Source organism: Mesoplodon mirus, assembly GCF_964341445.2.
Source record: "Mesoplodon mirus genome assembly, chromosome: X".
In the NCBI taxonomy this organism is placed as follows: Eukaryota; Metazoa; Chordata; class Mammalia; order Artiodactyla; family Ziphiidae; genus Mesoplodon; species Mesoplodon mirus.
Window position 1 is genome coordinate 89,202,358 of NC_138981.1, and position 144,179 is coordinate 89,346,536.

The 144,179-nt window shown below is 40.5% G+C and overlaps 4 protein-coding genes and 2 long non-coding RNA genes across 15 annotated transcripts; 3 read left to right on the forward strand and 3 right to left on the reverse strand.

The window, feature by feature from the left end:
• Positions 1 to 10,192: 10,192 nt before the first annotated feature.
• On the reverse strand, positions 10,193 to 39,650 carry TMSB15B (thymosin beta 15B). 2 transcript variants are annotated; one of them, XM_082610296.1, is made up of 3 exons: positions 39,573 to 39,650; positions 11,517 to 11,621; positions 10,193 to 10,591 (listed from the first exon to the last, which is right to left on the reverse strand). In XM_082610296.1, the coding sequence occupies exons 2-3, from the start codon at positions 11,614 to 11,616 to the stop codon at positions 10,554 to 10,556; spliced, it is 138 nt and encodes a 45-aa protein (XP_082466422.1). In that variant the 5' UTR covers positions 11,617 to 11,621; positions 39,573 to 39,650; the 3' UTR covers positions 10,193 to 10,553. The 2 variants fall into 2 exon arrangements, with proteins under 2 accessions (XP_082466422.1, XP_082466421.1); XM_082610295.1 differs by lacking the exon at positions 39,573 to 39,650 and adding an exon at positions 13,060 to 13,148.
• Positions 30,087 to 39,668, reverse strand: SLC25A53 (solute carrier family 25 member 53). 2 transcript variants are annotated; one of them, XM_082610294.1, is made up of 2 exons: positions 39,573 to 39,668; positions 30,087 to 32,616 (listed from the first exon to the last, which is right to left on the reverse strand). In XM_082610294.1, exon 2 carries the CDS (start codon positions 32,603 to 32,605, stop codon positions 31,685 to 31,687), a length of 921 nt encoding a protein of 306 aa, XP_082466420.1. In that variant the 5' UTR covers positions 32,606 to 32,616; positions 39,573 to 39,668; the 3' UTR covers positions 30,087 to 31,684. The 2 variants fall into 2 exon arrangements, with proteins under 2 accessions (XP_082466420.1, XP_082466419.1); XM_082610293.1 differs by lacking the exon at positions 39,573 to 39,668 and adding an exon at positions 35,937 to 35,973.
• Positions 39,669 to 39,762: 94 nt separating this feature from the next.
• Positions 39,763 to 42,972, forward strand: ZCCHC18 (zinc finger CCHC-type containing 18). Of its 4 annotated transcripts, none has more exons than XM_082610321.1 (3): positions 39,763 to 40,030; positions 40,376 to 40,427; positions 40,606 to 42,972. In XM_082610321.1, the coding sequence occupies exon 3, from the start codon at positions 41,286 to 41,288 to the stop codon at positions 42,492 to 42,494; it is 1,209 nt and encodes a 402-aa protein (XP_082466447.1). In that variant the 5' UTR covers positions 39,763 to 40,030; positions 40,376 to 40,427; positions 40,606 to 41,285; the 3' UTR covers positions 42,495 to 42,972. The 4 variants fall into 4 exon arrangements, with proteins under 4 accessions (XP_082466447.1, XP_082466449.1, XP_082466450.1 ...); XM_082610323.1 differs by having other exon boundaries at positions 40,635 to 42,972; XM_082610324.1 differs by having other exon boundaries at positions 41,162 to 42,972.
• Positions 42,973 to 49,399: 6,427 nt separating this feature from the next.
• LOC309796813 lies at positions 49,400 to 69,689 on the reverse strand. Of its 5 annotated transcripts, none has more exons than XR_014292503.1 (6): positions 69,563 to 69,689; positions 68,845 to 68,878; positions 66,323 to 66,486; positions 55,175 to 55,401; positions 51,484 to 51,533; positions 49,400 to 49,710 (listed from the first exon to the last, which is right to left on the reverse strand). It is a non-coding gene; the product is annotated as an uncharacterized lncRNA (long non-coding RNA). The 5 variants fall into 5 exon arrangements; XR_014292504.1 differs by having other exon boundaries at positions 66,323 to 66,466; positions 69,563 to 69,687; XR_014292505.1 differs by lacking the exon at positions 68,845 to 68,878 and having other exon boundaries at positions 66,323 to 66,466; positions 69,563 to 69,686.
• Positions 69,690 to 69,754: 65 nt separating this feature from the next.
• On the forward strand, positions 69,755 to 70,965 carry LOC309796814. The gene is made up of 2 exons (XR_014292508.1): positions 69,755 to 69,871; positions 70,606 to 70,965. It is a non-coding gene; the product is annotated as an uncharacterized lncRNA (long non-coding RNA).
• Positions 70,966 to 83,055: 12,090 nt separating this feature from the next.
• On the forward strand, positions 83,056 to 110,833 carry FAM199X (family with sequence similarity 199, X-linked). Its single transcript, XM_082609752.1, has 6 exons — positions 83,056 to 83,551; positions 91,298 to 91,517; positions 100,819 to 100,968; positions 101,349 to 101,510; positions 102,610 to 102,876; positions 104,160 to 110,833. Exons 1-6 carry the CDS (start codon positions 83,355 to 83,357, stop codon positions 104,328 to 104,330), a joined length of 1,167 nt encoding a protein of 388 aa, XP_082465878.1. The 5' UTR covers positions 83,056 to 83,354; the 3' UTR covers positions 104,331 to 110,833.
• Positions 110,834 to 144,179: the final 33,346 nt, after the last annotated feature.

Below are 144,179 nucleotides of genomic sequence, written 5' to 3' on the forward strand. Positions count from 1 at the left end.
AAAGAGCTCACGCAGCTCAATATAAAAAAAATACCACAGCCCAATCAAAAAATGGGTGGAAGACCTAAATAGACATTTCTCCAAGGAAGGCATGCAGGTGGCCAAGAAACACATGAAAAGATGCTCAATATCACTAATTATTAGAGAAATGCAAATCAAAACTACAATGAGGTATCCCCCTCACACCAGTCAGAATGGCCATCAACAAAAAATCTACAAAAAATAAATGCTGGAGAGGGTGTGGAGAAAAGGGAACCCTCTTGCATTGTTGGTGGGAATGAAAATTGATACAGCCACTATGGAGAACATTATGGAGGTTCCTTAAAAAACTAAAAATAGAACTACCATATGACCCAGAAATTCCACTACTGGGCATAAACCCAAAGAAAACCATAATTCAAAAACACACTTGTACCCCAGTATTCATTGCAGCACTACTTACAATAGCCAGGACATGGAAGCCACCTAAGTGTCCATCGACAGATGAATGGATAAAGAAGATGTGGCACATATATACAATGGAATATTACTCAGCCATAAAAAGAAACGAAATTGGGTCATTTGTAGAGACACGGATGGTCCTAGAGACTGTTATACAGAATGAAGTAAGTCAAAGAGAAAAACAAATATTGTATATTAACACATATATGTTGAATCTGAACAATTGGTATAGATGATCTTACTTACAAAGCAGAAATAGAGATACAGAGGTAGAGAACAGACATATGGAAGGGGGAAAGGGAGGTTGGGATGAATTGGGAGATTGGGATTGACATATATACACTATTGATACTATGTGTAAAATAGATAACTAATGAAAACCTACTGTATAGCACAGCGAACTCTACTCAGTGCTCTGTGGTGACCTAAATGGGAAGGGAATCCAAAAAAGGGGATATATGTGTACGTATAGCTGATTCACTTTGCTGTACAGTATAAACTAACACAGTATTGTAAAACAACTGTTCTCTAAAAACAAAAACAAAAACAAAAACAAAAAACGGGCACAGACAACATCTCACAAGATTCAGGGCCCAGGACAGAAGAAGTAATTTGAAAGAATCCTAGTCAGACCCACCTACTGATCTTGGAGAGTCTGCTGGAGAGGTGGGAAGCAATTGGAGCCTACTCTGGGCACATAGACACTGTTGGCAGCCATTTTGGGGAGCTCTTTCTACCACATGAACACTGCTGCTGACAAGTGCCATTTTGGCCTCCTCCTGAGGCTTAGCTTATAAGCCTCAGGGCCCAGCCCTGCCTCTGACCACCAGCCTGTAGGCACCAAGATTGGATGTTTCAGGCCAAGCAATTAGCCAGGCAGGGTCCACCCAACAGCAGGCAGGCTGCTTTAAGATTCCCTGAGCCCACAGGTGCCACTGTACACATCACTGTCCACTAGAGTGCCTAGGATCTGCCCCTGCACATGACAGTACAGGCACTAGACCTGGGACACCCAGGGTCCTGCAGCCAGAGCCCTAGGACATGGCTCTGCTCACCACTGAGCTGGCAGTAGCCCTAGGACATCCTGGGCCCCAGCCCCACCCACCAGCAGGCCAACACCAGCTCTGAGATACCTTGGACTCCTCAGCCAGCTGCCCCAGAATCCAGCCCCACTCACCAGCAGGCCAGTACCAGTTTTTTTGATACACTAGAACCTGCAGCCAGCTCTATCTGGAAGGCCCCACCCACCAGAAGGCCAAAACTAGATCTGGGATGCTCTTGGATCCTGTCCAGCATCTGCCTGAGCACCTTTGTCTCCAAGACAGCCCCGAGTGCTTGCCACTGAACAGGTGTTGATGTGCCATGGACGAGATGCACAATCAGGACTGCTGTCCCATCTGGGTCGCAAAAATTTTTATAGAAGCAGACTTGGGTCTACTCGTCCACACACAGTAAAGTCAACCTACTGACGCCGTGTTGTGGTGAACGAAAGTGCAGTGTTTATTGCAGGTACAAAACAAGGAGCACAGATGGCTAATACTCAAAAGGCCTGAAGTCCCCAATGCCTTTAAGAGAAGGGTTTTAAGAAACAGAGTGAGGGAGAGGGTTGCGGGGGGTTTGACCAGCTCATGGACATTCTTCTGATTGGTTGGTGGTGAAGTATAATGGGAATCAACATCATCAACCTTCTAGTTTGAACCGGTTTGGGGGTCTACATGCTTGTGGTCAGTATAGAGTTAACTTCTTTCACCTGGTGGGGGTTTCAGTATCTGCAAAACAGCTCAAAGTATATGGCTCAGAATATTATCTATAGCCCTTGTGGAGGAAATAAAGGTCCTTGACTTTGTGTAATGGCTAAACTATTATTATTTTGTCTTGCTTGACTGTTTTCCTTTGTTTCTCTATTTTCTCACTTCTCTGATTAAGTTTATTCTTTGGAACTCAAGGAAGGCCTAGCATGCTAATCTTTTTCTGCAAACAAGAGGCAGGTGGAAGACAAGGAGGAAGGGGGTCTGTCCTGGGAAGGTCCATGATCCTAATAATGGGCTCATTGGTCCTGGCTCTCCTTGTCCCAGGGAGAGCTCTTGATGTATGATGAGTCACCAGACTGATTCCAAATTGGGCTGGAGATACCAGAACTTAATGCCCTCTCCTTGCTCAGGCATTGCCCCCTTCATGCCTGCACTATTCAGAAAATCTCCCTCTAGTATCCTGCCCCGGCCCATTCTTTCTCTTAAGCTAATAGGGCTCTGCCATAGGTGAAATCCTCTATGTGTTTGGTCTCTACAAAAGGGTTTTGTACTTTTTTGGATGGGCTCAAGAAAAGTGTTATTTTTTGTATAGTATCCAGTGTTTGTCTCATTGTTTGGCTGAGAGTGACATTCTTTACAGGTTTCTACATCTTAATCCAAAGGAGAATTTTCAACCAATTTAACAATACAAATAGAAAACTTATCACAGTTAACCAAAAATTGAGTTTTAAAGCAAATCATTATAAATTTCCAAGGTTGAAAAGACAGATCATGTTCTTTCTCCACAGAAATGGGAGACTACAAATCAATTAAAAATAAAAGTAACAGGAAAATCACCAACTGCTTCTGAATTAAATAATAACTCACAGAAACACAAACAAAAAGCCATTGGGCTAAGAGGAAAATGCAATGGAAATTAGATTATATTAACAATATAATTAATATTAATATTGGAACACTGCAAGGACAAGAAGAAAGTCATCTTAGTTATTTTACTGCTCACCATCTTTCTCTTAACTTAATGCAGAGGTCAAGAGAGATGTTCCTCTTCCAGCTCTGGATTCATATTACTAAATAACCATGTTTGAAAAGAAGCTTCAAGGAAGCACACCCAGGTTCATCCCAGGTCACCTCCCCACACACTTTGGGACAATGCTTGTGGCTCATGGGCTGTAGGACCTTATTGGCTGCTCCAGTGGACACTGGTGCTTGAGCTACTCTCATTGAACACTCCTGTTATCCTATGATACATAATTGTGGGTCATAAAGTTTTGTCTTTTAAATGTCATAAGAAATAGAATGTAAAAAATTAGAATTGGATAAGTCTGAACATATAGGAATAGTAAATTCAGAATTCAGGGATGTGGAGAAGTAAATTGGGCCAAGAAATTTTAATTTAGATATTTGTGTACTATTTTTGGTTCCTTATTTATGTATATTAAATAATTCTGAATATGGGGTATGTTGAAAGAAGTTTGATTGTAGTACCTTTGATTTTTCTTATCAGTTTCTTCACTTTACCTTTAAAAACTTCTGGATTATTGTACCCAATCTCTTAGGGAGTTAGGGAATGAAAGAGGTAAATAAAATGTTTACAAAAATAATAATGACCTTAGAGATTACCAGAAAGGCTGGAACAGGAATTGTTTTTTGAACTTTCAAATTCAGTTATTTCCACAATTTGTTTCCGTTTTTGCTTATGTTTTACAGTGAATTCTGTGATACAGATAATGTTGAAAAAAGTTTGAATGAGGTATGCTTGTCCTATTAATACTATTTTCTTAGGGTTGGAACTTATAGTTTGTTATTTAAGCAGTAAAGTCCTTGCTCTAATTTGTATTTTCAGTAGCCAGCACCATTAGATCATGATTGCCCTTTAGGCATCCATTTTCCTCAATCACCCTCTGAAGTGAATAATTGCATATGCTAATTTCTCCTCCAGGTCTTCAACATCAAACCCCATTTTCCCTCTCTCCTTCCTAGATGTCATGTGTGTCACTCACCCTTGCACTTCTGCCTTCACAGCCTATATGCTGCAGTTGTAACACTGGTTTACTAATGCCTGTATTTGATTATTGGATTTACTAAATGTAACACACACCTAGCACAATAAAAACATCCTAGTTTCTTCACAGGAATTCACACATAATATATGTATATGATCAGTGTGCAAGAAAAGTTCTGAAAAACATTTGTATATCATATGGGCAGACATTGGGATATTGAAGTAGCAACAATGAACACAATAGAAATTATGTAATTTTATAAAATATTGTTTTTATTATGGGTCCACAGTTCTGTTTTGAAACTGTGATGGTTCTGAAGTGAGTTTTTCACTTCCAAAACTATGTTCTGGTTGTATAAGACCATCTCGAGGTCCCATCCAGAGAAATTTAACTGCGGTTGATTTGGTGGAAGTTTTTCCTGGTATCCTTGGGAACCATATCCTTTTTTCACATTCTTTCTTAATATTTTTCTAATATTCCACAAAAATAATAATACTGATAAGGGGATTCATTTATCCTAAATCTGTACTCCAGTGATCCTGAGAAGATCTGGAATGGGTGGTTGCAGGCCTGGGAGTCCTAGATCTAATGTCCACTTGCTGGTGGGAGGGACCATATCCCAGCGGTGTCCTGAAGCTGGTGTCAGCCCATTGGTGAGTGGGACCAAATTCCAGGGCCACTGGCTGAGCAGCCCAAGGTGTCCTGAGCTGGTGTCTAGGGCCAGGACCCTTGGGGTCCTGGGGCAAGTGTCAGCCTGCTTTGGTGTGGGATGGGTCCTGATATGGCAGGATGAAGGGCTGTGATGATCCTGGGGTTGGTGTCTCCTCACTGGTGGGTGGTGGTTAGTGCCAGCCTGGTAGGCAGAGCTGGGTCCTGGGGTCTCTGGCTGCAGGGACCAGGGGTCCCAGAGCTTGTGTTTTGGCCTACTTGTGGGCAGGAGTGAGGCCCAGGGATTCCCGGGACTAGTGCAGGCTCACTGGTGTGTGGAGCCGGGTCCTGGGAATGTGGGCTGCATGGCCCTGAGGGTCCTGGAGTTGGTGTTTCAGCTTACTGGTAGGCTGGACTGGGGTCCAGAGTATCATGGGATGGTGCCTAGCCATTGACGGATGAGGTTGGTGCTGGGGCTAGTTCCAGCCCAGTGGATCGAGGCCAGGTCCTAGGGTGGACTGGACTGGGTTCCCGGGTAGGTGTGGGCTTCAGGGGTCTCAAGGCAGCAGGCCTGCTGGTGGATGGGGCTTTGTCTCTGCCTGGGCTTTTGCTTGGCCTGAGATGTCACAGTACTGGTGCTGATAGGCTGCTGGTCAGAGCTGGGTTCCAACACTAACAAGCTAGAAGGAGGATTCCAAAATAGCACTTGCCAGTACCAGTGTCACATGGTAGAGCCAGCTCCCCCAAATGGCTACCGCCTCTGTTTATATCCCCATGGTGAGCTCCAGTTGCCTTCTGCCTCTCCAGGAGGTTCTCCAAGATCAGCAGGTGGGTCTAACACAGGCTCCTTTCAAATTACTCCTTCTGCCCTAGATTCCCAAGCTTGTTAGATTTTGTGTGTGCCTTTTAAGAGTGGAGTCTCTATTTCCCACAGGCTCTCCTGAAAGTAAGTTTCACTAGCCTTCAAAGCCAAGCGTTCTGGGGGCTCATCATCCTGGTGCAGGACCCCCAGTCTGGGGAGCCTTATGTGGGGCTTGGATCACTTATTCTTTGGGGAGAACCTCTGCAATTGCAATTATCCTCCCATTAGTAGGTTGCCCACCTTGAAGGTATGGGTCTTGACCATGTCTCCACCTCCTTAACCGTGTACCAAGTTTAAAATTGTTTTCTTCACAATACTTAGATTCTAAAAGTATTCCAAAGGCTAGAATTGGTGAAGATCTACTGGGTGAAAAATATATACTCACCTAATTCTCTAAGAAACCTCCTTAGGGAGAGAAAATATATCAATAAAGTGGGAAATATTTTAAAATTAAAAGCACAATGCTTTCAAGAGTCTTTGATAATACATGCAAAGTTATTTATACATGTATGAATGTAAAATAGTATAGAAATTGAACCAAATTATAGAAATTGATCCAAACAAGGATTTAAGGATAAATAAGAACTGAAGAGATGGTGATCATCAATGAGCCAAATGGCCAAGCTTCCAGGGGTGTATCTGGTCAGACTTTCAAGGAAGAGTTAATTCTGATGCTAATAAAATAGTTCGAGATTATGAATGAAAAGACTATTTTATTTCAAGAAATACAATATGATGATAAAACTTATTGAAGAAAGCATGCTAAACAAATTTCTGAGCAGTCTCATATATATATGAGGGTACAAAAGTCCTACTTGAAATATTATCAAATAAATCTGGTTTCACATTACAGAAAAGACTAAATAAGGGAAATAGCATTACTGCTGTAAATAAGAAATTACAAACAAACAAACAAAAATGGTTATGAAGAACCTAGGGGCAGGACAGAAATAAAGATGCAGACCTACTTGAGAATAGACTTGAGGACACGGGGAGGGGGAAGGGTAAGCTGGGATGAAGTGAGAGAGTGGCATGGACTTATATACACTACCAAATGTAAAATAGATAGCTAGTTGGAAGCAGCCGCATAGCACAGGGAGATCAGCTCAGTGCTTTGGGACCACCTAGAGGTGTGGGATAGGGAGGGTGGGAGGGAGATGCAAGAGGGAGGAGATATGGGGATATATGTACACATATAGCTGATTCACTTTGTTATAAAGCAGAAACTAACACACCATTATAAAGCAATTATACTCCAATAAAGATGTTAAGAAAGAAAAAAGAAATTACAAGCATCAAATCAGGGGATCATCATTCATAAAACAGAATATGCCATACAAACTTTTTTCAGCATGACCCCTATTGTGGAATTTATTGAAATAAATAATAAATAATATTAGAGTCCAGAATTTTAAAAGTTCATGTAAAGGTACCTTTTCCAAACTTCCTAGAAACTGAAAGTAACTAGGATAACTCATTCAGATTTATCTGATTCTATTATGTTCTGGTCTATACTTTTGTTTTTTAAAATGCAAAGCTTCATGACCTGCAAATATGCTTCACTAGATGATGAGAGCATCTAGTCAGAGCAACCCAAGCTCCTCCCTTCACTGGCTCAGCCAGTGAAGGACCTGCAGACCCTCAGCCACAGCCGTTGGCTCAAAGTAGGAGCAGGTGACCTGAGTTGAGCAAATAAGTGCCTTCCTGGGTGTTTTCTTGGAGACTGAGGAGAATATTGGTGTGGTATTTTTTTTTAACTGTGGTTTGCTCAGGGCCCTAAATTTCAATCGCTGCTAATAGTGGGCTATTGGAGAAAAAGTATTTCTCCGGTTAGACAGGCTAGAAAAGTAACCCCACATATATTTAAGAAATGCTGAGTAAACCTACTCTAGGTGAGAAATTGTTTTTCCTATCTCATATATGTATGAGTACTCACTTACCAGCTACTGGTCTTTAACCTGCCACCATGTATGTCTCATATGTTCCCACTAAGTTTAATACTTAACACTGCTCAGGATGGAATCAATATGTCAATGAATAGGATGATTACCAGATGCAACTGAACAATGGGAGTTTTTATCCAACCCCAGCTCACCTGACAACATTCATTCTTTCCTTTAGGCCCACTAAAATCCAATCTTGTGGTGGATTACCGTGCAAATACAGAGGTTGCTGAATCTATCATGGATGTATAGTATCTTTCTCAAGTTTGCAAATGGCAATGTTGAAAGGAGAGCAAATGTGTGGGATGACAGAATCAGGACACAAAGGTATCTGATCATGAGCAAATTTGAGCGTGTCAGCAACCAGGATGTTTCCTCATCATGTAATTTGGATCCAGAGGATCCGGGAGGTATCATCAGGAGAAGACAGAGGTATAGAGGCAGGCACACAACAGCTGATTTCTACTATTGCAGCAGGGATTAACTACGTGGTGTGGGACTCTAGTACAGTCCTAGGACTACTGGATAGAAATTACATGGAGGCAGGTTTGGGCACAGTGTAAGCAGCCTGTTGTAGCAAGGGGCTGAGTAACTCTATTGGATAATTATTTCAGGCAAGAGGTAAGGTATTGGTGACCAACATGGTTACTTCCAACTCTCAAATCCTCTGGCTACTCTAAGCCCTGTGATGGTGTCACCTCACTGACATTTGAGCAGAGGTGACCCCCCACCCCCGATTTTGCTTAGGGAAGTTTATGCTATTGCAGAGACCATAGCTTTCACCTACTGTAAACCCAGTGATTATTCAAGAATGTCGGCTCTTAGAAGGGAGTGGTAGGATAATACTTGAGATTGCAAATAGGTATGGACAGCATAATCCCTTTTAGTCAGAAAATATATGAATATTAATAGACTACAGTCAGGATGGTTATACACTCAAAGGTTAATGTGTAATTTGTGGGATTACAGGTGATTGGTTCTTATAAATTTCAAGGGAAAAAAGTATTGTTTTAAGGCAGTGACCTGGACTTGTCTATTTATATGTATTCCTTATTATATTAGCCAGCTAGGCTTGCCATAACAAAATACTGTAGACCAGGTGGATTAAACGACAGAAATTAATTTTCTCACAGTTCTGGAGGATAGAAGTCCCAAAATCAAGATCCAGCAGGGTCATTTTCTGGTGAAAACTCTCTTCCTGGCTTGCAAGTAGACACCTTCATGTTGGGGAGAGAGTGATGTGGTGTCTCTTCCTATTCTTTTATGGCCACAGTACTATCTGATTATGGCCCCTCCCTTATGGTCTCAATTAACCTTAATTACCTAAATACACTATCTCCAGATCAGTCACATTTGGGGTTAGGGCTTCAGCATATGAAATTTTTTGAAGGGAGACAATTCAGTCCATAGCACTTATGCTCACCACAAACACCAAAAATACTTGGTTCATAAGACAGTGAATTCTGTTCAGGACAAGAATGAAACCAGAGGTTCAGTACTGTAGGTCATTAGAGGTTATTAAATGTCTGAGTTTATGCTCGATAGAAGATGTGATATGCTTAGCACAGTATGGGTTAGCAAGTGTCTCTTGCCCCTTTCCCCATCCAACCCCAACCTTGGGTGTCCCCTAACTTTAGTTGAAAAGCACTTTCCAAAAAGCAAGAAGAGTCCAGCTAAAATGCCAGCCCTTATACACCTTAGAAGATTAAATCAGACCCTGTGTTTTAATTTCCTCATTTCTGAGATAAGGGAGCTAGTCCACGTGACTTCTTCTCCCAAGGTTCTCTATGTCTATGATTCCAACTCTAAGGAAAAAGCACTTAGCATCCCTGTTGGGAGGCAGACATACTGAATAATATCCTGCAAACTGAGACGGAACTTTGAGACTGAAAAATGAAGCGAGCAGCTCCATAAAGTGCAATTATGAAGTTTCCTGTGGGTAACTTACATACAGGCATGATAGATAGGGCAGACAGATAATTCAGAGGCATTCACAGCTGCACCGCACACTGCACTGCCAAAAAGGGTACAGGGGAATTTAAAGGGACCAAAGCTAAAAGTAGAATCTGACTACCAACAGAGAAGCATGTCTGCACCAACTGGAATAGGAGTTTTTTCCTCTCCCCAGGGGTCTCATGACCATTAACCATCTATGTCAGCAAAAGGCACTCTTCCAGGTTTCATATCAGATGAAGGCAAGGGTAAAAGTTGATAGGGAACTCATCTGGCTTGGACTCACTCCTTGTAAATTAGGCTAAAGCTCAGTCACGTGGAAAGGGGAGGAGTTAGGACAGTGTGTACTAAGATGGAGCCGACAAAATGGAGTCAGTATGGTTCACCCACACAATCCCCAAAGGCCCTCCTCTGTCCAGATCAGACAGAGGAGGGCCTTTCCCATGTGCCAAATCTGCTGAAGCAGCTTTCCTGCACCCATTTTTTTTGGCTGAAAAGTACCCTTGTGTACTTTCATTCCTTAGAAGACCACCAGGAATGAACCACAGGAGCCTATTATAAACATACTGATTATATTTATTATGTTATGGCTCCATTACAAATGAAAATAAACTGTGAGAAGATGCAAAAGCATGCAACTTCATGAGATTATAAAGCAATAGAGGGAACAATTGTAGAAAGTTAAAAGTGGCTTATCTGGTAGGGGGTGCAAAGACTATAAGCACAAAGGTCATCCACGGTTAGATTATTGACAGCATCTGCCAGCTGGAATTTACGCACCAATGGAAGTTTTAAAGTGAATGTCAGGGAACGAAGGCTACCCCTGACCTCTTAGCCAGGGATTATGGGTGAGAAGACATCAGAAGATGCCTAAAATCTCTACAACGTTTTACCAAAAACAAGACACTCAAGCAATGTTGAAATTTGCTCTTGCAAGGAGATCCCCATTTTACGATGTTTGACCACACTCTTTCTCCTGCTGGATAGCTGGGGAAAAAATAAACACAAAAAAATCATTAAGAGGGTATTTACCTAAGATTAAGTTCAGTTTCTTCCAAAAGAACTCTTTGCCAAGTCATTGGAGGCTGCCATACCTTCTTTAAATTTAGAATGCCAAGGCACTACACACAAATCCTCAGTCAGGTATGTGTGTGTGCAAATTAATGAGCTGAACATTTGTTAGACTCAACTGTGTGTTTCTTTTTCCCCATTTGAGAGGTAGATTTATGCTGTTGCCACATTTACCATAGATCACTCTGAGACTGGGGGGCAAGTGAAGCACTTTCTTCAGATTTATCTATCACTATACGATTAGGAAGTTATGCCATTTCAGACAATTTTGACTAACTTTGGAACTTTCAAATAATGCTACATGACAAAACGTTTCCCTTGGCTTGGGGTTTCTCCTGCAGGCTGTAAGTGGGGAGGGCAAAATTGATCCCTTGATCCCTGGGAGACTTGAGTATACCCTATATCTAAACTGATTAGCTCACCTCATCTTGTCATCAGGTAGAGAAGGCCAAAACCACAGTTTGCATGACTCATTAGGGATGAGATCAAAGACCCAAATAGCTAGATGCAAAAAGATGCCAAATAACAAAAATCGGACAAAACTAAGATGTTTCTAATGCTATGTCCAATATTCCAAGATTGGTTTCAATGTGGGTTTTAGTAGTTTTCCACAAAAAGCCAGCTTTTTAAAATTCCCTCATTACTACTGGGGCCTATTTTGTGAGAACTACTTATATAAGCAAAGTAAAAAATGCAATTATTTGATATTTTTTAATGTTATACATTAAATAATTTGTACTCTGGCTATTGCTTCCTTTGTGGTAAAATTTACTAGAAGAGTTTATTTACTGAACCTATTAATTTTCACCATTGTTTGTCTCAGAAAGTCCCCATGACTTACTTTCCTTTGAGGGAAGAGTGTTTTTTTCTTTAGTGTTAGTTTTCTTCAGTTTTGACTTGTCAAACTTCTCCACTTCAGACAAGTCTGGCTTATCACTCATCTTGACTAAAAGACAAAAAAAGAAAACCATTAAAAAAACTTATCTGGTAGAACTATTATCACACTAAGTAGTAACAGCCAAAATTCTCACATTTAATATCAATGTGTATTTTACCTGCTGATTTTCAATAGGAAAACAGCAACAGATCTTAGAAAAGTCATATTTTTATTAGAATACTTTTTATTACCCCACATCATTACCCCATTTCTGATAGACAGTAAATGCCATTGGATCAGGATGCACTAGAAACCAAGATGTACTAGAAACCGGGAGCCAATATGTCTGACTTTTAAAATCACAGCAAAAGTAAAATGGAGGTGATAGAAACACATGAGCAGATAGGGATAGAAGAAAAAATAAGGACTGGGTTTAACCAGCTAATTAATTTGTAAGGAGATAGCAGTATTTGAGCACGTTCACTTTGTATTCAATTACTATGAGAGGGGGGCATTTTTCTTGGGGGTTAGGAAGCAGCACACAAAAAGGGGTAGCACAAATTGGACTAGTTTCTTTCCATTTCATCTCCCCAAAGACAGTAGATTAAGGGGCTACAATAAGAGGAGGGATTAAATCCAGTCATAACTAATTACATGTCTCACAATAACTCCTTATGGCACTGGTTTGTAAACGCTGTAAGACGGCACAGCTAATTATGATCAAACCAAGAACTTCAGCAGAATGGGATAAACTAGAGTTCATTTTTATTTTACCATATTTTCCCCTCAAGAGGAGAGGGTAGTAGATGAGGCTAGGAGATGAGGTGCCATGTGATCATTCCGGGTTTGTCCAGAAGAGACAGTAGGAGACCCCTGAGCCCGGAAAGCAGAGCTCTCCTGCGCGTGCCTGGCCCCACCCTGGTGGGGTAAGACACGTCTAGTGCCCAGACAAGCATTGAGAGGCCCCCAAGCAGCCAGACGTCCCCAGAATGCCTCCCTTCCGTTGAGGTCACCCTAAGACCATCCTTTGACAAGCGATCAGAGGGGGTAAACAGGGACTTCAAATAATAATAACAGGGCTGGGTTCATAGACCAGTTTGTTAGCAGCAATCTGCTTACATTTCAAAATAAATATCATCATTGTCGGGAGCGCAGTCCAACCTAACAGCCACGGGAAGGAGAGAGCGAAGGGCCAGCCCCAGAGGGCCCATTCCGAGCCCCACACTCCTCATCCCCTCAGCCTCGGACTTGCAGCCACAGCGGACTGGCCGCTCTGGGGGCTCCCCCCTCGGACCTTCCAGGGACAGACCCAGGGAGGATTCCGCATTGCACGCAGAAGGAGGCGCTGTGAAAACAAAGGCGCGGACTCGCCAGGAGGCACAGATACGAATCGCCCATCCCAACCCCCGCCCCTCCAATTCCAGCAGGCCCGATACGCCAGCCCCGAGGCCGCCACGCCCTCCCGTCCCCACAGTCCTCTGGCTCTGGCGGGGCCGCACGTCCTCACCCGAAGGCTCGGAGACCAGGGAAAGGTAGACCGCCGAACTGAGACCGCTTGGTACACAGGACGAGGTTAGCCTTCCCATGCGAAACCCCGCAGTTATAAGCTACGTGACAGGCTCCGCCCCCAGATCCCGCCCCAGTCCTCTCGGATTGCCCAAGGGATCCTAGACCCGCCTCCTCGCCCCTCCCACCTCTTTAGACTTGCTGACCTCAGTCTACTGTCTCCTCTCTACTCAGGACCTCACCCTTGCAACTGGGTGTTGATAGTGTCATACCAGATCCGCCTATCCAGACCACATCCAAGCCCACTGATTCCCCAAGGGATCAGTGGCTGGCCTACCTGCCCTCCTTCTCCCACTACTTTCATCCTGAGGGTCCACTTCCCTTCCTCCCAAGTACACTCACTCCTCCACGATAATAGTGGCCTCTACAATAAGCAGACACATTTTACCCAGTTAGCTTTGAACGTCCAAAACTCCGAGATCCAAGCTGAAGGAGCCGTAATCAGGTACTCTTGGCTTTTTATATTCAAAGGACCCTAAGTATGCGGTGACAACGAGTGATGCTCAGTGTCTGTTCTGATCCTTGGCCAGGTGTTGGAGGAGGGACGCTCATGGAAAGGGTGGGTAGTTCAGGATCATTCACTCCCACAACTGGGCATTTCTGTGACAGTGGTACGCTCCTATGTAAAAGTCACATTTTCTAATTTTTCAGCCACTGAACATGGTAGCAATGTAATCAGAGGAGAATCTGCTGAGGCTATTCATCTATATATCTCTAATCCCGAGCACCTTGCTTGGTCTACAGTAGACACTTAGATAAATACCCGTCTTTAGTTTGAAGTAATAAATCCAGGATAGAGCAGAATTTTTGGACAGCAGCACCACCCAGTGTCTATGTTGGGAGACAAAAAGGAGACTCCAGTAGGTACTTGAAAAAACTAAATATTCAAGGTCATTTTCTGGATACTCACCCAGAACCTTAGAGCATTAAGGTAAAATGGAGATAGGACTATGTCTTTAGCTTGCATGCCATATTTTCCATAAGGCTCATGTATGGTGGTAGAGATCTACATAGATCAGCAATTACTCTCTCCTGAAGCATTTCTCAGGCCTTCCCCGGCTCTCTCCATTTTCTTTTCTATGCTCTTGTAGCACGATGTGCTAACTTGAGAGTTTTGTATGTTCATCGGAGGAACTGTTAATGCAGAAAGGCACGCTCATTCAACAAATAATATTCATTGAGTAGCTACAACGTTCCAGGCATTAAATATAACAAACACCAGTATTTCCACCACTCAGATTTGGATGCTGTTATATTTAGGTATATTTACTTTGTCTTTTTTTTTTTTTTTTTTTTTTTTTGCGTTATGCGGGCCTCTCACTGTTGTGGCCTCTCCCGTTGCGGAGCACAGGCTCTGGACACGCAGGCCCAGCGGCCATGGCTCACGGACCCAGCCGCTCCGCGGCATGTGGGATCCTCCCGGACCGGGGCACGAACCCGTGTCCCCTGCATTGGCAGGCGGACTCTCAACCACTGTGCCACCAGGGAAGCCCTACTTTGTCTTTTTTTTTAAGGAATAAAAACATTACAGAAAAATTGAGGTTTCCTTGACCTTCACCCCATTTCCATTACCCTCCCACTTCCCCAGGGTTACTCCTATCCTGAATATGATATATAGTTTCTAGCCCATTTTTCTTTCACTACAGATTTATGTGTTTCCAGGAGCAACATGGAGCGTTCTGTGGACCAGTGCTCCAGGTGTAAGACTGAATTTCCATATCCCTTGGGGTTGACAGCAAGCCTCAGACACTCACCTCCCCACCGCTAGCCGAAACTTCAAAGTCTATCTTGAATCTATCTGCCTCAAATCCATCAGAACTCATCTCATCAATGTCCAACCCTACTTGTGTCAGTCACCACAAGAACCCCCATATCCCCGCGATACCCCTCAACTCCCACATTCTAACTTCCATAAGGCTGTGACCCCATTCTCTCTTTAGCTCACTTCTCACACCCCTTCCTTACTCCTAAAACACAATGCAACCTCAATAATTCCTCCATATCGCCACCCTCTTCTCTGAATGTGACTTTCATTGTCTTGCCTTAACAGAAACCAGGTTCTTCCCTGAGGACTCTGTGTCCCCGAAGCCCACTCAAGAGAAGTAGATGATTTTTCTCTCCCATCACCTTTGTACCACAGAGCCTAAAGCTCCGGTAAATGTCTTCCTTGATTCTCACTGCTGCCTTTAGAGCATTCCTCTCCCACATCCCTGAAAACTTCCAGCTTTTGACAGCTTGTGTCACCAACTAGACTTCATTGCCATCATCTAACAAACCTCAGTGCTCCTCTCCCTTATTTCTCAAGGATTTTAGCTCCCGGAATTATGTCATTCCCAACAGTAGTAGTCCTGTCTTAATTCCCGGTGAGCTCAAGAATGATCATTCTGGTACACTGGCTCCTTCATTTCTCCTTCATGACATTGACCTTAACCCCAACTCAGCTACTCATTTGCATGGCCATACCTTAGGCCTTGTCACAGCAATTACAGCAATCCCTGCATAATCTCAATTTCAAACATCCCTCTTTATGACCATCACCTCCTCTTTTTCCAGCTCATTCCCTTTGGTACCCAGACCCCACTATCCTTTTTTTTTTTTTTTATGGTACGTGGGACTCTCACTGTTGTGGCCTCTTCCACTGCAGAGCACAGGCTCCGGATGCGCAGGCTCAGCGACCATGGCTCACGGGCCCAGCTGCTCCGCGGCATGTGGGATCTTCCCGGACCAGGGCACGAACCCGTGTCCCCTGCATCGGCAGGCGGACTCTCAACCACTGCGCCACCAGGGAAGCCCAGAACCCACTATCCTTTAACCTCACAAAAATCTCCAGTCCATTGGTTTTGCCAGATTTCACCATCTCTCGGTCCCTTATTGTTTTCTCTCCCCTCCTTCCCTAGCTCAAATGTCATGCTCAGTCTTTATAATCACTCATTGACATATACCCTCCAGTCTCCTGCCCCTCTCTCACTTTGTTTCCTTCCCTGGCAAAATCATAACTCTAGCTAAGTCCAAATACACCTCAAGGAGCCTGAACTCCCACAGCTAAACCTGGCTAGAGGAAAATACACAACCACAAACTTCTGAATTTTGAACTTTCCCCGGGCTATCAATATGTGGTACGATACTCTCTCGTGATGCTGGGCAGCAGCAGAGAGCTTCAGCTCCCAGTCAGCCACACGATTATGGGGTAAACAACTCATAGTGATATACTTCCAATCATTCTGTACCCATTCAACTATTCTGTTTTTCACTTTCAGTACAATATTCAGTAAATTACATGAGATATTCAACATTTTATTATAAAAGAGGTTTTGTGTTAGATGATTTTGCCCAAATGTAGGCTAATCAATGTAAGTGTTCTGAGCACGTTTCAGGCAGGTTAGGCTAAGCTATGATGTTGGGTAGGTTAGTTGTATTTAATGCATTTTCGACTTATAATATTTTCAATTTACAATGGGTTTATCCAGATGTAGCTCCATCATAAGTTGAGGAAGGTCTTTAGATCTCTTTCTCTCACACCAGTTCAACAATATCACTACGATCTCTCGCCCCTTTATCACCACCATCAATGTTGTGCTCTCTACTAGGTCGTTTCTATCAGGATACCATCATGCTGTTATTTCTTATCTTCATGTAAATACACTCTCATCATTATATATGGAATATATATATATTCTCTTAACTCCACTTCTGCAACTGCTAGCATCCTATTTCTTTGCTGCCCTTTGAGGCACATTTTTCTTTACAGATGTATGTAATATACACCTCCACGTGCAATATTTGAACACGAATATTTCAAGGCATCGTTTGAACCAGTTCCTGGTCTAAGACCACATTCCCCTAGGCTTTCTACCTACATCAATCTGGTGTCAGGAGGGAGCCCCAGACAATTTTCCTTCCATAGCCCCCTACCCTCTCTGCCTGCTCTCCACCTCACTCACTCTGCCCCAACCATGGTCTCTCTGCTGTTTCTCAAAAAAGTCACAGTCACTTTTGCCTACGGCCTTTTCAGTGTCCATTCCATCCGTCAGGAACGTTCTTCCCTCAGATATCCACTTGGACTACTCCTTCACCCCTTTGTGATAGTTGTCTCTATTCACTGATTCCAATTTTTCTCCTCCTTCCTATTCTCATCTGAACACATTCCAATCAGAGGTACACCTCCACCACTCCACTGACATTGCCATTCTCAAGGTCATGACTAATTTCTACATTGATCAATCCAATGGTCAATTCTTAGTCCTTACTGGACCTATCAGCAGCATTTGGCACAGCTGATGAGCCCCTCCTCCTCAGTTCACTGTCTTCAGTTGGCTTCCAGGACCCCACATTCTCCTGGCTTCCTCTGACCTCACTGGCTGCTTCTTCTCAGTGACCTTTACTCGTTCCTCTTCTCCTTCCCAACCTCTTAAAATGGGAGTGCCCCCAGGCTTGGTCCCTGTTCTTCTCATTTCTATCTACACTCCCTTGGTGATCTCTTCCAGTCCTATGCTGTACTTTCTATACTGATAACTCTTTCTATACTTTCTATACTGATAACTCTTAAATTCAAGTCTGCAGACCAGATCTGTATTGCTGCCTACTCAGCACCTCCACTCAGATGTCTAATAGACATCTCAAACTCAAAATGTCCCAGACTGAATTCCTAATCATTTTCCCCCAAACCTGCTCCTCCTACAGCCGGCCCCATCTCAATTGATGGCAATCATATCAGTCCATATGCTCAGGCCAAAAATCTTGACATTATCTTCAATTCCTCCCTTTCTCTCCCACTGTACATCCAACCCATCAGGAAATCATTTTGGTTCTAATTCAGAGTGTACCCAAAATCCAATCATTTCTTACCATCACCATTGCTACATATAAGGTCTAATATAACCTCATCTCTCATCTGAATAACTAAAATAGCCTTCTAAGAGATCTCTCTGTTTTCATTCTTGATCCTCTATGGTTTATTCCCTACACAAAGAAATTAAGTGATCATTTTTCAATATAAATGAAATCCTTGTACTTCTCTGCTCAAAATCCTGAAAAGATAGCCAGTTCCATTCAGAGTGAGAAGCAAAGTCCCTACGAAAGCCCTACATTTTCTGTCTCTCCATTATATCTCTAACCTCCCCATCTGCTCTCTTCCTCATTCACTCTGTCCCATCTGTGGCCTCCTTACAGTTCCACAGAAAAGCCAAGCTCACTGTTGCCATAGGGCCTTTGGAGTGCTCTTTTCCAAGTTATCCATTTATTTAAATTCTCTCACTTCCTTCAAGGCTCAAATCTCACCATTTCAATGAAGACTATCTGAACTATCCTATTTAATACTGCAACCTGCCCATCCCTATTCTATCTGTCTTACCCTGGTCTGCTTTCATCATTCTCTAACGCACTATACAACTTATTTACTTGCTATGCTTATTGCTTTATTTCAGTCTTCCCCCATTGAAATGTAAAGTCCATGAGGGCAAGACCTCTGTTTTGTTCACTGATTTTGAGTACCTAGAATTGTGCACAAAATGAAGATTTGTTAAGTGAATTGTTTTCTCATGATTCTTGCTTCATGGTAAATTATATCACACTGTGTGTAATCATCTACAACTTGATTTTTTCACCCATTATGCATTTTAGATTTATCCATGTTCATGCTATAACATATGTACATCCATTTTAACTGGTATATAATATTCCATTATATGAATAGTTTCCTTATGCATTTCCATTCTTGTGGACATTTGGGTTGCTTCCTTTTTTTCTATTAGAAACAGTGCTTCAATTCATATTCTTGTTATAGCCTCCTATTACTCTATAAGTGTGTTTCCTAGAAGTGGAATTGCTAAATGACGGAGTATGTTGATCTTCAACCTCACTGGACATTGCCAAATAGCTTGTCATAGTGATTGCACCAATTTACACACATATCAGCTATAGAAGAGTCCCCATTTCCCCCACATTCTTGCAGATAAGTATTTTTAAATTTCTTTTTACCAATCTAACAGGTGAAAATGAGCATTTCCCTAGTGTTTGAATCTGCCTTTCCCAGATTATTTCATGACATGAGCACTTTTTATAGGTTTTCTGGCCAAACTCATTTCTTCTTCTGTGAATTACCTTTTGATATCTTTTACCCATTTTTCTTTTGTTTGTCCTCTTAATATTGCTTCTTATGGGTGCTTAACATATTCTATATTCTAATTATTTGTCTGTAGCATATTTTGCAAAATTATTTTCTGCAATCCTATTTTGTTGGTTTGGTTTACAAACCATTCCTATTTGGTTTACAACAAGTGTAATTGGAATAAACCTGTTTAAGGAAAGAACAACTTTTGGTGAACATGCAACTCTACTGGTGGGAAAGTATCCTATTAGGCAGGTATTGAAAATGTTTTACTTAAGTATAAAATACATACAGAAAAATGGACATATCTTAAGTGTGCATCTTGATGAATGTTCACAAAATGAAGACACCCATATAAACAGCCCACAGATCAAGACCATCCTTTATCCATCAATTGTCCATCCTTTCTCCACTCTTTTGCAGTGCCACATCCTTCATAAATCAATTTCCTGTATCTGCCATTTCCAATTTTGTAATGGATTGTCAAGTTCCACAAAAATGGGCCTGTTAATATTTTGATTGGAACGTTATTGGACTTATGGATTAATTTGAGATGAATTGCTAACTTATTGACATGAAGTCTTCCCATGCATAAATGCAGTATTGTTGGGAGACCCAATCCACCATGGGCCCTGAGCATCCCTGCATCTTCTTGCTGAGTATGCCAAAAATGCAAGTCCCTGAAGACTGTTTATCTGAGCCATTTCTCAGGGTCATGTTTGCAATAAATGATGAAGAAGTATCTCCCCACAGACAAAGAGAAGGCTTGTTTCTATTTTCCATAAAATCCGTGGAGCTTCCAAACTCATTGTTCCTCTCCTGTAATGCAATCCACTATGTGTGCAGCCATCTATCATGAGTCCTTTACATCATCCTTGTGAGACTTGGCAGAGCATTAGGAACAGATGCAAACCAACATGAAGCTCTGGTTACTGCTTTTGTTGTCAGTAATAAAGTCCTTTGTCTCTCACCCAAGAGTCTATGTCTTATGCCAGAATCCACGAAACTAGGGCAGGCTAATGTCTTAGCTTGTACATAGGCAAAATCCCAGACCCTGTGCAGGTCTTGACAAGTATATTTCTTCACTTTCAGATATTTTTAAATGTCCTTTAGTACAATTTTATACTTTTATGCGTAATGGCTTGTTCATATTTGTTAGCTATCTTTTTAGCTGCCTTATAGATTTGGGGGCTACTGTGAATGGGTTATTTTTTCTACTGAATTTTCTAACTGGTTGTTGAATTCTACATCCTTTTTAAACATCACTAGTGTAGCTATTCATATGGAATAATGTATTTTTCCCTCAACAGACTGTTGGCTTCTCTTGAGAGCAGAAACCATGACTTATTTATGTCTGTATTCTTCCAAAGAAATATTTAGTTCAATGCACATTTATTGAACAACTACTATGTATCAGTTGCTAAATAAGGAGTGAGAGGCATTTAACCATCAATAAAACAGGGTACCTGCTCTCAAGGAGTTTATAAAATGTGAAGAAGACCAAAACATCCACAGACTATTACCATTAAGAAAGTTATATGATGCATGATAGCAGAGATATAAACAAAGTACTATGGAAGTAGGGGCAATTCAATGTGATTTGGAGGATTATAGAAGTTCTCATACCATATGGTGTATTTGAGTTGGGCCTCACAAGGTAATCAGCATCTAGACTGGTACAGATGGAAAGCAGGGGAAGGGAGATGACTTCTCATATCGTGCCTGGCATTCAAAGTCATCCACAATTTAGCCCCATGCTATTTTTCTGAACCCAGATGTTTAGTCCTCGAGGGGATAGGAACTAGCCTCTTATCCGTTAACACTTTCCCAAATTCATAATATTTGAGTTCCCACCTGTTGCTTTACATTGTAACACACTGATTAAAAGCAGAAGATTTAGAATCAGATAAATTTGGATTCGGGCCCAGGCTCTATAACTTACTGACTATGAGATCTTGGGCAAATGAAAACTAGTAATAGTGCTTATCTCACAGGATTGTGTGATAGATTAGATAATTCTTGTAAAGCTTTAGTATAGTACCTGGTACAGAGTATGCACTCAGTATACATTAACTGTTATGAATGGTAACTCTATTTTATCCATCCCTCTGGTATTAATTCTCAAGTCAATCAAAACACACTTATTGTATATCCACAATGTGTAATAGATTGTATTCGATATAATGAAGAACACAAAGATGAATAAGACCCTTCCTCTGCCCTCAGTGACCTGTCAAGTAAAGGATATAAAATATGTACACAAATAATCATGAGGCAAGGCAAATTAAAAGACCTGGACTTTCTCTCCTCTGGCCCTCCATAGCATGAGGAAGTTGGAACATGATCACCAAGATTACTTCCAAGTCTAACATGATTGTATGACTTCTATGATTGTAAGTGCTACATCAAGGTTACTAAGTACCAGGGGAAAGTGGAAAAGAGGTTAAACCTGATTCTACCTGGGAGAGTCGGGGATGCCTGCAGAGAGGAAATGACATTTGAATTGTGTTATAATACACGGGTATCACTTGGTGAGGGAAGAAATGGGAGGAATGGAATTCTGTGAAGAGAGAAAAATAAGAACAAAGGGAAGTGTAGGGCACACTTAGGGAATACCCAATAGTCTTGTATGGTTGGAACATTGGGATTCATAATGTTTAAGTAGGGGAAAATATAGTGGAAGCAGTAAACTGGTGTCAGATCATGGAGAACCTTGAATGTCATGTTAAACCATTTGGATTTTATCTATAAGCTGTTCACATTGGAAGGTGGTAAAGAGATCTGTTAAAAAGAGTTGTGGCAGTTGTTCAGGTGTAAAATAGAAAGGGGCTGAACAAGGGCTGTGGGTCTAATAATAGAAAAGAAAGGACAGAAATCTTTCAGCATTTTCTTTCTTTTTTTTTTTTTTTTTTTTTTTTTTTTTTTTGGCCACACTCCGCGGCTTGTGGGATTTTAGTTCCCGGACCAGGGATCAAACCCGGGCTCTCAGCAGTGAGAGAACAGAGTCCTAACTACTGGACTGCCAGGGAATTCTCTCAGCTTTTTTTTCATATACTACTTTGTGTGTATTATTGAATAATTTTGAATCAAGCGTTTCTTCAGGGTGGGAACCATTCATTCATTCTAGAAATATTTATTGAGTACCACTCAATAGATGCAAGCCACTCTTCTGGGCACTGGAAATACAGTGGTGAATGAAAGAGTCAAGGTCCCTATATGTTAAGACTATTTCTGTTGAAAGTACCAAAAAATGATGATACCACTGGAAGTGGGAAGACTAGGTTCAGGTGGGTAGGGGAAAATAGAAAGTTCAATCTTTGACATATTAACTTTGGAATGCCTACAAAATATCTCAGTGGAAATGTCAAGTAAGCAGTTGGATATAGACACCTTGAGCTTTTTTTGTGCTCCATCCCACAGTTCTTCTCCATTAACATAGTAATTTGTTTAAGGTGAAATGTTTACTTTTTGAAAACTTGATGAATGATTGGCATCTTTATAGATAATACTATATTATATTAATCAATATATATTATATTATAATGACTATGTCAATATGAGGGAGCAACACATATAAACTGATTTATCAACACAAGATGTATATTCTTGCTTAAAACAAAACAGAAGAGCATTACCTATAAGAAACATATTAAAATCTCATTCCTGAGAATCCTCTTTACTGTTAGCAATTTTTTAAAATTCAGCAATTAGTAAAAATCCAACAAAAGATATGTTAGACACTATGAAAAATATTATGAAACTTTGAGAAACATTAAAATTAGAGTCTTAACCATTATTTTTGCTTACATTAAAACTCAACAGTTACTTTTGCTCAAATTAAAATCTCAACAATAATTTTTGTAGAAAATAAAATCTCAGCAACTATTTTGGTAGATATTGATAAGAACAGTTAAGAAACTCTTGAAGAACAAAAATGAGGTGGGAAGAATTTCCCTATCAGATAGCAAGACTCATTACAACATTACAGTAATTAAGGCAATGCCATATTGGCACAAGATTAGACAAATAGATAAATGGAACAGAACAGAGAGGCCACAAATATTCCGAAGAATATATGAACACATGATATTTGACAGAGTTGGCATTATGAATGAGTGGCGAAAGGAGAGATTTTTCAACAAATGATATGGGGCAATTGGGTATTTGTAAGGAAAAATAATGAAATTGGACGTCAATTCTCACACTCCATACAAAACTTAAATTCAAGTATATTAAAGACCTAAGCGTAAAAGGCAAAATTATAGAAATTTCAAATGTTAATAAAGGAGAATATCCTCATGATGTTGGGATAGGGAAGGATTTCTTTGAAAAGACACAAAAAGCACTATGGATAAAGAAAAAAAGATTGATAACTTTGACTATAGTATAATTAGGACTTCTCTTTGTTGAAAGAAACCATCAGGGAAATGACAAAAAAATAAGAGACAAAGTGGGAAAAGGTATATGCAACACATATAAAGGACAAAGAAATAAAGTTAGAATATATAAATAACACCTACAAATTAATTTTTAAATGGCACACTACCCAATAGAAAAAAATTGGCAGATGTATTGAATAAATGCTTTACAAAATAATAAATCTTAACGTCTGATAGGCTTATGAAAAGATGCTCAAGAGAAGAAAAAGAAATAAAAGGAATCCAAATTGGAAAAGATGCAAAACAGTCACATACTATATAGAGACAATCCTAAAGATGCCACCAGAAAACTACTAGAGCTATTCAATGAATTTCGTAAAGTACCAGGATACAAAATTAATGCACAGAAATCTCTGGCATTCCTATCTCTAACAACAAAAAGTCTGAACGAGAAATTAAGGATACAGTCCCATTTACCATTGCAACAAAAAGAATAAAATACCTAGGAATAAACCTACCTAAGGAGACAAAAGACCTGTATACAGAAAACTATAAGCCACTGATGAAAGAAATTAAAGATGATACACACAGATGGAGAGACGTACCATCTTCTTGGATTAGAAGTATCAACAACGTGAAAATGACTATACTACCTAAAGCAATCTACCGATTAAATTCAATACCTATCAAACTACCAATGGCATTTTTCACAGAACTAGAACAAAAAAATTCACAATTTGTATGGAAACACAAAAGACCCCGAATAGCCAAAGCAATCTTGAGAAAGAAAAACCGAGCTGCAGGAACCAGGATCCCTGACTTCAGACTATACTACAAAGCTACAGTAATCAAGACTGTATGGTACTGGCACAAGAACAGAAATATAGATCAATGAAACAGGATAGAAAGCCCAGAGGTAAAACCACACACATATGGTCACCTTATCTTTGATAAAGGAGGCAAGAATATACAATGGAGAATAGACAACCTGTTCAACAAATGGTGCTGGGAAAACTGGACAGCTACATGTAAAAGAATGAAATTAGAACACTTCCTAACACCATACACACAAATAAACATAAAATGGCTTAAAGACCTAAATGTAAGGCCAGACACTATAAAACTCTTAGAGAAAAACATAGGAAAACATAGAGAACACTCTATGATATACATCACAGCAAGATCCTTTTTGACCCACCTCCTAGAGAAATGGAAGTAAAAACAAAAATAAACAAATGGGACCTAATGAAACTTAAAAGCTTTGGCACAGCAAAACAAACCATAAACAAGATAAAAAGACAACTGTCAGAATGGGAGAAAATATTTGCATATGAAGCACCTGACAAAGGATTAATCTCCAAAATATACAAGCAGCTCATGCAGCTCAGTATCAATAAAAAAAAAACCCAATCCAAAAATGGGCAGAAGACCTAAATAGACATTTCTTCAAAGAAGATATACAGATTGCCAACAAACACATGAAAGAATGCTCAACATCACTAACCATTAGAGAAATGCGAATCAAAACTACAATGAGGTATCCCCTCACACCAGTCAGAATGGCCATCAGCAAAAAAATCTACAAACAGTAAATGCTGGAGAGGGTGTGGAGAAAAGGGAACCCTCTTGCACTGTTGGTGGGAATGTAAATTGATACAGCCACTATGGAGAACAGTAATGAGGTTCCTTAAAAAACTAAAAATAGAACTACCATACAACCCAGCAATCCCACTACTGGGCATATACCCTGAGAAAACCATAATTCAAAAAGAGTCATGTACCACAATGTTCATTGCAGCTCTATTTACAATAGCCAGGACATGGAAGCAACTTAAGTGTCCATCGACAGATGAATGGATGAAGAAGATGTGGCACATATATACAATGGAATATTACTCAGCCATAAAAAGAAACAAAACTGAGTTTTTTGTAGTGAGGTGGATGGACCTAGAGACTGTCATACAGAGTGAAGTAAGTCAGAAAGAGAAAAACAAATACTGTATGCTAACACATATATATGGAATCTAAAAAAAAAAAGGTTTTGAAGAACATACAGGCAGGACAGGAATAAAGACAGACGTGGAGAATGGACTTGAGGACACGGGGAGGGGGAAGGGTAACCTGAGATGAAGTGAGAGAGTGGCATTGACATATATACACTACCAAATGTAAAATAGATAGATAGTTGGAAGCAGCCGCATAGCACAGGGAGATCAGCTCAGTGCTTTGTGACCGTCTAGAGGGGTGGGATAGGGAGGGTGGGAGGGAGATGCAAGAGGGAGGTGATAATGGGGATATATGTATATATATAGCTGATTCACTTTGTTATACAGCAGAAACTAACAGAACATTGTAAAGCAGTTGTACGCCAATAAAAATGTTTAAAAAAAGAGCCAAAAAAATCATTAAAATCAAATGAGAGGCCATTTTACACCCACCAGGTTGGCAAAAATTTTAAAGTCTGATAATAACAAATGTTGCCATCAGGTGGAGCAATGGGAACTGCTAGTAAGTGTAAATTGGTACACAGCATTAGGAAAAGTTAGTCATTAGGAAAAGTTAGGCATCATCTAGTTACATTGAAAGTGCCCATACCCTATAAACCAACAATTCCACTCTTAGGTAAATATCCTAGAGACGTCTGTAGTTATACACACTACTAAGAATATTCATGGTAGCACTGTTTTTTAACAGTCAAAAACTGGAAACAAGCAGAATGTCCCTAAAAGTTTTCATGGATAAATTGTGGTATATTCACACAATAGTACATACAAAAATAAAAGTGAAATAACCAAACAACAGTGAGATACCACTATACACATACTTGAATGGCCAAAATTCATAACACTGACAACATCAAATGCTGGCAAGGATGGGGAGCAGCAGGAATGCTCATTCATTGCTGATGGGAATGCAAAATGGTACAGCCACTTTGGAAGGCAGTTTGGCAATTTCTTACCAAACTATACCATATACTTACTATACAATCCAGCAATTGTGCTCCTTAACATTTATCCAGAAGAGTTTAAAACTTACAGCCACATAGAAACCTGCACACGGATGTTTATAACAGCTTTATTCATAACTGCCAAAGCTTGGAAGCAATCCAGATGTCCTTCGGTAGATGAACGGATAAATAAACTGATAAATCCTGATGATGGAATTATTATTCAGTGCTAAAATGAAATGAGCCACTAAAAGCCATGGAGCAACCTTAAATGCACATTACTAAGTGAAGGATGCCCATCTGAAAAGGCTACATACTGTATGATTCCAACTATATGACATTCTGGAAAAGGCAAAACTATGGAGATAGTAAAAGATCAGTGTTTGCCAGAGGTTGGGCGGGAGGGCAGAATAGGCAGAGCACAGAGGATTGGGGGGGGGCAATGAAACTACTTTGTATGATACTATAATGGTGGATACCTGTCATTATACATTTGTCCAAACCCATACAATATACAGCCCTAAGAGTGAACCCTAAGGTAAACTGGACTTTGGGTGATAATGACGTATCAATATAGATTCGTCAGTTGTAACAAACGTACCACTCTGGTGTGGGATGTTGATAATTGGTGAGGCTATGTACCTGTGGCAGCAGGGCGTATATGGGAATTTTCCCATACCTTCCTCTCAAATTTGCTGTGAACCTTAAACTTCTCTAAAAAAACCATCTGTTTAAAGTAAATTTATCACAGTTTAGAAAAATGAAGTAACTACAACTACCTGCAACAATATGGATGAATCTCACAAATAATATGAAAGAAGTAGTCACAATTCCAAGTATATACAGTTCAAATATCTGTAAAATAAAACTGTGCTGTTTAGGGATGCTTATACGGAATGTTAGGGAACCTTTGACTGAAACTGCCCTCCCTGGCCAGGCAGGATAATAACTGCTTGCATGAGTTATCTCACAACAGGAGGTCCTGATAAGGAACATAGAACTGACAAGCTACAGCCAGCCAGAAGAATTCAGGAGGGGCAAAAAGGAGGGAGGAAATGCCAGCCCATAATATGTTCTGCCAACCTCCCAGAAACCTTCACGCTGGAATCCATCTTGGCTGAGAGATGCACACGCCACCAGGAAGGACCCTGAGTCAGACCAAATATGGGCACAGGCAAGATGACTGGCCAGAGACAACCTGGAAACTAACCCCACCACCATAAACCCTAAGACTGCGAGCCATGTGGCAGAGCAGTTCTCCTGTTTCCTTACCCTGCTGCCCAGGTGCTCCTCCCCAGTAAAGCCTTTTGCTTTGTCAGCATGTGTGTCTCCTCGGACAATTCATTTCTGAGTGTTAGACAAGAGCCCACTCTCGGGCCCTTGAAGGTGTCCCCCTCCCGGTAACAAGAAGATAAATCTATAAAGAAAAGTAAAGAAATGATATCATAATAGTCAGGATAGGGGTTATCTCTAGGATGGGTGGAGGAATGTCATCAGTGAGGGGCCTGGAGTGCAGGAGGACTAGGACTGGGGGTTATCAAGATGTTGCATTTTTTGTCTTGGGTGGTCATTACATGGACAATAGCTTTATAAATGTTCTTTTAACTGGCAGTTCTCTTCTGAATGCTTCTCTTTTCCTAATGAATTAGAAAGTAAGGTCATGAACTGGGACTGAGGATGGGGGAGGAGGTGTTGAAGATTTGAGGAAAAGGAAGATGGTATGAAAGAAACAAAGAAGTTGGAGAGTGAACAGAATAGGGAAATACAGTATTTTTTACCTTATTCTTTTAGGAAAACTTTTCACTTTTTTCCTGAGTTATCATGCTTTTTATCTCCTATATGACATTATTTATGAACTTTAATATACTACACTTATGCAGTTATCCCAAATACATTGTTAAATTATAATGCTGTTTAATGTTTAAAACTAAATGTTAAAAGCAAAATTAAGTCTTCATAAACCATATATTTATGATAATAGTTGTAATACATTAGTTACTCATTATTTCACCTTGAGCGTTAGGAAGCTGATGTAGTTTATATTTAGACAAAAATACACAGAACTCAGACGGGGATTTTTATTCTTTTTCTTTCAACTTTTTGTACCAAGTAGCTTTAGTGTTAACTTCTATATTTTATAAGTTTTAAACAGATGTAGGTTTTTATTACCTCTTTATTTTATTGATCTCAAGTCCAAAGGCCATTTTTTAAATGTCAGAAAATATAATATTAACACCACAAAACTAAATATTGATATTTAAAATTACTAGAAAACCATTACACTCTTAAATTTTACTTAGAAGATTTAAATGGGGAAAGTTGATTGGTCTATATAATTTTAGAATTTTACCTAGGTTTTTATATGAATCAATTTGTAAAAATAAACTATTTCAATTATAACATGCTTTAGTTGTAAATTCATGTTTATAATTGCATAGCTTCAAGTATTAACACACATAATTTAAAGTATTTAGAAAGGCAAATATAGTAAATTTAAACAATTATCACTAATGTGGCTTTAAAATATGCCATGAGTTTTCATTTTCTAATATTCTGTAATAACTGTGCCAGTGTCATAGAGACAAAGCTCTTAGTCTTTTTAAAAGAATTTGAATCTACAAATATTGAATCTAGAAATATTAAAAATTGCAACTCAGATAGTTCTGGAAAAAATACCATGCGTGTGTAGACAGAGAATGAGTGCTCAAATAATAAAGCAAATAGTGTAAAGTGTTAACAGTAGGTGACTTTGGGTAAAGGGTTTATGGGTATCCTTTAAACTCTACTTATGCTGGCAACTTTTCTAGAAGTTCAAAATTATTTCTAAATAAGTTTAAATGAAGAACTGACACATGGACTGACACAGTGACATAAGTGGAAATGGACAGTGTACTTGGAAATAAATGCATCTGTTGAATAAAAAAGTGGGGGAGTACGATAGTTTATCCCCTTCTTTTCAGTTTAAAAACCAAAGCCATTAGCTAAGTAATGATTTTTGTAAATACTTTTTTTCATTCTGAAAGCTAGCCTTTAAATAGAAATAGCTGCTCTTCTACTTTTCCTTTCCTTGTACAAACTCTGTGTTCCCCATACTTGAATCTGCAAGCAGAGTACTGTCCCACCCCATCTAAGTCTGCACAGGGATCAGACATGGGAACTCATCTGCAGCGATTCTGGACCAGTCATTTTCTGTTGACCTTGCTGGCAAATGCTTTCTGATCTCATATTGCTTATAGCTGTGTCTTTAATTTCTTTGATATTCAGTGAGGAATCCCCACAGCTAGGATCTACAGTCAGATCATTATAAATGACAATTTTGGTTTGGTAAGGAGGTGCAAGTGGAGATCATTACATGATATCAGCTATAAGGGAAAAACTGCAACATATGTCATCTTGGAAATCCTCAAAATTCCAGAGTTAAAATGAATCGGACCATTAGGCAACGTCTCTGTGAAATTTCAGATCCTACAGTGTTGTCAACAACAAACATGTCACCAATAACACAAATTCATCAAATGTCCCAGTTGAAAGTCATCTTTAATTATTGTTATTATTATCATCAGCAGCAGCATCATTATCATTAGCACAAAACTAAATCCACTAATAAAGCAAAAACCACACCCCAAAGGCAGGTCTTAATGACAGTGAATCAATAACATTATCTTCATGTACAAGGGACAGCACCCTGAGGATAAAGACCATATCACAGCTTGATAATCAATTCAATAATTCAGCCAACATTATTGAGCACCTAAGCACAATAGGAGATTTTAAAATGTGTACAAGAATCCCTGCTTTCAAGGAGTTTTACAGTCTAGTAGGAGGTATTGAAGAATATCAAGAACACAGGACCACATGAAATCAGTGACATAATGGAATCAGTGCCACATATGAATATTGGAGAGGGGCATCACATGAGACTAATGTCACATTCAGTTAGGGGCAATCACATTCAGTTAGGGATAATCAGAAAAGGCTCCTTAGAGAAGGTGGCATCTGAGCTGGGCTTTGAGAAACTGGAAGGATTTTGGCAGACTGGCATGTGGAGAATGGGTATGGCAGGTGGAGAAAATAGTGTGGGCCAAAGCATGGCCATGGGAAAGCTAGTGGCATGTTTGGGGAGGGAACAATAGTCCAGTTTGGCTAGGATATAGGATCTGTGTAAGTGGGAATGGTGTGATAAAATGCTACAAGCTTTATGGGGACCATATTTTGAATGGCTCTGAATGACAGGCTATAACTTCAGATCTTTAACTTATGTCACAGTAACTATATTTATCCACAGCAATAAAATATGCAATTATTTATGAAGAGATATAGTTATTTCAGTTCCAGATTTCTTAGGGAAACTCATGTGGTTTCTAGGCAATGTTATTGCCTTGCTAACAAAAATGTCCCAGCATTTAACACCAATCAACCTATAGTAGAATTTTCTATTCTGCATGCAACTAAACCTCTTCCCTCAAAGTCTATTCTTCCCATCCATCCAGGGACCACACTTCTTCCCACTCCCACCAGTTCTTGTGGCACATGATCCGTTGAGGCAAGTCTAACTCAGGATTTCCAGCCATAACTGCTACCCTGAAACTATTACCCATAGCCTTGAGAAGTGAGAGTGGTGGTGGCAGGAGTAGTGAACAATGTCATGAAAATGTAGCCATCTGAGAAAGTCTATGGAATCCCCATCCCAAGGGTCAAGCTTAGTTCTCTGAAACTGGAATTCCTGGTCCTCCACTAAGTTTGGTCCAGAGGACAACTGGAGGGGTCCTGGAACTCACAGTGCCTAATTAAGGTCATCTTTTAGAGTTTCCTCTTATTCACATCTTTTAGAGTCAGTGAATTCCTTAAAGGAATGACATTTCATGTGGGTTACAAGTTACTTAAAGGCTTCCTGGGTCTGAGCCTGTTGAAGCTGTGGATAGACCGGGGTGAATTTCTTTTGCTAACCAAGGAACACTGTAGGCTTTGTCTTTGCCCAACAGGCTGGTAGTTGGGAACTTCTCGAGTGCAATGACAGTTGAAAGATGCTAAAGAATAGTTTTCTTAGGTGACCAAGCTAAAGAAGTAAGCTATTTAAACCAACCCAGGAAGGCTTAGGATAACAAGTTGCCATGGCCACACTGCCTGCAGCTAGTCAGTCTTTCAGCTCTTTCCTGGAACGATACCTCCTCTGGAGGAAGTCATGGATAGCAGTAGTGATGCCCCATGTCACGCTGGACCTTAGGATGACCAGGGAACCTCCACGGTAGATCAAGAACACCTTTCGGCCCCGAGTGTCCCACACGTCCTGGGCAGAGGCCCACAGGCTTGGCATGCTCTGCCAGCCAATATGGGACTGCATATTGGCAACTAGCACAATCAGAGGATACAGAACTAGGCAGGTGATTGTTCCATTGACACTCCCAGACACCAAAGCAGGAACCCAATGGGGCAGGCCTTGCTCTGCCAAGCTATCCTGAATGGGATCCTTGAAGGAGAAATACAGAGCACTCCCCAGGCTGTTCCTGATAAGGACAGGCCAGAACCCGCGATAGTAACCCAGCGACAGCCGCCCCCAAAGCCCATAAGAGTGGAATTCCTTGAGAATGCTGAAGGTGCTGGGAAAGCGAGCTTGCTTGCGACCATCCTGGAGCACATTTTGCACCCTTTCAAAGGGGCTGAGTGCCACAGCCTCCACTACACCAGACATGAGCCCTGCAGCCCAGCGGTGTCCCAGGGAGTGTGGCCCAACAGGGGAGAGACAATACAGCAGGCTATCATAAGTCCCAAACAGCAGAGTCCCTTGCAACGTCTTGGAGAGAAGAGGCGGGTAGATTCCCCGGTAGAAGTATTGAGGGCCTTCATGCCAAAGCTGCCGCACAGCCTCTGACACCGCCACAGCATGGATCTGTTGCCGGAACACAACCTTATAGATAGGAAAGGTCAGAAAGGTAGACATAAAGTTGGAAACGGCCCCAAGGGCGTAGGCCTGGGAGTGCCAGCTTCTCTTTCCCGGAGACTCTGTTCGTGTCCAGTGCTGAAGCTCCTTCCCGGGAGAGTGGTTCTGTTCCCCCATGCTGAAGATAACTGGGTGCAGAAGGAAGAGATTGGCAAGAGTGGAAAGAAAAGAGGTTAGACTGACCAATGAAATCTGTTGGTGAGCATTTTCATTGCTTAGTTAGAAACAGAGTTCCAAGAAACTCAGCTCTAAGGAAACAAGCAACTTGGGGGGCCAGTTTCTGAGAAACAAGCGCTCTCTTAAGAAAGAATTCATCCACTTTAAATTAAAACAAAGGCAGTGAGTTTTGCTGAACAGAGACACCTCTACAGTGTTTTTCTGATCCAGCAAATACTCTCATATTCAAAGAAGGTTGAAGGTTGAAGAAAATAAAATTGGGAAAGGAGGGCTCCGAAACCTTACTGCATTCACCACATGAAATCCTGCATTTGATAAACTGTTAAAATAATAAGTTGCTATTCTCTTTCCAAAAAGTGGCACTATCTTGTAGAGACAGAAAGGCATTCAAAAGTTGTAGTCCAGTACCTTCTCTAAAAGTTGGTAGTAAATTTAGGGAGCGGGGAATCTCCTTGCCTCTCTTTCTGCAGATTCCTGACGATGTGGTAGCTGTTTCATGGCAACACCCCGCCCCCCTCTCCCAGTTGACGAACAGAAAGATTAGCTGTTCCTGGAAGTTTAGCATGAAAAGGCTCCGTACCTGACAGTTTCCAAGCTTAACCTTGTAGACCTGTAGCTATATAACAGTGCAGGGGTTCTCAGCGTACATGCTACTGACATTTGGGGCCAGATAATTCTTTGTCATAGGTGCCTGCCCTGTGCATCGTGCAATGTTTAGCAGCATCCTGGTCTCTACTCACTGGATGCCAGTAGCACCAGCTGTGACCTGCCCAGCTCTGACAGACAAAAATATCTAAAAACATTGCCATATGTCCCCGAGGGGGGCGGGGTAGGGAAGAGGTAAAATTGCCCCTGGTTCAGAACCACTATACTAGAGGGAAGAGGCCGTTCAAGGCTTCCAAAATATTGCTCCTACCCCAGAATGGTCTGGGAGCAGATGGACTTGTATGAAAGGTAACTGGGGAGCCAGAGTCCATGAAGAAAATTTGGGATCAAGAAGAAATGAATGTTCAGTGCAGATCTGAGAACCTGAGGGAGTCTTTCAGGAAGGAACTAGGGGTGAGACGAGAGGGTGTGCTGTGCGGGGGGGGGGGGGGATGGTGTGTGGAGGAGAGGAACAGGAAGCTGTGTGGGTAGGGGAGGCGGGGAGAAGGGGACAGGGCATGATGGTCGGGCAGGGGACTCACATCTAGATTGACAGGAAGCCTGGTAGGAACTGCAGACCCAGAGGTTTCACACAGAACCCTGGGCTGTGTGGTCCCAAGAGGAGAGGGGTGTTGAGGCTCTAATTACGCTAGGCTGTTCAATAGAAACAAAGGGGGGTCCCCCAGGCTGAGGCACTGAGGGAGGGCTAGGAGCCAGGCACTGCAAGAAGCCCACTGCAGCCTTCCCTGGGCTGCCGCACTCAGAACCTGCCTTGAAGTGCTTCTCCTTCCAGAATCGCCCCCCTTAAGCTCCTCCCTGGTTCTTGCTCCTGCTCTGTCCATGACTCCACAACTGACCTTACAATCCACCTCAGCCACAGCCTCTCTAGGTGGAGCGGGTGGAGCACAGTCTCCTGTGCTCTGCCTCCACCCCTCCCCCAACCCCAGCAGTCCAGGTGTGCCTTAAACCTCAGCTCCTTTACCCTCATGGCCAGAAGGACGCTGGGAGAGCTCCTCTGCCTTGGACCCTTTAGCTGAGAACTGGCCAGGAGCAAAGGCTCAAGAGGCCCACTCCTTGCATCCCTCTGGGGCACTTCTGGGCCCCTGGCAGCCACCTCCATCTCTCTGGAGCCAAAGGGGACCCCTCCCGCACGCCTGGGCAGGAGGTAGCTCCAGTCAGGCCCCCAAAGTCACAGGGGCGCCTGATATTACTCAGCATTCCTACCAAGGATTTCTTCCCCAAGTTTTACCTGCACCTCCGTAAGGTCAGGTGGCCAGGGAAACGTTTGTCCCCTCTTCTATCTCAGAGTGCAGTAATGTTCCACTTCCTCCCCACATTTTCCTGAGTAACCTGTAAACATGTGTTGATTGACTGCATAGGGAGGGCTGACTTAGCAGAAAGAAAACTGGGCTAGAATTTGGCAGACCAGAATTTTCAGTGCCAGTTCTCTTATCAACTTCTTGTGTGACCTTTAGAAATATATTGACATCTTGGCGCGTAATGCATCTCAGTTGTAAAATCAGCAGACAGAGAGGAATGCTCTCTAGGCATCCTCATACTGTGCATGTGGCAGGCGGCTGACATGGGGGAATTCAGGCCAGTATTTGATAGAGGAATTGTGCTTTTTCCATCCATGGTTCCTTCTGTCATTTTTGCCAGTCATTTTCAGGGACTAAAGCTGAACAATAATTTAGAAACAATTTACCTTAAATATCTGTCATCATTTTATAAATCTAATCTTCCCGTTTTATGGGGGAGGGGGAGCCTACTTTACTCCCATGTGCTTTTCCCTTAAAATGCCAGCCTTTGGGGCAGACAGACCTGAGCCTGAATTCTCCCTCCACCACTTGCTTAGCTGTGTGACCTTAGGCAAGACACTTCCTCAGTCTCAGTTTCTTCAGCTACAAACTAAGGACAATAGACCTCCCTCAAAAGGTTGTTGCAAAGATTAACAAAATAAAATGAGATAAAGTGGTTGACCATCCATGGCATGGTGGCCTCAGTAAACAGTATTTTTTTAAAAAAGATGCTTCCCGACCTCATCATCTGTGAGGATGCCGCAGACACTCCTGCAGGATACTCAGAACCAGATGAAGTGGTATCTTGTGTTCACATGAGAGGCAAGGAAGACCTCTCTTCTGTGAATGCAAAGGTGTTATATAAACGATCCAAGACAGCCTGGCCCCTTAAACAAGAATTTCCAAATAGAGGCCACAGAATGAGTCTGGAGTCAGCCTACAGCAGTTACCCCCTGGACTCCATGATGTGCCTCCTATGTTTACAACCTAGTAAAGTGAGCCAAGGGGATTCCAGACTCCCCTGGCCAGTCTAGCCCAGATGCACAGCTTGCATGACTGCGCCAGGATCCAGCCCTACGTTTCTCTGTTCATTCCGGCATCCTTCAGCCATTCCTTTGGCGAGCTCACAAACACATATTGATCATCTACGAAATCACTGTAGGTAAGTCACTGTGGAGCCAGAGGTGAACAGGACTTGGTACCTGCCCTCGAGGGCTTGGGAATCTAGTTGGGGAGACAAGTCAACCATGAGCTAAACTATACTGGGAGGTAAAATAAAGCGTACACTAATCAAGGTCAGAGCAAAACGTAAGAGCAATTTATTTCACCTAGGATAGGGAGCAGCCAAAATTTTCTCTGAGGAGGAGCAGCTGACTTGATCCTTAACCAGTGAGCAGGCTCTCGTTAGGTGGAGGAGTGACAGCAGGAGTTCTAGGCTGAGGAAGAGGCCTAAGGCACAGATGCCTAAAACATGAGTGGTACCTGGCTCTGGATACAGGCTGTGGGAAGAAGAGAGATCTGTGGGTGACAGAGACAAGCCGATGTAAAATGAGGGCCTTGTTTGTTTTCCCCACTGTAGTGCATTATAGCATAAAGATACAGCCTCTGGAGTCAGACAGCCCTGGGTTTGAATTTCACTGTGCCACTTCCTAGCTTTATGACCCTGGCCAAATCTCTTCCACTCTCTGAGCCTCAGTATCCTTATCTGTAAAATGATTGTCATGAAGGTTTCATGTTATGAAGTATATAAAATGCTTAGTGCATTACCCGGTATACAAGTTGGTCCATAAATTATATTAGTAGCTTGATTTAAAAAAAAATGAGATCCCAGTAATATAGGTAAGATTACAACAACATTGTTCTAAAGGCTGAAATCAGTCTAATGCACTGGGTCATCTGCAGAGTACATTTTGAATTGTTTGTTTGAAATGAACCTATCTACGAAACAGAAACAGAGTCACGGACATGGAGAACAGATTGGTAGTTGCCAAGGGGGTGGGGATTGGGAGAGGGATGGTGTGGGAGGTTGGGGTTAGCAGATGTGAGCTTTTATATATAGAATGGATAAACAGCAAGGTCCTACTGTACAGCACAGGGAACTATATTCAATATCCTATGATAAACCGTCATGGAAAAGAATAGATAAAGAAAGAATGCATATATATGTATAACTGAATTACTTTGCTGTACAGCAGATATTAACACAACATGGTAAATCAACTGTACTTCAATTAAAAAATATTGATAAAAAATAAAATGAAGGAAGATTTTTTTTTTAATTTCTTGCTTGGAAGACAACAGAGAAGAGTCCTTCATGGGCTTTGGGGTCTGACGTCCCCGGACTAGAGTCCCAGTGCCTGCACTTACAAGGTGTGTTAACCTCCCTGAAACTCAGTTTTCCTATCTGCAAAATGGGATAACAATGCCTGTCTCAACAGCGTTGCTGAGAAACTTAAATAAGATAACAGATGGAAAGTTCCTGGCACAGAGGAGGCAGGCAGCCAAGGGCAGCTATTGTTGCTTCAACTAATAGCTTTACCTCTCTAACCTTCAGGATTTTTAGGTTTCTTTGTTGAAATTGGAAAATGTGGTCTCATTAGAGCCATGAATTGGAACACACTGCCACACATGAGGCCAGAGATCAGGGATGCCCTATATCTAATTGGAGCTAGCTTAGCAAATCCTCCTCCCAGTCTTGCAGGAAGAGACACTCACTTTGTTCTAATGGCCCAATCCAGGCACCTGTACACAATCTGTTTCCTTCCACTATTTTTTGTCAGAGCTATAAGATCTATTCTTTGTTCTATTTGATCCCACACCCACCAGGTCCAACTGCAGATCACCTACCTTGGCGATGAAGCCAATTTAAACACAGAACAAGAATCTGCAAGAGACCCTGGGTCAGATGTCATGATATCGGGGAGCAAAAGCAAGAGTCTGAAGGAAACCCTAGAGCTGCTGCTAGCATCACCCCGATTGTGTGAAGCGAGCCTTTACTTCCTCCACCCTCCACCCTCCAACTCCCCACACTCTTCCATCCACGAACAAGCCCACAGTCCTCAGATGGAAGGTGCTTCATCTCCAAATGTGCGTTGTTTACTCCAAGGAACTCTAGGTATTGAGGTAGTCAATAAGAAAGCAGAAAGGAGAAGGCGAAGTACGCAGGTTGAAGACAACCCAACAGCAGTCGAAGGGCATCAGATAGTTCACTTGCTTCGACGCATCAGGAGTCAAGAACAAGCCCTGAAAGGGGCCTCCTAACCACAATCTACCTAAGGGAAGTAAGACCTGTTCTTCAAGAACCAGAAATCATGGAAAATGGTACAGATTTCTCTACCACTGGCTTCACAGCCCATTCACTCTGGACAGCCCTGCATGCCGTTTCCATGGAGTTGCTCCTTCTCTGGGGCCAGTGATGCCAAATCCAGCAAAGGAGAGGTCCCCTCAAGAGCTCACAGAAGGGCAACCTAGCAACGTGTCCTCAAGCCAAGAAATGAAAGAGCTATATCAGCGGCAGAGAGCTGTAGTTCGGGGGTTAGGTCAAATTGTGTTTCATTTCTCACGCTTCTTCCTCAAGTACAAGTTGAGAGAGAAAATGTTAGGAAGAAAGATTGTAGGGGAGTGGTCCTTAACCATTTCTGGGCCACAGACTCATTTGAAAATCTACAAAGCTAAGACTCAGAAGAATACAGAGAGTCCAACTTCTACTCTTTGCAAACAATTTCAGGAAGGACCCTAGATAGGAAACTCTGCTCTGGAGTTACATTTCACGACAGATATGGTATAGACAGATACACTGGCCACAGCCCCATTTACTTATTACCACCAGCATAACGTGGTGTCTCCCGCAGTTGTTCACAAACCTCTCTACACCTCAGAATTAACTACAGCACTGGTTAAAAATATAAATTATCCTCCCCAGCCCTAGTCCTAGTAAATCCGAATCCCCCAGAGGTAGGGCTTAGGAATCTACATTTCTAACAAGCTTTTCAAAATGATTCTGAGGCAGCCAGCCTTGTACCCATGCTTTGGTTAACAGCATGGATTCTGGTGTCAGGGAGACGGGATACAAGTTTTGGCTTCACCTTGTAATTTCAGGCAAGTCATTTCACCTCTCTGAGTCTAATCTCCTTTGGGGGTCATAAGATGTAAAAATAACTTTTTACTTAAAGAAAAAGCAGGCAGCTTGTTGTAGTGTAAAAATGAGAAAGAACAGTGCCTCAGTTTCCTCTTCTGTACAATAGGTACCATAAAAGTTCCCTACCTCTTCCCACTGCCTCCCCAAGCCCTCTCTCAGCACTACCAGCACAGCAAGACTGCTTTTGAGCTGGTTTAAGCCCACCCGCTGCCCCAAGGCAGCTCAGCGGGGCAAATTGTTGGCATCTGGAGAACAGACTTGGGTGTAAAACCGGATGCTGATACTTATTTGCTGTATGATGTCAGGCAAGACGCCTAACCTTTCTATGACTGTTTCCTCATCTGAAAAATGGAGATAATAGTCCTTGCTCACCAGTTCTATACAGTAGTTCCAAGTGGGCCTTCCCATCTCCACTTTGGCTTTGGCTTTTCTCAACTCACCCTCAATCTGAGAGTAGAGAGGAGTGTTTACAAGGGGCAGCCTTTGAAATCAGTCAAGTCGACTTGGGTGTGAGCTCGTAGCTCTGCACTTCCTAACCATAGTGACTGGATGCTTAAGTCCCCTCTCTGTTAAATGGGCATACCGCTACTCCTTCACAAGGCTGCTGAGATGAATGAATGAGATGTCCGTGCAAGCGCGTTTGCACGCAGAAAGCGCTCAGTAAATGATTTTCCTCCCTTCCCCCTATACAAAGGTGAGGAACTCTTATTGTTCACTTGGTTTCTGTCCCACCTCGTGTTTAAGGCATCCGGTCTCAAAGCGCGGAGGACCACAGAGGTGTAAGGGGAGAAGGAGAAAGGAAGCGAGGGGGAAGCAGCAAACTCACGGGTAAAATGCAAATCGGCCCAGTCCGAGTGTCCGAGCTGCACTTGACACCGCACCGGCTCCCGCGCCTGTGTGCCGCAGCCCCAGCCGGCCGTCTCCCCCCTTTTGCTAGCAATGGCCTCGGGCAGGAGGCTGCGCGGGGAGGCCGCCCCCTCGCCCCGTTGATTGGCCGCTCCGCCCGACTCATCTTGCTCTTTTGTCACAATGGGCAGAGGCTAAAAGAAGCGGCGGCTGCTGGGAGGGCCCAGCGGGTGGGCGGGGGCGGCCGCTGCTGCCTTGGGAACCGCGCTGCCTAGACTCGGCTACCCTTAGCTGGGTGAAGCGGCTCCGTCTGGCGGCTCCGGGTCGCTTAGCGGCTGAGGAGGCGTCATCTTTTTCCCCTGCAGGGCCACGGTGACCGGAAGGCGGCATCCATAGCTGCCCACGCCGGAGCATGGGCTATCCACCAGCCCAACACAGGTAAAGAAAGGGGGCGCGATTGCCAGGCCCGGAGAGAGGAGGGAAAAGCCCCATCAGGACTAGGCGGCTCCCCGTTTGGGGAATCGGGGACTGCGAGGCAGGGGAAGGAGCACTCCCGCGGCCCCGCTGCGCTGAGGAGGGAGGTGGGTTCCACTGGATGCTGCCGAATGGGTAGGATTTGCCAGGATTGGCGGGAGGGCGTTTTCAGGGGGTAGTAATGGGGCGGGAAGGGTGGGGGGAATCGCAAGCTGTCTGCCTTGAATCCCCTTTGCATCTCCTGGTCCCTTCCTGGTGAGGGATATGTGGGTGTGCGTGTCCAACTCGCATTCCCTTTCTCCGTGGCAGGCCATCAAAGCCGAATCCGAACTTGAATTCTGTGTGGCTGATTGCGGAGCTGGTAGGCCAACGATTTCCCGGGGTGGGGTGTGGGGAAACCGCTTTGGCTTGTATTCACAAGGTGGGAGAGGGAATTTTCCGTCTGGCTACAGCGGAGGAGGGGTCGAGGGAGCAGGATGAGAGATGAGACTGCTTCTGACCTTTCCCTTCCCTGCCCTGCCCTCCGCGATGGTCCTGAGGACTGGGATCTGCAACCTCATATGGACAGAAGTAGACCTACCTCGGAATCGAGCTTTCTCACGGAGGCACCTGTTGCAGAGACTGAACGTGAAATAAAGGCGCGCACTTGTTTCTGAGCTCATATAAGAATCTTGAGAAATAACAGGGCAAACTTTGAGAAGGGGGTGTGGTTGAGACGTGAGACCATGAGTTTAATGGAGATCTTACTTGCTACCACAAATCTGTGAGACTTAGACCATTGCACTCTATTTTGAGAGCCCAATATCAGCTCCACACACTGACTATTTCACCTAGAATTCTAAGCAACAGTTGCTCTCCCACCTGGAGGCCTGGCAGGAGGGGATGGTTGTAGCTCTGAAAAGCACCCTGCTAGCACGGGGACACCCATTAGCTCCTGAAGGTTGTAATTGCCAGTTTCCCGCAGGATATTTTCAAGGCAGTGGACAAATGGAAAATGTACCTCAGGGTGTTCAGGAAGGTAAAGAAAGCGACCACAGACTGCTTTCCTGCAGTCTACTACCTTACTGACCTTTCCCCCTCCCCTTTTCTTTACAGTCCCTACTGAGATACAAGGAAGGCAGAGCCCAGAAACTTTGCTTTGGGAATTTCTCCTGCGGATTAGGCTTTCCTAAAAAGCCTGAGCATTTTGTTATATTCAGATAGACGATCATCGTCCGTCATGGCTAGCATCATTGCACGTGTGGGTAATAGCCGGTGGCAGAACACACCCTTGCCACCTTGGGCCCATTCCATGTTGAGGTCCCTAGGGAGGAGTCTTGGTCCTTTAAGGGTCAATATGGCAGAAAGAAACATGAAGTTGTTCTCGGGGAGGGTGGTGCCAGCCCAAGGGGAAGAAACCTTTGAAAACTGGCTGATCCAAGTCAATGGGGCCCTGCCAGATTGGAATATGTCTGAGGAGGAAAAGCTCAAGCGCTTGATGAAAACCCTTAGGGGCCCCGCGCGGGAGGTCATACGTTTGCTACAGGCGGCCAACCCCAACCTAAGTGTGGCAGATTTCTTGCGCGCCATGAAATTGGTGTTTGGGGATTCTGAAAGCAGTGTCACTGCCCATGGTAAATTTTTTAACACTTTGCAGGCACAAGGGGAGAAAACCTCCCTTTATGTGATCCGTTTAGAGATGCAGCTCCAGAATGCTATTCGGGCAGGGATCATAGCTGAGAAAGATACAAACCAGACTCGCCTGCACCAGCTCCTTTTAGGTGCTGAGCTGAATGGGGACCTGCACTTCAGGCTGAAGAATCTTCTCAGGATGTATGCAAATGAGCAGGAGCAGCTTCCCAATTTCCTGGAGTTAATCAAGATGATAAGGGAGGAAGAGGATTGGGATGACACTTTAATGAAACGGAAGCGGCCCAAAAGATCTGAGCTAATCGTGGAGAGGGCAGCAAGCCCTGTGGCATTTCAGGGCCCCCAGCCAATAGCCATCAGCACTGCTGATTGCGACGTGATAGAGGTAGGTGATACCCTCAGTGACTCAGATGAGGATGTGATCCTGGTGGAGTCTCAGAACCCTCCACTTACATCCATAGGTGCCCCTCCCCTCAGAGTCAGGGCCAGACTTCAGGCTCAACTACTGATCATCAATTCCCTAAACAGTTCCCAGGCTCAATCTCCTTCTACCAGTGGTTGTTCTGCATATAAGAATGATGGTCCTGGAGATATACGTAGAGGCAGGAAGAGAAAATATACAGTCCGCTGTTCACACTGTGGTGAGGAGGGCCACTCAAAGGAAACCTGTGACAGTGAGAGCAACAAGGCCCAGGTGTTTGAGAATGTAATCATCACCCTGCAGGAGCTGACACATACAGAGGAGAAGAAGTCAAAAGAGGTCCCTGGTGAACACAGTGACCTCTCTGAGCCACAGTAAGGAGCTAGACCCTGCCCCAAGTGAACCCTTAACTGTATTCAGAAACTGGTGATGGGGAAAACAGGGGAGGGGGTGGGGGAGGCTTCTATGTGCATGAATTAATCCACAAAGTGACTTTCATTGGGGAAGAAGAGGTTGTGAATACCAGCAAAATGGAGAGACAGCCTGACCTCTGTCCCTGCCCCCCCCCCATCTGCCTAAGGATCTATTCTGTGTGTGTGTCTATTTCCTTGATGACTTTATTCTTTTTGTGAAAGGGGTATAAGTCATTGTTAAACCTTCAAAAAATGAAGGAAAATACAAAACTAAAGTAAAAATTACCTGAAACTCTCCATCCTTGTATAACCATTGTCAGTCCTTGGATAAATGTCCTTCTAGATATTTCCCTATTCCTGCGTACCGAGATAGATAATAGATAAAAGTGATCAAATGTAAGTGCTCTTCTATTCTGTGTATTTTTTCACCAAACAATGTATGTTGTGGATTTTTATGGCAATTAATATATATAATCATCAAGTTTACTGTCTCCGTGTGTGATGTTACTTTTAGGAACATAGAAGGAAAATAATAAGAAAACTAGATATAGAAACTATAAATGAGGGGAGCTCATACTGTGAAGTGGTCGTTTATCAACCTCACTTAAGATGAGGAAAAGAGAAGCTGAAAGGAGCTATCTCCCAAAGAGTCCCTTATCACAACTGACCTTTCTCCTATATCACAGAGTCAAATTTGCACCCACTAGTTAATAATGTCCCAATGCTTTCTTAGCTAATGCATCTTGAGAAATCTGATGACAGGACAGGGGTGGCAGCAAAAATGAGAAGCGGGTATTTCAGGGGCTCCATTCCCGTTCGCTTTGGAAAGGGGTGGCTCTCCCTTCCCTGTGCAGATTCCCTAGATTGCTGCTACTACTGCTTCTGGACGCCACCTGGCGGCAACAACAAGACTGTCCTTTGGGTTGACACTACCCTCTGGCTCCTCCCCAATTACAGAGAAAGCAGCTACTTATGAGAGTTCAGTACCAGGAGGCTTGGCACGGCCCAAGCCTTACCCTAGCTACATGCTAGGGGACACCAGAAGCCCAAGGACTCCCAGCTAACCTCCCCCTGACCTAAGAAATGGGAATCACCAGGGAAAGATGAAAAGCAATCTGGATGCCAGGGCATGTGAAAACACGGGAATTAGAAAGCCAGAAAGCCCACATAGCCTTTCAGAACTGAGGGCATTAATATGGGAGACACCTTCCTGGACACCTGATCCTGCCCCATCTCATGGCTTCAGATTGGAGATGATTTTTTAAAATGACTGAAATGACCTCAGTCCTTGAGGGTCCCATGTTCTTTGTAGATATATCATTAGTTCCTATCCTTGTGAACAGGACAAGGTTGGTAGGGGGATGATTTTATTTAATTCAAGGTGTGGAGTGAAATGAATGCAGACCTGAGGGAGTCTGCCAGGAAGGAACTAGGGGTGAGAGGACAGGGTGTGCTGTGCGGGGCGGGGGGGGGATGGTGTGTGGAGGAGAGGAACAGGAAGCTGTGTGGGTAGGGGAGGCGGGGAGAAGGGGACAGGGCATGATGGTCGGGCAGGGGACTCACATCTAGATTGACAGGAAGCCTGGTAGGAACTGCAGACCCAGAGGTTTCACACAGAACCCTGGGCTGTGTGGTCCCAAGAGGAGAGGGGTGTTGAGGCTCTAATTACGCTAGGCTGTTCAATAGAAACAAAGGGGGGTCCCCCAGGCTGAGGCACTGAGGGAGGGCTAGGAGCCAGGCACTGCAAGAAGCCCACTGCAGCCTTCCCTGGGCTGCCGCACTCAGAACCTGCCTTGAAGTGCTTCTCCTTCCAGAATCGCCCCCCTTAAGCTCCTCCCTGGTTCTTGCTCCTGCTCTGTCCATGACTCCACAACTGACCTTACAATCCACCTCAGCCACAGCCTCTCTAGGTGGAGCGGGTGGAGCACAGTCTCCTGTGCTCTGCCTCCACCCCTCCCCCAACCCCAGCAGTCCAGGTGTGCCTTAAACCTCAGCTCCTTTACCCTCATGGCCAGAAGGACGCTGGGAGAGCTCCTCTGCCTTGGACCCTTTAGCTGAGAACTGGCCAGGAGCAAAGGCTCAAGAGGCCCACTCCTTGCATCCCTCTGGGGCACTTCTGGGCCCCTGGCAGCCACCTCCATCTCTCTGGAGCCAAAGGGGACCCCTCCCGCACGCCTGGGCAGGAGGTAGCTCCAGTCAGGCCCCCAAAGCCACAGGGGCACCCAACATCCTCTGACTCTTGTAGGTTTGTAGCCTCTTTTGTATCCTTCTCTAAATCTACCCTTGGAGGGAATCTGCCCACTCATTTATCCTAGATTAAAATATTACTCTTTCTGCTCACCTTTGCTCAATTTTACCCTATAAACACTTCTTGAATGATTTACCCAAATAAAGTTTATACTGTCATAATTTCTTTCTGGGACCAGGTAGAGTAAAAAGAAAAATAAATAAATGCTACACCTACCAGGGCCTTCCTTTTCACTGGAGTTAGCTCGGGGGTTCGGTATAGACCACTGCTTTGAAATCCTCTAATTCATTCCTTTTTCTTCCCGCCCCCAGTCCTTCTCTATGTCATATAAACTTGAAGTTGTCTCAATTTTTATTTCACCAAAATGATGCATACCCGATATTTTATTTCACTTTGTGCGACACTGGCTTTTCCTTATTTGGGAAGTATGTGTTCTCCCTATTTGGAAGAGATGGGAGACCTGGGCATTCAGATCAGTCTGAGGGTTATAGCCAAAAGAAAGCTTTTAAATAATTTTGTTTCTGATAGCCTTCATTTAAGATTATGGGTTTTCTCCCTTCCTTTTTCCCTTCAGTCTCATTAGACGCTAAGAGATGAAATGAGTCTTTTGTCACGAGAAACTAGCCTTTGAATGACCTTCTTTTGCGTTATCTCCCTCCTTCCAGATACTATTTTCCCTTGGTTTCCATGACACCTGTCTCACAGTTCCCACCCTAAGATCTTTTTTTGTGTGTGTGTAGTATGCGGGCCTTTCACTGTTGTGGCCTCTCCCGTTGCGGAGCACAGCCTCAGAGGCCATGGCTCACAGGCCCAGCTGCTCCGTGGCATGTGGGATCTTCCCGGACCGGGGCACGAACCCGTGTCCCCTGCATCGGCAGGCGAACTCTCAACCACTGCGCCACCAGGGAAGCCCTGAACAGTTTTATATCTTGACTGTGGTGGTTGTTACACAAATCTATACATGGGGTAAAACTGTATAGAGCTACGTGCACTCATGAAAATGAATGTGTGTAAAAAGTGATGACAACTGAATATGGTCTGTAGTCCAGTTAACAATACTGTACCAATATCAATTTCCTGGACTTGATATTTTATGGTAATTACATAAGATACTGTCATTGGGGGAAGCTTGGTGACAGGCACCTGAGCCTCTCAGCACTGCTTCTGCAACTTCCTGTGAGGCCATAATTATTTGAAAACAAAAGGGGGACTTCGCTGGTGGTCCAGTGGTTAAGACTCCAGGCTTCCAATGCAGAGGGCGTGGATTCAATCCCTTGGTCAGGGAACTAAGATCCCACATGCCTCGCAGCCAAGAAATAATAATAATAAATAAAAGTATACAAAATGTAGCATTAAAATGTTTTTTAAAAATAAATAATAACAGGGCTTCCCTGGTGGCGCAGTGGTTGAGAGTCCGCCTGCCGATATAGGGGACACGGGTTTGTGCCCCTGGTCCGGGAAGATCCCACATGCCGCGGAGCGGCTGGGCCCGTGGGCCATGGCTGCTGAGCCTGCGCGTCCGGAGCCTGTGCTCCGCGATGGGAGAGGCCACAACACTGAGAGGCCCGCGTACCGCAAAAAAAATTTTTTAATAAATAAATAAATAAATAAATAAAGTTTTTTTAAAAAAGCTATTGTGGGATTTCCAGAGTTTCAAAAAGTAGCCTTGGTGACTTTAATTATTAGAATCATTCTGTGCTAGTTCCTTTTCATGCATTGCTGGAGTAGTTTAAAAATTCCTTTTCCTTTTGGCAAGTTTTGCAAATATGTACTCAAAGGAAGTGCACTAGTGCTTCTTTTTAAAATTCTGACAGGTGTTTTATAATACAGTTTAAAATAAAATTACATGCACATGGTAAAAAAAGATCCTACTAAAAAAAAAAAAAGATCAGTACTATGTTTTTAGACCCTAAAGACTTTCGCTTATATAGGTTATAGATCTACCAATATTTACTATATTCAAATTCAAAACTGAAAATATCTAAAAACATTTATTAAGTCATTAAATAACAATAAACCTACATGTTAACGTAAACAACATATCTTATTAAAATAACTATTTTCCAAAACAAAAACTAATTTAGAAATATTTTATATTTTTGAAAATCCCTGTAATACAAGACAGCTAGACTCTCGTATTTGCTTCATCACTGTGATACGATTGTGGTTATTTTGGTTGATGTGTATGAAGAAAATCCAACCTTATGGAGATATGTAGTGGGAAAAAGGAGGATTTCCCAGAACTTTGAATGCGTCTCGGGTGTCAGGTGTCTCCAGGGTCCCTAGACCACACTTGAAGAACCACTGTGCTGGAGATACATACTGAAATATTTAGAAAGGAAATGTTAGGATGTCTGAAATTTGCCTTAAAATACTCCAACACACACACATACACATATACACGTCAATTCTCATTGTACATGGTAGTCATGTTCAATAAAATTACCTTGAGCAGTGAACTAGCAAATGCTGAGTCACTGCTCCTAACAGACAGACAGGGTAAGGTTCCTGCAAGCCCCATGTCACATTCTCATCAACCAATCAACATATAACCTTGTTTCACTTGTGTTTCTGTTTAAAGACACCTTATTTTATATTTCTTAAAATAATGAATTATATGCACTGTTTTTTTAAAATAAATTTATTTATTTATTTATTTATTTTTGGCTGCATTGGGTCTTCGTTGCTGCACGTGGGCTTTCTCTAGTTGCGATGAGCAGGGTCTACTCTTCATTGCAGTGCACGGGCTTCTCATTGCAGTGGCTTCTCTTGTGGTGGAGCACGGGCTCTAGGCACGTGGGCTTCGGTAGTTGTGGCACATGGGCTCAGTATTTGTGGCTCACGGGCTCTGGAGCACAGGCTCAGTAGTTGGGGCACAGGGGCTTAGCTGCTCCGCAGCTTGTGGGATCTTCCCAGACCAGGTCTCGAGCCCGTGTACCCTGCATTGGCAGGTGGGTTCCTAACCACTGTGTCACCAGGGAAGTCCCTGCACTGTTTCTTTATAATACCAAGAAGGGTCTAACATTTTCCTGACCCGGGTATCATGACCTTAAATTTCTTTGGCTCTCAGCCTCACAAAAATGTTGTTTACTATATGCTTTGTAAAGTTTGGTTGCCATCTTATGAACCTACAAATTTAGCTGCTTTTCCATCTTTGCCATAGCTTCATCGCACACAAATGGTATTTTAGTGATTTCTGGAGTGGCGTCACATATAGGTTATCAAATTTCCTCTTCCCTTTTCTGGATGTACCATATTGTTAAATCAATAAATTGAACTCACAGTCAACGTCACTAACTCATGCCTGAATGAAGCTTATCCAATGCATGCATTTTCTCTGTAAGGTACATCACAGCCTTCTTGCTGTGTCAGCTTCTGAACTCTGTTCACTCCCTTATATTCATTGAGGGTTATGGCATCCCAATTAATTTCTTCTTTTCCATCCCTAAGTTCTTCCATTACCTAAAGTAATTTCAAGTTCCATGTTTTTACTCATCCAACACCCTGGCCTGTCACTCCCTTGATCATCTTGTCTCCAATGACCTTCTTTCATGGTCATATCCTGAACTTTGTGATCACCTAGAATTCTTTAAACAGTGAACTTTAGTTTACTCCTGTCTCTCCAGCTCATTCTCTCTCTTATCCCCACTGCACTAACTCTTCAACCTTATCAAGACCTCCTTGATCCATCCATTTTCCTCCCAGCATGGCTTCCCATTTTACTTGTTTTTTACTCTATATCTTATAATCAATTGCTTCTACCTCTCTGACCAATATTCTCATCAAACCTTGCCCCCAAGATATCAGCTCTGAATCCACACAAGGATTGTCTTTTCTATCTTATGCTATGTGTTCTAAGAACTGATAATGAAAATATCATGGGTATAGTGATCAGTACACTCTCATTTTGGTGGTTTTTCAATCTAATGCCACCTGGAAATCCTCCCACAACACTTTAGTCAGTTCCTGCTCTCACTTCTCACAATAGCCCTTCCAAATCTTCATCACTATCCTCAAGCCCAATACCTATTCCTGTTCCCAAAATTCTCAGTACACAGAATAAACTCTTTGTTAACAGGAAAAATAGAACTAAGGATGTGAATTCTAGTCACTTCCTGGTATAGGTAAAGTGAGTAAGCGAAAGAAAGTACCACAGTCAACCAATTCTTGGGAGATCCATTACTGTCCAACCAACCTTCATATACTCTCTTATGTCCAGTACATGGGAAAGCCTGAGATTTTTAAAGATCCAGAGGAGGGAAGACGTCTCCTATTTTAGAGATTATAGTGCCCCACTACCCTTATGTCTAACATCAGCTCCTCTATTGGAGTTTTGGATCTCATCCCTTCCCTTCTCAGAAATCTCATGCCTCACTCATCACCTCTCTCTTCTGTATCTTCAACCTTCTCTGTCTCCTAGCTCCTGCCCCATTAGCTGTGAACATTCTCAAGTCCCTACTATCTTTAAAAAAATCCTACCACAATCTTATGAGACCTTCCAGCTGCCATCTGATCTTTCCCTTTCCAAGCTTATTGGAAGTATAACATGCATTTACAATCTCTATTACTTCAATGCCCAATGTTCCAGTTATACATTGCTGTGTAATAAACCACCCGCAAACTTGGGACTGAAAACAATAGTCATTTTATTATTGCAATGAATGGGTGGGTGAGAAATTTGGGCAAGGCTTACTGGACAGTTTTTCTGCCCCACGTGGCATCTACTGGAGCCACTTGGCGGCATCCGGCTGGCGGCTAGGTTGATCTGGTGGAGCCAGGATGGTTCTGGTTTCCTTTATGCTTGGCGTCTTGGTGGGGATTTCTGGAACCATGGGTGCAGCCGGGCTTCTCTCTCTCTCTCCATGTCGTCTCACAATTTCTCCATGTGGTCTCTCTAGTAGGGTGATCAGACTTCTTAAATGATTGCTCGGAGCTCCAAAAGACCAAGGCAAAAGTTATAAGGCTTCTTATGACCTACTCTCATAAGTCAAGCACCATCACTTCCCTGCATTCTATCAGTTAAACTTATTTAGAGCCTTTACCAGATTCAAGACTAGGGGACTATACAGGAGTATGATTACTGGAAGGAATGGTTAACAGAAAACACATGTTAAAGTCTACCACACCCATGCACTCCTCAAACTGCAATCTGGCAACACTCCTTGCCACTCCACCGAAATTGCAATTTCTGAGGTAAAGACTCTTAGTTGTTAAATCCAATGCCTGTTTTTCAGTACTTGCTTTGCTTGCTTTTTCTGCTGAACTGGACCCTACTGACCACTAACTCTTTCATGAAATTCTCCTCCCCTGACTTTTGTATACCACCTTTCCTTGTTTGTCTTTAATTTTTCTGTTTCTCAGTTTCCTAAAGTGACTCATTTCTTATGCCCTTAACTACTGGGCTTCATTATCAGTTCTCTTCTCACCCTGTACATGCTCTTTGGTTACATCATCTAGAACTATGGCCTCATCTATCACTTATCCACTGGAGATTCTCCATTATACATCTCCATCCCAGATCTCTCTCCAGTCCTCAGACTCAGATGTACTCTGACTGGATGTCCCACAGGTACCTCAAACATGGCCAAAGCTGAATTCATCTTCCCCCTTAAACTTGCTCTCTCTCTTACATCCTCTATTTTGTATTGACCATCCTTCCAGATGTCCAAGGCAGAAATCTGGAAGTCATCCTTAACTCTACCCTCTAATTCCACCTCATATACTTTGTCACCAATCCCCAACCATTCAACCTGCTAAAAAGTTTTGCAATTTATCCACTCTTCTCCATCCCAGATACTAGATCTGGCAGAGGACTGGGTAGGGGCCTTGGCCTCTCATTCTGATCTGTGAATTATACAGAGGTTACATTTACTACAATAAACTCAGATAATTTTTTTAAAGAGGAGGTGACTAAGAGATAGCAGGACAGGGGATATTTAAAAAGTGAATCTCCTTATGGAAAAAGGCACTCAGGTTTGTGGAAGCAGGACCCTGCCTGTCCAGAGTGAACTCATTTTAGCTCATGGGAAAGCCCAGGTGGGGGCTTATCAAGCTTCTCATACCTCCAAACCTGTCATCCTGAAACTTCATCACATTTAGCTTATCTGGTTATAAAACTGCCTTTTTCAAGTCACATCATTGAGAGCTAACATCTGGATATAATCTGGGTATAATTTCTTATTACCTGACTAGAAGAGTCTTGCTATATTGGCCACAGGTTATACAATAGTGACCAGGCAGGTTCTGGCTTCCAATAAATGACCGAGTAGCTTCTATCAAGCCACCTTTCCTTCAGATATAACAATATACTCTGGACAAAATATTAAAAAACAACTACCTGAAAGTACTGACAAACAACCTGAAGCATGCAGAAACTGGAAAAGAAACTACAGTTAAAGGACAGGATTAGAACTAGGTGAGATTCCCAATTTTTAAGGCTTTTAGCCACAGAGCAGGCCCCAATCAGTCACCGGATAGGTTGCAAAACTGAGTCTTTACCGGAAGACAGAATTCAGGATTTCAGCAGCTGGAGCCTATGGAGGTAAAATACTGGAATGGAGAGATCTTGACAGGTGGAGCCCTAGATTCTGTGTATAAACTCTGTCCAACTCTCTGGCCAACCTCTGAACCATGCACGCACAGGGCAGTCTCCAAATAGCTCAGATAAAACTGAAAGAACTGAATAGAAATTTCAGGTGGTGCTTACTGCAGGGGAAATTGAGTCTGGAGTTTGAGTTCTGTCAAGTTGACTACCTGCTAAAACAAAAAAAATCAATACTCTTCAGAGGGACACAATGGAACCCAGATTCTCTACAACATGTCCTCTGACAAATCCAAATGACTGGGCATATCGGAAACAGAAAAATGTGACCCATACTGAAGAAAAAAGGTAATCAATGAAGACTAGCCCCCAATATAATGTAGATGTTGGAATTAACAGAGAGGAGTTTTTAAGCAGCTATTGTACCTATGTCCAGGGATACAGAGGAAAACATGCTCAAAATGAACAGCAACCTGTTGCATTCCATCCAGGTAGAGATGATCAATATGTAGATATGGGCAACTGATTCAAGGTGTAGAAGAGACATGGCAAGACTGGCCAGGAGCTACAGTACCCACTGACATCCCCTTAGTTCAGATTCTCATTGTTTCTCATGTAGACTATTAAAACAGTCTCATAAGTTATCTTTCTGCTTCTGGTTACTGTTTACTATGACCCCCCCCACACACACACAAACCCTAAGCACACCTACATTGATTCCAGAATTAACTTTTAGAATACAGCTTTAATCAGGACTTTATTGGTTGCAAGTGACAGAAACACAACTTTGACTTGAACACAAGAGGGAATTTATTGGAAGTCTCACATAATCATACAAAGGGCAAGGATGTGGATGGGCCTCAAGGACAAGACCAGAGACTTGAACACTAATAGGAATTTACAGCTCATCCTGCATGCTGACTGCATTTTCTCAGACAAGCTTCCTCCTTGGAGTTGTAAAAGGGCCACCAATAGGTCCTGGCCACACATCTCCAAGCTGTGCCACGAAAGTGGGACACAATACTTTCCCCCATTGAAGTTGGTTTAAAAAAATTGAAGAGAAGGATTCTGATTGTTCTGATCTAGATCACACGCCCATATGCCAACCAATCAAATCAACTGAGACTGGGGAGATGACAGGGTACTTGGACTGGAAACACCAACTAGAACTCCATGGCTGGACAGGAGAGGAGCAGCACTTTCCCTGAAAAAATAGGGTTTTGTTTCCAAGGGAAGGGAAAGACCCTGGGTAAACAAACAAAAATAATAAAGGTCCAACAGGTTTCTTGTGTTCTCTACCTCAACTCCTGGTAACCCCATCCTCCTTGCAATCACCCATGGCAAAGTTCTGGAACTTCTCTTATAGCAGAGACTGCCAGTTGTCCCCAGTATCTGTTCTTTCCTTCTCTCCACATGGCATTTTGCTGCTTAGAACATGAACGTGATGACTAAAGCTCTATCTTCTACCATGGGGACAAGTGTCACACTGTGGAGATGACAGGCCATTAAGCCTTCTAGGGTTTAATGAATTTCTTTCTTTAATGAAAGAGAAATGAATTTCTATCCTGTTTAATCCACTGTTATTTTGGATGTCTGATAGCTCACAGCTGAACCTAATCCTAACACCCTCACTCCCCACATCTAGTCAAGGCAAAGCAATCTAGAAGTTAAGAGTGGCATGCAGTGAAACAGGTTAGAGTGGGTTAGAACCAACCACCTGGACTTAAATCTAGGCTCTGTCGTTTACCCGCTCTGTGATCCTCTGCAAATTGCTTTATCTCTCTGTACCTCAGTTTCCTCAGGCATAAAATGAGGTCAATAATGTTATCTACCCCATAGATCGGTTGTGAGAATTACGTGAGATAATTCACATAAGCACTGAGAGTAGCGCCTGGCACATAATAAAAGCTCAGTGAGTGTTAGCTACCATTTTCAATGCCTGCCAATTTTACCTACTAAAAGTCCTGGAAGACAGTCCATACCTCCACTGCCCAAATGCCACTTTATTCCACTCCAAGGAGCCCTGCCTCCAGTCCTATTCCTCCACAGCATTCTCCACACTGCCTCAGCCTGACTTTTCTAGAGCACCCCGATCTGACCAGGTCACTCCTTTTTGAAACCTCTTGATGACTCCCCATTATCTACAGAATGAAGTCTTAACTCCACAGCTGGGTGACCAAGGCCTTTTTGGATGAGGGACCAACTGGCCTTTCTAGGCTCACCACCTGCCACTCCTCCACCACCCAGCACACCCTGGCTGTAGCACTGAGCTATCCTCTACCACCACTTCCTTACCTGCCTCAAGAGTGTCAACCACTCCCACTCCCTCTCTCCTGAACTCTTTCCTCTCTTGGCTTCTGTGGCACCACACTGTCCTGATTTTTTTCCAGTCTCCCCGGCTGTTCCTTTTTCATCTTTCTCATGGGCTTCTCATTTTCCACTCCCTTGGTAAGTGTCAGGGCTTCCTCCTTAGTCCGCTCCCTGTTTCACTGCACGTCCTCTCCCGAGTGATGGCATCTACCCTCAGGCTTTCAAGCTCCACCTACACGCTGTGATCCCTTGATCTTCACTCCTGACCTCCGACCTGGGCTCTGGTCTCACACATCCTCCTGAAGATCACATGGACACAACCTTCGCATGTCCAAAGTGGAACTCATCTTCCACCCCAAACTCGCTTCTCCTCTTTGCACTCAATCTACTGGTGGCACTACCATTACCCAAGCCAGAAACGTTCATTCTCTACATCTAAGAAATTACCAAACACTGCCAAATTCACATCCTCAGTAACTCTCCAGTCTGTCTTCTCCTCTCCAGACTCACCACCACTGCTTTAGTCTGGCACTCCTCCTCTGTAGTATGAACTCAGCAATAGCCCCTTCTCTGCCTCCAATCCAAATGATGACATGTGTCACCTACCTACAGTGATAACCTTATCATGCCACTGCCCTGCCTGAAACTCTTCACTGGTTCCCACTGCCCAGTCAGACAAAATTATTCCTTTCCCCATAGTTGTTAAATACCTACTATGTACCAGGGACTACGTTAAGTATTGGGTTGGCCAAAAAGTTTGTTCGGGTTTTTCCGTAAGGTGTTACAGATTACAACGTTGACTATGAACTGGCCCCTGCCTTCTAAGGAATTTGCCACCTATCTGGGAAGACAGATACACAACCACATACTAATAACATAGTGTATTAAGTCTTGTGATAGATATATTCACAGAGCATTACAGGAGCATAAGACTGAGTTCCTTGAAGCAGAGACTTGGGTCTTCCTAATCTTTGTATCCCCAACATCTGGTACCAGGTCTGATTCAATAGAGAATTGTTTTTGAATACTGAACTGATGGTCCTCTCTGATCCTCAGTTTCCCTCTATGGAAAATGGCTCACAGCTCATATATCAAATGAATTAAATCTTTGAACTTTGTTTGAATCCAGATGTGAATGAACCAAATGCAATTTTAAAAATGAGACAACTAGGTAAATTTGAATACTTGGTATATATTTGATAATGTTAGGATATTATGGCTTGGGTTTTTTTAAGTGTTATAATGATACTGTGGTGTGTTTAAAAGTCCTTACCTTTTAGAAGAATGTAAGAAAGTATTTAAAAACAAAATTATGCAGTGAAAAATTATCTGGGATTTGCCTGAAAATAATCCAGTGGTGTTGGATGGGGGGTATAGCTGAAACAAGCCTGGCCACGCCTATGTTAATAATTGCTGAAGCAAGATGATGGACAAAATAAATGACAAAACTAATCTCTCAGGGTTCTGTGGCAATTCAACAACGTGATTATATAAAGTTTCTGACACAGTGCCTGCTGTCTCAAAAAATGTTAGTTTTGCTTCTCACCTCACTCTTTTAATTCCATCCAGGGCACAGCAGGAGAAACAAGTCGGTGGTGTGGAGTTAGAAGCCCAACATGCAAAGAACTGGAAATATACTCAGCATCGTTTCTCTCCTCTCCCTGGTAAAGATAGAGTGGCTTGAGCGCTAGATGACTCCCAAGCAGCCTTGGGTAGGAATAGCAGTGCTCCAAAACCAGCAGAACAAAGGGGAAGAAATCATGGCTTGAATTTCTGTGGAGAGGAGAGAAAAACTGCGTCAGACATAAACATGAACTCTTGGCTGGAAAGGGCTCCTCTTTTCCTCTGCTACTTGAATCCCTGTGCAGTACTGCCACCTGGTGGCTCTCTAGCATCGCTTTACCTAGTTCCTGGATGCAGTTGGCTCTCATAGATCTGACTGCACTGAAAATTCTAGAAGGGAACAGCCCCTCTCAACCAAATGTTCCCTGAATTGCTCAAAGTTGAGGATAACATATCATATCCCTCATGTCCTGCAAAGTGCCTTGTACTCAAGCTCTGTTATAGCACCTCTCACTACATAAGGATTGTTTACCAGTGAACATTCATTCACCTAACAAAATTACTAGGCATGGGAGACACAAGAGTGAACAGTTGAATTCTGTTTAATTGAGCATATAAACAGAGTTAAACATGTAAACAGAAAATTAAAATAATCACCTTCCCACCCAGTATAAAATTAGTTACATTTAACATTTGTTGAACATTTACTATATGCCAGGAACTTGTCTAAGTCCTTTATGTACACATGTATTAAATCATTTAACTCTTACAGTAATTCTATGAGACAGATATTATCCTTCAGAGGCACAGAAAGGTTAGGCAAATTGCCCAAGGTCACAGAGCTAGGAAATGTTAGGGCTCAGATTCAAGCCTGACCTGGGTCCAGAGCCCCTGCTCTAGTTAAAAAAAAAAAAATACCACTGTGCCTCCACCCTCCCCAGTGCCTGTTTGATGAGTGAATAAATAAAAACCTTGGACCTCTGAAACCCAAGGAGAGAAAAGCTCAGGTAGTAGAATCTACTCCCAGGAGGTTAAGCTGATCAAGGACTTGATTCCATCCCTCTGAATCTCACCTAGGCCCTGGGGGTTCTCTCTGTGGGATCCCTGCCTCTATTGCAGTGCCCTGTTTAATGTTCTGTCTCTCAAACATAAACAAAAAACACTCCATACAATTCTTCCTAACATATGGAAACATGCTGGCATTTTCAATAATATGCTACCAAATTCTAAAGGTGAACTGAACAGAAATAAACAAAGCAATTGCAGGAAGCATTCAAAAACAATTTCAATTCTGACCATACAGACATGGTTTCCAGCTTTGTGCATTTGGTATCTGGATTCGTGGCTGGACTCAGATTAAAAATCTGGCTGCCTTAGGGATATAATGTACAACATGATAAATACAATTAACACTGCTGTATGTTATATATGAAAGTTGTTAAGAGAGTAAATCCTAAGCCTTCTCATCACAAAGAACACTGTTTTTTCTATTTCTTTAATTCTGTACCTATATGAGATGACGGATGTTCACTAAACTTATTGTGATAATCACTTCATGATATACGTAAATCAAATCATTATACTGTATACCTTAAACTTATACAGCCGTGTATGTCAATTATGCCTCAAAACTGGAAGAAAAAAAATATTGGTGAGCACTTACTCTGTGCAAGGCATTGTATTTTGCACTATTGATGCATTATCCCATTTAATCTTCTCACCAAACCTGTGAGGCAGGAAGGTACCCCTATTTCACAGATAAATAGGGTCAGAGAGGTTAACTTGCCCAGGATCATACAGCTAATAAGCATATAAGCAGAAAGTCTGGGATTTGAACTTAAGCAGTCTGACATCAGAACCTGAATTCTTGACCATTATGATATATTGCCTCCCCCATTTTTTTTTTTATCATTGCCTAGTCTCTGGCTTTCTCCCAGGGATAAGCCTGGGATATATTCTTACAGTGGCTCAGTGAGGGGAATTAATTACAGATATCTCAATTGGTTGCATTAAATTTAACTGCTTTCCTACTCACCACACATTTTCTTCAACTAACCAACACGCACCCATTCTTGCAGGATCAGATCAAGCCCGTGCCTCCTGCAGGAAGCCTTCCCTGATCTCTCCAGCCCACTACTCATTGGTTCATTTAGTAAGTGTTTGTTTCCCCCTTTTTAATATCATTCTCTCCCAAATTCCTTCTCAAGGAAAGGTCCAAGTCAAATAAACTTTCTGGGGAATATGGTGAACAGTAACGGGGAACTGGTGGCCCATCTCTGCAGAAGTTTGGCTCAAACATATCTCCAGGTTTTCAGATGCCTATGAGCACAGAAAGAAACAACCTAGTTGGGGAAAAAACAACATTATCTCACTGGCTGCCCATAGTTTTCATCCACTGTCCTACTCATGATCGTAGCCCAGCCTCAGTCCAGGACAGTCCTGAAGACACAGGAAGAGGCCATCTTAAGCATTTTCATTGTTAGTCCAAATCCTGCCCACTGCTAAGAAGTTCTGACCCAAATATCCACACAAGATTGTTATTTTAGATGGAGATCTGATTGTACCCTAGACAGAATAAAAATCTGTGAGTAGGAGCTTTCAGAATGGCACAGTAGGAACCTCTGAAGATCCACTCTTGCAAAACAGCAATGAGAACACTGGCAAAAAGTGTTAAAATCAACTTTTTCAGAACTATGGAAATGATTCAAAAGTTTGCAGACAATCTGAGGAGCATTTATTCAAGAAAACTACTGAGTCTTGCTAAGAACACTGATCTTTGGGGCCTTTTAACTTGCCCTATTTCAACCCCCTCTCTCCTGTTCAGCGGTAGCCTTGAAAACCAGCGGCCTCACACCCATGGTAAAAGGCCATGAAAGCCAGCTGCCTGACAGTCACTGGTGGGGGCAGAACAGCCTGGAGCTCCTCAAAAACTCCCATCCTCAGAGCACTATGACTATTTGATCGGTCAGCTCCCTGAAAAAGCCTCTTTCCCATGGCTTGTAGTTATTTGACATGACTCAGCAGGGCGTGAGACAGTGGGAAAAGCCCTATTTACAGGGCATTTGCCAGACATTATCAGTGGCAATTGTTTAACACCACAGCTGCTCAGGCCATGATACCTGTTGGGAAAAACAAAAGACTGACCAAAAGACTTAAAAGGAAGATCTGGAGAATGAGATGTCCAAAAAGGTCTTTGAAAAGCTACAATACATTTCTGAGGATCTAAAAGTACACACACATTAAGGGCTGTGCACATGCCCAGCAAAGACATTAGAAGGCTCCCATGTCTCACCTGTGGCTAACCTTGAGCATCTGTGAAAACAGGAAGTGAAGGCTAAGGCATAATTGTGAACCGCTTACCAGAGCACTGACAGTGTACCACAATACACGCAGAACCTTTCTGCAAAAAGTGGGAGGGTTATTGGTTCAAGACACTTTAGAAAACCTCTGACCAATTATTAGCTGACAACTAATCCACAGTGATATAACTGGGCAAGACTTAAGTGGCTACACACAACAGGAAATACAGATTTTACAGAATTAGTCCAAGAAAGACACTAAACAAATAGCAACAACAACAAACCCTTGCAGTGTGAATGTGATTTCCAGAGTTGCCACAGTATTCAAAATGTACCCCCCCCCTTTTTTTTTTGCGGTATGCGGTATGCGGGCCTCTCACTGTTGTGGCCTCTCCCGTTGTGGAGCACAGGCTCCGGATGTGCAGGCTCAGCAGCCATGGCCCACGGGCCTAGCCGCTCCGCGGCATGTGGGATCTTCCCGGACCGGGGCACGAAACCGTGTCCCCTGCATCGGCAGGCGGACTCTCAACCACTGTGCCACCAGGGAAGCCCCCAAAATGTCCACTTTTAAACAGAAAAACATGAGACACACGAAAGAAAGAAAGAAAGAAAAGAAAGAAAAAGAAAGAAAGAAAGAAAGAAAAGAAAGAAAAAGAAAGAAAGAAAGGGAGAGAGAAAGGGAGGGAGGGAGGGAGGAAGGAAGGAAGGCCCAAATGCAGGAAAAATATCAGTCAATAGAAACTCCCTGAGGAAGCTGAGACATTAGACTTACTAGACAAAGGCTTCATATAACCTATTATAAGTATGTTGAAAGAACTAATTACATCAAACCATGTACAGAGACTTAAAAGTATGATAAGGATGTTTCACCATACAGAGAATATCAATAAAGAGACAGAAATTATTAAAAAGAGCCAAACAGAAATTCTGGAGTTGAAAAGTACAATAAATAAAATATTCACCGAAGGGGCTCAACAGCAGACTTGAGCTGGCAGAAAAAAGAATCATCAAAATTGAGGACAAGTCAATTGAGATTGGCCAGACTGCAGAACAGAAAGAAAAAAGAATGAAGAAAAATGCACAGAGCTTCAGAGACCTATGAGCATACCAACATACACATAATGAGTCCCAGAAGGAGAGGAGAAAGAGAAAGGGACAGAAAGTATATTTGAAGAAAATATGCTTGAAATTCTCCAAATTTGATGAAAAACATTAATCTATACATCCGTGAAGCTCAACAAATTCCAAGATAAGCTCAAAGGAATTCACACCTAGACACATCATAAGACCAGAAACAAGACAAGGATTTCCATTCTTGCCACTTCTATTCCACATTGTGCTGGAGGTTCTAGCCAGGGCAATGAGGGAGAAAAAGATATAAAAAGCATCCGTGTTGGAAAGGAAGAAGTATTTGTAGGTGGCATGATCTTTTACATATAAAATCAAAAGAATTCACAAAAATCCAATACAAAAATCAAAATACATTTAAATACAGTAGCGATGAACACTCCAAACAGTAAATTAATAAAACAATTCCGTTTATAATAGCATAAAAATTACTTAGGAACTAATTTAACAAAAGAAGTGCAAGACTTGTATACTGAAAACTACAAAACAATGTTTAAATAAATACAAACAATCCCGTGCCCATGGATCAGAAGACTTAATATTGTTAATATGGCAATACTCCATAAATTGTTCTACAGATTCAATGCAATCCCTATCAAACTCCTTGCTGTCTTGCAGAAATGGATGAGATGATCCTAAAATCACATGAAAATTCAAAGGGTCCAAACAGCCAAAACAATCTTGAAAAAAAAAGGAAGAAGTAAGTAATAGGACTCAGAATTCATGCTTTCAAAAATTATCCCAAAGCTATAGTAATTAAGACTGGTACTGGCGGAGGATTAACATACAGATCAGTGGAATAGAATTGAGAGTCCAGAAATAAACTCGGACCTTTATTTTCAACAAGGGTGCCAAGATCATTCAATAAGAAAGAATAGTCTTTTCAACAGATGGTGCTGGAACAACTAGATATTAACAGGCAAAAGAATGAAGTTGGACTTCTACTTCACGTTATATGCAAAAAGTAACTCAAAATTGATCAAAGACCTAAATGTAAGAGATTAAAATATAAAACTAGAGGAAAACATAGGTGTCAATCTTCCCAATCTTAGATTAGGCAGTTGTGTCTTAGACATGATTCCAAAAGCACAAGCGATGGCTTGTAATTGAGATTTGTTTTTAGTAAAAGATTAAAACAACCAAAATAAAACTCCTGAAAACACTCTCTTAGATAAAGTTCCTTAATTCTTTGGGTCTGTTCAGCATGTTTGGCTTCTCTAAAACCTATTTATTATGCATGTGGGGTGCCACTCACGTCTCCCCTTAGGCTTCTGATGGTACATACACACAAGGGTCTGTTTTAATAATTTTAATAATAATAAAAATGACAGATATAACACCTAACATTTAAACAGCACTTACTGTTTAAACATGGACGAATCTAGACATTATCATACTAAGTGAAGTCAGACAGAGAAAGACAAATATCATATATCACTTATATGTGGAACCTAAAAAAAATGATACAAATGAACTTATTCACAAAACAGAAACAGGGAATTCCCTGGTGGTCCAGTGGTTAGGACTCCATGCTGCCACTGCAGGGGGCACAGGTTCGATCCCTGGTTGGGGAACTAAGATCCTGCATGCCACGCTGCACAGCCAAAACCAACCAAACAAACAAACAACCCAAAGCAAAACAGAAACAGACTCACAGACTTCGAAAACAAACTTATGGTTACCAAAGGGGAAAGGTGGGGGAGGGATATATTAGGAGTTTGGGATTAACATATACACACTACTATATATAAAATACATAACCAACAAGGACCTACTGTATAGCACAGGGAGATCTACTCAATATTCTGTAATGACCTATATGGGAAAAGAACCTGAAAAAGAATGGATATATGTATATGTATAACTGAATCACTTTTCTGTACACCTGAAACTAACAAAACATTGTAAATCAACTATACTCTAATACAAAAAAAGAATAAAATAAACAGCACTTACTGTTTGCCAGGCACCATCCTAAGTGCTTCACCTATATTAACTCTGCAAATCCCCCTAACAACTCTCTATTTTACAGATAAGAAAACTACAACACAGAGAGGTTTAATACCTTGCTCAGAGTCATCAAAGCCTATGGGATGTGGAGCCCAAACTGCAACACAGGCAGTCTTCCTCCGGAGTCTGTGCTCTTCATCTGGGCAAGCTCCCTTAACTCCTCAAATGGAGGTTTTTATAAACCATGTGGCTTAGGACTAGACTGAGGCCAAAGTGCATTTCCTCCTCCCACTGCCCCAGATTTTAAATCTTACAAACTGTACCTTCAGGTACCACAGACAAGGAGATACTTTTCCTATATAAATTTAGTCAAAATCACTTTGGCCCTGGGTGTGGGAATCAGGAAGAAGAAAGATTGGAGTAGAGCTAAGGAAAAGATACCTTTTTCAGAACCGAATAAGCAAAGGCAAGGAAACAAAAGATCACTATGCCAAAGGAGGAAGAATTCAGATTGGGGAGGGAGGGCATATGGGATTTTCCTTAGTGAGATTTGAGGTAGGAGTTATCGGGATGATGGCCACAGGCCAGTAAGTACAGGGGCTAAAATATATATGGTTTTATCCATCATATTTCCTGTTTTTCAGCCACACCTACGGCCTCCATTACCTGGGGTCAGCTCTACTGAGAGAGCAGGACCTCTTGGGCAACCGTAGACCCCAGCCACATTGTCCCACTGTGATGCCCCCAGCAAGGCCAATAAAAGGCAGCCATTAGTAATGAGCTCTTTTTTTTTTCTTTTAAAGAAATACTAACTTTCCCAAGGTTTTTACATAAAATGACATTTTGTGCCCAGCACATCATATTTTTCTTTTATCAGAACATTAATGCAAGAGTTCAGTGGGAGCTGTCTCAGAGTCCTCAGAACTGCTACCAGGGAAAGATAAGTGGTGCAAGAGAGCAGTGGAAAAATACAAGCGCAGGAAAAGCTGGGGTTTTCTGGCTTTGTGTTTCTCCTTTCATGCATCAAAGCAATGCATGAGGTAAGGACTTGTGATAAGTAAACAATACCCATGCCCCCTAAGGTCATTGTTATCATCCCTGTACATGAATGCCTATTTACCCCAATTGCTTATTATTTCAGTAAATATTTACTGAGTGCCTACTATGTGCCAGGCACTGCTCTAGGCACTGGGGAATGCAGTAGTGAATGAAACAGATACCAAAGGTTTGCACTCATGAAGCATACTACATCCTCCTGCTTTTCCTCTCCCCCGCTTCCTCTTCTTCTCCTTCATCTAGTGGAAAACATCAAGCTGTGAATTAGGAGACCCGGGTTCTGGCCCTAGCTCTGCCACTGACTGGATATATGATCTTCATTAGCATCTCCAGGCTCAGGTTTCCTCTCTGCAGATCCTAAAGATGAACAAAACATCCCTCTTAGAGCTGTGAGGAACCCCCAAATCAATCTAATATAGATTCTGTTTTCCAGGGGCTCACAGACTGGTGGGAGGGCCAGGCACATGCCCAGATAACTATAATGCAAACTGAAGGTGGCAGAAAAGAGAAACAAGGAAAGGTTATGAAGAGGAGAACACGAGATCTAGGGTTCCAAACAAGTGGCGCTCACTGACTTTGGGCCTTGAGTGTTGGAAAAGATTAGGATATGTGTGAACAGACAGGAATACTTTCCAAGGAAGAATGTATAGGGAATAAGCAGAACCAGCAGTAGGAGAGGGGTGATCAAGGTTCAAATGGGGGAGTTCAGTGTGGCTGGAACACATTGAAAGAGCCAAACACCAAATTCACATGAACTTTTACAAAGAAACAAGAGACTGAGACATTCTGTACTTGGCCCATAACCAGGAGGTCAGTTGGTGGTTGTACTCAACATTTATAACCAATATCTTTTGAGTGCTCACCAATTACACAATTCCAATAATAGTACTAGGACTTCTATTCTAACTTACAGATTGAATGACTTACCCAGCAAGAGCTATTCGTGTGTGTAAAATATAGACACATACGGAGGCTTTAAAAGTGAACCATATTCTGCCAGATTAAAAGAATAAAACTTCTATACATGTCATTGGAAATAACACTGTGATTTCCTCCAACCTCATACAATGATATAGAGGAGAGCATCGTCCCTCACCCTCTGGTTAATAAATACTGTTAATTAGGGTCACTACTTGTTTCCTTATGGAAAAAAAAACCCCACATACTTCTGTTAATCAAGATGTTCAATTAAAGAAATAACTAAATAGTTCCAGATCTTATTTTAAAAGGAGGTGCAATTATCTACAGAAGTTTCATTTAGTGTACTGGATAACTTCCCTTTCCATTCTTCCCTCTTCTGTCCACTCTGGAATCAAAGAGCTCAGCAGCAGCAGGAGCAACAGCAAAGCGAAATGATTTGTCCCTATAGCCTGTTTTCCCTCTTACAATTACTTGCCTTCCTTGCTCCTTTCACTCCATTTCTTTTGTGTTAACTAACATTTCTACCTCTGTTTGGGTTACTATTGCTTTCTGCTAAACCAATCCAAAACTCAGTGGTGCAAAACAATCATTTCATTTTGTTCTCGGAATCTGTTCAGGAACTCAGGATACAGCAAGGATGTCTTGCTTCTACTCCATGATGTCTGGAGCCTCAGCTGGGAAGACTCAACAGCTGAGGGCTCTAATCATCTAGAGGTGTCTTCACTAACAGGTCTCCCGGCTGATGTTTGCTATCAGCTGGGACTGCTGACCAGAGGACCTGTAGGTGGCCTCACCATGAACTTGGGCTTTCTCAAAGCATGGCAGTCTCAGGGTAGTCAGACTTCTTACATGGCAGCTCAGGACTCTAAAGGTCAATGTCCCTGCAGATAAGGCACAAGCCACACTGACTCTTATGGCCTAGCCTCAGAAGTCACAGAGTCTCATTTCTCCCTATTCTATTGATTTAGACAATCAAAGTCTGCCTAGATTCAAAGCAGAGGGGACGTCAACCCGACTTCTCAATGGAAGGGTGGCAAGGTCACATTATAGAAGAGAGCATGGGATGAGAGGTACTGTTCTGGCCATCTTTGAAAAATACAATCTGCTATATTCTCCCATCCACTTACCTTGCTTAAGTATACTCTTATGATTTTTTTAAAGGAAAACAATCTCAGGAGACTGCTATTTCTCACTGAGGCTCCTAAGTTCTGTTAGTGGGTAACCAGATGCTTTCATCCACACCCAGCCCTCAATCTTTCCTGCTCAACACATCTAACTATTTCTCTGCTATATACGGCTCCTGGCAGAAAGGGAATTTGGTCTCCTACAGGCTGCTGGACCTGGCACTGATCACTCTGAGGAGAAAAACAGCCACTGACATATAGGAGCTGTCCTGGCCCTCACAGCTAGGCCTTGTTGTTCTCCTGATGAGCGTAACCAATTTCACAGACCATCAACATCAGACAAGGCCACTCTGTGACAAAAGCAAGACTACTGCATAGTCATGTCTGAAAAGAGACAAAACATGAACTTTGACCAAACCACAACATAAGCAGACATCCTCCTATCCTGGCTAATAGCTGCTACTTTACCAATTAGCCTCCTTCTAGTCTATCCTAGATAAGATTCATTAAGATACCCAATCATGGGGCTTCCCTGGTGGCGCAGTGGTTGAGAGTCCGCCTGCTGATGCAGGGGACACGGGTTCGTGCCCCGGTCCGGGAAGATCCCACAGGCCGTGGAGCGGCTGGGCCCATGAGCCATGGCCGCTGAGCCTGCGCGTCCAGAGCCTGCGCGTCCGGAGCCTGTGCTCCACGACAGGAGAGGCCACACCGGTGAGAGGCCCGCGTATCGCAAAAAAAAAAAAAAAGATACCCAATCATGGAATTACCTCTATGTACAGTCTGTTACTTCCTAACAGAATCCAATCCAGAGCAAAGCCTCGCTTCTTTAAATCCTCCCCCAAATCACCTAACACAAGTCCAAATCCTATAATAAGTCCTTTCTAACACCCTCTGAGATGTTTCACCAGTTCCCCATGGTGTGCATTCTCCCTCAACTCACTAACTAACCAACGCGACTTGTTAAACCATAGATATGTTCCTGGTGGACTTTGGCTGCAGGGCACTGGAACTCCTCTAAGGACCCTGAAATTAGAAAACACATTTCTGGCAAGGCCATTTCTGATCTCCTGAACTCCAGCTTTCAGTAAGACTTTGGATTTGGCTCTTTTACATGCAGTTTTGGAAGACAATTATATGAATTCCTTGGATCTCCAGAGGCTATTAAAATGCTTCCATAGTTTTAAAAAATACATATTTATAAGAGATTAGGTTATCAGGGTTTCTTCATCACCTTATCAAGTGCAGAAAAGTTATCATGATAAATAGCGGCAATAGCTACCCTGTCCCCAACAGATCACAGGACCTAAGGGGAACCTGGCTGCAGGCACATGGGGGTTTAGGCCTCTACTGTGGGAAAAGCAATAAGTTATACACCCAGCAACTGGCTCACCAGTTGCAGATTCCAGATTCTAGAATATACTTCTGCCTCCTCTTCCTCCTAGTGAGTGCTTCATTTTTCTCTAATCTTATTTTGCAAAGAAACGTGATATTATGATAATTACCCTTCTCCCCTCTACTTTATAGTTCTCACTCACTTGATGTAAGAACTCCCATCCTCAAAAAAACCATTCCAAACAAAGGAATGACATCCATAGCCTTGTGGTTAAGTGCCAGACCTAAAAGCCCACTCCACTTCAGGTGAGAGATACTTACTGATTTAAAGTTGTTTAGGGAATCAGCTGTAACAAGCAAGAAGTCTGGACTGCAAACAATCCTGTCTGAATCTGAATTCTGGAGTAATCATGTGTTTGCTGCTCTGACACAGATGGCCCCAAATTCTCTTCAGCATCCATCTGTCTGCTCACAGGGTCCATAAGCTATTGAGTGTTCAAGCAACAAAATTAAATCATTCCTACTTAGGAATTACTTAGGACACAGTGATACATAGCTCAAAATAATAGGTTTATTTTATTCCTTTTTATCTCCTCATATTTCATAGAAAATTATACTGTCTGTAAGACTAAGTGTGAATTAGGCAGAGATGAGGGCTGAGATTAGTAAACCAGAAAGGACATCTCTAGGGAAGACTGGGCACACTTCTAAAGGTTAGACAAGTCTGAAATAAGTCATGGTAGATATGAAATAAAACGGATGTGAAGTCAGTGCACAAGTATAACTGAAAGGCTCACCAACCATAAGTGAAATTTAATTGAAATTCAAGAGTCGTGTGTGTGACTGCTGACAAGGTTCAGAACACGCTACCCCAAAATATGGCACCGTGGCACAGTGAATATTTTAAAGCTGAAGGAATTTGAGTAAATGGCAGAAACAAGAAAGACACTTGACCTCTTGCCCCTCTTCTCCCCTGAGACAGGTCATAAAACCCTCATGTGAGAGGTTCCCTCCTTATATCCAGAGGAAAGGAGAATCTTTATCTCCAAATACAAAGGGATGTAGAGAAAAATCCTAACAAACAGGACTTGTTAAGTCTCCCCCAGTTTACTACACTTCTCTCATACTCCTTAATTTGTCATATTTCTCCATGACTTCCCAATCTTCATCAAACCTAGCATAAAATACTCAGCTCTGTTTCTCTGGGTCTTCATTTCCCTATGCCGGCTCCTGTGTCATGGAAAACTTACATTAAATACATTTGTATGCTTCTCTCTTGTTAATCTGTCTTTGTCAGTTTAATTTTCAGACCCAGCCAGGGACCCTAAGAGAGTCAAGGAAAACTTTTTCTTCCCCCTACAGTGTCCTGCTGCCTCCCTTGCAATGCGGATATGACAGACCCTTAGATTTCTGAAACATCCAGGGCACTGGTCATCCTAGCATCTTGCTGGCCCCTGAAAAGGCTCACAATAGACCAAGGCCAGTTTATCTGGACTTTTTTTGTGTGTTTTATGTGGGTCTGCATGTTTGGTTTTGGGTTTGGTTTGGTTTTGTAACTGGCCTGTGGGGAATTTGGGGATCCTACATTGACAGGTCTAGAATGAGTGACATTTCTAAAAATCTGTCCTGGCCTTTTTCAGGCTCATGGGAGGGTATGGAGGGTAGGTAGAACTGGGGACTGCCACCCTCCAGTAGGCTGTTTAGGTAAATCCCTCAAGGAAGGTTTCAAGTTAATCTCTGGCACAGTAAGAATTCTGGTCCCTTCTGTGCTTTACAGTGAATAAACTGATTATTTCCTCTGAAGAGGAAGGGGTTTCACTGAGGGTGGAAAAATAAATAAAACTACTTATTACACCATCTCAATTCTGGCTGCTTATGCAAATCTTTGTGTTGATTAGATTGTCCCAACTGTCTTCATTTTTTAACTTCAAACATAATTTATTACCAGAAATTAGAACACCTCATTTCGGGGGGGGGGGATAACACAAGCAGGGGTGTGAGTTCTGTAAATAACTAGCTACTTGAATATAACTCAGAGAGACATCTGAAAAGGAAAGAACTACTTTGTTTTTTAAACAATTTAAGGAACTCTGAACCCCATGAGTGAAGAAAAAGCTGATGCAAACCTTACTTTGTTTAGTTCAGGAAGATTTATGTTTGCTCTTCCATTCAAAACATACAAATGAACAACAAAAACACATCCGTTTTATTTCATACCTACCATGACTTATTTCAGACTTGTCTAACCTTTAGAAGTATGCCCAGTCTTCCCTAGAGATGTCCTTTCTGGTTTACTAATCTCAGTTCTGTTTAGACCAGTACTTCTCCAAGTGTGGTCCCGGAACCAGCAGTATCAGCATCTCCTGGGAACTTGCTAGAAATGTAAATTTGGGGGCCTACCCCAGACCCACTGAATCAGCAACTCTGTGGTGGAATCCAGTAATCTGTGTTTTAACAAGCCCCCCAGCTGATTCTGATGCACAGGAAAGTTTGAGAACCACTGACTTGGACTGTCTGCTATACTGTTTTTTCTCTGGTAAACAAAGCAGCAGGTTTGATGATTCAAACTTTTAAAAAGATTGCTTAGGATTCCAGGTAAATTCACAATTCCCTGCTATGAACTGAGTAAGCTAGAAAACCAAAGAGCTGGCACAGAAGTGTTTCATATGGTTAAGGCAGAGAGCCCTTGAGTTCTGCACTCTGGTCCTACCCAGAGCTTGCAGGCTATGCGTGCAAGGGGAGGCCTTGATCTCAAGTTAAGAGTGACTCTCCAGCAGGGGTCCTGGAAGGGCCACTGTGATGGACAAATGCTCTCACCAGGAATAAACGAGTTTGGGCCTTACCTGCTACTCAGTCCTCCAGGTAGCTGCACCTGAGCTAAACAGGGAGGGAACACGCTTGGAGAAAATTGCATAGTTCTGCCCTGCTTATTTTATCTTTAAAATATATGTCAAATCACCACATCAAAGATCCCAGATGGCAACCTCAGGAGAGTCTGTGGCACCCAGTAGGTTGTCAAAACACTTGGGGTATCTCTATCTCCTTGTATTGTAATTGCCTGTCTCCAAGTGCATATAGTAACTGACAGGCTGTAAGTGTCGAGGATAAAGGCTAATTCCTTTCCTCTACAGAACTTCTAGTACAGTACCCAGCACAGAGCAAGTACTTAGTAATTTGTTAAAGGGAGTCAACCCATCAAAAGTAGAATCTGAAACCAGGAGCCCAATAAAATCACTCCAATAAAATCATCCCATATAGGTACGATTCATATGTGCTGGTGTCCCGCCAACAACACGTTTTCACCCTGCTGATTTTACCCTCCATTCGTCTATTCGCCACCTCTCCCATCCCCAAATACTTCCCAAAAGATTCACACAACTCATCACCTTCGTAATAGTTACACGTCCCCTTCCGACACCCACGCCCTCAATTTTCGCCGCCGGGTCCGTCACTCTATCAGTTCCCCCGTCTCCTCACCCCCTCTCACTTCCGTTCCCCTGTCCAAGCGCGGCTGGAGGCAGGACATGCCTACGCCTTCTGCCCAAAACAAGTGCTACAAACCTCCGCCTCGTCTGCCCTCCCGGTGGCGGCCGACAGCCCATGCCTTCTGGCCTCTGAGAGCAGCGGCGCCGGCAGTGGCCAGACCCAGCCTGCCGATGGCCCTTACTTAGGGTCGGTCATAATAGACACGCACACTGGATATTTCCCAGGCGCCCTGGGGCGACGTACAACGGAGCTCCCACAATCCTCTTCGCCTCCGCTCGGTCCACCCCCAAACTCCGGTATTAACCCCTTCACGTCTATGTTCATTGGCCCATCGACGACCCCTGGGGCGCAGATTGATTCGTGGAGATCCTGGACACTTAATTGGTAAAATACATAAAAGACCGGGCCTGTCCCTTAGTTATAGTTATCTATTGAAGATTTTCTCAACTTGCTTGTAAGTTGACTTGTAAGCTTACTAACTCATTTCTAAATAGGAGCTTAACTTGTTAAGTTGACAACATGAACGGTTTATAATGATGCGTTTAAGCTTCCGGACCTACCAAAACTCTCAATTTCTTGTTTCTAACTGTTCACCTTGAACCTGTGCCTTTTCTACCCTCCATTCCCCATCTCCTTTTGGTTCTTGACTGATTATTTAACTGCATACCTCAATGGTTAAGGGCACAGGCTTTGTAAACCTGACTTTCTGGGTTTGAATCTCCATTCTACCACTATGCAACCGTGGAATCTTGGGCAAGGGATTTAAGCACGCTATTCCTTGGCTTCCTCATCTGTAGAATGGGTATGATAGTAGGTTGTAGTGAGAATTTTAAAAGTCACATGCAAGCAGCACCTAAGACATTGCCTAGCGCAGAGTTAAGCGGTATATTGAAATAGAAATTATAATTATTGACGTTAATGGATATGTCTTCTCAGCTAAGACCTTCTCGCTGATAAATAATAAACGGCAATCATGGTTAACGTTTGAGTGTCTGTGGACCAGGTACTATGTTAAGTACTTTACACCCATTTTTGTTGTTGTTGTTTAATCCTCGTGATCATTGGCGGTAGTTGTAAGTACTATCCTTCTCTCTCCTCCTCTTTGTTTTTCTAAGCAGCTAAGAAAATTCAGGCCAGGATCTTCCCTGGTGACGCAGTGGTTAAAAATCCACCTTCCAATGCAGGGGACACGGTTTCGAGCCCTGGTCCGGGAAGATCCCACATGCCGCGGAATAACTAAGCCCGTGCGCCACAACTACTGAGCCTGCATGCCGCACCTACTGAGCCCGTGTGCCACAACTACTGAAGCCCGTGCACCTAGAGCCCGTGCTCCACAACAAGAGAAGCCACTGCAATGAGAAGCCCGTGCACTGCAATGAAGAGTAGCCCCCGCTTGCTGCAGCTAAAGAAAGCCCATGTGCAGCAACAAGGGCTCAACGCAGCCAAAAATAAATAAATAAATATTTTTTTTAAAAAAAGGAACATAAGGGTTCATATATCTTTAAAAAAAAGAAAATTCAGGCCAGTGAGATAGCAGATAACTCAATAACTACCCACGGTCACAGAGCTAATAACAAATAGAGCCGAGACTTAAACTCAGAGGTGTCTTGGCCCTTCTCAAATATCGCTGATAAAACAGCCATAAATTCTTTTTGAGTGCTCTTCTTTTCCCTAAGAGTTGCCTCAATATCCATGCAGGTCAGAAAGGCTAAGTTCTCTTCAGAGACATAAGGGACAGCAGGCACTAAAGCAAGGGTCTCTCATTTGAAGGCTGACAGCAAAGATGACTAAAATAGCAAGTCAGAGTGAGCTCAATTATTGTGCCCTATTGTGCCACACAGGCCCCATTACTGCCCAAGGCCACCGGAGATAAAAGGTGCAGGACCCGCAACTCACCCCATCAGTCTCTAAAACTTGGATATCATAAAAGATTTTGCTTGTTTTAAGACAGCACCAAGAGACTCTTTAATATACTATTCTGACTCCAGATAAAGTGGTAGTAATTTCCACATTAGCAGCAGGTAGAATAAGGTATTTCTACCTCAGCCCAAGAGCACAGGGAAATCTCCTCTTTCCCAGATAAAAACAAAAAAAGGAATACCCTCCTTTCCCTCAGAGCCTACAGTACCCAGGGTCTTGTTACTCTTGCTCCACACCTACCCACTCCCACCTCCCAACTTATTCTCAGGCCATCCACAATGTTTTTTTTTTTTTTTTTTTTTCGGGAGAAAGACTGGTGATGATAAAGGGACCGGGGAAGGAGAAGAAGGTAAGTCCCCAAATTTGCTGAAGGTAAACCAAGTACTGCTTTGTCCCCACTCCTGTACCACTTTTGTAGCTCCCTGACCTTCTTTACTCCTTTATGGTACTTCAGAACTCATTACCCTGCACACCCAGGAAAGCCCCTGGGCTTGAATTGCAGAAGAATCAACTTGCCTTTTTCTCTTTACAACACCCAACAATAGCACATGTGTCTGGGCTTGGTTTTCTACTTAAAGTGGCTAAGTTTAGATTCTTCTCCCGTATAGGCCGTCGCGCTAGCCCAACACTGTGCGTCAACTATACTCCAATAAAATGTTTTTAAAGTGGCTAAGTTTAAAAAGAAAAAGGAGAGATAGCATGAGAAAGCTTTTAACTTAATTTCCTCCATTATTTCTAGTGTCAAACTTAGAAAATGTCAGCATAACTGTAAAGCTGAGAGAAGTCCAGTTCCAGAGGCCTGGTGCAAAGCAAAAGTGTTGACAGAGGGAAAACAAGCAGACAAGGGTGTCTCTAGGGCCAGTAGAAATAAACAAAGCAGAGAGGTTGGGTGCAGATCTCAGACACAAACAAGAGACCCTGCCCTTACAGCTCCTTTCACCCTAAAGCACATATCCCCATTCCAGAGACTTCATCTGCTTTAAATTCTCCCAACCAACCCTGTTCTTTCACTGCTGGGCATCTTGCCCTGATCACAGAAGCCACCACCAGCTGCTATTGCTTAGCAAAGAGAGTAGGTAAGGGGAGAGGATATTCCTAAACCCAATGTTAGAAAGGGAGATGTGTTCCCATCATCTCATCCCAGTTTTTCTCATAACATAATTTTAGAAAGTGTCATACATAGTTTGTGTTCAAGTTCTGTAGTGTTTTCTGTGGTATTTTTCAGTTATATGTTTCTTAAGGGCTGATCTGGGGTCCTGATACACATATGACAGTGTTTCTATAGTGTACACACACTGCTGGTGCCCAGTTCAGGCCCCCTTTGCAACGCAGATGGATGCACCCCCAGAAGCTGTGGGTGTTAGCAGCTACCTACACCCGCTTCCTTTTCTGGATAATTGCACTCTGCAGAATAAGAGATTCAGTACTCTACAAGACTTCTACTCCCCACACACCCCTGCAACCTGCAGTCAATGACTGATGATGAGAGTACATAATGCCAGACTTTGCCTCAAGGTAGACCAATTTTGTGGTGCAAAACCTATCCCAGCACTCCTTGTGGGGTCAGGTTGAAGCTGGTTTCCAGCTGGCTTAAGTTTTTTCCCCCTGCCGTATCCTGCTTCCTTCACTCCCCTGCACTTGAGAGCACTCCCCTGATAAATCACATGAAGAACCCCCCCTCCCCGCACCTCAGTCTCAGGCTCTGCTTCAGGCAAGCCTCCCTAAGACTTTTTTTCTTAAGTATAGTTGATTCACAATGTTGTGTTAGTTTGGTATACAGCAAAGTGATTCAGATATATATAGATATATACTCTTTTTCATATTACTTTCCATTATGACTTATTACAGGATATTGAATATAGTTCCCTGTGCTATACAGTAGGACCTTGTTGTTTATCCATTTTATATATAATAGTTTGTATCTGCTAATCCCAAATTCCTAACTTATCCCTCCCCCACCCCCTTTCCCTTTGGTAACCATAAGTTTGTTTTCTATGTCTTTGAGTCTCTCTCTGTTTTGTAAGTTCATTTGTATCATTTTTTTAGATTCCACATACAGCTCATATCATATATTTGTCTTTCTCTGTCTGACTTACTTCACTTAATATGATAATCTCTAGTTCCATCCATGTTGCTGCAAATGGCATTATTTCATTCTTTTTTATGGCTGAGTAGTATTCCATTGTGTATATGTACACCACATCTTTATCCATTCATCTGTCAATTGACGTTTAGGTTGCTTCCATGTCTTGGCTATTGTAAGTAGTGCTGGTATGAACGTTGGGGTACATGTATCTTTTCAAATTAGAGTTTTCTCTGCATATATGCCCAGGAGTGGGATTGCTGGATCATATGGCAACTCTATTTTTAGTTTTTTGAGGAAACTCTATACTGTTTTCCATAGTGGCTGTACCAATTTACATTCCCACCAACAGTGTAGGAGGGTTTCCTTTCCTAAGACTTATTTTTATCTCATGTTTATCAGAGGACTAAGCAAGCAAGGCCCTCTGTAGGCCCCCCATTGTAGGCAGAACAGTCATAACCATCTCTGGGGAAGCCAGGGGTGAGTTAAGGTGCAACTAGATAGGGACCCTCAAATTAAACTTGGATATATGACCTAACAAATGAAAATGAGGCTCAGCCTATTCATAACATCTCTTGTCTTGCTGACATTAACAGACTACATTCTCTGAAATTAGAAATGAAAGTTAATTCGTTCATGCTTCACTGTAGTTCTTTTTCAATACAGAATCTGAAAAAATCTTATAAATGTTAGAAAAAGCTATGTGACACTCCTTAAAAATTTGGTTAGATTGTAATTATTTTGTGATATTCTTGCTCTAATAACACGCATCTTAAATTTATCAGTTGTTGGTTGTTTCATTTCTGTTAACTGTAAACTGTTACTGAAGATGACCGAAGAACAAGCCCAAGGTTGGATACCCGATAAGGATGCTCTGATTAATCTAGAAGTGTTAAAAAACAGACCAGATTACCAGTTTGCAAATAATAAAAACATCTCCTAATTTAATAATTCTGCTATGACTCAGAAGACATATTGGGGTCATTATTATAAACCTTGATCATAATATTGTAGAAGTATATAGGTATTGGTTGAGTAGGGTTCAGGTTGAAAAAGGGTTCAGGTTGAAAATGACCAGATTTTTAAAATTACATTTGCAGGCAGACATACAAAATCCTTAACTTCTGGCATCACATTCAGTTTTTTTCCTCCAACACATAAATCCTATTATATATCCTTTGTAAAGCCACCCATACCAAAACAGTTAACTAAATCCACTCTTCTGGCTTAAAATAAAAGAGCCAAGGAAATTCTTTTTATTGGGATTATCCTCTCAATTAACTTCCATCTAAATTAAGACCTAAACATATCTGAAATTTTATTTCTGTATATTTGAATATATTCCTTTTAGTGTGACCTCTCATCATTAATTCCCTTTTTATTTATTATTTATTTACATGTATTTATTTGTATGTTATTATTTATTTCAATTCCTTTTTGTTATTTAGCAAAATATATTGATTGTATCCTCCCTTGAAAAAAGTCAGATTATGGAGGGTCTTTTAAGTGGTTGTTTTTGATTTGGTAACTGAAATAAGCATTTCCTATTTCATAAGAATAAAATATCATTTAAAATTTTATACTAATCTGAGAAATATTGGTTGTTTCTGAAAAGCCCTTTCTACATTAGTCAAATAAATCTCAGTGTTTATAGGTCTTATGTAGTATTTTAGTTCTGTACAAGATTTTCAGTATAGCATAGGAAAGAATACTATTTTAATTTGCATAACACAGGTATACTGAAGAGGAGAGATGACTTGCCTAACTTACTTGTAATAATGGTTAAATGAAGTCTCGGTAAGAGCAATTGAAGAATGGATAATTACTCATTAAAAATTTTAAAGTGCTAAAACATTGGAATGGATAGAATTATACAGGGGAATAATATATCTTATTTCCTTTTCAGAAATAATAAGAAAATTATATGAGGGCAGATATGTACATTTTATTACAATAGTACCCTCTGTTGTTATTTCTCAAAAATTTTCTGGCCACCAACCCTTAAGGGTTTCCATGATTGTATATGATTAATATCACATCATCCATTTCTAATAAAAAACATTTTCTAAGTCCTTCATCTATCTTTCAACATTCACCAGTTTCACCACAGAAATTATATGAAATTTCAGTGTCACTGTTTGATCCAAAATGCCCATCTTTCCTGGCCTAGTTGACAGATACTCATATTCTAAAATCCCAGGCCAAATGTCACTCCCTCTGTGAAGAACTTCCCAGTCTCCTTTTTCCTATGCAGAATTCATCCTTTCCTTAAATGTGCACTCATAGGTCTTTATACATACCTCTTTTAGACCTTACATCTTACTATATTAAAATTATATGTTGTATCAATTAGCAATTGTGTTTGCCTGTCATTAAGAAACCCATTATTTTTCTATTATTTTTCTATCACATAAAAGAAATCCAAAGGTAGGCAGTTCAATATTGTTACAGCTCCTTTCATCTTTTTGCTATGTTTTCCAAGCTCAAGCTCTGCCTTCCTAACTCAAAGTTTCCTCAGTGTAACAATATGGTTGCTGTAGTTCCAGCCATCACACCCATGTCCTAGGCAAGAATGAGTAAAAAGGTAATGCCTCCCAGCCTAGCAACTTCATAAGCATCATCACTCCTCCTCCCCTATGCCAGTGCATGTATGTGCACACACACATACACATGGACAAAATTATGAAGCTTTCTAGGAAGCCCCACCCAACAACTTCCAACTACATACCATTGACCTATATTTAGTCACATGGGCACCCCTATCTGAAAGGAAGGCTGAGAAATTATATTCTTTCCCATTTGTGTACATAGCCACCCCCCAACAAAACCACATTTTATCACTTAGAAAGAATGGGGAGAAAGGTATGTGATAGACAACTAACAAACTCTGTCACATTTTTTTCACTTTTTAAAAAATCATATATGTTTCCTTACCTAGATTGTAAAATCTTGGATGGTTGAGAGTATGTCATATTTATTTTGTATTTCCAGGGCCTAGCGTAGTACAAGACACTGTTTTACTGTTTATTTCCTTCACCTACAGTATGAAGGGTTATTCTATGTAATCTGCCTAGATAAAAAAGATTTCATGTTTTACCAGAATAATTTTCCGTGCTTTGTATTGACTTTATCATGTCCTTGATTATTTAAGAAAACAAAGTTTCCTCACTTATGAAAGAGCTAATGTTCTTGATAGTCATATTACTTACATGTTTATTTTTTTTAATTATTTTTTTTTTTTTGCGGTACGCGGGCCCCTCACCATTGTGGCCTCTCCCGTTGCGGAGCACAGGCTCCAGATGCGCAGGCTCAGCAGCCATGGCTCACGGGCCCAGCCGCTCCGCGGCATGTGGGATCTTCCCGGACCGGGGCATGAACCCGTTTCCCCTGCATTGGCAGGCGGACTCTCAACCACTGCGCCACCAGGGAAGCCCTACGTGTTTATTTTTAAATGCTTTATTGTTCCTTTCATATGAATAGCCAAATATTGTTTCTTTTCACCAACTCTCCTATTGCAAGTATCCAAATCTCCTGACTTTTGATTTTGTTTCCTTCCTAAGATTGACTCCTAAATGTAAAATGAAATAAAATAACTTTCAGGATATATTTCCCACCAGGCCCCTGGACAATCAAAAACTTGTTCTTTCACCTTAGAAAAAGATGCTAGAAACTATTATGTTTATTCAATGTTACTATTGATGAGATGCATGGGAAGAGTTATCTAATCAGAAGAGATGGTCAGCCTTCTCCAGGTTAAATTTGTATGGGCTAAATGTTATTAACATAAAAATTTCAAAATTGTATGCTAAATGGGAAGTACCTAGAGATTTCTCAAGGCCCTTGGTCTCCATGATGTTTCTATTTGTCAGAGTCCTGGTGATTCTTTGCCTGAGAATATTAGGCAATAGCAGTATAGCATTATCAGTTATAATTTCAGTTACTATTTTAAACCGCTTCTTAGCCACAACCTTCTTATTAATTTGAATCTAGCATCTTCAAGGCCAGTGGTTTTTAAATGTGGATGTGCATCAGACTTAACCTATGGAGTTCCATTAAAATAAAGGTTTTTTTGGTACCTGCTCCAGATTTACTGAATCTCTTTAGTTGGTATTCTTGATATTCTATCAATATATATTCTTCCTGTATGTTTGGTATATTCATGGTATAGAATGTACATTATATCTCTATTTTTACTTTACTTACAGTTTTTTCCTCTATAAAAACTATGTTCATCTTTTTTTTTGTAAATCAGATGTAACATTTACTGTCTGATGAAAATAAGCTCAGTCATTATCCTTATAGATATTTTGTCTAAAACTTTGGGAATTGGCTTTATTATCGGGATTGTCTCTTATATCATACATTTTGGCCCATTGGTTTGTCTTCTAGGAAAAAGAATAAGCAGATAATTTAATTCAAGAAAGAAAAAAAGGGAGGGGGACTCTGACTAGAGAACTGAAACCCTAACTACTTTTGGGGAATTCTGGATTTCTTTTTCCTCTCCTCAGGCCTCTTAATTTCATGCTTTATAAAAGGCCCAGAAAGTAGAGCAAATCCTACATGCTGTGGTTCAGAGAATATCAAGCGATTTAGACAATGCCACTGCAGTGGGCTGAATGGTAACCCCCTGAAAGATATTTCCACTTCCTAATCCCTGAAATCTTTGAATATTACAATATATGGTAAGCAAAAAAAATGATAAATTTAAGGATTTTGAGAGGAGATCTTATCCTAGATTATCCAGGTGGGCCCTACATCCAAAGATAAGTGTCTTTATAAAAGTGAGGCAGAGGAAGATTTGACAGACACACAAGGCAGTGTGATGAAGGCAGATGTTGAAGAAATGAAGCTACAAGCACATTAATGCCAGGACAGCTACAAGAAGCTGAAAGAAGCAGGGAACCACTTCTCCCCTAGGGCCTCCAGAGTGAGTGTGGTCCTGCCAGATTTCAGATTTCTAGCCTTCACAACTGTGCAAGAATAAATTTCTGTTGTTTTAAGCCACCAAGTTTGTGGCAATTTGTTATAACAGCCTTAGGAAACTAATACAGCCACTAAGATTATAGAACTTCTTGCCTCAGAAGTTCATAAAACTGAGCAGGCCTGGTTCAGAATTGAACTGTCTTAGATATGATTGGCTTCTTGAGGGAGAATGTGAGCTACTTTAACAGTAGAATGTTGTGCTTACATCCCTGCAGACTTCTCTGAGATCTGTGATACTGCTAAAAATCCAGGAAGTAAACCAAGAAATCAGAATTTGGGTAATCTGGAGATTGACCTCATAGCTGGTTCAGCAGACTCTTCAGATCAGGGATGGGATATATTCCCTTGGTTTAATATAGGCACTCTTGGCTCCTGGCTGAGAAGTGTACCACAAACTCTGATCATAATCAAACATACAAAATCTGATCATAATCCTTCTTTTAGTATTTAGTATTGTTTGTTTTGCAGTTTCAGATTTATGATCTCCATCACAGCTGTTTTTCTGTCAAACAATCGAGCAAATGGTTATATAGCAGAAAGAGCAGAAAAACCTGATACAGAGATATAAACAACCACTGTGGGAAACTTGGAGACTGGAACAACCATAGACAGAAACTTGACATATGATTGTGACACCTCAAGCAACAGTGAAAATCCAGAATGATCACACCTTAGACATTAATGATGTATTTAAGGAAAAACTGAGAGCCCAAACTAGCCCCACACTCAGCCTGGATTCTGAGAACCAAAACTATGCTTTACTGTCTATATTAATATAACTTTGCTATTCCTCTGTCTTCATGAGCACCTCTTTATTTTCAGGACTGTCCTGCCCAAGCAAATGGTTTGATTGCTCATCCCAAGGACTTCCCCAGGATACAAGGTTAATATACAAAAGTGTCACTTTCCTATATACCAGCAATGAACAAGTGGAATTTGAAATTAAAAACACAGTACTACTTACATTAGCACCCCCAAAATGAAATACTTAGGTGTAAATCTAACAAGATATATGTAAGATCTATATAAGGAAAACTATAAAATTCTAATGAAAGAAATCAAACATGAACTAAATAAATGGAGAGATGTTCCACATTCATGGACAGGAAGACTCAATATTGTCAAGATGTCAGTTCTTTCCAAATTGATCTATAGATTCAATGCAATCCCAATCAAAATCCCAACAAATTATTTTGTGGATATCAACAAACTGATTCTAAAGTTTATATGGAAAGGCAAAAGACCCAGAATAGCCAATACAATGTTGAAGAAGAAGAACAAAGTCAGAGAACTGACACTACCCGACCTGAAAACCCACTATAAAAGCTACAGTAATCAAAACAGTGTGGTATTGGCAAAAGACTAGACAAATAGATAAGTGGAACAGCACAAAGATTCCCAGTTTAGACCCACATAAAATAATCCTTAACAAAGGTGTAAAGGCAGTACAATGGAGAAAATATACCCTTTTCAACAAATAATGCTGGAACAACTGGACATCCACATGCGAAAAAATTAGTCTAGACACAGACTGTATACCCTTCATAAGAATTTCCCAAAAGACCCACCAACTCTTCATTGGAAAGCATCAACAAAGTTTGCACCCTAAGTTTCTCTGAATTTCTTACCTCAATTCTTGCCTTGCTGCTTCCACCACTCTTGGACTGTTGTATCATGATTCTGAATCCTAATTGAGTCTCCACACTGAAATCTCTACTTTAAACCAAACTTCCAATTTTAGTGAATTCTATCCTTCCCTCTTCCCTCTGAGACACTGCCAAATCTTTGTGGAATAGATGTTCTCCCTTGCTGTGATAAGTAATATACTCAAGCCTTGTTTTTCAGGTGGTGTTGGTGATATTTGGGGAGCTGATTACATATATAATATATATATTATTTAATATATATAGATGTAGATATAGATGTAAATACGTAAACATTCATACGTTGCATCCGTCACATGAAAAAATTACAAGGGTTAGATCATAGATCATTGGGTCAAGTTCAATAGTTTTCTATCCAATAGTAACTAAAACGTTAAAGATTGGTTGGCAATTCTCAATCCTGTTCAGTCTCTCACAACCCTCTTGCAGTTCATCAACTCTCTGGGTACTAAGTTATGCATCTGAGGAAGGTAGATCACTCCAGAGTTTCCTTCCGGGCCCAGACCCTCAAAGAAGGTAGGGAACTAATGCATACATATTAGAATTATTCCATTCCATTATAATGGAAGGGAGGGACGAATTGGGTAAATGCCTTCAGACTAGGTACACCTAAGGGACAAACCAAACAAATTGAAGTGCGGCAAGAAGGGAGGATGCACAACAGTCATCAACTCCTGGTGGCTAAGAGCATATTAAAGATGTATTAGTACATAATTACCACGTATTTAAGTGAACATTACGCACGTAGTGCACATACTCTATGTACTGTCATTATATCACTGTTTCTCAGCTGAAAATTATATTCAAGGGAACTCTTAAAAACATTCTCTCAGACCCAGTCATTTATGTAAATTCTTTTTATACTACCATTTCTTAAATATAAACAAAAATAAATATGAACTCTGCTGTTCATAAAGCTATTATACAAATTCAACACCAAAGTAAATTTACAAATTATGCACAAATAAAAAATAATGTTCATTTAATGTGATACATGATGTTTGCTGAGACAAAACTGCCCTTAGAAACCTGAACATACTACTGACTGGCCAGTGTGTGCTCTTGACCTTCAGCATGCTTGTATGTCTTGTGATGACTCTCCTTTCCCATCACTTTCCTCTCGCGAACTACTGGAAAATCTTCATTTGTACAGTAAGCCATGAAGTAGGAGGTTCACCTCATTTATTTTCTCACTAGCTTATGACAAAGTAGTATTACCTTCTGCCAACTTGATTTTAAAAACAGACTCAAATACATGTCCAAATTATGTGGCAGCTGTTATCATTCAGTCATCCAGGTACTCCAGAATATGCTTAAAACTGGATGTAAAAGTAAGACATACTTGTAGAAAAACTCAGACTGTCATTGGATTCCAGTTTGAAAAACACTGTCCTATTAAAAGTATGTGTACAAAATATATGTTTAAATTAGGCTTTTTGTTAGCTTCTTATTAAGACTTTCTGGTACTATTACCTGAGTACCTACATTATAATGCAGCAGTTGACTCTTGCTTCATTTGGACAATCAAGTCTCTTGTTTGTGGGGACTAAGCTATGGGTCATTCTGTCTCACTAGTCCCAGGCCCCTGAGAATGGGTGCATTGGGACCACAGGTCAAACCATCATCACTCTCACTTCTACGATCTCTAAATTAAGTTAAAGAAGACACACATACTCAACAGTTGGGTAACCAAATAACTGAAGCAAGACGTAAATTTTAAGGAGTGGTTGAGGAGTTGTTTTCATTATAAGTTGCATTGGTAGGACAAGGCACCGAGTTTAAGACTGTTTGGGGCTCGGGTGAAAACTCCCCACTTCTCCAACCCCCTTTCTCCTTCCCTTCCTCCTGCGTTCTTTCACTGTTCCTCTCCTTTCCACCTACTTTAGTTCTATGCTTCCCTCAAAGTTCATTGTGATGTTTTCCCGTGAAGCTAAATATATTTTTTATTGAGAGATTATGCCCTTATCATTTCATATTAAAATGTGCTTCCTTTTATGAAATAGTAGTAGGTAGTTTTAAAAATTGTCTTTGTTTGGCAAAATAAGTAATTGGCAATGTTGTGTTTTCCTCCGACTATTTTTTAAAATTTTACGCGTCCAAGATCTGGAACCACTGTCTAGAAAACAGAGAAAAGAGAAACAGGTAGGAAGAAAGAAAAGCATGTAAGTTGATTTAAGTTGAACAAGTTTAGCGCCATAATATATCTTCTACGGGTGCATTGGCAGGAATACCTAAGTCTCATTTGGGAGTCAGGGAAGGCTTCACAGAGGAGGTAACGTTTGAGCTGGGCTTTAAGGATTAGCAGTGGAGAAACGGCAGGGCATTCCAAGCAGAATGCATAATGCGTGCGAGAGCACAGAGCACAAAAGAACACTACGTGTCCAGCAACTCTAAGTAGCCTGGTGGCTGTTGCGCAGTTCTGGGGTTAGGTGATCAAGGGTGAAGCAGGGACTATTTCTTCCTACTTGGCCCACTTCCCCTGCAGGTCATTGCACAGTGCTGGGCACACACACTTCAGGAGCTCAATAATTACTTGTTGAATTGGGGCAGGGTGATCGAGTGTAGTGGGAACCAGAGCCTCCGGATTCTTTCTCACGCACCGCAGTGTGACCTTGGCCAAGTCCCTTTTCTCAGGACTACGGCTTGCTGCTTAGTAATCAGCCGAGGGTGAGAAAGCGGAGGAGGAGGTTGGCCTGAAGCGCCGGGCCTTTCCAGCGTCTGGAATCCCTGATTCGACACGTGGAGGGCAGGGCGGGGCGGGGAGGAGCCGGAGGCGCGGGCTGCGGCGGGCGGAGATTCAGTTCCTCCTCCGCGCCAGCAGGGGGCAAAGGGAGCGTCTTCCCGCCGCCTTTCCCCTTCTTGCGGGTGTCGGGCAGACTGCTGCAGTTGCGAGCAGGAGCGCAGTGGGCGGGCCGGGTGGCGGCGGCGGCGCTGCGCTGACTGGGTTGGGCCGGGTAGCGGCAGCGACGGCTGAGGTGGTTGCAGAGGCCGCTGAGGCGCTGACTGAGTGGCCGGCAGGCGCCTGTAGCCTCGAGCAGCCCCTTCGTGCCGCCCGGCATTCCCCGGGCAGCGGTGGGCCGCGGCGCGCAGCCTGCCAGGGATCTGCAGCGGGCACACCCCGGCGGCGGCGACAGCGGACAGGTTAGAGTGGGGGCAGGGACGGTCGCGGGAGCAGCCGGGGGTCGGAGAGGGAGCCCGAGCCAGGCCATCTCCAACCATGTCCGACGAAGCGTCAGCCACCACTTCGTACGAGAAGTTTCTAACCCCCGAGGAGCCCTTCCCGCTTCTGGGACCCCCTCGCGGGGTGGGCACCTGCCCGAGCGAGGAGCCGGGCTGCCTGGACATCAGCGACTTCGGCTGCCAGCTCTCGTCTTGCCATCGCACGGATCCGCTCCACCGCTTCCACACCAACAGGTACAAACCTCCGCTGAGGGCAGGGGCAGACTGCCCACACCTCTGCCTCCAGCCGGAGAACGCCAGGTTCCCCCCATTCTGGCCCTCCGCCTCGGGTCTGCGTTTCCAGTCGCCCCCTCCCCCACCTTCCTCCGCCCAGCGCTCATTCCCGGGCTCCTTCCCTCTTCCCCTCCCTATTTCACCCCTGTCCTCCGATTTTCCTTTTGGCCGGCATTTTACTCTCTCTCTTTTCCCCCATTCATCTTCTGACCCAGCGACTCCTCCCTTCCCCCTCCCGCCTCATCTGTACCCTGCGAATCCCAAACCCCAACCCTTGATTCTTAGATGCTTCCCTGTTTTCATCCACCCTCAAAAGTTTAACCCCTTCCATTTCCGGTACAATCCAATCCTCCATAGAGAGGATTTCGGATGGCTCAAAATCAAAAGTCGATCTTTTTGAAAGGTGGCACTTTAAAAGCTAGAATCTTCCTTTTCCCAATTTTTAACCTGTCTCGTAGCCCTATTTTCACCCCCCAACCCCCCGTTTCTTTAGTGAAGCTTTGGGAAACCAGGCGATTCTTTTTTTTTTTTCTTTGCTCTATGAACTCTTTGCCCTAGCGCTTTAGGCCCTGACAAAATGTATAAGCTTAAATCTGGAAGATTCCTTCCTGAAGCACATCCTTTGGTTTGCTCCCCCAGTGGAAAGATGCAGCGAAGCTTAGGATGGGCTTGCTTATACAAATTTATTCAGAGGGTGCATCCCCTAACTGGTTTTATTGGAAGGTAGAGTGTTCTGGAGAATTCTCTCATGCAGGCATTTGTGTTATATCAAATGTGGGGGATTTGAAGATGTTTTACACATACCCCAACCTATAACATAGGTGCATATTATATGTATATGTGTGTATACACCACACACAGAGGCCTGGCGGGGTGGAGAACAAGGGAGGAGGGAGAGAGAGAGGGATTCAGCTATGGAAAATACTGGAGTTGAATTAAGGAGTCTAGTTCTGATTTCTCGTCCACTTTACAATATGAATACGAACAAATCCTTCCTTTTGCATGCTCCTCCCCAACCCCTTAAATCAATCTACAGAGTTACTAACCTTCTACCAAGTACAAGGAATATATAAAATATGATTCTTACCTAAAAGAAAGGTATAGTCTGGAAGCAAGGTGTTACAATTAAATAATCATACAGAACATCGCTATAACACATGTGAAAGGAAAATGGTAGTAAACTTGTTACAACTGTTCCAAATCCTCATTGCAAAAATGAGGAAACTGAGGCCCAGAGAGAAAAGACTGTGTTCAAGTTAATAAAACCGAGTCAGGCAAAGCCAGGATTACTCCTTCGGAGCCAGTGATGAAACTTGGAACAGAACTAAGGGCTCCAGTGTTATAAATGGTTGTTATGGTTTCTTAGACTAACTCACAGAAACCCATGATGTGACTATAGCATGAATGTAACATATTTATGAAATTAAGTGTGCTTAGAATTGTTTGCATTGGAAAATAAGGTAAAATAATACTTGTGCACATATTTGATATTTTAAGTTTTGCAGCACTGGAATAAATCATATACACAGGAATGTTAAATGATCTCAGAATTAGCCTGCTCTGATGATGAGGGCAAGGGAGTGGGGACAGAGGCTGAGGGTAAGTGCTGCCAAAATGTGTGGGGGTGATGGGGAGTGTAGCATGGTGAATAATACATTTCTTACAGCTTGTTCTGTTCTTTCTCCTCCTCCCCATTTTTTCCTTGTGTTTTTCTATCCCTTGTCTTACAGACCTTGGTAGAGTCAAGGTTGTTTTCCAGCATGAGGTGGTGAAGATAGAGGGGGAGGTTCTTGTTCAGCCCCAGTTTTCCCAAGTCAAGCATTTTTCTAGTTACTGCCTGCTTTTTTAAACCCCCCCTCTCCTACCCTACTTGTCACAAGGCTTGGAATGGTAGCAGGAATGTATCTTGCTCTGTACCCTCCTCAGCGGAGATAAGGGGAAGCAGAATTAGCAATTCTTACAGCAGGTGATGTTTCTGCCCTAGGCTACCTTGCTTTTTAAATCTTTTCTCCTTCTGGAACGTTCTGCCTTCTTACCCGCTCCTCAGGATGGCGTTTGAGAGGACCATATGCTTCCAGTCATTTCTTTTCAGGGAGAAGAAAAAAGCTAAATCATGTATGTGGGCAAAGTTTAGTTTAGGGAGTTCTTTTATTTTGGAGTTGTATGGGTCACAGCACATTCACCAATTCAAGCAACAATCCAAAACAGAAATCAGATCTGAATAGTTGAGTTCTGATATTGAGCCTTGGGTTTAATCATTATAAAACAAGTTTCATTGAAAATAGAAAGCTTGTCAGTGGGTAGGTACTTGATTTGCCTCTATTTTGCTTCTTCCTTGTTACCTGATAACAAAACTATGGAGATTGTTTAAATAATGCTGTTGATAAGGGCCTTATGATGATGATGATTTTGTGTCTGCTCATTTACTGGACTCTGGGGTATCTATGCAGTCTTCATTAATCAAGAGAGTCAAGGCACTATTACTTATGATTCCTAAGTTTGAATGTTTGTTGCACTTAGAGTCACCTGTGACTTAGATTGGTGTGTCACTGGTCTAGGTTCAGTGGAAAATAAATTACACGAACATAGACAGCTTCCTGAGAATTCACTTTTCTAGGAGTATCTTTTAGGATTTTATGACCAAGTTGGGTTTGTCTAGAATTTGGGGGGAATAAAATAAACTTCAGTAAGCCAAAAACACTTAAAAACTTATTTCATTTTTAATTGAAATATCAATATGGAATATATATATAGTTTTAAGGCTTTTTTTTTTTTAGTTTGAGGGACAGGATTTTTCTGGTGTAATTGTGGGTTTTCTCTTAGCATTTGTCCACGGTAACTTCCACTGTCAGCAAAAAAGGATATCATTTAGCAAATTGAAAAAAAATATAATGATATTGGTAGGTCCTATAATTAAGTTGCGAGATGAAGGAGGTTAATATGAACTAATCAGTGTGTTATTTTCTTCCTCTTTCAGGAGTACATCAGTACTTTGACATTGAACAATTGTGAAAAGCATGTGGGAGGACAGTGCCTCATTTTTGTATACCCTATTGGCAGGATACAAAATGAACTACGTATTGTATAAAGCAGTTACTCAGTTCTGTGATTTCAGAGCCCCATTTTCAATCATCATTAACTAGAAAAAGCCCAAGACTACCGTGTGCCTTTTGTTCTACCCACAGTTTTCCTGTCTTGTTAGAGAATTAGAGGTGCAGAAGAGTTGTGAGTTACAGGTGGTAGAACCATGTTTCATGAAGTGAGATATATTACAGAGGCAGGAGGAATTTGGTTTGGGGGCTTGTTGTGACAAGTTGAGAATGGGGATCAGACTTTGGAGAACTATTTAGACTAGAAATGTAGATTTCTAGAACAGAGATTCCAGTAGTCTGATAGGAGTGGAACTGTGGGGTTACAGAGGCTGAGAGAATAGAAGACACTTTTCAATAAATTTAGCAGGGAAAGGAAGGAGAGATATGGTAATTTGAAAAAAAAAAGTGAAGGCTTCTTCATTTGATTTTTGCCTTGTTTATTTATTTATTTTCCAAGAACAGATATTTTAGCTCCTTAGAAGCAACCCACAGGAAAGAGAGAAATTGAAAATACAAGAGCAGGTGGGATGACAGGAGATGGATGGGATTAACTCTGAAGGCCAAATGGAAGAATTAGCCTTAGAAATGACATGGAATGTTGTTTACTTCCCAGACTGTAGAGTGGGTAGGAGGGATGGGTAAGGATCCCAAGACAATGGAGGTCGCTGGGAGGAGAGTTGGAAATTTGAATGAGTAAAGTAGGGGGGTTGTGTCATCTGCTCTAACTTGGGACCTTGATGGCCTGTTGGGCTCCAGAGGAGTAGCAGAAGTCAGGGTGGCTGTATGGGGATTCTGGCAGGGAGTCAGTGATGAATACAAAGAGGATTGTTAACTGAGAATAAATGGCATGGATTTGGAATGACTTTCATCAACTTGACAGTAGGACTGTATTCCACAGTGCTCATTGGCTGGATTCTTATCCTGAGAGGTAATAGGTCTACCTGAGAGAGAAAGGGCTGCAGAAGAATGTATGTGGTACACATGCTTTTCTTAATTTTAGAAAAATACCACTGAAAGCCCTTCATCTGTGTATTCTTGCTGAAAAGCCTTGCAGGTAAATGTTCTTGGCTTTTTATTTTTAATTAAAATTTGGGCAGCAAGCCTAGTTATTGAGTTAAACCCCATTTCATGGATTCTTTTCAACATTTCTTTTAAAATATGGAGAAAGTCTCCTTTGTGAATAATTGCATGGTTATAGCGAGGATCTTAGTGTTAGGTAGTTTTCTCTTAGTGGAATAAGATGTAAGGGCTTTGTAAATTTGAAGAGTTCAGTGCTGAGCACACGTACACAGTGCTCTTCCATTACACATTTGAAACCAACAGAACAGTCTAAAAGCATCTCTTAAATTTCTATTATAAAAGTTCATTATAGAAAATTACGGGCATATACGAAACTATAAAGACCACTTATGATCCTTTTAACTAAAGATAACAGCTGTCAACATTTTGATGTTGTTACCTTTTTTTTTTTTTTTTGGCCGTGCCACATCGCTATCAGGATCTTCATTCCCTGACCAGGGATTAAACCCCCACCCCCGGAGTGGAAGCACCAAGTCCTAACCACTGGACCGCCAGGAAATTCCCTGTTGTTACTTTTAATGTTATTTCTTTGTACATACATAATTTTAAAAATCAGGATCCGGCTATATATATAATTTGTGACTAGGTTGTTTGCAGTTACATTTTATTTTCTTTTTCAATAAATAGCCTGAAAATATGATTTTTAATGATTTTTAAAACACCATTATTCAGATATAGATATATCATTTAATTATTCCCAATGTTTTAGAGGCATTTGTTTTTCCTTATTTTGCTATTATAATATTGTTTGGACATTTTTGTATATACATCTTTTTTTTCCAAAATTCTATTTGGGGAAAGGGATAGATTCTTAGCAAGGCAATTACTGAGTCCAAAGGAATGAACCTTTTTAAAGCTCTTTATACACTACCAAATTGCTTTTCAGAAAGATTATGCCAGTGCCAATTTAACATTCCCACCAACAGTGGATGAAAGTACTTCCTACTTGGTTTTTATTTACCTTGTCTTAAAATAATAAGAATAAGAATATTTGCATATTAGAAGATAATAGAATTTTTTAAAAACTCAAAGTACTATTTTTCTATTTTGTAAATGATTGTTTCAAGTATGAGACCGATTTCCTTGCCACTGTTAATTAAAAAAAAGAAAAGAACAAGGAGCTAAGGCTTCTAAGAATGCCCAGAACCTTGTAATATCTGTTATAAAGTTATAGATCTGGAAAACTGAGGAACATCCTGATTTTGCCCTAAGGTAAGAGCACAAAACCAAGCAAATTCCTGACTCCCTTGTCAGTGATCTAATGATTAGGTTATTAAATATGGCTTAGTTTTTAAAAAACAGTCAATATTACTCATGAAGGGAAACACATTTCTACTAAGTTTTCGAAGCTAAAAAGAAATTCTCATTAAAAACAATTATCTAACAGCTTTTCCTAGTACATGACACAGTGCTTTGGCACATTGAAGATGCTGACTAAATGTTTGTTGAGTGTGTGAAAGGACAGAACTTTCACTGTAATTGTCATTCACAGCTTTCTATTGCCTTATTGCATGACTGAGGCAATTTGGTTAATTCTACCAGGTTTGTTGATTTTTAAAAAAATGAGGATACTGCTTACCTAGCAAGCACGTGATAAAACTAGGTAATGTTACAAGGTATTCTAGGATTCTTAGGTGAATTTTAGGTTTTTGCCTATTTATAAAAGTTTGTTGACTTCTGCTTTTATATTACTGAGCTATAATAGTTTAGAGTGTGTGTGTGTTTCAGTGGTTTAAAATACTCTACCTTTAGTACAAAGGAAAAGGTGCCATAAAATTGCCAGGATGCCCAAATTTTGTAAATCAAGAACTTTGGAATTAAGATTAGCTATATAAAATAAGAGGGGAAGTTTAAAAACTGAATACACAATTCAGGAAAAAACTGGATTTAATGAAAGGTGAGAAACAATAATAGGTAATAACAAGCTTTTCTTCAGGAAGTCATTATTTTAATACCTTATTAGTATCAGATATACTAAATCATGTCTTAAGGGTTAATTTCCCTAGGCTACTGCCAAAGCAATGAAGATTATCTCATTAGTAATATAAAGCTAGTGGAAATTTATAAAAGAAAACAGATTTGTAGATTTCAAGATAAAAAAATTAAAAAAATGTATAACCCTGCAACAAATAATACAGACAAAATATTAATATCCTTAACATATAAAGAACTCTAACAAAATCAACAAGGAAAATATTAACACCTAGTAAAATGCTATAGCAAAATAGCTAATAATTATTTTTAATTTTTGCCTTGCCAGTAATCAAAGAAATAAAAATTGATATAAAAATGTTTTTCTCCTATCAGCTAGGTAAAATTTTTAAAAATGAAAATTTCGGTGCTGTTAAGGTTGTGGTGAAATGAGCACTTTTATGGACTGCTTTGGGGAGGGCAAATTAGTGCAACCTTTTCGGAAAAGGCACTTGGCTAACTATACTGTCACCCTTAGAAATGTTCATATTCTTTGACTCAGTAATTTCCTTTCAAATAATCTATGTTGAGAGATTATATATTTAGATAAATAATTATAAACAAAATGGTTTCATCTCAGTATTATTTGTAGTACCAAAAAAAGAATTGGAAACAGCCTAAGTACCTATTATTGAAGGAGTAATGTTAAATAAATTATGATACATTTAATAGGTAGACTATTATATAGGCATTAAAATGTTTTCAAGTAATATAGTTGGGTAAATGTTCAGTATATAATGTTAAGTGAATAAAAGTGGGATACTAATATCTATCTACACACACACACACACAATACTGGTTCTGTAAAAATATACATATTCATGTAGAAAAAAGTGCCAAAACATTATGGATCATTTATTGTTAGTGGAATTACTGGTAATTTTAATCTTATTCGTCACTCCTTTCTTGTTCCAACATCTTTGCAATGATCCTGTATATCATTGACATGTAAAAGTTATTTAAATATAAGAAACACTTTGAGCTTCTACCTGTGTACTTTGTTGGTGCTTTTCTCTGCTCTGCACTGGCTACTCTCTTCCTTTAATAATAATAGCTGCCATGTATTGAGCACATTTTATGTCTGCTGAGTGCTCTGTATGCATTCTCATATAATGTAAATAGTAACCGCATTTTAAAGATGATGACCCAGGCTTGGGGAGGATTTGTTTCGCTTCAGATCAAACAGCAGGCAAGTGACAGAGCAAGAATTTGAACTCAGTCCAGCTCCAATCAGACAGGTAGGAAAGTAGAGAATAGTGTAATGAACCCCATATACCCATCGTGCAGCTTCAACAATTACATATGGCAGTGTGCTTTATCTATACCCCTACTCATTCCTCAACCCCTTATAATTTTGAGACAAATCCCAGACAAATTCATTCATAAATATTTTAGTATGTATCTTTAAAAGATAAGAGCTCTTTTGAAAATAATCACAATATCATTATCATATCTAAAAATATGCTCATATTCCTCATAAATGTAATAATCGTATCCTATTTGTATCTTAAAATTGTGTGGATTCTGTAGTTTCTGTTGTGATTTCTTTTGTGTTGTTTTTAAGGTGGAATTTAACTTCCTGTGGAACAAGTGTGGCCAGCTCAGAATGCAGTGAGGAGCTGTTTTCATCAGTTTCTGTTGGAGATCAAGATGATTGCTATTCCCTATTAGATGATCAGGACTTCACGTCTTTTGATTTATTCCCTGAGGGGAGTGTCTGCAGTGATGTCTCTTCTTCTATTAGCACATACTGGGATTGGTCAGATAGTGAATTTGAATGGCAGGTAGGATTATTTTTCTTATATTGCCATCATTACTCCATAAGTAGAAGTATGAATTTCTGTTTCGGTATTTTCATCTCTACCTCAAAGTAAATTTCTCCAATGTTTATTCAGTCCTGGAGATTCTCTAACAGCATTAAGAATTAGAAGAAATATTTATCCTTTATTTTTGCTAACATTCCTTTTAGGCTTCTCACGCTACAGATACCTTTTGTATATTTTCATGTAATTTAATACTTGTATAATGTTCCTATTATTATATATCATTAGTACCTTTCTGTGCATTAATCCAAGCAAATTTTCTCTTTACTGATAAATGGCCTTCATGTCCTTATAGGCACAATACCTTTACATCAAGGTCACGTTATATATCTAATATCACAAACCACTACATAATACATAATTTTTTTCATTTTTATTAGGAATTTAATTTCTCATTTTGTATTCTCTTCATATGTAGAGATGTTTTTCACCTAAAAATGTTTTTTCTTCTGTGGCACATATACCACATAAAATGGCTTTGTGGCAAATTGCACTCATCATAAGGCAGCATTTCCAAACAGTCTTTCAGAAAATGTAGATCATGTTATGGCAACATCCATTTTCTGATTGTAAAACACAATAACGTTTGAAGAAGCTTTCCTTGCATACAGCAACTGTTATATTCAACAAATACTTGCATATCTACTATGTTTGAAAGCCATCTAAATACTTGAAGTTGTTTTCCAAAAGATGAATCAAACATTTTATTTCAAACAATTTTTTTTCTTTTTTTTTTTTTTTTTTTTTTCGGTACGCGGGCCTCCCTGTTGTGGCCTCTCCCGTTGCAGAGCATAGGCTCCAGTCGCGCAGGCTCAGCGGCCATGGCTCACGGGCCTAGCCGCTCCGCGGCATGTGGGATCTTCCCAGACCGGGACATGAGCCCATGTCCTCTGCATCGGCAGGCAGACTCTCAACCACTGCGCCACCAGGGAAGCCCTATTTCAAACATTTTTTATTAAAATATCAAATAATACCAAATAGCATAAAATTAAAAATAAGTCTCCAAGTCCCACTCTTCTGTGGTTACCACTGTTAAGAGCTTGTGCAGATACAAGTATGCTTGCACAGCGTTAAAAACACACAAAGGGACTTCCCTGGCGGTCCAGAGGTTAAGACTCTGCGCCTCTGCACTTCCACTGCAGGGGGCACAGGTTCGATCCCTGTTCGGGGAACTAAGATCCCGCATACTGCTCGGTGAGGGCACCCCCCACCAAAAAAAAAAAAAAAAGACACACAAAAATGGGATCATACTTCAGCCACTGTTTGGCCCTCTGCTTTTTTCAACTACCTGTACTATATTTCATTCTTTTTGATAACTGCATCATAATTTAATCAGTTCCCTAATAATGAATATTTAGGTTGGTTTCAGTTTTTTCATTATAAACAATGCTATACTGGAAATTAAGAGGTTTATAAAGAGGAAAATATAATCCACAGCCCCTTTATTTTTAAATTTTATTTTATTTCAAATGCTTCTATTTCATATACAGTTGTAAATATGATTTGGATAAAAATTTTAAAAATTGAGATAAAATATACCATTTTAATAATTCTAATATGTATAATTCAGAGATTTTTAATATATTCACAGTGTTGTGCAGCCATCACCACTATCTAATTCCAGGACATTTCTATCACTCCAAAAGAAACCAATGCCTGTTAATAGATAGTCCCAATTTCCCCCTGCCCCCATCACCTGGCAACCACTAATCTACTTTCTCTATGGATTTACCTATCTGGATATTTAATATAAATGTACTCATATAATATGTGGCCTTTTGTGTCTGAGGTCTTTGACTTAGCGTAATGTTTTCAAGTTCATCCATGTTATAGCATATAGTATTTCATTCCTGTCTTAAGTCAGCTCGAGCTGCTATAACAAATACCATAGACTGAGTGGCTTAAACAACAAACACTTATTTCTCACAGTTCTGGAGCCTGAAAGTCCGAGATCAGAATGCCATCATGGACAGGTTCTGGTGAGCACCCTCTTCCTGGTTTGCAGATGATTGCCTTTTGCTGTATCCTCACATAGAGGTGGGAGAGAGAGCTAGCTCTGGTCTCTTGGTCTTCTTACAAGGTCACCAATCCCATCACACAGGCTCCACCCTCATGACCTCGTATAAACCTAATTACCTCCCAAAGCCCCACCTCCAAATATCATCATGTTGGGGATTAGGACTTCAAGATATGGATTTGGGGGGTGACAAACATTTAGCCCATGACAGTTCCTTTTTATGGCTGAATATTCCATTTTATGGATACATAACATTCTGTTTATTCATTCATCAACTGATGGATTGTTTCCGCTTTGGGGCTATTATAAATAATACTGCTATGATCATTCAGGTACAAGTTTTTATATGGATGTATATTTTTAATTCTCATGGATATACACTGGAAGTTGCTGGCTCATGTGATAACTTTATGTTTAACTTTTTGGGGAACTGCCAAAATGTTTTCCAAAGTGGCTGTACCATTTTACATTTTCACTAGCAATACATGAAAGTTCCAGTTTCTCCACATCCTTTCTAACACTTGGTATGGTCTGTCCTTTTTATTATAGCCATCCTACTGTGTGTAAATTGGTATCTCATTGTGGTTTTGACTTGTATTTCCCTAATGGCTAATGATGATGAGCATCTTTTCATGTCTTATTGGCCATTTGTATATCTTCTTTGGGGAAAATGTCTATTCAGATCCTTTGCCCATTTTTAAATTGCATTGTCTTTTCTTGTTGAATTTTAAGAGTACTTTATATGTGATGGCTACTAGGCGCTTATCATATACATGATTTGCAAAAATACTTCCCATTCTGTAGGTTGTCTTTTCATTTAATATAGTGTCCTTTAATACACAAAAGTTTAAATTTTATAGAAGTCTAATTTATTTTTTCTTAGAGTTCTGTGCTTCTGATGTCATATTTTAAAAACCATTGCTTAATCCAAGGTCATGCAGATTTTTCATCTGTTTCCTTCTTAGAATTTTAGAGCTTTAGTTCCTACATTTAGATCTTTGATCCTTTTGAGTTACTTTTTATATACGGCATAAGGTAGGACTTCCAAATTCATTCTTTTGCATGTAGATATCCAGTTGTCCCAGCACCACTTGTTGAAAAGACTAATTTTTTCCTTATCTAATGGTCTTGGTACCCTTGTGGAAATTAATTGGTCATAGATGTTTATAGGTTTAGTTCTGGACTCTCGATTCTATTCCATTGATACATATATCTATCCTTATGCCAGCATATCCTTATCCTTATGTTTTGATTACTCTAGCTTTGTAATAAGGTTTGAAATCAAGAAGCGTGAGTTCTCCCACTTTGTTCTTCTTTATCAAAGTTTAGGATCAGGTTGTCCATTTCTGCAAAAAGGGAAGTTGGAATTTTGATAGGGATTTCATTGAATCTGTAGATCAATTTGGGGAATGTTACTGTCTTAACAGTATTATTAAATATTTCAATCCATGAACATGGGCTGGAATGTCTTTATTTAAGCCTTCTTTAATTTCTTTCAATGATGTTTTATAGTTTTCTGTGTTTAAGTCTTATAGTTCCTTGGTTCAGTTTATTCCTAAATATTTTATTCTTTTGATACAGTTGTAAATGAAATTGTTTTCTTAATTTCATTTTTTGGATTATTCATTGCTAGTGTATAGAAATACAGTTGAGTTTCGTATATTGATTTTGTATCCTGCAACTTTGCTGAACTTACGTATTAGCTTTAATAGTTCTCTTTTTCTGTGTGGATTCTCTAGGGTTTTTTATATTTAAGATCATGTCATCTGTGAATAGAGATGGTTTTCCTTCTTCCTTTCCAATCTGGATAGTTTTATTTTTCTTGCTTAATTGCCCTGACTAGATCTCCAGTACAGTGTTGAATAGAAGTGGCAAAAGCAGGCATCCGTGGTTTTTTTTCCTGATCTTAGGGGAGAAGCTTTCAGTCTTTCACCTTTGAGTATGTTAGCTGTAGGTTTTTCACAAATGTCCTTTATTATCATATTGAAGCATTTCCCTTTTATTCCTAGTTTGTTCAGTGTTTTTATCTGAAAGGGTGTTAGATTTTGTCAAACACTTTTTCTGTATCTGTTGAGATGATCATGCGGTTTCTTCATTCTGTTTGTTTGATGTACTACATTGATTTTTGTATGATGACTCACCCTTGCATTCCTAGGATTAATCCTAATTGGTCATGGTATATAATCCTTTTAATTTGCTGCTGGATTTGGTTTGCTAGTATTTTGTTGAGGATTTTGCATTGGTTTTCATAAGGAATATTGGTCTGTAGTTTTCCTTTCTTGTGATGTCTTTGTATCACTTTGGCCTCATAGAATGAGTTGGGCAGCGTTCCCTTTTCTTCTGGATAAGATACTATAATAAAATTCTCATTTAACATATAAACTTTTTCATGATCTGCAAATTATTCACTTAATGACTACATAATAGTCCTGGTACTCTAGTATGCCGGAACTTATGAAACCATTCCACTATTTACATCTGTTTCTGTTTTTTTTTCTATTATAGATAACACAGCAGTGAGCATCTTTGTGTGGGTACTTTTTTATTTTTCAGTGCCTAATTTTTAAAAAATTTTATTGAAGTATAGTTGATTTACAATGTTGTATTAATGTCTTATGTACAGCAAAGTGACTTGGTTATACACACACACACACACACACACACACACACACACATATATTCTTTTTCATATTCTTTTCCATTATGGTTTGTCACAGGATATTGAATATAGTTCCCTGTGCTATACAGTAGGACCTTGTTGTTTATCCATCCTATATATAATAGTTTGCCTCTGCTAATCCCAAGCTCCCATTCCTTCCCTTACCTACTTCCCAGTGCCTCATGTTTTTAAAGTGCACACTTTGTATTGAAAATAAGACCACAAGGATTCTTAACACAGTATAAGCAAATGGAGTTCTGATAATTCTGATAAATATTTTTTCTGCTTATTTCATGTGACTTAGAGTTATCATCCATAATGTTGCAAAATGGCAGGCGCTTTTTAATTTTAATTGCTGACTTCTTCACTAATTTTATGAGTAGAGTGGAAAACTATCCCCGACCACTCACTGTTAATGCACATGACTGACAACACTGAAACAAAAATAAGGCCTGCCTTAGTAATGTGTTTTCCACTTCTGAAATTGGAGTGTAGGTACTCTGTTACCATGGATATTTGCCGTTTAAATATGCTGGAAGGTTTAAAATGCTCTCTTGTCTTTGTGGGATCTCATAATCATGAACAGTAAATTACCCCAGAAGATAATTACAAATTATGTGTTAGGATTAATGTAGGCTAAAAATCGTTGACTGTAGTTTAAAAATTCGTATTACCTCTGTTGTGATTAAAATCTGCATCTGTTTAAATCTTTCTTTTAAACAGATGTTTCAGTTACTACTAAAGTAAATATAAATGATTCATAGATTCTCTGGGAAGAGAAATGCTAACTGCTTGATAAGGCAGGATTTTAACCTTAGAATGAAGTAGCATTTTAGCATTTGAAGTAGCATGAAAACATCTTGCCTTGCTGATAGTTTTCTTTGCTTGCAGTCCTTTTGCTATTAAAGATATATTTGACTAGTCTTAGAACTTGAGAAATTATTTTATTGTTGAGCGGGAAAGCATAGAAAATTTAAAGAGTGAGTAATTCAGCTGTCATGCTTGAAACCTAGAGGTACAATTTGTTATTGCACATCAGCTGTTAAAGAAATGAGCTTACTCATAAAATTTTGCTGCATACTGCAGAAAATATGGCAGAGGTTTGATTTAATTCTCCTTACTTGTCACAATTACTGATTCTAATATAGATATACCAAATATTGTTGTCCATGAAAAATACGAGATGAGAATTATTAAGCATTTTTATCCTGAAATATATTATCAATTATAAAATGGAAAATTGCTGGTCTAATGAATACACAGGAGCACATACAACTAATTCTCCTGTATATCTGCAGCTTTAATCCCCTATCTCCAATTGACTACTTGACACTTACAGTTGAATGACCTTATGATTTAATGCTAGCCCATTATCTGATGCGGAGTCCTTGATCAGTAATGCAACTTCCAATTACAGTGTTTCCATGGGGGAAAAAAAAGACTCTGCTTTGTGACATGTCTTACAGTGTATTGTAAAATGATTATTGTCATTTCAAAGGACACTTGTATTTGCTTTTCTCATTATCACTGCAAACTCTCTATATCCCAAATTGCATTCTTCTCTCATTCCAAACTACCTGCAGGGCAGGACAGCCTGACATAGTCGAAAGCACTGGACTTGTGTCCTTCTTTGGATGCTGCCACTAACCGTATGACCCTCCCTGGATATCATTTTTCCCTTATTTGTAAAATGAAGTGTAGGACTAGAAGATCTATATAACATTACTTCAGGTCTCTTGCCATAAAAAATGAGGTCTTTAAGGGTTATATGTTAACCAGGGTGGGTTGTATGACCGTGAAATGTTGCCAGTTTTCTTCTGGTCTCACATATGGCCATTTGACTATTATCCTTATCCATTCAGTTGTCAAATAGTCTTATAAATTGTATTTCATTTGAAAATTTCCCTATCTGCTCCCATTTTTCTTTCCATTTTTGCTTATCTTAGTCCAGGCCCAGATCACAAGAAAAGAGCTTCCTAATTCCAGTCTTTCCTCTATTTCGTCCCCATACTGCTTTTTAACTCATCTTCCCTCAAGACCAATTTCATCATTACTACTTCTACTTAGAAATGTTATTGGTCTACTTCTTCATATCATATAACAGCTCTAGTTCATTTGTTAAACTTTCATATCCCTAGCACTGATTTTCTGTTTTAATTATATTGGTCTCCTTAACCTTATCCTATGTTTTTTTCTTCCACCTATGGTTTTATTAACTTATTCTCCTTACCTGAATACCTTTTCCTTTTCCCCATGCTGTCATTCCAAGAGACTACCTTGTGAAATTTAACCCAGCCACTTTAGCAACATGAGGTATTCTCTGAGGGTTTATGCTCCTTTTTTAAAAGGGCTTAAAACCATGGCAAGGTATAGAAAAAGGGACATACTGCGATTTATTGAGTATCACCCATGTGCCAGAAATGTTACCTTTTGTAAATCTCTCAACAGTCCTTTGAGATGGATGACAGTAACCATAACTTACTGAAGACTCTGAAGCTCAAAGAAGGGAACTAACCTACACAAGATCACATGACTAGAGAGCAGTAGGGCTGGGATTTGATTTGAACTCTGGGATCTTTTAACCTCTCCCCAGAAAAAAATGGCCAAAGAACCATTAATTGCCTATCTTTTGCCACCCACCCCCCAACAAACATGTAAACAGAATTAAAGGCACAAATTAAAATGCTTAACATACAGTCTGGCACTTAGCAGATATAGGCTAAAGATGAATTCTTTTCTTAAGTTTTGAGAGTATAGATACTTGGAGAGTTCCTTTCTCTACCTAATTTATCAAAGGAGCTTGAAGTAGGGGAGGCCTTTCATCTGATAAGGAGCATCTCATTTTGTTTTGGGAACCCCAGGGAGATCTTTAACATAGTAATGTTGTGATTTGAAGTTTTTCAAAGGGAAAATAGCAAAATGTTGTACTGACGGTAAAGGCTGAAAAAGACATGGCCTTCATGTGTGCATTCAGCAATCATTCTTTCATTACACTGACTAGATAACATTTGGGCTAAGGGTGAACAAGCAGTGTTAGTTAATGAGATTTTAAAGGAAGTCATACAGATTGTTGGATGCCACTTATATGCTTAGATTCATCAATGACAGTCAAAGTGAAAATGTGCTTTTTAAGAGTAATAGTTAACTTGGATAACTTCATTCTAAACATCATGGTCACCTTGCATAGTGATCAACCCCCTTTTTGTGGCTTCACTCATTTCTTCTATGCAATTGACTCCCCAGTGCCTGCCCCCTTGTAGTTCTCTAAGCTTTAATCTTGTAGCTTCAACTCACGCCAGGTATTTCCATTGATGACTTGTCATCTCAGACATGCGTTTGTTATTTGCTATGTTTATATTACAGCACAAAAATTATATGTTTGTGCTATTGTATTATCTTTCCAAGTAGAATATAAAGTTCTTGTGTAAGGACCGTGACTTACACTCCTTTGGATTCCCTGTACCTATTACAGTGCTGTGGGTACAATAGGAGGCCAAACACATGTGAGTGCAGTAATCTGCATGGATAAAATGGCTTTTCTTTTTGGTAACTTCAAAAGCCTAGTAATCACCTAGAGTTCAGATATAATTGCAAAGTCTATAGAACCAAAACAACAAAAAGGTGCTGTTTTGTACATTATAAAAATGAAAACATTATTTTTGAAGATTGTTATGTACTCATTGTAGAAGAAAATATTTTATCTTTCTTAAAAATGACTTAAACACATTTATTCAAAATTAAATCCATTCTGACTTTTGGAGGTGATGGATATGTTTATTACCTTGATTGTGATGATGCTTTCATGGGTGTATGCATATGTCCAAAGTCATCAAATTGTATATATGAAATACGTACAGTTCTTTGTATATCAGTTATAGCTCAACAAAGCTGTTAAATAATTAAATCCATTCTAACTGATTTTTAATAGGCAGTATAAAATTATAGCACATATTTTTGCTGATTCGATTTTCTGTGTGTTAGGCTTGCTTGCTTTCTCCTTTGTCTACACGTTGTCTCTTGCCATTTTTTCCCCAATTTTTCTTTTATAATACTTCTGGTCTTTAAAGTATTTTTCTTTATATTAACAACATATTTTATATTAGTTTACTTGTCTCGAGGTTATGAATACAGACATGAGGACAAGGGCCATGATTTGTCTTTATATTGGCAGTATGTCTAGCACAGTGTCTGGCAAAGAGCCAGGTGGTGGCAGATCACTCAGGTCTCTTGAGATGGAGACTAGTGCTCCTTATTCATTATGCTGTGTGGGTCCTAGCCTACATTCACATTATGAATTTAAAACCTTAATGATGATTGACTCTTAAGTTAGCATTTTAACAAGCCTTGATTGTGATTTTAAGCTTTTGGAAAATATCTCTCATTGAATAAGTGACTGTATATACAAAGAGTATGTCGATGTTGCCGCTTTGTCTAAAATAGGAGTGGATCAGAGTTAATGTCTTCTGATTCTGTATTTGTCATTAGTCTTTTATTAAAGTCATTTTTAATCAATACAAAACATGTGGCATTTAAATTTTTTTTTTTAATTTTTCTTTCCCTGCCCCATTCTCCTTATTTTTATAAAGTTACCAGGCAGTGACATTGCCAGTGGGAGTGATGTACTTTCTGATGTCATACCCAGTATTCCAAGTTCACCTTGCCTGCTTCCTAAAAAGAAAAACAAGCACCGGAATTTAGATGAACTTCCTTGGAGTGCAATGACAAATGATGAACAGGTAGCGATCTCAACATTCTTAATTAAAAGCGTATATGTGGGGGACTTCCCTGGTGGTCCAGTGGTTAAGACTCCACGCTTCCAATGCAGGGGATGTGGGTTTGATCCCTGGTCAGGGAACTAAGATCCCACATGCCGCCTGATGTGGCCCAGAAAAAAAAAAAACACACACACATATGTGAAGCTTGATTTATTGCCTATTTAAAGCTACTGGATAAATGTGGATTGCTTAGTAAATATGAATTTGAGCTCTAACTAATTGTTTTGCAGGGAACAAATATAATATTAAGCACTTCTGATATTTAAAACATTAAAAATTACACACTAAAAGATCAGAGGTTTTGGCATTGATCTTGTTTATTGTAATTTTTCATCATATAGGTGGAATATATTGAGTATCTGAGTCGTAAAGTCAGTACTGAGATGGGTCTTCGGGAGCAACTTGATATTATTAAAATAATTGATCCTTCTGCTCAAATCTCCCCTACAGACAGTGAGTTTATTATTGAACTTAACTGTCTCACAGATGAAAAACTGAAGCAGGTATGTAAAGAAAATACAGATTGTACAGCTATTGAAAATACCATTGTTTTATAACATGTATACTTGTATAGTCATATGTAAATACATAAATAATTAAGGTCAAAATCACTGCTGTGAAATGTAATATTAGAACATGTGGTTTTAAGAGGTTTTATGTACATCTCACCTGGCTGTACCTTTCTGGGACTATGTGGATATAGAACCTGCTTTTTAGTTATGCAGGTTTTGAAACCTAATTTCACAATTTAAGGGGTGGTTATGCTAAAGTATAGATTTATTCTAACTCAGTTTACAGAAGACCAATTGACAGAATCAAAATATTGATTATTGAAAGCTGTACTTGAGTGAACATCTGAGCTGGGGGATTTGAATAGTCTTATGCAGTAATTGAGCCAGGCTAGGGTAAAACAATGAATTTTCCTTCTGCTATTCTTAGGTACACATTTCTGGTATCTTCTAAATATAGGCTTTACTTCTCTTTCTCTGATGCATAGCTGAATGAGTACTTATGTTCTACTTTTTATTTTTTTGCATTTATCATGATTTATGAAAATTTTCTCTCAGTATTTCTCTCAACAGACATACTATAATTTTCTACATTCCAGCCCATTTTTCATTAGTATGGTAAATTGATGCCTTGCATTTGAAGACAGGTACAGTGGGCCCCTAGCTAAGATCTAAGAAACACTCTAATCTTAGATATAATCAGCAGCTTACTTAAATCATCTTAAGGTGCAACCCTTAAAAAATGCCTACTCTTATGCATTTTATTTTATTGTTAGTTTCTATTTCTGAGTGTTATTCTCAGGATTCTTAGGATTATACTAAGTTCTAGAGGCTAGTAGCCTTCCATTTACTGATTATATTTTATATACTTTAAACAATCTAACTTCATAATATGTATTCTAGAATTTTGAAAACTATCAATTTTTCTGGTACTTGTTTCTACATTTAGAGATTGCTTTTGTCTTTATATTCTACCTATGTGCATGTGTAGCACTTTTGACAGTTTTAAGTACAATATTCTTCTTTTCTCCATTATTTTGAAGGCAGAATGTCGAGGAACAGCAGTAACCAGTTTTTGTCTGTCTCTTCCAAGGTCAGAAACTACATCAAGGAGCATAGCCCTCGCCTACGGCCTGCAAGAGAGGCCTGGAAGAGAAGCAACTTTAGTTGCGCAAGCACCAGTGGAGTGAGCGGTGCCAGTGCCAGTGCCAGCAGCAGCAGTGCCAGCATGGTCAGTTCTGCAAGCAGCAGTGGGTCCAGTGTTGGAAACTCTGCTTCAAACTCCAGTGCCAACATGAGTCGAGCACACAGTGACAGCAACTTGTCTGCAAGTGCAGCAGAGCGGATTCGGGATTCAAAAGTAAAACGTCTAATCAATACAAAACTTTACCTTTCAATATTAACATTAGTATTCCTTCATATAAATTTCTTGAAGAGTTATAATTATCCTGCTGTATAGATGCCTGTGGGTTTTGGTTTTAATTGAACAAGCAGGATTCTCTCCTATTGATCAAAGCCCTCTAGGCTGAGTGCTTTGAAATGCTGTTTTGACCCACAGCCATATTACCTTCAATTTTATCTGATTTTTATGTCTGTTTTAAGTAAGGTAAATTGATGGAAATAATGAGTGAGTCTCAAGATTGCAATACTGACTGCAGCTTACTACTAAGCGGATCTTACTATGTTGCTGATGTTGCTGTCTATTAGCTCCTAAAAATGTTCTCTTTGTTTTTTGTGTGTGTTAAATGTTTTCTTAATGTTTTAATCTTGAATGTTTCTTCTTAGCTCTTTTTAAAATGTAATAATGCTTCCTCTAATTTCTGTCTACCCTTCTGACAGTTGAAAAAATTCTGTATAATATTATTGGGCACATAAATAAGTTTAAATGTATATAGGATGGTTCTGTGATGCTTAGCAGGGGAGTTCGGTTCCTTGCAGTGGCGACAGTCTGGAGCCAACTTATGGATGATAAGGGTTTCTCTATAACTCTTTGGGAACCCAGTGGTGACAAGGATACACAGTGATTCCTTCCCTGGTTCTTACCAAAGTAGCAGAAACATAGCCAGCTTTGTTGGTTGCCATGGGTTTCCTTTGGATATGTGGTCATTCCTTTTTGGCATCAGTTTACCAGTGACAAGGAATAGAGTACCCACTGGGTTTCTAAAGGACTTTTAAGATGGTATTTGCTTAATATGAAAAAGACATGGTTCTTTCCCAGCCATTGTAAAATTGCTAGTGCTTTTGGATGAAAGGCACCTTAAAAGCCTAAGCATTAGAGATTTTGACAATGTTCTCTATATTTGTATTCAGTATTGTTCACTACATGTTTCCTCTGCACTGACACCAGTGTGCCTTAATTTGATATAAAAAAGTCTTAGAAATGATTGGTTGTCCATAACTAGTCAAATGATCAAGTTTCAACCCTTCCTTATAAGAAGATTCACTGGTCAAATACCACTGAAATAGAATCTTGAAGAATCGTTTTCATGTCTAAGCTAATGGCTCACTTACTGGAACCAGGATTGTACTGCAGAGGAATTTGAACATCTCTAATCAGAAAATACAGAATTTGATCCATAAAATACTCTGGGGTAGATAGGCCAGAACTGAACCTCACTGATTTAGAATTTTTTATTTTGACAGAAGCGATCCAAGCAGCGGAAGTTACAGCAGAAGGCCTTACGCAAGAGGCAGCTGAAAGAGCAGAGGCAGGCTCGGAAGGAGAGGCTCAGTGGGCTATTCCTTAATGAAGAAGTGCTGTCCTTGAAAGTGACTGAGGAAGACCACGAAGCAGATGTAGATGTTTTGATGTAATAAGGGTGAATTTATCAGCGTTCTTTCTGAGCATTATTCTATCCTTATTTGTTTACATGCATCTTGACCAAACTTTTGTTGGTTAGGGCTGTGCTGATGTACTATTCATAATTTAGGTCTGTGGTTCTCAGCAGGTGGTCCTCAGACCAGCAGCTTCAGCATCAGCTGAGAAGTTATTAGAAATGCATACTCTTGGGCCCCACCCCAGACCTAGTGAATCAGAAGTGCTGTGGGAGGGGCCTAGCGTTGTGTTTTAACAGGCACCAGGTTATTCTGCCACACACTCTAGTTTTAAGAACCACTGATTTAGTAAATGTTTTGACTATTTAAACTTCAGGGTGGTTAAGTGGGCTTTTTCAAAGACTAGTACTTTTACAGTTTAGAAGACTTTAAGGTACTGCTGACAAATAGTTTATTATGTCAGTATACATATGTAGAGATCATAATTCAGTTTCCTTCTTAATGTTAAGACTTCTTAGTTTAGTTTTTCTAAAGGGCCATAGCATAATACTCAATTCCTAGTGGACATCTTTTTTCCAGGTTGGGGTAGGGTGTGGATTGCTGTTTACAATAGTGCCTTCATTAGGTTTAGTTCTATCTGTTTTCATTAATTATTAACTCAAAGGTGTAAAAACAGGCCCTGATATCTTTCATTAGGTTTGTTTTTGTTCTTCACTTTATGTAAATTCAGAATCCTTTCTGCAAGTGATGACTACTGAGAAAATAATGTTACTAGTGGCTGAATTTTAGACATGATGCTATGTTGATTAATATTCAAAAGGAGAAATCAATTAAACAAAACAACCAATTCTACTTTTCCACTGCTTTTTGAAATTTTAGGCTGTGAAACTGCCTTAAAGGCAGAAAATATCTCTTATCAAGGTCTTTTGTAGCTCTTTTTATTTTCAGCACAGCTCTAATTTTTAAATATTTGGTGTAACAGCTTCTGGCATGTGAACAGGTTAATGTTCAAAATTAACTAAAGAAAACCCTTACAGTTCTGCTAAACTCTATAAATCGCTAGAAATACACTGAGCAGTGAGATATAAAAAAAAACTTAGCTTCTTGGCTACTAATAGAAATCTAATTTTAAATGTGAAATCATAGAGTCTCTTTAAATGTTTTCATGGAGAGTTTGTTATGAACATTAGAAGTAGTGTGATTCCTTTTATTTTTCCACACATCTTTAAACATTCACGTGGGTTAAAAAAAAGGAAACTGATACTACTGACAATCAAGCTGCTTTCTGACTTTCATAATTTTCTTTTTGTTGTGGAAACTTGGGAGGTAATCATAATTTTGTAGGAGGAGTTGTAATCAATACTTTTTTTTTTTTTTGCCGTATGCGGGCCTCTCACTGTTGTGGCCTCTCCCGTTGCGGAGCACAGGCTCCGGACGCGCAGGCTCAGCAGCCATGGCTCACGGGCCTAGCCTCTCCGTGGCATGTGGGATCTTCCCAGACCGGGGCACGAACCCGTGTCCCCTGCATCCGCAGGCGGACTATCAACCACTGCACCACCAGGGAAGCCCTAATCAATACTTTTTTAAACTCTAGAGTCAGCGGTTGATAGATTTCTACTTTTTTTTATTGTATCATATCAAGTAACCTGTTAAAAAGATTAACAACTTAGATTCTTAATTCTCAGTTGATAGAAAGGCTTAGCCTTTTCTTACAGTCATGTGTTTTGAAATTTTGATTTTATTTTAGTTCCTCAAAGGTTAAAGAATTGAAACTGAGGAAAAAAATTGATATATTGCAGCTTTGCTGAGGACTGTGGTATGGTTGTAACATTTCGAAGACTACTAAATTCATACTTTAAATTTTTACTAAAATAAAAGTATATACGTGTATATGGTTATCAGTTGGAGTAGTCCTTCTGACTTTCCTCTTACCCCCTCCCTCTTTGTGCTTCTAACTAGCTTAGAGGGCCCAAAGAGAGCTTGGGGATAGATCCCAGAATATTCTGAGGAAGACAGAAAGGGTCCACCTCGTTGTTTTCCCTTCCAAATATATGAAGAGTAAATGGAGAGAAGAGCAAATACAGGTGATTTCTCTACCTGCTCTTAGCAAAAGCAAAATTCCAGGGAATGATTGCCTGTTCTCTTTACCTACTCTTCAAGGAAAACAGGCTACTTTTGGAAATCATAGAGCAGCATTTATCTATTAAATACTTGGAAACAGTTTACTTGACAGTGACCAGTAAAAGAAAATCCTAATAAGACCAATTCCTCTACTCTCCCAACAATCACATAGTCTTATTACCCTAGATTTAACTTAAGTCACTATTAAACAAGTTTACCAAAGCACCACAGAGCCAATTTTTAAAGTTTATAAAGGTTTGAGTGTTTATAGTAAAGTGCGCCATGAAATTTTGTGTAAACTGGATGCGCTGTTTTTACGGTACCATAAATTAGAGGTAGCTCATTAAGTTGTCTTGGAAGAGACTGAAAGAATGAAAAGAAAAGAAATTAAGCAACTTGGGTTTGCTTATGATCGAAGAGGGAGATTAAAAAGTTTTTCTCTACCTACCCCCCCCCAAATAAACAGCAGAAAAAGACAGAAAATTCTCGTCTTTGTTAATGTGCTATACTTTTTTTTTTTGGTTTTATTGCCTCTTGTAGGTAATTCAAGTTTGAATTATTTCTTTCTTGGAATAAGTAATAAATTCAGTCTGGTCTCTTTCTGAGTTCAACTGAAAACAAATCCAACTCAATATTTCTTTCTTTTTAAATATAAACCCCAACTAACCAATTAATAAAAATGTGAGATTTATTTGCTCCAGTGTCAGTTCTCATCTGTAGAGAGTTGATGTCGGAGCAAATAAGTCTTTCCTTTTAAAAATAAGCCTTCTTAACTGAGGGCATGATAAAAAATAAGCCTTGTTAACTAAGGGCATGATAAAGTCACATCAGATTTATCCAGAAACATTTTATTAGAGATCTTTTATGTATGTCAATTATATCTCAACAAAACTGGAAAAAAAAAGATTTCATAGAATCCTGTCAGTCCCTACCACAGCTTTTAAAAGTGTGAACCTTGAGTTTAAACAAAATGGCATGTCTTTTTCCACAGTTTTGCAACGGAGTTAAAGTAAGGCAATGTAGTATAATGTATAGTGGAGTATAAAGGGCTAATTCATTCTATCCCAAGAAGAACTTAGAGTAAAATAACTTTTTTTTCTTGAGACTTGTCTCATTTTTAGTTAGGTGTGTTGGCAGTTTTGTCCGTTTCGTCAGTCCTTTGGGTTAACTAGATATTGCTGAATTAATCCCAGAAACTGACTTGTAATTCGATGACTCCATGAATTGGGTGGACATTTCATTTTATTTAGCTCTTAAAAGTGCTAAAACCCCTCATGAAGGAAAAATTTCAAGAAACTATTGTATAAAGGTATCCAGATTCTGATGAGCTTTAAAAATTGTGAAATTGATCAAATGTCTTCATATTTAAGCCAAAAATGTTAGTACATGAAAAATATAGAAGTCTTGTTCCCAGGATTCTCTAGCAGAATATTTTGTTTGTGGCTTACTCTATATAGCCTCATGTGCCTTAAAGGTGAACTCTGTACTTTTCATCAATATCAGGCTTTTCCAAACTCAAAAGTAATCTAAATGTTGTAATTCGTTTTGTAAAATGCCCATGCTGTTGGATATCAGTAAGCAAAGGCATTAAATCGAGCTATGTAATCAATGATAAGAGTGTATAACAAAACAAAAACCTTCAGATCTCAAGTTTCGTTTGCATAACTTGATTTTTGGCCCAGCTAGGTCATGGAAGAACATCGAAGTCAACTAAAGTATAGCTTAACGTATTCTTTTATTTTTTCCCCTGAAAAAAGTCATAAACCAGAACACTTTTTTTTTTTTTTTGGCTACGCTGTGTGGCTTGCGGGATCTTAGTTCCCCGACCAGGGATTGAACCCGGGCCCTCGGCAGTGGAAGTGCAGAGTCCTAACCACCGGACTGCCAGTGAATTCCCGAGAATACTTTTTAAAACCAGATAACTCTGGAAAGATAATTTTCAAGGCAAAAGTACTTTCAAGAACAGAGATTATATAGCAAGTTGATTCTCTTGTTAACTTTAGGGATTCTTTGTATTCATTCATGTAATAGCTGAACATTCCTTTTCCCTTTAACAAATTACCTTTTAGCACTTCTATCTAGAAGAAAAAACATTTGCTTAGAATTGGGAGGGGGTTACTTAAAGTCAGTATATAGTATGAGATGGTTGATAGGAAAATTTCCAGTTACATTCAAATACTAGTAGTGATGTTGATTACACTGACATTCAACATGTCTAAAGTTAGAGGTAAATTTAATCCTTAAAAGGACTATTAGGTAGAAAATAAGTATTTGTATACACATGTACTGTGGTAACTTTGGATTCATTTTAAGTCTGACAGAGTAAGATAAGTTTTATCTTTACAGTGAAATTATGCTAAGTGGCAGGAGGTATCTGAGAGATATTTAGACCTAGGCATCCCTGTCAGTATCTGGAACATAGCTCCTTAGAAATGCTTAATTCTTATTTCTTTGGAAAATAACTTACTTATTTACTTATTCCAAAAGGCTTAGAAGGAACTATGAAAATTCCTCTAGGTTAACTGGCTATTAAGAGTAAGAAGTCAACTATACTTTGATAAAAATTTATTTTAAGGATAAAAAAGAGTAAGGAGGTTGCATGGTATAACTGAGTTGACTCACTAAAATTTTATTTTCATATTTTTTCTAATATTAAAATTATTTGTTTTCAGCCCCCCTTCACAATTATATTTTAAATTAAGGTTATTAATGTTTTAACCTAGATCACATAATGGTAAATTAATTTTAATTAGATATTCATACTGAACTTGGAGGAACTGATTTGGTCATCTCTGATTTCAATATGTAATACTTTTTATTGTTAAATTTCTTTGTTACATCTTTGTGGTCAGTGGAACCTGTGGAAATCTGTGTTCTTTTTTTGTGGTGAGGGATAGGGGTAGAAAAGAGGAGAGTTGTTCTAATTATACATATGCATTTTGACTATATAAAGGTAGATGTAGAATTAATATGTATAAATGACAAGTTAACACTTACCTATTCTGAATTGTTCTAAGGAACAGTGGCCTGAAGCCATGGCTTGTTTTGTGGAGCTGCTTGCTCTTTAATAGTAGCTGACCAATGGGATTTAAGTTGAGACTTTGGGGTTAGGTTATCAAGCTGAGGCTTTTAGGAATGGAGCAGACCATGTCTGTTCCTATAGTGGATCAATTTCATTTCTCCTTTGAGTACTCTAATTTAGATATAGGTATTATCCATTCTAAATCTTTGTGTTGGGAGTTTTATAGAACTGTTTTCAAAAGCTATTAAGGATAAACACAAGTATATGTAAAACATTTCACAGACGGTTAAAATTTTCAATTTTTTGTTTTAGTTTCAAAGGTTAGTTATGTAGCATCAATATCATAACCAAAGCAAGTAGGAAGTTGACTGGTTTGGAGAATCTTCAAGTAGTCTTAAATACTGTAATGTATCAGGTTGTTAACCAGGATTTTTTCCTGTATTTCTGCTAAATGTATTACTATATTAATGCACTTTTGTATATATAACTGTCTTCTGTACATTCTGTACTTACTACAGTGTATATAAAAGCTGTTTTTCCTGAAGCTGTGAGGGAAAAGCAATAGCTGTAATACAAGTCATTTCTATTTTGAGTTTCTTCTTGTACTTGAAAGTAGTAGTTCAGTAGTTAAATCTAAATGAGTATATATGGTTGTAATTAAAATGGCAATGTGGCAGAGCTGTCTTTTGAAACTGATTATCAGAATGAAAAGTGTTTTGGTTATTAAGAACTCTTGTAATATTTTAAACTGTCTCTTTTGATGTACCATGAATTCTTACAAACCCACTGCTGCTTACTACTTTATACTTCTGATTCTACTCCTTTTCATGTCTCATCCCAGAACATTTATCAACAGAGAAGAACTTCTCTCTTTTCTTTTGCTCGTGGTTTGGTTAAGGCTCCATAAACTTTTGTTTTGTGAAAGCTCCAATTTCCCAAATGTCAATTGGCAAATCATTTTTTTTCCTGGAAAGATCAGATTTCTGGAGAGATTAGCATTCATAGTAAGTGAAAATTAGGTCTAACATTGTTTACAAAAAAACCAGATCTATTTTCCTTATATATTGTTCTAGAGTCTTTTTAAGTTTTAATTATGTAAATGTCTGTGAGCAGTTTTATGTATAGGTATAGAAGCAGTTCAGCTTTTCAGCAGCAACTTTATCTCCTGCCGCTAGAGGGAGGCCTGTGGTTGCTCTCTCCTTCGGAAAATGTCTTAGCTGCTTTTCTTTTGTTTTTAATTTCAGAGGTTGGAATCGACCTCATGCTCAAAATTCCTCTTGTGATATTAAATGCTTTGATTTGTTAGTCAAAGGTAAGTTAATTGAGCCTGTTTAATAAAGCCAATATTATTCATGCTTTTCTGTAATCTTCAATTTTTAATAAATGAGTTAGATATTAAGTGAAGTGTCTGTGTCTGTGTGTTTCTTAGGTAGTCTAGACATAAACGATATCTCATGGTGGTCCAATGAACCCATGGAGAACCATTGATGTAGTTCAATCCCTTTTCCTCTTCCACTTTGCAAATGAGGAAATTGACACTCAGAGGCAAGTGACTTCTTTGCTTCAAACTGGTTAGTGACACAGCCAAACCATCCGAATCCTGAGGTGCCTTCTTCACACCCCAAGACCAATGCTTTTCGTATTGTGCATTTGTTTCCTTCAGAGAAGGTGCCTCCAAAGGATTCCTTCTGAGTCTTTTCAGAACATTTAGATTTTCTTAGTAGTGGTACATCTTTATTTCCCCAGACTGGGAGTTTCTGAGTTAGAGTCTGGAGATTAAAATTGTCAGCAAAAATTTTTTGCATGCTGATGTACTTTTCTGGGGAGGGCTGTGTGTCTTTCATCAAGTTCTCAAACGAGTTTTCTTTCCCCTAATGGCTAAGACTCTGTTCTTTTAGGGCAATTTTGGCTTTTAGAAATAACCAAGGGTCATTTGGAGGGCCGTCTGGTGGTTACGTGCCGGTGAGAAAGCTGGCTACATTTGGTCAATGAGGTGTGATTTTAAGAGTGTCTTTCTTGTATGGCCTAAAAACTGGCTTTGATGTATATTTAAAAAAGAGTTCCAAAAGTATTTTGGGCAATGACAACATCATTGGACTAGGTGTTTGGTGATGACATGAAATGTGGATCTTATTAATTTGAATATATCAGCTCTGGCTTATTGATTAAAAATAGCCTTCATTACTTCATAATCATAGCATGTATTCTAGAGAAAAATCTTCCACTAATGTGTTAGAAATATTGGGTTAGATTTCATGGAATTGTTTATCAAGTCTGAGATAACAGAACTAGATGGTAATCTGAAAAGTTGAAAGAGGTATAGATTTTTTGATTTAATAGTCATTAAACCAGTCTCTCTATTTTGTAGATGAGAAGCTTGAGGCTAAGAGAGATGAAGTGCTTCATCCACGTCCTATAGCTGAATGATGACAAATTAAGGACTAGAATCCAAGTCTCTTGAGCTATAGACTAGTGCTCTTTGCACTGTATAACACTGATTTGTATCATGCTGTTACTTTTCACACTGTTTTGAGAGAAATCACTATAAGATTTTGGTATAGAGCAGTAGTTAAAGTGTGGACCCCACACCAGCAAAATCAGCATTACCTGAGAACTTTTAAGAGGTGAAAATTCTCAGGCTCCACCCCAGACCTATCAAATCACAAACTCAGGGGATGGGGGCCTAGCAAACTGTGTTTTAACACGCTCCACCCCCACCCTGCTGAGAATTCTGACGCATACCTGAGTTTGAGAACCACTAGTATAGAGTAATAATTCTCTACTCTGGCTGAACACCAGTATCACCTGGGGAATTAAAAAAAAATAATCGTGCTTAACCACCTACTCCCCTCACTCACCCAGACAAATTAAACCAGAATCTCAGGAAGTGAGGCCTGGACATCTATTGTTTTGTAGTGAGCATTTTATTTTGGAATAATTTTAGGTTTACTGAAAAGTTATAAAGATAGCACAGAGAATTCCTATATATCTGTTACCCAGTGACCTAATGTTAACACTTTATAACTATGGTACATTTGTCAAAACTAAGAAATCAACATTGGTACATTACTATTAACTAAACTACAGATTTATTCAGAGTTATTTCTTCATTCATGATTTGATTTCACTAGTTTTCCTACTAGTATCCTTCTTCTATTCCAGAATCCAATCCAGGATCCCTCATTGCATTTAATCATCACATCTCCTTAGCTTCCCCCAGTCCGTGACAGTTTCTGTCTTCACTTGTTTTTCATGATCTTGACGAATATAAGGTGAATTGGTCAGGTATTTTGTGGAGTGTCATCCTCAGTTTGGGTTTGTCTGAAGTTTTTCTCATGGTTAAACTGGGGTTTTGAGATTTGGGGAGGTGAGGTACCATTCTCATCACATCATCCTGAAGGGTGCATCCAATCAACATGACTTTAACACTAGTCATGCTAACTTTGGTCACCTGGCCATTGCAAAGCTATGTTCCTTTTCATAGTCTGTTCTTCAGAAGCAAGTCTCTTCTCAGTCCAGCCCATACTCAGTGGTGAGAGGAAATACATTCTACCTCCTGGAGATTTGCCTCTCCATTTATTTATTTATTCAGTCATTTATATCAGTATGGATTCATGGATATTTATTTTATACTTTGGGCTATAACCTAAATACTATGTTATTTATTTTGTTGCTCAAATTTTTCCAGCTTTGGATGTTAGGAACTCTTTTGTTGGAGTATAATTGCTTTACAATGTTGTGTTAGTTTCTACTGTACAATGAAGTGAATCAGCTATATGTATACCTATATCCCCTCCCATTTGGACCTCCCTCCCCCCCCCCCATCTTAAATGTTGGCTCCAGTGTCCCTTTGACCTACCCCTATTCTTTTGTATTTTTAGTGCTTTATTTTTGGCACTACATGATGCTCCAGCCCTAGAATCAGAATTTCTCCAAGGAGCTTTTGAAAAGCTCCTCAGGTGATTCTAGTGCAGAATTAAGTATGGGAACCACTGATATTGAGAGTCAAACATATTCTTCTGTAAATCTCCTAATGCCGTGATCAGACCAAATCTGATGTTGTATTTTCAAAAAACATAGTCATCTTTGATTCATTTCTCCTCCTTTTCCTTCCATGTTCAGTCTTTTCACAGAAGCTGTTTTCTCCTCGGCAACAAGAGCGGCATTTTAGAAACTTTAATGTTCATAGGATCTTGTTAAAATGGCAGACTGATTAAATGGGTCTGTGGTAGGAGCCCAAGATTCTGTCTTTCTAGCAAGTATTTAGGTGATATGAATGCTGCTGATCCATGAACTGCATTTTGAGTAGCAAGCATCAGAACAAAGTTCAGACAACTTAGGACATCTCAAGAGCCTCCACAGTTGGCCTGCCTCCAGTCTACTTTCCAGCTTCATCATCTCTGCATTTCTTCATTTCCCCTACACTCAAATCAGTCAGTCTACTCAGCATTTATAGTATTCACCTCTTGTTGTGCCCCCAAAGATCATGTAATTCACTCCTTTGTGTAATCCCCTTACCTTAGGTGTGGGCTGGACCTAGTGACTTGCTTCTAACCGACAGAGTACAGCAAAATAGATGGGATGTCAATTCTGTGATTAGGTTACAAAAGACTGTGACTTCTGTTTTGCTTGTTTGCTGTTTGCTTGAATACTCTGATGCTTGTGTGTATTTATAGCTAGAATAAACTCATTAGCTTATAAATTTAGAGTTTCTAACTGCCTTGCAAGGGAAGAGCCTAGCAACACTGATTTGTGATTAATCATTTTACTTAGTGACTCATCTATGATCACAGTACAACAAAAGTTTCATGTTTGCTTAATGGTATTAACTCCATTTATCTCATGTGCAGTCAGAAAATTGCCTTGTCATCAGAGGACTATATCTAAATAAGACAGTTATTAAAAGATTTATTTCCGTTGAGAGTGTGACCATTTAAAACCTCACCAAAGAATTCAGATTAAGTAAATACTTTATTATATAATTTAAAACACCATCATTTGTAGCAGAGGAGTTTGACACCTAGCTTTTCCTTGATTTTTTTGTCTTAACTTTATATATATATTTTTTATTGGAGAATAGTTGTTTTACACTGCTGTGTCAGTTTCTGCTGTACAGCAAAGTAAATCAGCCATATGTATACATATATCCCCTCTTCTTTGGATTTCCTTCCCTTTAGGTCACCACAGAGCACCAAGTAGAGTTCCCTGTGCTATACAGTAGGTTCTCATTTTCCTTGATTTTTGAAAGAAATATGTTTTTAAGTTAAAAATTTCAAATTCTCCATCTACCTTTCCCCACGTTACCACATACATTTCTTCAAGTAGCTGATGTTTTCCTCACTTTTTAAATTAAATTGTCTACCAGTTCTATCTGATATCTGATCTTTTTGTTAAATTTTGTTAGTTGTTTTAAGTCAACATTTGGTATACATGTAAAACACTATAAAGGAATAGGAAGTAAACACAGAGGATGCCTGATTACCTAGCACTTCACATTGGATGGAAATGATGCCATCCTTTTTTGCATACCTCTGGAAGAAATTAAGTGTAAATTTTGATGGCCTGGTTTATATGTGTGTTCTTTGATTCAGGATTCTACATAGCTAGTTGGTTTGAGTTCGAATGAACTCAAATGAAACCAAAAGGATACAATTTGCAAAATCCATACTCTAGGAAACACAACAAAACAAACAACCCAATTTCCTGAACAAAAAATTGCAAGGAAAAGAAGAAGATGGAGGGGGAATCCTATCAATTAAAAGAGATATGAGAGGCTTCCCTGGTGGCGCAGTGGTTGAGAGTCCGCCTGCCGATGAAGGGGACACGGGTTCGAGCCCTGGTCCGGGAAGATCCCACATGCTGCTGAGCAACTAAGCCCGTGCGCTACAGCTAGAGCCTGTGCTCTAGAGCCCACGAGCTGCAACTACTGAAGCCTGTGTGCCTAGAGCCCGTGATTCACAACAAGAGAAGCCACCCCAATGAGAAGCCCTCACACCGCAACGTAGAGTAGCCCCCGCTTGCTGCAACTAGAGAAAGCCCACGTGCAGCAACAAAGACCCAATGCAGCCAAAAACACTGACTGCATATTCAATAATCTCAAATATTAAAGAATAATCATTCATTTTTCCTAGTGTGATAATGATATTGTAGTTATCTTTAATTTTTTTTTTTTTTTTTTTTTTTTTTTTTTTGCGGTACGTGGGCCTCTCACTGTTGCGGCCTCTCCCGTTGCGGAGCGCAGGCTCCGGACGCGCAGGCTCAGCGGCCATGGCTCACGGGCCTAGCCGCTCCACGGCATGTGGGACCTTCCCAGATCGGGGCACGAACCCGTGTCCCCTGCATCGGCAGGCGGACTCTCAACCACTGCGCCACCAGGGAAGTCACCTATCTTTAATTTTTAAACAGTTTTTATTTTAGGGATCTATACTGGCATATTTATGGATGAATTCATATGATGTCTGGAATTTCCTTCAAAATAATTCAGGTGTGGGTAAAGTATGTGGGGTAAAGATGAAAGAACGTTGGTATGATTGGATAATTGTTGAAGCTGGGCAGGAGGTACATGGTGGTTAATTATATTCTCTCAATTTTTAAATATGTTTGAATATTTTAATAATTAAAAGTTCAAAAGTACAAGGGCAATATAAAGTCATTTTAAAAATCAAAAGCAGAGATTACCGCCAACAGACTCTCTAAATATGTTTCTAAACATGTGCTTCAGGAAAAAGAAAAAAATAATCCGAGAAGGAAGTCTGATATTCAAGAAGGAAGGATGATTACACTTAAGATCTGTGCATTTCACTGTGTGTCAGTTTACTAAAAAAGAGACACGTCTATGACATGAAGACCCATAAAGGTTGAAGGTCAAACAGTGGGGAGACATATATCAGGCAAATATTAATCAAAAGAAAGGTGGTTTAGCGGTATTAATATCAAACAAAATAGACCTGAGAGCAAATATTACTACAAAGAAGATGATCACAAGTAATGATGTTTCAAGTTACTATAGAATACAAAAATTCTAAACTTGAATGTGCCTAACAGCCTAGATTCAAAATATGCAAGGCAAAATTTACAGAACTACAGGAGATATTGACAAATCCACATCATAGTGGGAGTTTTGAACAATTTCCTCTCTGTATTTTTTAGACCAGGCAGATAAAAACTCAATAAAGATATAGATTTGAACAACACAATTACCAGGCTTAACCTAATGGAATATATAGAACACTATGCCAAATTATTACAGAATTTTCAGCAAGCCGACACAGCATCTGAGCAAAGTTTTAAAAAAATCTTCTTCAGACCCCTTCCTCTGACCACAATGCAGATAAATTAGAAATTTTTAAAAGATGATTAGGAAAAACCCATATTTTTGGAAGTTTGAAAATGCACTTCTAAGCAACTCGTGTCCATGAAGAAATTCTGAAATTAAAAAATACTTACAACTGAATGGAACAGAATATTATGCATCAAAACTCATGGTATGCAGCTAAATGTTATTCATGGGAAATTTATAGCCTTAAATGCTTATATTAAAAAAGAAGACAGGCTTAAAATTAATTAAGTGTACAAGTTAAGAATTCAGAGACAGAACAACCAAGTAAAACTACAGAGAACAGAAGGCAAGTGATAATAAAAATAGCAGAAATGAACTAGAAAACAAAGCTGCACTCTACAGAGTGATCTTTGACATCATCCTTGAATCCTTTCTTTAACTCACAATCTACACTCAATCTATCAGCAAAGCCTGTTGGCTCTATCTGCAAAATTTGTCCAGAATTTGAACACTTCTCACCACTAGCATTGCTACCACTGAGGTTTAAGCTGCCATCACACTACTTGCCTTTAGACTGTGATGCAAGTCTGACACATGTGAAAACAGAGAGGGAAGAAAGGAGAATTGGGGAAGAAAAGCCTCAGATTGCAGCACAGCTCTAAAAAATCTCGGCCAGCTGAATGGGGTGCTCTGCAAAGATTATCGTGTGCAAAGATTGTCCTGTGCTGGCCAGAAATGGCAAGGCTTTGTACCACTACCATGCTCAGTCATAGGCTGAGAGCTGCCTGAAAAGCACATGGCCTCAGCTTAAAAACAGCAGGCCCTAAAGGAACCTGCATATAGAAGCTGTTGGTTGATTGCATTCTTGGAGGCTGATTGTCTCTGACTGGTGCACCTTCATGACTACCACAGTATTCATTTTTCTTTGATGTTGTCAAGATGAGACTCAGGACACAGTACAGGGCTCAGCAAAGTATGGCCTGTGGGCCAAATCCAGCCTGCTACCTGGTTTGTAAATAAAATTTTATTGGAACATAGCCACACCTATTCCTTTATTTCTTGTCCATGGCTGCTTTCATGTTACAGTGGCTGAGATAAGTAGTCAAAATATAGAGGCTATATTGCTTATGAAGTCTAAAAACTCATCCTTTACAGAAAAAGTTTGCAGACCCCTGACTTAGTATATATTTAGAAATATGCAAGGCACTGTGGAGTCTATGAAGTTATATGTTATCTTTCTTTTAGGAAGAGTTAGACATACGCACAAATACATATGATTCTAGGGCTATCTTACAAATTCTATTCTTCATACTACGTGTAACCACTTTGGGTATATAGAAGAAGCAGGGATTTGAGAAGGGCAGTTCTATGTTCTGATTTAGGCTTTTAAAGATTTATTCTGGCTGCTCTGTGGAGACCGTATTATAGGAAGACAAAGATGAAAGCAGGAATATCTGTCAGGAAGCAATTGGTATAGTCTAGGCAAGAAATGATGGTAGTTTGGACTAGGATGATAGTGGCAGAAAGGGAAAGATGACATTTTCTGGGATGAGGAAAACTGGGAGAGGGATTGAGTAGTGTGAGAATCAAAGTTTTGTTTTGACATGTTGAATATGAGGTATCCAAGTAGAAATACCAAATAAAAAGTTATAAAAAACGAGGCTAGGGCCTCCCTGGTGGCGCAGTGGTTGAGAGTCCGCCTGCCGATGCAGGGGATACGGGTTCGTGCCCCGGTCTGGGAGGATCCCATATGCCGCGGAGCGGCTGGGCCCGTGAGCCATGGCCGCTGGGCCTGCGCGTCCGGAGCCTGTGCTCCGCAACGGGAGAGGCCGCAGCGGTGAGAGGCCCGCGTACGGGAAAAAAAAAAAAAAAAAAAAAAAAAAAAAAAAAAAAAAAAAAAAAAACGAGGCTAAAGTTCAGAAATGGTCTGATTGATGATGTAAATTTGGGAGACAGCAGATAGGTAAGTATTTCAACTTAGGCCTAGATGGAATCATGTATCAAGAGAATATAGATAGAGAGGTGTTTCTTACAACCAAGACTTGAGACAACAACATTAAGCTGTTAGGGAGAAGAGAAGTCAGAAGAGGAGCTCGTGTAGTGTTTCTGGAAAGAGGCAGTGAACAACTGTGTGGAATGCTACTGAGACTAAGATGAGGTAGGAAGATGGTCCATTGCATTTGGCAACATGGAGGTCATTGGTGACCTAAAAAGTAAGCAGTTTTTTTTTTTTTTTTTAATGTTCAGGAGCAGAAGCTAGAATGAAATGGGTATAAGAAAAAAATGGGAAGTAAGGAAATGAAGATAGCCAGTGTAGAGACAGCTGTTTTGAAGCACTTTACTATGAAAGGGAACAGGGAAATGAGGGGTAGTTGGAGGGAGATGTGGCATCAAGGGAAATACTAGAGCTAGTTTGAAGGCTTTTAAGCCGGGTGGTGACCCTATTAATGCCTTAGGAAGTCTGATCATCCTTATCTTCTTTTGCAGAATAGAACTTACAGAAAGAAATCCAGATGAGAGACAATTAGAGTCTCAACTAAGGCAATGGTAATGAGGATGGAAAGGGGGGACAAATGCTTTCTTCATTTTGTAGAAACCACTTGCCTCAACTTGTTTTTTTCTGAGATTTATATATATATATATATATATATATATATACACATATATATATCAGCCATTCTTATCTTGATATATTTCTTTCTTGAATGTATAACTCACTTAGATTTTTCCTTTTCCTATAATACTTGAATTAGCATTAAATGTTAGAGATGGAATGAAACTAATGAAACTAATTAGCCAGCTCTAATCATGTACCACACAAGCTGCTACATTGCCCTTTGTTTTATTACTTATACTTTGGAATAAGAGAGACTAGGTTACCATTGCTGTGTCTCCCACTTTTTAGCTATGTGATGCTGAGAGAATAATTTGGATTATTATGAGGCTTATGTGAGGTAATATTTTAAAATAAATGTTTCAAGCAGGATTTCCACTCTGGTAATGGTGCACTAGGAATTTGGACAATGCTCCCATTGAGGGATACCATGAAAAGTGTATGTGTGTGTGTATGTGCATGCATTCACACACACACACACACACACACACACACACTGCTTCAAAGCAATAAAGAAGTTTGGAGGCCAAGATCTAGAGGGCCAAGAAAAGGCGGAAACTCAGAGAGGTGAGTCTGACATTTGCGGCAACTTTTCCAATAAGGCCTCTGTTGATTCCAGAAGACACCTCTATGACTGAGAAGCCAAGCAGTACTTTGACAGCTTCAAGGGGCAAGGAGATAAAAAAGCTGCAGTCCAGAGCTCACCAAGGAGAGAAGGGCCTGACAACTCTGCCCAAAGCTTTTAGTTGGACTTCAAAAGGCTACATCCTAGGAATAATGGGAAACTAGAAATAGACCAATCCTTGCAGGAACAAAAGCCCAGCTTCCAATAATCTCAATCCTTGAAATTGGATTAAGATAATACCAGATTGCTTGGGATTCTAGCCACTTGCAAGAAAGCTCTCTGGGTAATGCAATTTCATTCTAGGCCTCAAACTATCTTTTGCAATTGTGCATATGCAGTGTTCGTCACTCATTCAAAAATAACTATGTATAAAAGTGAACAAAATGTTGTGAACAAAAACCAAGAAAAACAACAGACAATAGAAACAAGCTCACAAGTACTCCATATAATGGCGTTATCAGACACGGACTTTAAAATAACTATCCTTAATATGGTAAACAAGATAAAAGGCAAAATTGACAATTCAGGAACAAGACTAAAAACTGGACAAGAGACTTCTTAGGTACTTCACAAAACATCTCCAAATGGCCAATGAACATATGAAATGGTGCTCAACCTCTTTTGTAATTAGGAAAATACAAGTTAAAACAGTGAGATACCACTACATACTCCTCCAAATAAGTGAAATTAAAAAGACTGACAATACCAAGTGTTGGTGAAGGATATGGAGCAATAGGAACTCCCAGACTTCACTGCCTGTGAAAGTGTATTTTGGTGCAACCACTTTAGAAAAGAACTTGGCATTATCTACTAAGCTTGAACATATACATGCCCTTTGACAAAGCAACTTTATCCCTGGGTATATATACAACAGATGTGCATGCATATGTGCACCAAGAATATTCATAGCCACATTATTTGCAACAACCCCAATTGAAAGCAGTCTAAATCTCCATTAACAAAAGAATGGAAAAATTTTAAATGTGCTGTCTTCAGACAATAGCATACTATATAATATAGTGTACACAAAACTGTATGGATGAATATCACAGTTACAATGTGGAAAAAAACAATCCAGACACAAAAAGATAACCTATTGTATGGTTCCAATTATATGAAGGTCAAAAACAGGAAAAACTATTCTCTGCTGTTAAAAGTGAGAGTGATGGTCACCTTTGGAGAAGAAGAAATAAGTAGTAATAGGGAGAGGGCATGGGGGGAGCATCTGGGTGCTGGTTACAAATTTGTAGTGACTTTGTGACAATATACGGAGTTGTACATTTACTTCCTATGCACTTTCCTGTATGTGTTATACTTCACAATAAAAAATTAAATCTTGGGCTTCCCTGGTGACTCAGTGGTTAAGAATCCGCCTGCCAATGCAGGGGACACAGGTTTGAGCCCTGGTCTGGGAAGATCCCACATGCCACGGAGCAACTAAGCCCATGCGCCACAACTACTGAGCCTGCATGCCACAACTACTGAGCCCGTGTGCCACAGTTACTGAAGCCTGCGCACCTAGAGCCCATGCTCGGCAACAAGAGAAGATACGGCAATGAGAAGCCCATGCACTGCAACGAAGAGCAGCCCCCACTCACCACAACTAGAGAAAGCCCGTGTGCAGCAACAAAGACCCAATGCAGTCAAAAATAAATAAATAAAATAAATTTATTTAAAAAATTAAATCTCTCTATCTCATTCTCCAATTCCAACCTACTTTCACTCACTGTTCATTTGAAACTCTAGAATATATCCAATTTGGCTCTCACAACTTCTTCACCTCCTCTGTGAAGCCCTTCCTAACTCCTTCACATAGAGTTGTAGACTCCTTTCTTTGGTCCCTTGTTGTATCATCCTTGTAAAAATATTCTTATGTGTTGGTTCTGTCTCCTACTACAAAATTGTAAGTTCCTTACAGATAAATATTATTCATCCTTTTACCCTCAAACTGAGTGGAATGCCTGGCACCACAGGCATTTAATACATATTTGTTGGTAGAATGAGTTGCAAATATTATCTTTCCCATTTTACACATATGAAAACCAGTACTCACAAAGGTAAAGTATCCAGCCTAAGGTCACACAGCTACTAGATTGTTGAACTAGGTTTAAACCCTGATTCTAAAGCTGGTGCTTCTGTCCTCTACAGTGACAAGTTACCTGTGTTAGTCTACTTAATCTTCACTACATCTTTATGACCTCAGTACTAGTATCATCCTCATTTTATAGATGAGGCAGCTGAGGCTCAGAGTTGTTCACTAACCTAGATCACACCCCCAGGAAGTAGTTGAGCTGTGATTCAAATTCAGGTTTCCCAAATTCTTAAAGCCCTTGCTCTTAACACCATCACAATACATTTATGATGTACCTCATAATACATTTAGAGTACATAGTACTTCATAATACACTTAGATTTGCTTGCTGTCAGAGCAGCATACAAATACAGCATTTTCATTTCAGGGTTTGGTGGTCAGAAAATTCCTATTCTAACTGTATTTTGCTTCTTTCAAGGTGGTATCTTTTTGCAGTAAGTTTCCAAATGGGATTTTTATCTTTGAAGCCTCCAAGTTACAGATAGTGGTCAATAGAACTCTGGACCAGATCTGGGTTTGAATTTGGGCTAATTATGTAATCTCCTCTCCAAATCTCGATTTCTTGGTCTCTAAAATGGGGCTAATGATAGCACTTATCTAATATGACTGTTGTATGGATTAGTGTCTGACAATAGAATTGCTATTGTATCATTATTGTTGATGACATTGCTTAAGTTCCTGTTTTATGGAAAGGACAAAAGAAGCATGAGAGAGGTGAGGCAGTTATCTGTTCTAGGCTGTGTTCACCCACAAGGATTTACTTAAGGAACAAGTGCACTTGTAGAACCTGACTGGATTTTGCTCTAGTTTGTTCTTTCAGGATAAACTCTGTTAAACCCTGTTTTCATTATTTCTTCCTATTCAATAACCAAATGATTCTTTTCCCCTCACTGCTCTTTAAATCATGTACATCCTCACCCCAGCATCTGTGGTTTTGCATCATACGTGCTCTTCCTGTTCCCTCCATACCTTCCCATTCCTCCAATGACAGCATTCAATGCTTCCTAACCTGGCCCCTGGGCCATGAGCTGGCTGCTCCCCTCTGATCCCCCTCCAACCCCCAACACACTCAGGTCATTGATCCTTTTATTCTAGTCTCTTCACCTGAAAAGCTAGTTTCCCTTCTGATCCATGGACAAGCCCTTTAAGACCTGGCTGAAGATTCCTACCTTCCAAGTGTCTCACTCACGTACTCAACAAATATTTTTTGAGTGGCTACTCCCTGGGAATATTGAACTAAGAGACAGACAAGACGTGCTTTCTTTCCTGGAGCTTACATTCTAGGGGGTGGGGGCGAAGAGAGAGAAAAGGAGAAAGCGAGGGAAGGAGAGAGAAAGGGAGAGAGGGAGAAAGTGAAGGAGGGAGAGAGGGGAAGAGGAAATGATACTTTCAGGTACACAAAAGCACTACGAAGAAGGTAAAATCAGGTGATGTGATGGAGAGTGACTGGCAAGAGTGTCACTTAAGACTTGGGAAGACTGAGGAGGAGAGATTTAAGCTTTGTCTTAAAAGACAAGATTAGGAAGCAGTCATGCATTCTTGGTAAAGGGACCCACTAGGACAAAGAGACAGCACAGAGCACAGTACTGCATACCAAATAGGCACTTTGCAGATTCCTGTTGAACACATAAGGATGGCTGCCTATTACCATGGCTTTTCTAGTTAAAATGTGATGACTCTTTCTTTAGGCAAAATGGTTCATGATTTTTTAAAAAATTCATTCCCATACAAACACTGTAATTGATAACACTAGACCTAACTCAATACCCACACAGATGAGAGAAGGGAGAACCACTAAGGTCACCAGATAGATCTGGCCAGCCACCAGCCACTTCCATTGGATTTGCTAACCAAGCCTTGTGGTCTTGCCAAGGTCCAGCTGGACTCCTGGAGCCACCATCATATGCACAGTGCACTTTACAGGGGCACACACTTCCTAGGAACGAGATGCTTTTTAGGCCAGGGTTCAGGCTAAACAAGAATGCTACCTGGCAGCACCCAGTGATTCCCTAAGAGGGTTGTTTCCAGGGAGCAACATAGAAAATGAGTCCCTTTATGGGTGAATTGCCAGCACAATATATCAGCAGAATTGCTACAATTCTTCGGGACTTCCCTGGTGGTCCAGTGGTTAAGAATCCGCCTTCCAATGCAGGGGATGCGGAATCCATCCGTGGTCAGGGAACTAAGATCCCACATGCTGCGAGACAACTAAGCCCATGTGCTCCACAACAACTGAGCCAGAGTGCTCTGGAACCCGCATGCCACAATTAGAGAGAAGCCCACAAGCCTCAGAGCAGGGTCCACAAGCCGCAATGAAAGATCCTGCGTGCAGCAAATAAGACCTGATGCAGCCAAATAAATAAATACATATTTTTTTTAAAAAAGAATTGCTAAAATTCTCCTTAATCTCCTCTCTCTGTGTCTCCACCTCTCAGTAGCTCCCTCTCCCTTCCACCAATCTGTTGCAGGGTTGAAATTCTATCATTGGTCATTCCTGCACTTAAGATTTATTTCCTAGAATCCTGTTAAAAAGTTTACAGCCCTAGGAAGGGGAACATACCATACCATTACTTCCTTTTAACATACTTCTATAACCTCATTAGTCAAATTGTCCTAAGTGTATATACAACCTGGACACAGGAGCAGGCTTCCCAGTAAGTTCTGGATGCAGAGTCAGAACAACCAGCAACAGTTCTGCCACTGCCTACGCTCTGCTCTTCATGGGTGAGGGGGAACAGAAGGGTAATAAATGAAAAAGAGTGAGATGAGCAAAGTTTTTCTTTGACACTACCACCCTCTTTTTCTATACAATCCTCCATGCTCTCATTACCCTTCCTTCAATCCTCATGTGGATTTGCAATTGAGAGTTGCTTAGAAAAAGAAAAAAAAAAAGTCAGATCCCCAGGCTCTATGCTTAGGGATTCTGATCCAGCAGATCTAGGTGGGACCTGGGAATCTATATTTTAACACTTTCTTCCAAGTGACTCTGATTCTTGTCTTCCCCATACCACACTGAGAATCACTGATTTAAGGTCATTGAGATGACTGGAGGGCAATTGGGACTGAGGTTTTACACCTGAGTTTGTACATTTGGGCTGATGTTGCTACAAAGCCTGGAATAAGGATAAATCATTTATAACAAAATACACTACCCAGGTGCTTGCTGGTCAGAGCAAAGATTTCTAACAACTTAGCAACCATGTTTGAGGAAGAGTTCAGAAAGTCATGTCAGGGCGGGGGACAGGGAGGAAAGTGAGACAAAACGGCTGCCACTGACCAACTGCACATGCACAGTAAGGGGGAGATGTGCAGAGTGGAGATGGTTATCAATCTCAGAGGGGCTTTTCCTGTCCAGAGATAAAGGAGCATAGGCACCTACCTTAGCAGGTATAGCTATTAAAGTGGTGTTACAGAGCAGAAAAGACAAGAGGGGTGCTGGGGTGAGAGAAGTGGGGTCAGGGATGGAGCTAAGAAGGGGCAGGACTAGAGTTTGAACCTATGACCCTCTCACTCCAAAGCATTACTTTTTAATCCTTCCACTATTTGAGGAACTCAGCAGAATTCAGTTCAACTCAATAAGCCTTCATTGTTGGTAATCATGGATGTTCTCTGGACCCTGCAGTAACTGCAAAGATGATGATACTAAAGCTCTCTACTCACATTTTCTCATTTATCTTCACTGCAGAGGTAGGTACTATTATTGTTCCCATTTTATAGATACTCACATTGAGGCACATAGGCGTTAAGCAATTAGTCCAGATCACACAGCTATAAGTTACAGAGCCGGGATTTGAACCATGGCAGCAAGACTCCTGAGCTTCACTGTCCAAGTTGATAGCCACCAGCCACAAGGGACTATTGAGCACTTGAGGTGTAACTAGTTCAAATTGAGACATGCTGTAAATTTAAAATATACACCTGGTAATTTAACCAAGGAGGTGAAAGATCTGTACACTGAAAACTATGAGACATTGTTGAAAGAAACTGAAGAAGACATAAATAAATGGGAAGATATTCCATGCTCCTGAATTGGAAGAATTAACATTGTTAAAATGTCCACATTACCTAAAAGCAACCTACAGATTCAATGCAATCCATTTCAAATTTCCAAGGACATTTTTTTCACAGAAATAGAACCAAAAATTCTAAAATTTATGTAGAACCTCAAAAGACCCTGAGTAGCCAAAGCAATCCTGGGAAGAAAGAACAAAGCTGGAGGTATCTCATACCTTGATTTGAAACTATATTACAAAGCTGTACTAATCAAAACAGCACGGTACTGGCAGAAAAACACTTACATAGGTCAATGGAACAGAATTGAGAGATCAGAAATAAACCCTTAAGGGACTTCCCTGGTGGTCCAGTGATTAAGACTCCATGCTCCCAATGCAGGGGGCCCAGGTTTGATCCCTGATCAGGGAACTAAATCCCGCATGCCACAACTGAAAGATCCTGCATGTTGCAACTACAGATCCCGCATGCCTCAATGAAGATCCCACATGTGGCAACGAAGATCCTGCATGCTGCAACTAAGACCCGGTGCAACCAAGTAAATAAATGAATATTTTTTTAAAAAAAGAGAGAATATTTACATTTATTATATTTTTTATTTATTTATTTATCTTTTTCGCAGTACACGGGCCTCTCACTGTTGTGGCCTCTCCCGTTGCGGAGCGCAGGCTCCGGACGCGCAGGCTCCGGACGCGCAGGCTCAGCAGCCATGGCTCACGGGCCCAGCCGCTCCGCGGCATATGGGATCTTCCCGGACCGAGGCACGAACCCGTGTCTCCTGCATCGGCAGGCGGACTCTCAACCACTGCGCCACCAGGGAAGCCCTACATTTATTTTAAAAAAAGAAAGAAACCCTTACATATATGAATAACTAATTTATGACAAAAAAGCAAAGAGCATACAATGGAGAAAAGACAGTCTCTTCAATTAAAGGTGTTGGGAAAACTGAACAGCCACATGCAAAAAAATGAAACTAGACAGCTATGTTACACCATACACCAAAATCAACCCAAATGGATTAAAAACTTGAATTTAAAACTTGAAACCATAAAACTTCTAGAAGAAAACATAGGCAGCATACTCTTTGACATTGGTCTTAGCAATCTTTCTGGATATACCTCCTCAGACAAGAAAAGCAAAGCAAAAATAAACAAATAGGACTACATCAAACTAAAAAGCTTATGCACAACAAAGGAAACCATCAACAAACCAAAAAGACAATCTACTGAATGGGAGAAGATACTTGCAGATCATATATCTGATAAGGATATAAAATATCCATAATATATAAAGAACTCATATAACTCAACAACAACAAAAACAAACAACCCAATTAAAAAATGGGCAGAGGACCTGAATAGACATTTTTCCAAAGAAGATATATGGATGACCAATAGACACATAAAAATGTTTAACATTAATTTTTAGGGAAATGCAAGTCAAAACCACAGTGAGATATCACCTCACACCTATCAGAGTGACTATTATCAAAAAGGCAAGAAATAACAAGTGTTTGTGAGGATGTGGAGAAAACGGAAGCCTCATACACTGTTGGTGGGAATGTAAATTGGTGCAGCCACTATAGGAAATAGTAGGAGGATTCGTCAAAAAATTAAGAATAGAACTACCATATGATCCAGCTATTCCATTTCTGGGTATTTATCTAAAGAATACAAAAACCCTAATTCAAAAAGATATATGCACCCCTATGTTCATTGCAGCATTATTTACAATAGCCAAGAGAGGGAAACAAAGTTCCCATTGATGGACGAATGGATAAAGATGTAGTATATACATATGTGGTGTATATATATATATATATATATATATATATACACAATGGATACTACTCAGCCATAAAAAGATGAAATCTTACCTTTTGTGACAACATGAATCAACCTTGAGGTATTATCTTAAGTGGAAAAAGTCAGACAGAGAAATACAAATACTGTATGATTTTACTCATATGTGTAATATAAAAGCAAACAAACAAAAACAAAGTAAGTGAAAAAGCAGAAACAAATATGTAGATACAGAGAACAGAGTAGTGGTTACCAGAAGGGAAGGGGTGGTGGTGGGGAGGGTGAAATGGGTATGGTGACAGATGGAAACTTCATTTTGGGGGCCCATAAGCATGCTGTAGTGTATACAGAAGTAGAAATATAATGTTGTACACATGAAACTTATATAATGTTATACACCAATATTATGTCAATAAAAATAAATTTTAAAAATACACATCAGGTTTCAAAGATGTAGTATGAAAGAATATAAAATATCTCAATATTTTTATATTATTACATGTTGCAATGTTAATATTTTGATATAAATTTAAATATATGAGCACAATTAAATTTATCTATGTCTTTTAACTTTTTTAATATTGCTACTAGAGAATTTTAAATCACATGTGGTTCACATTATATTTTCATTGCACAGATCTGCTCCAGTGGCTGCATGCTAAAACCACAACTTTTGCTTGAATTAGAGATTAAGCAGATGGTTCACACTGTCAAGAAGCTTATAATTTGAGTAGGAAGGATAAAAGAATCAAAATTTTTCTTAAAATTGTATTATAATTAAGCACTATGAAAGAGAAAGAAGAGAGACTTTCTAGCGTGTCATGAGGCAGGGGGAACGTTTAAATTGGTCCTTAGAAAGATTAATAGTGAAGGTGAGGATAAGAGGAAACATGGGTACATTTGGGAAAAGGCTAGTAGTCTAGTTTGGGACACATGGTACAGCAAGGAGAATAGAAGATGAGGCTGGATAAATGAGGATCAATTCTTAGCAGGACTCGAATATCAGGCCATGAAGTTGGGACTTTGTGTTGTCCATTACAGGGAGCCACTGACAGGTTTCAAGCAAAGTTGTCATAAAATTACTTGGTTTTAGGAATGTTAGCCTTCCAGCTGTATTGAGGGTGGCAGTGGAGATGAGGTTGGAGACAAAGAAACTGGTGATAGGAAACAGTTAGGAGGCTGTGCCAATAATTCAGGGGAAAGCACTAAGCCCCTGAACTTGATTGTTGGCATTAAGAATTAGGAAGGCATGGGTTGACTTGGAAAATACTGCTGAAGTAGAATCATTAGATTTGGCAGTAGGTTGATGCAAGTCCCAGAGAGTGAGTCAAGGATTCAGTAAATGCAACCAGTAGGGTTCCCCAGTTTTGAGGACTGACAAAGCAGGTCAAAAGGGTCAGGTGTTCCTGCGTTCTAGACATAAAATGACTTAAATGACTAACCTTAGAGTCTAGGCTGGCTCAGAGGCAAGTGAAGGCTAGCAGGAGGGAGGACAGGAGGGAAGAAGAAAGGCAAGGCTCGAATCGCTGGGATCTCAGTTTTCCTGTCTGAAAAAAGGAGATTGAACCAGATGATCTGTTAAGTGTCCTTCCAAGGCCAATATTCATTCTAAGACTTGTGCCGACAGTAGAGGATGTCAATAGGGCATAATAAAGTTACTATCTTGTTCTCAAGATCTATTTCTATTAGCTGCTTCTCCACCCACCCCCACCCCCCGGAACTTGTGATCAACTCTCTCCGAAGAAAGTTTTCTATTGCAGAAAATTTCTAGATGCTAAATTTGATGACAGGGATGGGAAAGAAAAGAGAACTTGTGAAATATTTAAAGATCAGTTAAATGTTTTGCTGCCCAAGAGGCTACAATGACACAGAGACGAAGGAAAAAATATATAACTTAACTACAAGGAGTTACCGAACCAAAGTGATTAGCATCAGCTTAAAACTTTCAGGCCTTCCCTTCTTATTGATTTTAAGCAGAATCAATTCGTAAACGATAATAGTGCTAAATTTAAATTACCCACAGCAAGTGCCGCTTTTCAGGTCCTGTCAGACAGCATGCTGTTCTTTCAACTGCACTTTGCATGTACAAAACAAATTAATGTGGACAGAAAACAGTTGTAATTTGGGCCAGTTTACCAGTGTATCTTTTCACTGCATACAATTACTTTTGACATTAAATGATCTTAATTACACATATAATGTGATCCACGGTTTTGTACATAGATAGCCCTGCTGATGAAGAGAGATGATCCCAGTAGCAAGCGCTGCTGTCAGACTCCTTCAGAGGCTGAGGAGAGGAGGAATGACCAAGAAGGTAGAGAAGCAGGAACAAATATGATTTCAGCAGGGAGGGGTCCACAAAATGCTTCTCCCTTTGGGAATTTCACATATCTCAATACATAGCCAGTCCGTATCAAATTGTCAACTGGGCAGCCAGAGAACAGGGAGGAAGCCTGGAAAAGAGTGGGGTCCTCGGAGGCAGAGGTAGAGAAAATTTGAAGACTATGTCTTTGTGGTTTAGGATGCTATAAACCGATGACTTGGAAGCTGGAATGCTAAGTGACAGCGTAGTCATCCAGTGTGCTTACAGCAAAATTAGGTTGCCATATTCGTGATGTCTTTATTACAATATGTATCCAGTGGACTCTAGGAACCACCTCCATCAGTACCAGGGATTGAGAGAAGCTTTTAAAAACACAGATTCCCTGACTCCCAGGCTCCACTCCAGACCAACCGAATTAGACTTTTTGGAGGCGAGGCCTAGGAACATACACTTTAATATGTTCCCAGATGTTTTGGATGCATTACCAAAGTTTGAGAACTATTACCTCACTAGAGCAGAAATCCTTGAGGTGCGTATTGTGTCCAGTGTAGTGCCTGGCACAGTGATGCTTAGTGAATTATTACAGAGCAAGCGATTCTAATAAATGACTGGTTTTTACATTACTTGCCCAACGCCAAGTTTTCTTTTCCTTCTTTGTTAGTTCTTCAATATCTGTGAACAGTAACAGAGTGATAGACTTAGAGAACTGGGTATAGGCAGAGAATATTACTTCCTGCAGAGAAAATTGAGGCTATAGCTTCAAGTCCCTCAACTTCCTCCTTGCCTTGCTTCTGTTCTTAAGCAGAAAGAATTCAGTCTGTTACGATTACAATATTAACTGGAGATTTTTCATAGTTGCCTTTAACAGATTAAGGAAATTTCCATCTATTCCTGGATTGCTAAGAGTTTTTTTTTTTTAAATCAGGAATGGAGGTTAAATTTTGCCAAATGCTTTTTCTGCATCTATTGAAACCGTTTTTCATTTTTGTCTGTTAATATGGTAATTACACCGATTTTTGAATGCTTAAACTGTGTGTTTCAGCAACTCATGGAAGATTCCAAAAGTTTTCACTAAATATTCTTAACCGGAGATAATGGCTTAGCTTTGGTCCTAACTTATTTGCTGAGATAATTTCAAAAGTTAAAAAAAAATTTCGGTTTGTTTCATTATTGCTGATTTCTTTTTTTAAAAAAAGAATAATATTCCTGTATTGAGATAAACTGAAAAGGTAACATGATTTGAGGTAGTATAAAAACATAAATGTTTTAGGGAAGTGTTTGCTATATATCTTGTATATGTGTCTATTGTATTTCCATTTTGTTAACACTATTTAAAGAGTGATATTATCATGCTCATTTTCTGTTAGACCCAGCTTTATTTGCCTGTGCTTACAGGAGGCAAGTGATCTTAGGACCCAAAGGAATGATCTCCCAGTAAATTACTGTTAGCTCTTATACTGGATTCTCACTACCTTCCCCATTAACCATCTAAGTATCTATGTAGATAACATTGCAATTTGTTTGCTTTATCCTATACTTGTAGGTGACATCCAGCTCTTCTCAGTCAAAGAAGTGATAAAGTGTTAGAGATACCAGGTTGGCTTCTCTTGGAAAGTTTACTTTGATTATGTAGTAAGTGTCCTGCTGTACAGTAGCCAATGTCAATTTGTTCACCCTATTTGATGGTTCTTCTTTTTTATGGTTGATTGGGCCAGGGCAGATGTTTGTGTGGAAAGTCAGGCAGATTATTCTTTTTTCGTGATCCACGATAAATAAGATTCTCATTCTCACTCCAGTCTCTCTGTCCCCCCCCCCCAACAAATACAGCCACTTATACAGAATAGACAGTGTTCCTGTCACTACATTTCATTATTTGGACCTCCCCCTTTCCCCAAACTGGACCATCACAGCCACAAAAAGTATCCTTTTCCCCCAAGGTATCATTAGATCTAGACCTCTTTGGGGCAGATCTTATTCCCTATTGCCAGCCACATGTAGGCATTGTTACATTGCTAGAAAATCCTGATGCTATGGCTTCTCTCCCTGTCCATACTGCTGCCAGAGGGAGATTCCTAAGACACAGGCCTCCTCTAGTCAAAAGTCTTCAGTAACTCTCCATTACCAACAGAATGAAGACAAAGCTTCTTAGCTTGGCATTCAAGGCCTCCCCAAAGTTGTATTGTATGATAGCATCATTTCTTTTTTTTTAAACATCATTATTGGAGTATAATTGCTTTACAATGGTGTGTTAGTTTCTGTTTTATAACAAAGTGAATCAGTTATACATATACATGTGTTCCCATATCCCCTCCCTCTTGTGTCTCCCTCCCACTCTCCCTATCCCACCCCTCTAGGTGGTCACAAAGCACCGAGCTGATCTCCCTGTGCTATGTGGCTTCTTCCCACTAGCTATCTATTTTATGTTTTGTAGTGTATATATGTCCATGCTACTCTCTCATTGTGTCCCTGCTTACCCTTCCTCCCTGTGTCCTCAAGTCCATTCTCTACCAGACCTACTAGAGGATAGCATCATTTCTTAAAGACTGTTCCCACCCCCAACTTTGCTCTCGTTTCTCCCCCACTATGCTCCGAACTGCCTTGCCTCTGCTCCTTTGTGCAGGCTGCTCCCACTGCCAGAAATTCTCTACCCACCTTCTCTGTCTGTTGAAATTCCATTTATCCTTCAGAGTTCAAGTAATTGTCACCTCTTCTCTCCCTCCATTCAGAAGTAACTGCTTCCTCCTCAATACCTCTGAATAGCATTCTTCAGCAACCCTGGTGGCAATTGCCTAATATCCTGCTGGCTACTGTCTGCCAGTGGAGGGCAGGGACCAGGTCTGCCCTGTGTCTGTAGCCTCCATAATGTCCAGCACAGTGTCATGGACTCCCTGGGCTCTCCATTTTGGGTCTGACAATGCTCTGCATGATCTGGCTCTTGCCTGCTACCTTAGCCAAATCTCTAGCCACCCTCCTCCTTTCCGCAGCACACTGGCTTTCTGTCAATTCTTCAAAAGTGCCAACTGCTCTCCTACCTTGGGGCTTTTGCCCACACTGTCTTCACTGCCTGAAATCCTTTTCCATTCATTCGCCATCTGGTTAACTCCTACTCATCCTTCTCATGTCAGCTTAAAACATCGCTTCTCAACGAAGCCTGCCTTGACCTCTCAGAAAAACTGTATGTTTATCACCCCACCAGACATCTCATAAGCTCGCAGTGACGGGAGAGGGAGGGAGAGTGGAGGCCTCAGAACAGACCTACCCTCTTCCTCCACCGCCATGACTAAAGGCCTGCCCTGTGGGTTGTTGGTCAGGAGTGAATACTTTGGGTTTCAAGGATAACACAAGACCTGCTGCTCCCCTAGGATGCCTTGCCCTTCCCAGCCCATTCTCTTGCCCCTTGGGGCAGTGTTTCTTAAGACTCTGCCAAGTTACCTGCTTATCATGAAAAAGAGCAGCAAAATGTGCCAGAAAGAAGCGTCAGGTCAGGTGGGGCCTAAAGCTTGGTTTGTTATCGTGAGGCCTCTTGTCTTAGAACCTCATGATGTCTTGGTTCTCAGTGGTCTGGAATTTGAGATCAGAACTAGGTAATAAGTGTAAAAGATAAAGTCAGACAAACTCAGAGGTCGTAATGGAGGATGGAGAACAAAGCATATATGGGAGCAGGACTTGTAATGAGGAAGATCAGGGCAGAATTATGGCGTTCTAATTTTGTTGATTTTGGAAGGGCTTTCCATTACTTTCTACTGCTTCCGAGTTGTGAAATTTGCCTAAAGTTAGCCTTTTAGGCAGAGGTTACGAATTGGCAATTGCAGTCTGGATCTGGTCCTCAAACTTGTTTTAGTTGGCCAACACGGTGTCTATAAAACATATTTGAACTAGTTACCAACATTTAAGGATTGGAAGATTTCATATAAAACTTTTTATTTTGGGCTTCTCTTGAAAAAAATTGGAAAATCTGGCTGCCCAGGCCCACGTTCCCATCAAGCAACAGTCAGCTGGAACTGAGTACCGCCGTCCCTTTTGGATGAGACATATTCTTTCCCAGTTTTCCACAGTTCCCATCCAATTTGTTTCACTTATTTATGTTACCTGCCTGGCTCTGTAGGCATGTGAGTTTGCAACCCTTGATTTTTTTCAAGTTTTATTATGGAAAAAAAACCTAACATATACAAAAGTAGAGAGAATCATAAGATGAACCCCCATGCACACACCATCCAGTTTTAACAACTGCATTCATAGACAATCTTGTTACATCAGTGCCCTCACCCATTCTCCAACACTGCTACCTCCTACCCCTGGATTATTTCGAAGCAAATGCAGACATTATATCATCTTATCAATAAATATTTCAATATGTGTCTCTAAAAGATAGACCCTTTTTATCAACAGAACCATAGTATTACTATCACAGTCAAAACATGACCAATTCTTTATTATCATCAAGTATCCACTCTAATGTTTTAATTCTTCTCCATGTTATTCAGTTCATTTGATTTCCTTTCTCTTTCTTTGAGGAGAAATAAGAATAAGAAGGGTTGGTCTAGGAAAGGGGAATGGGAATAGAAATATGACTAGGATATCTTGTTCTCTAGAAAGTAACAGATGGAATGATTCCTTGTGTCTGTGTGAGATCTTTATCCCTTTATACGTTTCTGATTTTTTAAAAAAATATGTCTGATTTCACTTGCTCCCTAGAACAACTTTGTTTACACGGGGCTGGGTTTTGCTTTCACAATTTTGTGTGAAACCACATAGATACAACGGGTTAAGTGGGTTTTGAAAATTACAGAGATAGTAATAGAGCTGCCACAAGAACCCAGACCACCGGGGTTCAGGCCCCTTTCTGTTGTGCTGCATATGAAAGGCATATGTGATGATAGGATGCAGTATAGAGTAATAGTAGTGAGCCCTTCCTGAGCACTAACTCTGTGGCCAGGAGCTGTGATAGGTACATAAGTCATGTTATATTATTTATTCCTCTCATCAGTTCTCTATTATTCCAATCTTAGAGAGAAGAATGCTGAAGACATAGAGGTTAGGTAACTTTCTCAGGAACAAATAGCTGGAAAAAACAACCGGCAGAGCTAGGATTGGAAGCCAGATCACTCTAACACTAGCATCCCTGTGCTTTACCACATTATTAATCTTGACAGAGGAAGGACTTGACAGACGGACTTGACTTCGAATCCTAGCTTTTATTCACTTTGTGACTGTGGGCAACAGCTTCATTTATTTATTTTCTTCCTCATCTTTAAATGGAAATAATAGTACCTAACTAACTCCTAGGATTAATGGGACGATCAAATAAGATCATTCATTTTAATTATTTAGCACATCACTTGGCACAGAGTAAAGGCTCAATAAATGAAAGCTACCAAAAGGGGGAGGTTAGTAATAGTACTATAGCCACCAAAGTGCCTCAGCAAAAGGATCAGTTCTATCTTATGTTATCCCAGCAACATGTGGTTCATGATTGGTGTTTCTATACATTTTTATATGGGAAGTAAAATGAAAGTATGCTTTATATTTTGAAATGGAAGAGCGTTTTTCATTCTAATTCTAAAGATTTCAATTGTCAAAGGCACTACAGGTTTGATGTGGAAATTCCAAATCCAGTCTGCCACAAAGCCTCTTGGCTTTTCATCTGAAGAGCTAACTTCTCAGATACTTGAAAACTAGTGCCAAGTGATTCTGGAAATCTTTTCTGGAGTTTAAGGGGAAGACGTATGTTTGAGAAAGTCTTGAGATGGTGTAAAAGTTTCACAAATCTGATCAATCGCCAACCCCCCACCCCAGGGAGGTGGTATAATGGGAGGGTGATTTCAAGCTCCCCTGCTCACTTTTCCCCATTTCTTAGCACCTACAGATTCCGAAGTATTTTAGGGATGAGGTCAAAGAGCAAAAGTGGGTGGGCTAAACAAAGTGGTATAGAATATACCAAACAGAAACAACTAATTTTTGGAAAGATATTGCCTATGTACTGGGAGCCAAAAAGGCAGGGGCCAAGGACAGGCCTGCTAATTTTGACTGGCCTCAGGGAAATAAGTTTAAGGGCAGAGAGCACAAGGGTCCGTATACAGAGAATCCTTGTACAGCTTTCACTTAGTTAATGTATTAGTTTCCTATAGCTGCTGTAAAGAATTATCACAAATTTAGTGGCTTACAATACATATTTATTATCTTTTAGCTCTGTAGGTTAGAAGTCCAACATGGGTCTCACTAGGTTGAAATCAAGGTGTCAGCAGAGCTGCATTCCCTTCTGGAGGCTCTGGAGACTAGTATGTTTCCTTGTCTTTTCCAGCCTACATTCTTTTTTTTTTTTTTTTTTTTTTTTTTTTGCGATACGCGGGCCTCTCACTGTTGTGGCCTCTCCCGTTGCGGAGCACAGGCTCCGGACGCGCAGGCTCAGCGGCCATGGCTCATGGGCCCAGCCGCTCCGCAGCATGTGGGATCCCCCAGGACTGGGGCACGAACCCGTGTCCCCTGCATCGGCAGGCGGACTCTCAACCATTGCGCCACCAGGGGAGCCCCAGCCTACATTCTTTTTGACTTATGATCCCTCTCTTCCATCTTCAAAGCCAGCAAGGCCATTTAGAGTCCTTTTCACATCTCATCATTCTGACCTACTCTTCTGCCTCTCTCTTTTACTTTTAAGTGCCTTTGTGCTTACATTGGGCCCATCCAGATAATCTAGATCATCTCTCTATTTCAAAGTCAGCTGATTAACAACCTTAATGCTATCTTCTACCTTAATTCTCCTTTGGCATATAACGTAGCGTATTCACAGGTTCCAGGGAATAGGACATGGACATCTTTGGGAGGAGGTAGTATTCTGCTTACCACAGCTGCTGAATGTTAGAAAGAGAATTGGCCCCTCTTACTAAAGAGAGAATAGATTAGAGACAGTTGTGGGACTTCAGCAATACCGACAGATTATTTAAGTTTCAGGTGTTAATTGTAAAATGGCCTGCTATACACCTGCTCTTGAATGGGAAGATAGCGTACTTGTATGACAATTTGTTCCCAGTGATTTTCTAACTTTAACATAATTTCGATTAGAAGGGGAAAATAATCAAGAAAAGCAAAAAACAGTCTTAAAAGTAATAAGGAAGACTCATCTCACAATGAATTAGAGCAAGCTACAAAGCAGTAATCTTTAAGGCTGTCATGCTGGCTCAAAAGTGAGATATTTATCAATGGAACAGAGGAGAGAGGTTGGAAGTAGCTTTAGCATATATAACATTAACAGATGTCAAATACACACCATAAAGCAATGAGCAAAATATTTTATATTAAGTAAGCACTTTGAAACAACTGGATAGCAATGCAGAAAAAATTAGAACTACACATCTCCTACTATAGGGCACAATTGATCTCAGCTGGGATTTTAACTGAGTTAAAATCAGGTAAGGGGCTTCCCTGGTGGCACAGTGGTTGAGAGTCCGCCTGCCAATGCAGGGGACATGGGGTCGTGCCCCAGTCCAGGAAGATCCCACATGCCACAGAGTGGCTGGGTCCCTGAGCCACGGCCGCTGAGCCTGCGCGTCTGGAGCCTGTGCTCCGCAACGGGAGAGGCCACAACAGTGAGAGGCCCGCGTACCGCAAAAAAAAAAAAAAAAAAAAAAAATCAGGTAAAATCAAATCTAAGAATAGAATAGACAACTCTTCATAAGCACAATTATTTGATAAAGTATAATTACAACTGTGGGGAAGAGGACAGACAATTCACAGAACAAAAAAACCCCACATAGCATAAATCAATACTTGAAAAACATGTATTCCTCATTATGGGATAATGAAGTAGAAATGCAAAAAACTACCCTTGTATACCTACTTAACCAAAAAATTGTTTTGAAAGATAAAACCCAATATTCGTGAGGCTGGGGGAAATACATAATGTTAGAAATGATGATCATAGGGGCTTCCCTGGTGGCACAGTGGTTGAGAATCTGCCTGCTAATACAGGGGACGCAGGTTTGAGCCCTGGGCTGGGAGGATCCCACAGGCCGCGGAGCAACTAGGCCCGTGAGCCACAACTACTGAGCCTGCGCCTCTGGAGCCTGTGCTCCGCAACAAGAGAGGCCGCGACAGTGAGAGGCCTGCGCACCGCGATGAAGAGTGGCCCCCGCCCGCCACAACTAGAGAAAGCCCTCACACAGAAACGAAGACCCAACACAGCCAAAAATAAATAAATTAATTAATAAACTCCTACCCCCAACATCTTCTTTAAAAAAAAAAAAGAAAAAAGAAATGATGATCATAATAAGTGCAGTAGCCAACCCACATTCCTCATAACATTTCTATGCAGGGGGACTTGGTTTCTCCCATGTAATAATGGAGGAAACTGTGACTCAGAGAGGTGGGGTAACTAGTCCACCCTCACATAGCTAGTATAGGCAGAACCAGCTTAATCAAACTTTGTTGATCAAGTCCAAACCCTGTTTTTAAGCAGAACTCCTTCTACAGCAATATGTAACTAGAGCAATGAAAAAATTCTTACCCTCTGACTAATGTATTCCAGGCCCAGAAATGTAGCCTGCGAAAATAATTTCAAAGAAAAAACAACCTCTCTATATCCATGTCTGTATCTAACTATGCACACAAAGATGTTTATTAATTCAACAAATAGCTATTGATTGCTCATAATCTACCAGGGGAGAAAACTATAAGCAAATTCCAATATATGAATGCAAACATTAAAATGATCAATGTGAAGAATATGATCAAATGTGTAAAAGAATTTATGAAATGATTTTAAAGGAAAAAAAATAGTTGACCACACTATTGAATATCCTCTATGTAAAAACAACTGGTCACAGGGTGAGATTCATGAGCTAAATTTAATCAGAAAAGTTTTGTGACTTGGGATGGGAAATGCAGGAAATTTCTAATGAGGACTTTTTCAGTGGGGAACCCTGTCGCTTGACCTTGGCGAAACCAAGGGGGAAGTTTTAGTGTTAATTGCCTATAAAAGCCGACTTTGCAAAGGTTGTCGGTTTACGCGCCCCAGGGTTGGTGGATAAGAGCTTTAGTCCCAGAGATAACACTCCCTCCCCTCCCCGCCCGCCCTCTGAGAGGCCAGCGGCACTTGCTTCTTGAATGGGAAACCGGGGGCGGCAGAGCGCACAGGCAGGCAGGTGCGGGTGATCCGTGTAGGCGTGATTGCCGCGGGCGGTTCCTGTGGAGGCTCAGCTCAGCCCACAGGATGGAATCATTTTCATTTACAGAATCACTACACTGATCCCCTTTTCGCTGAAGTTAAACCACTGTGTGTCGTGGGCTACGGGGGCATTCGGCTTCCATTCGTTACCCTTCTTTTCAATCTGAGACCCTCTAGCAGCTGTGGCTGGCACCCAGAGCCCCAAGGCAGAGGTTTGGGGGTGGGACTGGAGGGGCGGCGGTAGGGGTAGGGTGGGGCTTTTTATAGTCTATGTCCATTTGAATATGTCCTTACAAGTTATGCCACTAATTGTTTAAACGACTGCAAGACTAAAAAAGAACATTTAATCACTAATCTGTTTTTGAAGAGACTTTTTAAAATTTCCTTCCTGAATATCTCTTAGTTAATGCAGACTTGTGAGCAGGGGCACCCTTCTGGGGTGCTGGCTTTGTCAGTCCCTGGCTCACCAGGCTTTCTTCTCTGATGAAGAATTGTTCATGTTTTCTATAGGAAGGAGTTTGATGATATTAAGCCAGCGGTCCCCAACCTTTTTGGCACCAGGGACCGGTTTTCGTGGAAGACAATTTTTCCACGGCAGGTGCGGGGCGGGGAGGGGAATGGTTCAGGCAGTAATGCGAGTGATGGGTGAAGCTTTGCTCTCTCGCCCGCCGCTCACCTCCTGCTGTGTGCCCGGTTTCCTAACAGGCCGAGGCCCGCTACCGGTCCGCGCCTCGGAGGTTGGGGACCCCTGTATTAGGCCACTAGATTTACGAAATATTTCCCGAACTTCTTGGGTTAGCCAGTTGGAATTTCACATTGGAAAAACTCTGCCATAAATGGACAATTGTTTCTTGTTTGACCTCACTGGGGGCAGCTCGGCAGCTACTGGGGGACATTCTAATGCCCCAAAGAAGCACAGAATGAAATAGACTAATGTGACCATTGGGATATTTTCAAGCTGAAGATCTCATGTGCACGTTTGTGCAAAAGAGAAAAGAGCCAATAATGCCCCCAAAAAGAGAGAAGAGCCAATAATGCAGAGCTCAGAGCATGACTAGGACAGAGCATTTGAGTGCAACAGTTCCCTAAGGGAAGAGGTTATTTAGGTTTTTGATCCACATTGAGGGAATTTTTGGATATGGTGTAAGGTAAGAGTCCACCTTCATTTTTTTGCAAGTGGATATACAGTTTTCCTAGCACCATTTGTTGAAGAGACTGTCCTTTCCCTATTGAATAGTCTTGGCACCCTTACTGAAAATCATTTGGCCATATATGTGATCCACGAACTGCTTTTATAAGTATTGCCAGACAAACTATACCAATAAACAAAACACACACACACACACACACACACACACACACACAAAACCACTAAAATAGGAACATTTTGGAAGCATTGGATTCAAAGTAGGAGAGAGTTGGTTACGTTCATGCTCTGATTTTGCCTTGCTTTTTAAAGTATGACACTTCCAGATTCCAATGATACTGTGTGTTCATAGACTGCTTATAATTCACCCAGAGAAAGGGAGATCATGTTCTCTTTTAAAAAGGACAGCTTAAAACAGAGAAAAAGGGATACAATTAAATATTCAATAGTTCAGGTAGAAGAACAAATTAAAAAAAAAAAAGCCAGGTTGATACAGAATGATTTTACCTGCTTAAGTTTTATCCAGAAAATTACATGATGATATATTAAAGTAAATGCTTAATACATCAGAGTGTCCAAGAAATGGGGTTCTTCTTCTTAATGGAGCTTTCTGATGAATTGAAATTTAACAAGGAAATCATGTTTTGTGTATTTCCATCTTTTCTGTTGAAAAACTTGTGAAAACATTCATTAGTCCATTTTCCTCTCAAACTTAGGGCGTGGTAAACAAAATTCAATGTTTACTTCAACGAGTATGTACACATCAAAGTAAAAAAGACTTTGGTTTGAATTCTTTTATAGCCTCTCATCAGCTGTGTGATTTTGGGCAGCTTACTTATCCTCTTTGTGTCTTAGTTTCCCTATCTGCAAAATAAAGATCATCACAATCCATGCATATTGCTCAGCACAGTATGTGACACATCATAAGCCCTCAGGAAATTTTAGCTGTTACCATCCATTACCACTGTTTTGTTTTTTGTTTTTTGAATTCTGCAACATCCTTGGTGAAATTGGGGAACAAGAAAATAGGAGACGCAGTAGGCAGAAATTTCAGGTGCTTCCTGTGCAGGTAAGGGATATAAGAATTACGTCGATGAAATGGTTAAGTTTCAGTGAGATGCCAGAAGCTATGAAGATTCTGATCTATACCTCAAGGCTACAGGATGTGGGGAAGGGAGGCAACAGCTGGGTAGGAAGGATTAGGAAAGGGAGGAGCTGTGACAGGAGGAGGAAAAGGCAAAAGAGAAGCAGGTAAGCCCTGAATGATTCAGCTAGATGAGGGAAGTGCACAGGAACAGTACAAGCAAGGACGTAGGGTCAGAAATGAGCATGGCATGTTCTGGGGATAGGCTGTGAGGTTGTAGTATTTCAGACTCATCATTCTGGAGATCAAATTTCTTTGCTGAGACAGTAACTGGAAAAGATGTAGGCAATTAGACTGAATGTGTGCTGACCCCTGGGACTTTCTTTAAAAGATTATACAAAGCATAACACAATGAAAGCAACAGGAAAAAAAAACCCAGGAAAATTAAAATTTAAAAACACGGAGAAAAGGGAAAAATACTTTCCTGGCAATTTGTTTTTTCGCGTAATAAATATACAGTCCTGATAAACTGAAGTTCCTTGCAAGTGTGATGTTATTTAATTCAGAGGATGGTGTATAGTGTTATAAGGCTTATCAGTTATATGGGAGAAGAAACTACACTTGTGCACAGGTCCCTGAAATGTAGCAGAGGAGGTAGTAAAAGAGTTATTAAAAATACCATTTGACGCATATATATGGAATCTAGAAAAATGATACTGATGAACCTAGTGGCAAGGCAGGAATAGAGACACAGATGTAGAGAAGAGACTTGTGGACACAGCGGGGGAAGGGGAGACTGGGACGAATTGAGATATTAGCATGGACATATATACACTACCACGTGTAAAATAGGTAGCTAGTGGGAAGCAGCCACATAGCACAGGGAGATCAGCGCGCTGCTGTGTGACCACCTAGGGGGTGGGAGAGGGAGGGTGGGAGGGAGACGCAAGAGGGAAGAGATATGGGGATATATGTGTACATATAGCTGATGCACTTTGTCGTACAGCAGAAACTAACACAGCATTGTAAAGCAATTATAACCCGATAAAGATGTAAAAAAATACCTTTTGATTTTTGCCAGTGAATTGAGGCTTTCTCATGGTTCGCAGGGGAGGAGATGATAAGGAGGAGTAGGGTGAGGCTAAAGGACCTTGCTTTCTGGCCTTCACTTTGCTTGTTACTCCTGGACAGTGATCTCATGACTTGTGAAGAAGACTTCCTCATCTCTTCATGTTCCACATGTTTACTAGGATCACAGCTGGTAACCAGCTTCCTTACTTTCTGTTTGGAATGAATGGATTGATCACTTTTTTAAAAATTGATTTTTATTGGAATATAGTTGATTTACAATGTTGTGTTAGTTTCAGGTGTACAGCAAAGTGAATTAGTTATACATATACATATATCCACTCTTTTTTAGATTCTTTTCCCATATAGGCCATTACAGAGTATTGAGTAGAGTTCCCTGTGCTATACACTCAGTTCTTATTAGTTATCTATTTTATATATAGTAGTGTGTATATGTCAATCCCAATCTCCCAGTTTATCAACCCCCCTTTCCCCCTTGGTAACCATAAGTTTGTTTTCTACATCTGTGAGTCTGTTTCTGATTTGTAAATAAGTTCATTTGTACCACTTTTTTAGATTCCACGTATAGGCGATATCATATGCTATTTATCTTTCTCTGTCTGACTTACTTCACTCAGTATCACAATCTCTAGGTCCATCCATGTTGCTGTAAATGGCATGCATGGAGCCCTAACCTCTGGACCGCCAGGGAATTCCACTTAAACATAGGCAGAACACTGTTTGACATAAGTCGCAGTAAGCTCTTTTTCGATCCACCTCCTAGAGTAATGAAAATAAAAACAAAAATTAACAAACGGGACCTAATTAAACTATCACTCTCTTAAATAGAGTGTTAGGCCGAGAGAGTTATGAGGCTATAGAATATGTTCACCTAATGCAAGAACAGATTTGGCCATGCAGTTTCCTGAAGTCTAAGCTTTTGTGTTAAATAAACAACAGAAGAACCAACTTAGCACCCTGCAATATTTCCATCTGACTCCTTGTTGGAGTTGAGGTTTTGACATGGTGGGTGAGCACATGGAATTCATTGGACATCCTTAGAAATTCCTCCAGGATAAAATGAAGGTATAGAACAATTTTGGGTGGGGTTTATTGTTTGTTTTTATTTTGAGGTGCTGGGGCTGGGGACCTGGGCCAGGGGCAATCATATGGTAGTAGGGTTCCCTCTCTGTGCTGACTTTCCCTCTTTTCTCATGAATATTTCAATCCTGGTGAGACCTCTTGAAGTGATCATTTGAGTTATCTTGTAATGGGGACTGTGGAAGGAGATATTAGGGACTGATTTGCATATTAACCTGACTTCTGTTTTTCCTTTCTTCTTTTTTGTAAAGCTCAGCTGGCCGGGGCCACCTCCTTGTGCCCCACTGGCTACCTCCCAGAGACACTACTCAGCTGCCAGTGTCCACTAACTCCCCAGCTCCCTACTCCCCAGCAACAGCTCAGGGCCCAGCCATGCACGTGGGTCACCAAGGCCTTTTATTTCCACTCCTGACTTCAAAACATCTTTTGCTTCATCTCT

What these genes read in the sequence shown, in the direction of transcription:
- TMSB15B (XM_082610295.1), bottom strand. Translation starts at nt 13,138, where the DNA reads ATGGGAAGGCTAACCTCGTCCTGTGTACCAAGCGGTCTCAGTTCGGCG. An exon ending in CCTGGTCTCCGAGCCTTCGG is followed by an intron (nt 11,622 to 13,059) that starts GTGAGGACGTGC and finishes TTTGTCTTTTAG; the next exon opens with TCAAGATGAGTGATAAGCCA. An exon ending in CACTCTTCCCTCAAAGGAAA is followed by an intron (nt 10,592 to 11,516) that starts GTAAGTCATGGG and finishes TTTTTTCCCCAG; the next exon opens with CTATCCAGCAGGAGAAAGAG.
- SLC25A53 (XM_082610294.1), bottom strand. Translation starts at nt 32,605, where the DNA reads ATGGGGGAACAGAACCACTCTCCCGGGAAGGAGCTTCAGCACTGGACA.
- ZCCHC18 (XM_082610321.1), top strand. Translation starts at nt 41,286, where the DNA reads ATGGCTAGCATCATTGCACGTGTGGGTAATAGCCGGTGGCAGAACACA.
- FAM199X (XM_082609752.1), top strand. Translation starts at nt 83,355, where the DNA reads ATGTCCGACGAAGCGTCAGCCACCACTTCGTACGAGAAGTTTCTAACC. An exon ending in ATAGTGAATTTGAATGGCAG is followed by an intron (nt 91,518 to 100,818) that starts GTAGGATTATTT and finishes ATTTTTATAAAG; the next exon opens with TTACCAGGCAGTGACATTGC. An exon ending in AGCGGATTCGGGATTCAAAA is followed by an intron (nt 102,877 to 104,159) that starts GTAAAACGTCTA and finishes TTATTTTGACAG; the next exon opens with AAGCGATCCAAGCAGCGGAA.